The 117,470-nt window shown below is 46.0% G+C and overlaps 1 protein-coding gene across 4 annotated transcripts; it reads left to right on the forward strand.

Annotated features, from left to right (window-relative positions):
- Positions 1 to 10,732: 10,732 nt before the first annotated feature.
- On the forward strand, positions 10,733 to 77,576 carry LOC149340420 (uncharacterized). Of its 4 annotated transcripts, none has more exons than XM_089549189.1 (16): positions 10,733 to 10,877; positions 15,409 to 15,495; positions 15,665 to 15,751; positions 15,922 to 16,008; positions 37,316 to 37,405; positions 37,783 to 37,872; positions 38,250 to 38,339; positions 38,700 to 38,807; positions 40,310 to 40,396; positions 66,981 to 67,079; positions 68,219 to 68,314; positions 70,959 to 71,063; positions 71,973 to 72,071; positions 74,882 to 74,977; positions 76,273 to 76,355; positions 77,364 to 77,576. In XM_089549189.1, exons 1-15 carry the CDS (start codon positions 10,775 to 10,777, stop codon positions 76,314 to 76,316), a joined length of 1,368 nt encoding a protein of 455 aa, XP_089405315.1. In that variant the 5' UTR covers positions 10,733 to 10,774; the 3' UTR covers positions 76,317 to 76,355; positions 77,364 to 77,576. The 4 variants fall into 4 exon arrangements, with proteins under 4 accessions (XP_089405315.1, XP_089405316.1, XP_089405317.1 ...); XM_089549190.1 differs by having other exon boundaries at positions 38,718 to 38,807; XM_089549191.1 differs by lacking the exon at positions 38,700 to 38,807.
- The last annotated feature ends 39,894 nt before the right edge of the window (positions 77,577 to 117,470 follow it).

Here is a 117,470-nt window from a genome sequence, read left to right on the forward strand (position 1 = left end):
TTTTTCATTTTCAGTAAATAGAATAAGTACTCGCACAAGTATGAGCTTTGAACATGGTAATGATTCTTGTGGCTTGGTGCTGCAGAGTTGGAAAAAAAGTCTTTCGCAGTGAAAGTATAAACGTCAGGACATATACGTCTTCAAACATGTGTCGAAATTCATAGTTAGGTTAGGGAGCAGCAGTTTAAGACTGGCAGTAAGGTGCTGGAAGTGGTAAGGCAATACATCCGCTTAGGTCAGTTAGTGACCACGGATCCGGACCATGATAGTGAAGAACCTACAAGCGTAAGAATGAGCGGGGCGCATTTGGAAGGTTCTCACAGGTCAATAATGGCAGTTTACTAGTATCCCTCACGAGAAAAGTATATAACAGTTGTGTGTTACCGGTACTCACTTATGGGGCAGAAACTTGGAGGTTGATGAAAAGGGAGCAAATGAAACTGAGGATAACACATTGAGCTATGGAAAGGAAAATGATAGGTGTAACGTTAAGGAATAGGAAAAAGGCAGAGTGGGTCATCGGACAAAGGTGAGTTATTGATATCCTAGCAGAAAACAAGAAGAAATTGGTTTGGGTTGGCTATGATAATGAGCGAAGGCAAGATAACCGATGGTCGTTAAGGTCAAGGTGCTGGATATCAAGAGAAGGCAAGCGTAGCACGGAGCGGGAGAAAGATAGGTGAGAGGATAAAATTAAGAAGTTCGCGGGGATAAGGTGGCCGCAGCTTGGAAAGGGAAGGGTTAATTGGAAAGCTACGGAAGAGGCCTTTGTCCTGCAGTGGGCGTAGTCAGGCTGCTGCTGCTGCCGATGATGATGACGACCTTCTACTGAACTCACGCGTCGTGAGAAAAACAATAAAGGTGATAAGATTACTTCATGAGTATTGTAGTACGAAACTATGGCAAAATATGTGGGACATCTTATCGCCCCTTCTCAGCCACAGCTGTTATACAATCAGCAGGACGCGGCACCACCATCGGCCCCATGGCATGGCTGTATTCAGCGCTCAAAAAGCATATCTCTCATGCCTGCTTCTGACCCTGAGAGATTACATTGTTATCCCTTTCGGAGGTGACGTTCGGTGCAAAAGCTGCCATTTCATACAATACATTTCCTGTTCTAGTTTCGAGCGTGCAGGATTGAGATACAATGCCGTGCCCAAGAAAAGAGTACCACGTGTAGGAATGAGGAAGGACTAGCTGACCATGAGGAAAGCACTCGGAAGCGCAACCACAAAAAACAAGCACCTGATAGAATGCTTGACTGAACGCAACACATTAGAGAGCTTGAACTCGAGTTTCAAGCCTTCTCAGCATCAAAAAGCATCACTTAGACACTGCATATATTCATTCTGTAGACCTTTTATTCATACAGCACGTGCCCATTAGGAAGTTGGCCTGGATTTTGGGGTAGGTGCATAGAAAAAAGACCCAAGAACTATGCGATACCACTGCATATTATCTCATTTTTGTGGATCGTTTCTGCTTTCTTAATTCTCAGCCCGCTCAGGAACGGTGCCTTGCATATGGAATGGAAACACTGCCCTTTTCAGGCGTTTAGGAGAAGTTGTGGCTGCAACCTGTCCTAGAAGCTGAGAACAATCTTCAGGGCATGACAGTATGGAGAGCGTAGCGCCCTTGTCACAAACACTCATGCGCATCATCGAATGGACGGTAGATACAAAACAAAACTAATTTGTTCCTCCTTATGCGGTTATTTTGTATGCATGATTGCAAAATACTGCTCCAAAAAAGATGGACAGGCTTCAGATGCCTCTTGAACAGAAGGAATATGAAAGATGGCAGGGTCTTCTGCCATGGAAAAAAAAAAAGAAAACGTACTGGAAGAGATCTAGAGAAACGTGACTGTGAAAGAAGAGGGATGGAGGGTTGTGCAAGTTGGTAACAATTCATAATGGAAGGTACAGCATAAAAGAGACGCAAGACGTACAGAAAGAGCACAGAGACAAGCGCTGACTCCCAACTAACTTTCATTAAAAAAAATATACATTTTATACAACTCAGTCATATGATAACGAGTTGAGAGCACTTGCACAGACACATTGCAAGGGGAAAAAACCACTATCACCGCACTAAACGTTACAGAACAGAATTCCGCCCCATCTTTTGAACTTGAAGACAAGATTAGGAATTATCAGGGAATGAGATCTCTTGATCGACTAGTATAATAGAATGCTGGCTTACACACTGCGACTGTCTTTTTAGGATGAAGTAGGCCTGCATCAGCTGTCTTGTTTTGTCTTTGTGCCTAAATAAAATCTTTGTGTTATCAACCAAAGGGGGACAGGTCTTCATTCTCTTATTTTTCTTTTAATTTTCATCTTTTCCACATTCACAACATAGCTCTTTCAAATGGGAGTAGTTGGTATCGCAGAGGGATTTGAGATGTCTTCGCAGACAAATGTTTATGCATCTTCTGGTTTGTTGTATGTATACTTTTTGTGGTGAGAGAGGAATTTCGTACACTACGGCACAAGTGCATTCCACCATCCTTGAACTCTTCGATAGCTGGCATTTAAAGGGGCTAAATTTTGTCCTCCTCTACTCAAAAGTACTTAAAAGGCCGCGTATCTTCCTCCTGTGAAATCCTCATTCTACAGAGTGGGGTCAACCGGTTCAGAAGTGGGCTTGAGACGAATGTCATAAGCAAAATGGCTCAATGCTGCTAGCTTGTAAGCCGCTGGTAACATATTGCCACGCGCCTAACGCGCCGCGCGGCCTCCGCGCTGAGTCGAAGACGACGACGAAGCGGCGGTGGGCTCTCGTGGCTGTTCTCTGTCGTGGAAGCTGGCTCGATAATTAAAAAGAAGGCTCCCGGTCTTGGGTTCTCCCCGACGTCTACCTTCACGGCTGCACTGGTCGTGACACTGCTGGAGGTGCGGCCGATGCTCCCTACTCCTGAGGACGACTCGACGCGTCCGCCTCTTGTGACCACCCCTGTCCATCGTGCCAGCCGGAGGATCCGCGGCCTGTCCCCCGAGGCCCTTCCTATTGTCAGCGCGCCTTCAACTACCACTCCACTCATGGCGACGCCACTGCCCGCTCTGCCTACGACTGTCCCTGCAGCCAGCCCCACCTATCTCACCCTTCAGACTCCACGCACACCTAAGCCCTTTCACGGCGACCTGTTTGAAGATGCCGAAGACTGGTTGGCTCACTACGAACGGGTCGCGACCTTTAACTGCTGGGACGACGCTACAAAGCTGCGTAACGTTTACTTCAGCCTTGAAGACTCTGCACGAACGTGGTTCGAAAACCATGAGACTACTTTCTCTACGTGGCCGGACTTTCGACGTCAGCTCCTGAGTACGTACGCCAACAGCGACCGCCGGGAGAGCGCAGAGCGTGCACTGTCCTCTCGAATTCAGCTCCCCAATGAGGGTGTTGCCATGTACGTCGAGGATGTGAAGCGTCTTTGCCATCGCGCCGATCCGGCCATGCCTGAAGAAAAAAAGTTGCGGCACCTGATGCGCGGCGTAAAAGACCAGCTCTTTTCCGGCCTCGTGCGGAACCCGCCCAACACCGTCGCGGAGTTCCTGGCCGACGCCGTGCACATGGAGAAATTGCTGCAGCAAAGATCCCATCAATACGACCGGCAACTGCGCAACACGTCGACTCTATCCACGTTGGACCGGTTGGACCATGATCCCAGGACGAATCCGGACTCTCTTCGCGAACTCATCCGTTCCGTGGTCCGCGAGGAGCTGCAGCACCTTCAAGCCACCTTTGCCCCTCGCGTCGATTCCGTCACCAGCGTCATCCGCGAGGAAGTCCGACAGGCACTCAGGGCACAAGACGCTGCAGCTGTGCCGGCGCCGCAACCGACCCCATACGATCCCGCGTCGTACCCGACTCCTGTCCAGCCAGTCACGTACGCGGACGTCGTGCGCCGCGCGGCCCCATCTCCTGGGCCTTCGCCTTACACCGCACCATTGGTCGCGGTGCACTCTGCCCAGCCGACTCCTTACTGGGCGGATCGGCGCCAGGCACCGCGGAAGACTGACCTCTGGCGCACTCCGGATCAACGCCCGCTCTGCTACCACTGTGGTGAGGCCGACCATCTCTACCGGCGGTGCCCCTATCGCGAAATGGGACTACGCGGTTTTTCTGTCGACAGCCCCCGTCCACGCCCTGGAGAGCGCCCTCAAGACATCGCCGAGTATGTCACCCGCCAGCGTAGTTCACCATCTCCTCCGCGCCGCGAGTCGCGATCGCCCTCTCCACGCCGGTCTTCGCCCTCTGGGTCCCGTTTCGCCTCAGGACAACGTGGTTCCTCGAGCCCTCGTCGGGAAAACTAGCTCCGGCGGCCTTTGGAGGCGAGGCCGCCGAACGCCGTTCCGACTCAAAGCTTCCACCGCCGCAGCAACTGAATCGCCCCGACGTCGCACGCCGCATCGCTGCACAGTTTTCCCCGACGCGCCTTTCGTATCGCCGCGATGCCGCAACCCCAGTCGCCGACCCGCTTCCGCCGCCGCACCGACCCAATCGCCCCGACGCCGAACGCCGCATCGCCGAAGAGTTTCCCCCAACGCGCCGCTTGAATCGCTCCGACAGCGCAACCCCAGTCGCCGACCCGCTTCCGCCGCCGCACCGACCCAATCGCCCCGACGCCGAACGCCGCATCGCCGAAGAGTTTCCCCCAACGCGCCGCTTGAATCGCTCCGACAGCGCAACCCCAGTCGCCGACCAGGTTCCGCCGCCGCACCGACTGAACCCTCCACAACAGCCATCGACGGGCCGTACTGAAGGCAGGGTCTCCTTGGATATCCCTGTTCTCGTCGACACAAAGGAGGTCAGCGCGTTGGTTGATACGGGCGCAGATTACTCTATCCTTAGCGGACGGCTTGCGACGGCCCTGAAAAAAGTGACGACACCCTGGGACGGTCCCGACATACGCACGGCAGGCGGACATCTTGTCGCACCACTCGGCATGTGTGCGGCCCGGGTTACGGTTCGAGGCTGCACATTCGTTGCCACTTTTCTCGTTCTCCGCGAATGTTCTCGTGATGTCATCCTTGGCATCGACTTTCTTCGCGAGCACGGTGCGATCATAGACCTCCCGAACCGCTTGGTGACGTTTTCTACCGCAATGGCCACAGAAGAACCTGCGCACCAGGGTTCTCGGTCCGCCCTGCGAGTCGCCGACGATAACGTTACGGTGCCACCACGTGCCAGCATTCTCGCGAGAGTTACCTGCGACGAGCCACATAGGGGACTCCGGGTTGTCGAGCCTAATGTCTCCCTCGTACTCACTAAGGGGGTTGCGGTGGCACGCGTCCTTGGATCCTTTCATGACGGTTGTACAGAGGTCCTTGTCACCAACTTCTGCAATGAACATCGACATCTGTTCCGTGGCACAGCCATCGCTTACGTCGACCATGTTCAGGAAGTGGCCGAATGCTTTGCTTGTGCGGAGGACACACCTGGAGCTGACGCCGAAGCGGTCACCAGCGTAGACATAAATCCTGGCCTTCCACCCACTGAAAAGAGGCAACTCCAGGACCTCTTGCGGGAGTTTGGTGCGTGTTTCACGTCGTCGTCCAAAGTGCGCCAAACGTCGATAGTTAAACACCGCATTATCACGCATGAAGGAGCCCGACCCATCCATCAGCAGCCCTATCGTGTGTCCCCTCGTGAGCGAGGTGCTATTCAAACACAGGTCGAAGAGATGCTCACAGACGGCGTCATCCAACCGTCAAGCAGTCCGTGGTCGTCTCCTGTCGTCCTCGTGAAAAAGAAAGACGGGACACTACGGTTCTGCGTCGACTACAGGAAGCTGAACAGTGTGACCAAGAAAGACGTGTACCCGCTCCCGCGTATCGACGACTCACTCGACCGACTTCGTCAAGCCAAGTACTTCTCTTCGGTCGACCTCAGAAGTGGTTATTGGCAGATAGAAGTTGATGAGAGGGACCGTGAGAAAACCGCCTTCATTACACCGGACGGGCTGTATGAATTTCGCGTCCTCCCATTCGGGCTCTGCTGTGCTCCTGCCACGTTCCAAAGAATGATGGACACCGTTCTCACCGGTTTGAAGTGGCAGACCTGTCTTGTTTATCTTGACGATGTCATCATTTTTTCCGCAACGTTCACGGAACATCTGCACCGCCTCAGGACTGTCCTCAAAGCCGTTCGATCCGCCAACCTCTCCCTCAAACCAGAAAAATGCCACTTTGGGTTCACCGAATTGAAGTTCCTCGGGCACGTCATTAGTGCTGACGGAATCCGCGCTGACCCAGAGAAGCTTGCTGCCGTTGCTGCCTTTCCGGTCCCCTCCCACAAAAAAGCTGTCCGACGTTTTCTGGGCCTGTGCTCCTATTATCGCCGCTTCATTAGAAACTTCGCCCAGCTCGCCAGCCCTCTGACGCTCCTAACCCGTGACGACACGTCATTTTCCTGGGGCAACGAACAACAGACTCCCTTCGACGAGTTACGACGCCTACTCCAATCACCGCCCATCCTGGCACATTTCGACGAAGATGCCGACACGGAGGTGCACACGGATGCGAGCAACGTCGGTCTTGGCGCCGTTCTAGTTCAGCGGCAAAACGGTGTCGACAAAGTAATTGCCTACGCCAGCCGCGCACTGTCGCGTGCTGAGTTGAACTACTCTACCACGGAAAAAGAATGTTTAGCGGTAGTCTGGGCCGCCGCCAAGTTCCGCCCATACCTCTAAGGCAGACCGTTTCGTATCGTCACCGACCACCACTCGCTGTGCTGGCTGAAAAATTTAAAGGACCCTTGCGGCCGCCTAGCACGTTGGGCATTACGCCTGCAGGAATTCGATTTCACCGTCACCTACAAGTCAGGCCGGAAACACACCGACGCTGATACCTTGTCACGTGCTCCCGTCGAACCTCCTCCGCAAGACACCACCGACGATGATAGCTTCCTTGGAGCGGTCAGCACATCTGGGCTCGTTTCCAGACAGCGTGCCGACGCCGAGCTCCGTCTCCTCATCGAACATCTCGAAGGTGGGTGCCCTGAAATACCACGAAACCTAGCTCGTGGGCTATCGTCGTTGTGCCTGCGGAGAGGGGTGCTTTATAAAAAGAACTCTACTTCAAGTCCGACCACTTACCTGCTCGTCATACCGTCTGATCTGCGGGATGAAGTCCTCCTTGCCTGCCATGATGAACCGACTTCCGGCCACCTTGGAGTTACCCGCACCTTATCCCGAATCCGGCAGAACTATTACTGGCCCAACCTAACTTCAAGTGTCAAGCATTATGTCCGGACATGCCGGCAATGCCAGCGGCGAAAAAAACCCGCGCTCAAGCCTCCTGGGCTGCTTCAGTGCATCGAGCCGCCACAGATACCATTCGACAAAGTCGGCATGGACCTTCTGGGGCCATTTCCTCTCTCGTCTTCCGGCCACAAGTGGATCGTAGTCGCCACAGACTACTTGACCCGCTACGCTGAAACGAAGGCCCTTGCGCGAGGTACTGCCGCCGAAGTTGCCCACTTCTTTATGCACGACATCGTGCTTAGACACGGCGCCCCATCGGCCATCATTACTGACCGAGGCAAGGCGTTTACAGCCCGAGTCCTACGTGACATCTTAGCGCTTAGCCATACTGCTCATCGACCAACAACAGCGTATCATCCCCAAACAAATGGTCTAACGGAACGGCTCAACAAAACATTGGCGGACATGATCTCGATGTACGTCGACGTTGAACACAAAACCTGGGATGAGGTCTTGCCGTACGTCACCTTCGCATATAATACCGCGACGCAGGAAACCACCCAGTTCACCCCGTTCCGTCTCGTGTATGGCAGAGAGGTCCGCATGATGCTAGACGCCATGCTGCCGTACGGCGACGCAGAGCTTCCCCCTGAAGCTGGCCACTTCGTGGAGCAAGCAGAGCAGGCCCGTCAGCTGGCCCGCTTGCACATCAAGGACCAGCAATGCGCCGATGCCCGACACTATAACCTTCGGCACAGGGACGTGCACTACGAGCCGGGCGACCACGTGTGGGTGTGGACACCAGTGCGCCGCAAGGGATTGTGCGAAAAGCTTTTAAACAGGTATTTTGGCCCGTACAAGGTCCTGCGCCGCCTGAACAGCGTCAACTACGAAGTTGTCCCCCATGGAACTGTGGTCGTCGGCCCTCAGCGTCAACGGCCTGAAATCGTGCATGTAGTGCGCTTAAAGCCGTACTTTTCGCGTGACTGAGCGCTGTGTTCACGCTGTTTCGTACCTTTTCCCCTTACCCCACGTGTGAACTTGACTCCCCTGCATGTCATCTAGCGCGCACTGTATAGTTCACCTCACCCCCAGTCCTCCCCTCACTGTACATATCCCATTCCACATCGAGACGATGTTTGCTTTCGCGGGGGGGAATAATGCCACGCGCCTAACGCGCCGCGCGGCCTCCGCGCTGAGTCGAAGACGACGACGAAGCGGCGGTGGGCTCTCGTGGCTGTTCTGTGTCGTGGAAGCTGGCTCGATAATTAAAAAGAAGGCTCCCGGTCTTGGGTTCTCCCCGACGTCTACCTTCACGGCTCCACTGGTCGTGACAATATTTACGAGCAGCCGTAGACCATTAAGAAGAAAAGAGTTTAGGCTTCTCTACGTAAATTCTTGTTTTTTTTTATGTCGTGTGGCAGGAAAGAACCTCGTTGGCTGCAAAACTTGTACAGAAAACATTTTTCAGCAAAGTACTTTACAGTCCCCAGTTTTACTTGCGCATGGAGTAGTTGAGAAATGAAATTAAAAAAGAAGGTAGAAAGAATACAGCGGATTTCAGCACGTTTTATATGTTCCAAGTATCGCCGTACTGACTCGGTTACAAAGATGATGCAGCAGTGTGAATTGGAAACGCTGGAAATTAGAAGAACAAAAAAATAGACTCAAACTTTTTTCCAAACTTTTTTTCCAGATAATGCAAGGGACATTAAAAATAAATAAAGAACATTATGTGAAAGCGCCTCTAAAACGTGGTTCCCGAAAAAACCACAGCAGGGTACTACAGCCTATTAACACGCGTACGGATGTGTACCGGTATTCCTTCTTCCCTGATGTAATTGAAATGTGGAACAAATTGCCAAGTGATGCTGTGGAGAGTACGAACGTGCAACAATTTGAGCTAGGTGTTGATAGATTTTTGAGAAATGGTGTACAAATTTTGAACTCTGACTCATGATTGCTCATTCAAGTGCTTATGAAATGTATTTGTTTTTGTTCCCTCCCTGTAACGACCCTCATTTGATAGTTAACAGTATGACCAAATAAAAAAAATGCGCGGCTGTGGTATACATACATATATAAAGAGGATAAATGACAATGCGGTCTGAATTAATGGCCGTGAGCTTGCCGAGGGCCTCCAAATTTGACGATTTTTGAGCACTGGTCATGGGCGCATAGCATGAATTAACAGTTATTAGACTATCAAACCATCAAAAATAGGTGAATGCATTAAAATGTTGATTTATACTGAACGTTTCATTTACTTTAGATGGTTAATTGTGTTGGAGAGCTCTTCAGGGTGCTGAACGAAGCGTTAAGTTAGTCTAAGCATTCACGACGTGAATACCGCATGTGGTGCGAGAAGCCAAACAGTAGCGTAAATAAAAGGTGACATGGATGACATTGCCTGATAATATTGGCTTGCTAAGTCACTCAGGAGATGGCCTACAAAGCATGATAAATAAATTAGACAGAGAGAGCAGAACAGTAGGTCTTAAAATCAACATGGACAAAACCAAAGCAAAGTAATGCTCAACAGTTTCACAAGGAACATAAGTTGTCAAGTGGCGACGTGGTGCTGGTAGTGGTAATGAAATAGGTGTATTTAGGACAGGTAGTGCCCGCTGATCCGCACCATGAGATGGAAATAACTCCAAGAATAAGAATGAGGTGGAGCACATATCATGGAGGTGGAGCTTTCTCCATGTCATGAATGGTAGATTACCAATATCCCTCAAAAGAAAGTCTCTTTCTCTCTCTCTCCCTCAAGATAAAAGTATACAACAGCTGTACCTTAGTGGTACTCAGCTACGGGGCAGAAACTTGGAGGCTAACGGAAAGGGTTCACCTTAGGTTAAGGACAGCCCAGCTATCTGTGGACAGAAAAATGATAGGTGTAACATTATGAGACGGGAAGGGAGCAAAGTGTATGAGGAAAAAAAACACATGTTAATGACATCCTAGTCGAAATCAAGAGGAAGAAGTGCGCTTTGGCAGTAAACGTAATGCGAAGGGAAGACAACCGCTGGTCCTTATGGATAACGGAGTGGATTCCAAGAGAAGGGAAGCGAAGCAGGGGGCGGCAGAAAGTTAAGCGGGTGGATGAGATTAAGAAGTTTGCGGGGATACGGTGGCCGCAGCAGCCAAAAGAGAGGGTTAATTGGAGAGACACGGGAGAGGACTGGCAAAGGACAAGGTTCATTAGAGAGGCCTCTGCCCTGCAGTGGGGGCAGTCAGGACGATGGTGATAATGATGAAATAAAAGTTCGCTCTCAGAAAACCCGATGTTCGAAGTGGGGACTTCTCGTCTCCATTTACTCCATTATCTTCTCTACGACTTTGTTCTCAAACGACCTGTCTGATGCGACTAAAACAGGTATCGCAACGATGTGAGGAGATAATGTATTATATCCTACGATAAGTGCGCGCGCAGTGATAAGAAAACAATTGCTGCTGAGTTAATCACGTGGTAGATAGACGTCAGCAGAACAGCTTTTCTGATTCAGATATAAACCGGCATCGCAAAGAGCAGCCACTTACTTAATATATGAGCTTAATGCGATGGGGCGAATTTTACGCACCACGGGTTTCTGCGCGCTCATTGTGCTTGTGGTGACGGAAAACTGCTGGGGCAGAACTGCGCCTCCATGGGGTTCGACATGGGGTAAGTTGAATTATTCATTTTTATTTAGAATGATATTGCCACTGCAGTCTTGTCACTTCGTTCAATGCACTGCAAGAATAATTACCTAGCAGATCACAAAGGTGACGATGAACGCCTGTGGTACCACGAAAGGCTAAGGCGAATGTGCAAGAAAGAAAATCATTTGGAAAGGCGTTGAGACCAGTTGTTAATACGAGGTCCAAACGGATCATAAGTATGCTTGTATAGCAAATGTGTAGTTAGTAAAGCAAATAGGCTGTGTGTTGCCCGAAGAGCCTCGAATTAAACGGTGTGCCCCAGCGGACTGCACAATTATGCTTAAAATTGATATAATTATATAGATAATTCCATATGGCATAGCTAGCGTTAGAGGTTTTTCAAAAGATGTTGCGCGATGGGTATATGTTGGTGTTAATAATTCGATAAGCTAGGTAAAGTGGAATGTCGAGGTGCTGAATAATGACCTCAGTCAAGTCGTAATGAATGCTGCCTTCGAATCGGTACGAGTGAATAGTGGAGTGTTGAGTGCTAAATGAGATTTTATAAAAAAAAATGTTATGCCACATTACCTGCTTCTCTATGGCGCTAAATTGTGAGCTCCTATTTTCTAAATAGCATTGCAACAAACGAAAGGACGCATTACAACGTAACCGTAAGCCACTTGCATGAAATGACACGAGCATGCTTTGACAAACTCGATGAACAAACAGGAGCATGACAGGCTCATACGTCTTCCTCAGAAAATTTATTTGGAACAACAATCAATGTTATCATCTCATTCATCTTTGGTCAAATTTCCATAGCACTACTCCATTCACTCTTCGGTCCTGTGTTTACGTCTCACTTCTAAGCGACTCAGTGTAAAGCTTGCCCCAACAAACGAAAGACTGAGCAAACGATTTTTCAACAAAAGATGGGGCCAGCTCTACTCTGTTCTATTTAATTTGGGGGATGTTCTCGTAATTTACGTTTCCTGCAAAGCTAGAGACTTTCAACTTTATGGTCCTTTGCAAAGATGAGCCGCGGAAAATAAACAACTTTCTCTGGATCTACTGGCTGTCACGACTTCTTGCGGCCTCCCTCAAGGCGGACACACTGCCATCCCGCTGGGCTATCACGACGAAATGGCGGCGGGGATGCTGAAGTAGCTTAGAGGAATTTCAAATTCGAAAATTTATCTCAGTTTCCGCCCCCCGCTTTCTTTAGCGAACCAAGCGAATCGACGTTGCGCTGCCTGCAACGTCGCTCTGCGTGCAATTTGCAGATTATGCCCAGAAATCTCTCGTTTATCGCTCGCTTGCTCCGAAGGGCTAGATATCTGCAAAGGGCGCCCCTTGTTATAACTGTTCTCTCTGAAGTGGAGAATCGCACTCGGCCAGTTTTAATAAAATACGAAAAAACATATCGCATCCTCGTTCCACACGAAATATTAACAAAATCGCTCCGTTACTTCAGGAGTAAAAAGAAATTTACATTCTCTAATCGGCAAAGCACTGTTCTGGGATAGATTGCGGTGAAGCGCACTCACAGGGATATCTTGCTCACGCCGTGCGAGCACCTAGAAAAAATTAAGATGCGTTTTACGAAACAATGCCCTCCCGTGAGTGTACATGTTGCGAAAACGGAACTGCAGTAGCAACTTAGATCATACTTTAGGTGGAGGTCGTCGTATGGCTTATATCATCTGTGGTAAGTTAACCTGCGCTGACGTTCCTAGCACACGTGCGTTTTTCCATATCGCCTCCAATATGAAGCTGCTGTCATGGTCGAGTTTAAATCTCACCATTCTTCGATCAGTGGCATGAAGCCAAATCGACTGAGCCTCTGCGGCTGGTCGTCTATGTAAATAAAGGCCGACCGTTATGCAGTTATCCAACATACTCGGTGGGTGCAGAGAAAAGAAATAACGTTATAAGAAATTACATGCGGGCGCATACACCTGACAGTACACGTAAAAGACCATTATTTTATTCTGTTTTCCCCCCTCCTCTTAATAAAGCGAACAAAAGATATAGCGTCGAAGTGTTCTAACCGAACGCGGAAACGTTGTAGATGAGGACAGTGCTCGGTCAGCTCGATGACGTGTTTGCCGTGGATGCATCCTCTCGACACCAGTTTTGGTCCGGACGATGATTATTCTTGGTCCATCATAGAAAGCAGCGAGCGAGATCTGTAAGCCGTTACCCCGCCAACGCGTATCAGGAGGTGCCAGCGCCCCGTGACCACAGAAGCAATGGGCATGAAGTACACCGAGCTAGGGTTTTCAGCAATCGCGGACGGCGACACAGCAAATAGTATAGATGAGCGAGCGACGGCTCTGCTCTGCCTTTTGCATACTGAAATTTAGTTTTACAGCGCCAACTTCAAAGGCTACATTTCCCAGGCATAGGCGTGTTGGTCGGACTAGGAGGCATGCCAAAGACGTCAGGGCACCCCACATCACGCGCAGGCTGCCCTTGAGGTGTGTCCATCTGCATTTTGCACGTGCCATCGTCCCGTATATTACCAGGAATTCGCGAAAACTCTCAGCCAGTGCCGCTAACTGGTAGGCGAAAGATGTTTTACAACAACTAATACAAGAGACAACGAGGTGCATATTCTCAGATATTAGGCCTTTTGGTGATCTTCTCAAGCAGCTGAATGCGGTGAACCCTCAGAGCACGCTCAAGCTTTTGTTCCCACGCTCGCCAAAGTTTTAACAATAGAAGTTTTTGGAAACGACCCAAATTCGAAGCCGTTTTGAGAGACGAAGACACAGTTTGTCAAGACCCTACTCCTCGAATAGCTCTTTGCCAGCGGAAACTCATAGAAGTGGCATTCAGTTTTCTGTTCTTCAAGGTTTGCCTTTTTTGAACAACGAAGAACAGCACCCAAACACGACATTTTCAGCACACGGTCAAATACTCCAGCACTAGCCTGGTTACAAGGCAATGTGTCCGCTCCTACGTATTCGTTGATCTGTACACAGCCCGTTTGTGCACCTACATAACCATCTTTAGTGAATACCATCTTGAAAAAATGAATTTAACCTAAGGCCGAGTAGTGTAAGGCTGCTACTGTCGGATGACAGAAAGAGTGTGACCGAATAGGTGTTGTTGCTGAAGTTTTTTATGTAAACTATAAGTAGTTGCGCAGTGTCCGCCAGAAAGAAAAATTTTTTTTACCAAGGAAGTGTTCAGTTTCAGTTATGCTCGAGTGCCATTCCGCGAATCAGAACCTGTTATTTCCTCACTCAGTAATTAGGAATGACAGATTTGCTGTCCTTCTTAGGCTACCAATTATGGAATTATGTCCCAAAGCGAGCAGGCTGCTTCTCTCCTATATACCGGTTGCTTCTAATTTTTCCTGATAATTGTTGCACATGTCCAATAAGCAAACCGGAAGGAACTGTGTGACTGCTGTTAGAATCGCGGCCGTTCGACCGCGTGGCGGTGGCTTCTAAAAGAAAGCCTGTACTTGAGTTTGCAACCATTTGGTTCGAATCCAACCTCCCGACGGCGCTGTACGCTATCAATGGAATCGGGGATGCGATTGGAGTCTTCGGCCACGAACGCGTGCAGCCTTCTTCTGAAGGCCAAGTGTATGTTTAGGTACGCTCTAGTCGGCAAATGCATATCACAGTGCCGCGCGAACATGCGACTTGCATGTGAGCATTAACATCCAATCTTCCAAGGAGCTCCCGCAAGCCAGATTGTAAATAATATTCTCATTGATCGTTAATATAATGACAACTCGGATTCGAACTAACGAAAGTAAAGAAATCTGCGTCATTTTTCATATCTTCACGACACACGGTGTCGTTATGTATTTTACTGGGGCAGTAGAAATATGCATACCCTTGTGTTGCCCCCATACCAACGCTACACACAGCACGAACCTCCAACAAGTGGCTAAGGAAGGAACGCAGCGGACGCTTCTGAATCACATTGCACCAATAGAAAGCCACACTTGAGGTGGGTGTCGAATCAGCCCTACACGCAACCTAATATAACGACGGAGGTATGTAAGAGCCTTCACTGCTGTGTAATTTGCTTGAAGAACTTGCCTCGAACATTTTGGGCCAGCTACGTGGAAGACGCCAGGCGATGAGAACTGTCAGACGCCGCTATGGCCAGCCTGTTTTCTTTACTGCATACTTCTTGCATCGCACATGTATTGTTTGCTTGAAAACGAGAGTAGTGTCAAAAAAAAAAGGTCGGCAATTAACGCAACAGGGCATATTTCCTTAGTTTCCTCGAAGCTAATTACTATAGCCGCTCAATTTCCTTCTCGCTCTCTCACACACACACCACAGCCGCCGATCGTGGAATACTCGTTGGTACCAAAAATGCATATTTGAAAACGACAAACCAGCATGCAGAGGTAAGATTGGCAGCGCGAAACACTATACAGCAGCGAAATGTACCATCTGGCATATATTATCGTAGTGAAACGCAAAAATTCCAATGTGATTGGAACTAATTGCTCTTGCAAGGATTTGTATCTCATTATAAGTACACGCCAACTGATTTTTTTTCGTCCTTTTCAACAGATCAATGCTCGGCAGAGGATAAGCAGGCCGCAAACTGCAAGCCAGACCAAAAATGCATATTTGAAAATGACAGACCAACATGCAGAGGTAAGATTGGCAGCGCGAAACACTATGCAGCAGTGAAATGTACCATCTGGCATATATTATCGTAGTGAAACGCAAAAATTCCAATGTGATTGGAACTAATTGCTCTTGCAAGGATTTGTATCTCATTATAAATACAAGCCAATTGATTTTTTTTCGTCCTTTTCAACAGATCAATGCTCGGCAGAGGATAAGCAGGTCGCAAACTGCAAGCCAGACCAAAAATGCATATTTAAAAACGACAAACCAGCATGCAGAGGTAAGATTGGCAGCGCGAAACACTATGCAGCAGTGAAATGTACCATCTGGCATATATTATCGTAGTGAAACGCAAAAATTCCAATGTGATTGGAACTAATTGCTCTTCCAAGGATTTGTATCTCATTATAAATACAAGCCAACTGATTTTTTTTTCGTCCTTTTCAACAGATCAATGCTCGGCAAAGGAAAAGCAGGTCGCAAACTGCAAGCCAGACCAAAAATGCATATTTGAAAACGACAAACCAGCATGCAGAGGTAAGATTGGCAGCGCGAAACACTATGCAGCAGCGAAATGTAGCATCTGGCATATATTGTCGTAGTGACATGCAAAAATTCCAATGTGATCAGAACTAAATACTGTTGAAAGGATTTATGACGTGCACATGACGTAACGCCGACTCCGTGATTTCTGCCAGTCAGAAGAGCAGCCTAGCAGCAGCTGAAAAGAAAGCTACCGCCGGCCACACGTTGAACGCATCTATCAGCTATTGCGGCCGTCGCTACCGTCGCTTTGTTTACGCTTGCACCGGCATTTTGCCAGAATTACAATGGATCCCGTTCTCGAAGTCGTCAACGAAGTTCTCGCAAATAGACACCTATAGCAAAACGTTTACCTTGTAACCGCTAGCCGAATACCGGCAGCCCGCCTACCGCTGGTGAGCCGGCGCTGATTGGATCCGATGCTGCAGGCGCGCGCGTAGCTGCCGGGTACGTAGCGCCATCTGGTGACGTCAAGGAGATTCCAGGTGGCCGTGGCATTGGCTGCGCCTCAGTAAATCGGGGTCATCGTGTCCTAGTGTTGCTAGAACAGCATTTTTTTGTCCTATGACGTCATCACGCTTGTACTTGCGAGTTTGGCCTGTGGCGGCGATACCTGTATTTTGGTTCTTGCTCTTTTCTACGTTATAGGAGCTTTGTTGTCGGTATGAGTGGCGTTTTTGTAATCAGGAGCTGGTATTCTGTCCATACAAGCCAACTTCAATTTCTCCTCAGTGTCCCTTTAACCTTCTGTTATGCATCTAAACTCCCAACGTGTGAACATTGAAGGGATGTGAAGGTCATTGACCTAGGTTGCAAGCTTTATACAACATAAAAAAGTTGATATTTTCAGGAACGAATTTGAATACAAGAATAGCCGAGCATTCGATGCATATCACGCATTGCACGAGCATGTGCAATAAATTTCACCGCATAAAAGGATGCCAGGTTCTTTAGAAACCTCACATGACCACGGCAAGAGAGGAAAACGCCACACAATGTACGAGTCTCGTTGCTCATTCTTTTTTCCTGCCCAGTTTTTCTCGTATTCCACATGCTATTCAGCGTCGGTAGGGTTATTTCTTTTGGCGAACCTTACGTGCGCACCCTCTGAGGCAACCTATTTCACGAGCACCACTGGCGATGTCACAACGAAGAAGGCTGCTCCCCTTTGCTATTCCGAGAAATGCGTATTCGGCATGGCCAAAAACCCGATTCTCTGCGGTTGCGCAAGTAATGCATTCACTGTGCTGATCGGCTCCCCCTGGGGCCTGCACAAACCCCTCCTATCCGAGGCTATGTTTGCAGCCGTTATAGATGCTAGTTTAAGATTTGCTCGTACAGTTTTCATCATGTTCTGGCCAGTTCGACTCATGTTCGGTTACGTCAGCCATTTTCATGTTCGGTTAAGTCATTTTCTAGGTAGACGTTCTCATGCCGAAAAGGACTTTCTGAGTACGTTTTGAGTGCATTGTTATGTCCTTATGAAGATGTCCTTGGCTTGCAGTATGATGGACAACTCGAGAATAAAAATTCCTTAAATGTCCTAGAACTGTTCTATCACAGAATAATATCACCACTCCATTAACATCTCTAGTGGCGTCGCACCACGGCCGAACTATTACCTGCCACTTGGCAAGCCTTGGGCATGCTAGGGGCTAGAGGTTCGTCTGCTACTCAGGATGTCTTGAGGATCATGTTCGGACACGTTTTCAGGACTACTTCAGGATTTGTATCAAGAGCCTTTCCTAGGATTCCGTATTCAAAGCTAATGTAAGAGCAGCAAACCAGAATAAGCAAAACAAGGCACAGAACAGGTATACGACGTCCAAGGCCAGAGTGAGCTATAGCTCTCTCTGGCCCAATACAAACAGTCCAACCCCTTCAGAAGCATCCGCTACATAAGACCAGACGTGAAAGCAAGAATACATTAAGATATCTTCCCAAAGCATAAAACGTATTGGATCGCAATAGTTTCCTTCATTAACCGACTATTGGCATACACGCATACCATTTAATAAATCCGCAGTGTTCAATTAATGAAAGCAGAGTGTTAGAGATAAACCGGTTTGATCTCAGCTGAATGTAACAGCATTATTCTGCCACAGGGTGATTGTAGGACATTTGAAGAATTTTCATCCTCCAGTCGTCTAGCAAAGTACAAATTGAAGACATACCCCTGAGGACATTTAGCCATCTACGGGGTCAAAAGGTACTCAGAATGGCCTGATTGGGCTGAGGACGTTCTGACCATTTAAGGACGTTCTCAGGGCGTTGGCTGTGTTCTGGGATCGCCAGCAAATAAGAGGACACACAAATCGTCAGTAACATTTGTACATGCAGCTAGCAGAAGAATACTAAAATCACTTTCACCTGCGCTTCGTCTCTATGTAGCGCCATCTCTCGTCCCTAAAAAAACGCAAGCATAATGCTGTTTCAACCTTTGGCCAAAAGGTGACGCCTCATTGCCAGCAGAAGGTTAGTCGAGCCTAGACATAAACCAGACAGCTCAGTCACCGCTGTTTCCAGGCTAGCATTAGGTGTCATACAAATACAAACACAAATACAAATACAAATGCCTTTATTTCAACATCAGGGATGTTAGGGGTACACCCAAAAAGCCTATGACTGGCTTGACTGAGGGGCGCACCCCCGTGCTATAAGGACGAAACCACAAATGAGACAACAGAGGGGCAGATGGCTGAGCGTCATTTGAAGCGCGGGAAGGAAAAAAGTAAATTACTCTCCGAAAAACGCCTGACAAAACTAAAACAAAAGTGACGCGTAGTTAGAGTGATAAAGAGCTATAACAGAAAGAGCATTAATTCAAAGTGGCGGAAAAGAAGTAGAACACTAACCAGTAGTTATACAAAAAATCAGAACGGGGATATAAATTATTTAAATTAATTATTGGTCTTTGTGGAGAACAAATGAAGCCCTAACTGTCCCGCTTCTTGATGGACACCTCAATCTCGCAGTGAAGGGTGGAAGGTGAGAGTGAAAGAAGAAAGAAAGAAAAGGCAGGCGCAGTGGAGCGCTCCGGAATAATTTCGACTACCTGGGTATCTTTAACGTACACTGACATCGCATAGCGCACGAACGCTTACGCGTTTCCCCTCCACAGCTTTAAATGCAGGGTAAAGAAGCTAGAGGGAGAGGGTAGGATTAATCCAATTAAAAAAAAAAGCCTGCTCTGGAATTGTACAGAAAAATGAAAGAAGCCAAACCACCGAGGAATCGTTCTACAGTAGAAAGGAATTGAGCGCCCTGTTGCATGAAGCGAGATCAGAGTACCTTCGAACGCGGAGCTGCAAGAATAAAAATGCCCAAGAAGATGAGGCTTGTGCTGTACGCATTAAATCTGTAGAAACAATTGGTGGAAACAAACTGTCTATATTTTTCAGTTCATGAATGAATATTAGAAATAGCAGAGCCCTCGACTTCGATAACTTGAATATATTTTTGTACATACTACTTCAGTGATCATTCACAGACTGAATTTGGCCACTGCAACACATATATTTCACGATGCTATGAAAGTAGACAGATGCTCAGCAATTTTAAAAGCGGTGACAAAAAACTGATGATGGACATTCGGCCGATCTCAGTGCTAGCTGTATTTTCGAAAACACTTTAAAGACTCAGTTATTTCCGGATTACCAAAATCGTTAAAAAAAAATGATGTTTTCAGTGGCGCGCAGTTTGGATTTCGTAAAATGTTATCAACAGAATAAACATCGTTGACATTAAAAGAGGGAATAATTGAAAACATTGACAGCATTAAATTTACGCTCGCTGTTTTTATTCACTTTAGTAAGGCCTTCGAGTGCAAAAACCGTGAAATTCTCCTTGACAAGCAATGTTCATACGGCATTCGTAGAGAATCTCAAATGGTGCTTGAATCATACCTAAGTAACCAAAGACAGTACGCGTCCCTAGGTTGGAAGCAATATTCCTGGTTGCCCCTTGGCTGTAGCGCGCCACAGGGAAGTATATTGCGTCCTCTCCTTCTTAGCATGAATATTAACGATATAGTAGAAACTGACCAAACAGTTAAACTTTTCATTCACGCTGATGAAGGTGCCTTTCTGACTTCCAGCAGTGACCTAAACTTTATAATCCTAAAATGTAACGAAATACTTGCTAAACTGTGTGCGCGGTTGCCGTCATTCTCCTCAGACACAATACGTGCAAAAAGAAAGCGATATTATTTCGCTTCAGAAAAAAATAAATTCAGATAAACCAATAATTATGTTACTGGGGCCAACCTGTAGAACTTATCGAAGCACATTGAATTTCAGGTGTACAGTTTTGCAGCAATTTCAGATGGAACGCTAAGGTATTTTTACAAGCCTGATTACCTTTCACTAGGGCTGGACCATGCAAGTAAGCTTAGAAAAATGGCTTGTAAGGCTCAGTGATTTAAAATGTCCTTTTTTCCCAACACTCTATGCGAATGGAACAAGGTTCCCCCCAATGGCGAAACGATTCTCTCAAGTGAGGTATTTTCTAAGTAACTAGGCCTACCAAAGCAAAAAAAAAGTAAATTCTCTTGCGTGCGTACGTATGTATGTGCGTGCGTGCGTGCGTGCGCGTGCGTGCGTGCGTGTGTGTGTGTGTGTGTGGTGTGTGTGTGTGTGTGTGTGTGTGTGTGTGTGTGTGTGTGTGTGTGTGTGTGTGTGTGTGTGTGTGTGTGTGTGTGTGTGTGTGTGTGTGTGTGTGTGTGTGTGTGTGTGTGTGTGCGTGTGCGTGTGTGTGCGTGTGCGTGCGTGCGTGCGTGTGTCGAAAGCGGGCCGCCATTCATTAAGCAGGCCTCTACAGATTATCATAAGCACTTTGTTGATATGAAGAAGTCAAACGAAAATAATTGTTTCCAAAATTATCTGATGAAAAAGACCGGCTCTCAGGGGAAGTGCGTGCGTCTGAAATAGAGGCAGTAATAGAAAATCAAAATGGGCGATTCACCTGGCCCCGATGGGCTTATTGAAGAAGTTGACAGAACTTTTAAAGATAACATAGCAATCATTCTGGAGAGCCTATTCCCCGAATATTTCTCGACTGGTTTTCTGCCCCCTCCTTTGGCCGGGCGCACACAGTGCTCATCCCGAAGACTGTCAACCCCGCTAAACATAAAGCTTCATCCGGCTACAGGCCGATTACACTTACAAACACAGATTACAAGATTTTCATGAAAGTCATGGTGAGATGACTGCAGTGCGTGATTTCCGACATCGTGGTTCCGCATCAAACTTGCGGCATCACAGGCTGGAGTATTATTACTAATGTCCACGTTGCGCGTAAGATTCTCGAATGTTGTAATGCTGATTTTCGACAAGTGGCCGTGGTGCAGATAGACCTGGAGCAAGCAGTCGATAATGTTTCCTATGGTAACCTTTTCTTGATTCTTCAACACATAGGCGTTTGAGACGCAATTTAAAAGGTGTTCGCATGGCTTATAAGGAATGAACTGCGTGGTTAATTATTAACAAGAACTGACCTGGAAGTATCCCAGTCCGCTCGTCAGTGAGGCAGGGATGCCCCGTCTCCCCCCCTTTATTTGGGCTATGCATGTACCGCTCTGTGCGAAAATGATTTCCAGCTATAACGTACAAGGTTTTGCACTAGAATCATGCGAAATCAAAATTTTAGGCTACGCTGATAACTTGGATGTTTTTCTTGTGTCGATGCGGACAGCCTTAGCAATGCAGTGAGACTCGCACAAAGGTTTTGTGAAGTGGTTGCTAGTCGCATTAATCGAGATAAATTTGTTGGGCTCTGGCATCGCGACTGAAGCTACCCTCCTGAATTTTGCGAAGACGTCGTTGTCCTGCATTCCCTGCACTTACCTTGGAATTCTCTCAGCTCAGTATGAGAATAATTCCCCGTACTGAAACACGAGGACCAGGGAACTGCAAGCGCAGGCGAATGAGTGGGCAGGTGGAGATATGACGATATTTGCTCAGCTGCTAATATGCAATGTGTTCTTATTTTTAAAATTGTGGTACACCCTGCAAGATATGTTTTCCAATCGAGCGAAAGGAATACGTCTACTTAAGGCACGTAGTGGGCGCTGATCCGGATCATGAGAGAGAAATAACTACAAGAAGAATGGGGTTGAGCGTGTATGGCAGGTTCCCTCAGATCCTGAATGGCAGTTTACCACTATCCCTCAAGAAAAAAGTCTACAACATCTCTATCTTACCGGTATTCACCTATGGGGCAGAAACGTGGAGATTAGCAAAGAGGGTTCACCTTAAGCTAAGGACAATGCAGAGAGCTATGCAAAGAAAAATTATTGATGTAACTTTGAGAGACCGGAAGCGAGCAGAGTGGGGTGACGGAACAAACGTGGGTTAATGACATCCTAGTTGAAATCAAGAGGAAGAAATGGGCTTTGGCAGGGCATGTAATGCGAAGGCAAAATAACCGCTGGTCCTTAAGGGTAACAGAGTGGATTGCAAGAGAAGGCAAGAGCAGCATGGGGTGGCAGAAAGTTAAGTGGACGGATGAGGTTAACAAGTTTGAGGGTATGCAGTGGCCGCCGCTGGCAAAGGACAGGGTTAATTGTAGAAACATGGGAGAGGCCTTTGCCCTGCCGTGGGCGTAGTCAGGTTGATGATGAAGGCAAAGAAAATTTATCGAATGTTTGTGACGTTTGTTTGGCAATCAGCCTTTGAGAGAACAAGTCATGACAGTCTGGTCTTTAGCTGGTGGAGGCCTGGCGCTACCTCGCCTGATTGGGAAACAAATGCGTTTTGTTTTTTAGAGACCAACGTTACCCTCTTCTTCGAACATTCCTGCAGCTGCGCCTCATTTCTGCTCTTTCAGACATAACCGTTTCTTTTAAAGACTGTCTCAGATGCTGTGTTAGCTGGTATTTGAGGGAAGTCGTTAGTGCTTGTAGATTTCTGACAGCGCGATTTTCAATGGAGTGCCTCACAAATGTGAAACGCGAGCAGTTGAATTCAGACATAGGAGACATCATGTTTCTAGAAGCAATGAATAGGTCCCTGTACAGCGGAGACTAAGCTATCGCCGCAGCCGAACACGCCTTGTGTTAAACTGCAGCACACTCTCGCTCTGCGCATAGCACATTGTCTTCTTAATCATCTAACACTACTATCACACTCATGTTCACGCCTTGAGCTATGATCTAAATAGGAATACACCTATTTTGGAGTAAAAAGGAAGCAAGCTTTCCTGTAGCGCATTTTTTTTTTTTTGAAGGGTGTACGCTAGAGGACAACTTTACTCCTTTTTTTCCTTTCTCTTCAAAGTGTATGCGCCGGTAGTGACAGAGAGATGTGAGCTTCACGCTTTGGCGTGGACAACGCTGTGGCCTAAACGCAGCACTAGAGCAATACGCGTTGGCGTTGACATTGGTGCAGAAATGCTGCACTGGAGCATAGGTCGCCAACGGACACTTGGTAAATTGGCATTGATGATGTAAAAGTTCAAGACGTCCGTAACTGGCTTCCTGGGTCAGTGCACACCTCAGTCGCGCTCTCAGGTTCGTGGCGGTGATGTATACCGGCAAAAACTATGCTTTTGCACAATATTTTTTACTTCACAATGCTAAACCGCCAGCAATATTTTTTTGCTGGTGCGAGTGTCCTGTGAAGGTGCACGGTGTAGTAAAATGATGCACATGTGTACCGCTTACTGCCTAGACGCAGCGCAGATAGTATCGAACATTACCTCAGTTGGTGTACCGTGCCTTTTTACATTGGAACTTATTGTGATGTAAGAAAATATATAAATAACGATAATTGCTGAGTCATAATTATTAGCCAAAAATTCAAAACGAATACTGGGCTAATGCAGTGTTTTAAATGTCTTTCTAAATGTTCAAATGTCTAAAATACAACAATTAATGTGATATGCTGTGTGATGAGCACTGAATAACGTTTAAACTATGTATAATACCAATATTTTGTTGTAAATACTATTTTAATGTTCAGGCCTTAGACATAAAACACAACAAAAGATATTTCAAGTAATTTTCCCCAGAACTGTTCACACTATTATTACAGTCAAGATGTTCCTCAACAATCAGTGCTTTGCAATAAATCTCCTAGATTGTGCCTCCCATAAATTGCATGCACAGCCCCATTAATGGTTAGCAAGCTTTGCTTATTGACCACTCACAGCTAAGCAGTATGGGACACCTTTCAATGATGGCTAAAGGGGCCTGCCTGCACTGTGTCCGTTCAGAGCTGAGTGAGTTGGATATATGTTGATTTGGTGCATGGCAGAGCTTAAGTATAGACCGCACTGTAAGTCCTTGCAAAACCTTAATCAAATTGTGTACCTTCACAATCATCCGGCCTGCAGGCTCTTGCAAGGCACTTACCGTTGTGGACAAAGTAGTACTTATGTTGTTGAAGTGCTTAATTAAGTTGAGTGCATGGGTGTCCCACCTTTTGTTTCTAATGTTCTAGCAGAATACAGTAGAGGCCTCGGCATACTAGGAACAGACAAGAACGAAAACAATACAGCTAACACACGTATGGCACTTCAAACTAGCACCCTTTTCAGGCGCTAGTGTTGTAGGTGCAATCCCCTGAAAGATGAGAAGGAGGCGCTATTAATACAGTCAAGGTACTGGCGTTGACTGGGATCATTGGAACACAATATATCATGAGATTTGCGAAGCTACATTTCGCACACGCAAGCCATGCTTTTCTTCTGAATTGTTTTAAAAGATAAATAGTGAACAGATACATTTTGCATATTTGTGGTCTTCTGCTTGGAATATATCGGTTGTTTCAACGAAAGTGAACTAGAATGTTTAAAAATAGGTTTTTGCCGGTATAAAGGAAGCTTCTGCAACACAATAATAGCTGTGTTGGCGGCCATCATAAAAGATGAGAATAAATTTAACTAGTTAGCCGGTTAACTAATTTCTGGTAATTAACTTTTCAACTATTAAACATCCGGTTGCAATTACAGGCTTGTAGTCGGTTATGAGTAATACCAATATCCGTTTTTCAAATTTCGAAAATGCAGTTACCCTCGGCGCTGTGACTCAACAAAGTTTGGCTGCATCGTGCCAAAATACATCAACATTCGAAAACCATGCACGCAATGAAACCCCCCAGTGCACGTAACTAGTCGTAAGAGCCGAATTTCGCCAATGCCACAGCGCCGAGGGAAATCGCGTTTTCGAAATTCTATAAACTGTTATGGCGCTCTCTAACGTCCGGCTACAAATCTCTAAATATAACCAGGCGCCTAAATCCAACAGTGAAAAATTTAATTATTGGAAGTATTAAGTGCCTAACTAGTTAACTTTATTCGCCGGTTTTCTGATATTTGCCAGCACAGGAATATTGTGCTGCAGGAACCACCTTAATACCTCAAAAAGCCTTTCTTTTTAAATTCTCGTCCACATTTACAGAAACATCCGGTATATTTCTTGGAACGAAGAAGACAGATATCTTATAAGTCATAAAACACATTAACTGCGTATTTCCTGCATGTAGAGTTCGAGCGATGCGCAAAGTCTTAAGCCAAGCTTTTCGATTCGCAAATATTTTGAACTAAAATAAAAATAAAATTCAATGAATACATTTTCTTATTAAGCGTGTCCTTAAATGAGCGGAAAAGGGCATGTGCTTCCGCTAATGCTGCAACTTCGCGCCCGGAGAAAAGCAAACAAAAAATAACAGCTACGCGACATCTCGCTCTCCCCATGAGCGAAAAAACATTCATATCCAGCCGCAATGTCAGCATCTCCTCGCAAATGAGAAGCTTTGAAAGCAGTCTCTTTAATACGTTCCTTGCACCGCTATGTAAGAAGGACGAAGCCCGCGCCGTTATCAGCCCTGAGGACTCAAAAAAGACGTGACTTTTCCATCTCACAAGATTTGTTATATGATGGTCGCATGTGATAAAGCACACCTAGATAACATATCTCCTTTTAGGATACATGCAATGTAGCGTTGTCTGTTGCCATAGAGATACCATGCGGACATCCGATTGGTTCACAAGCTTATTCTCCAGAAAAATGTGCTTCAGAGCTTGCACGAGAGATAATGCAGGGAAGAGCAGTATTGTTCGGAGCTTGATGGCTATCTTGTGGGACCGTGACGAACAATAAAATTGTACTGTGGCAGCGTCAATAATGAAGGAATATTCATGGGAAATAAGCTAACAAATGAAGAGAGGAGTCATTTCGCTTCAATATATAGGCAACGAAAGATTACTGAGGCGAGCAAAACACTACGAACGGGAAGAAAAACTACAGCTATGATTGCAGAGATAAGATTGTAGTCTTATATCATCTGTTTGCGTCGCTCCTTTGAATGGCCGTCTGTTGCCAAGTAAAGCAGCACTGTGTGAAGAAAAGTCTAAATCGTAGTCAGCTTGATGAAACTTGGACATGAAAATACCAACACGTTTATCGAAATGCACGTCTTTTTATACTATGCCTTGCTGTCAAAAAGGCTGCATACGCGATGGAAGGTAAATGTTATCGCGATCTACGTCAACAACTAAAAACTCATGGGTTTACGTCTTAGCGAATGCGAACGCTGTTCAATTAGTCCTTCAGCATGAGAGTTGAAGAGGATGGCTCAAGGAAAAGTGTCATCTGTTTTCATTTCATGCAGGGTTGCTGTCGAATAGGGCCATTTACAAGTACAGTTCTCTATATAAGGCTAATGGATGGGGCGAGAAATCTAGCAGTTTTCATAGCATTATGAAGGTTTGATAACTATATCCCTCTGAGTGCCTTAAAGAGCATTCATGTTCAGCCTAAACTGCTGGCAGTCAAGAAATCTTGCAAACTGAGCATCCAAAATGGCTTGCGAAGCTAAAAATGCACACTCAGTCTGGCTGCCCCAAAGAATGTACTCAGTAGCAGGACTTTTTTCCGGAAAATTTCTACCTACATAATCGGAGCTGTGCTTCACGTGCTTCTAAAATATATGATGAAGCATTTTTTAGGTTGTTAGCTTCAACAATGGCCTAATATATTGATATCTAGAACTGCCTTGCGGATGGTTTTTATATAAAACCGCACTCCATGTTTTTCCAACTGGAACGCCGTTTCTGTGAGGCTGGTCGTCTGCGGAGTTCCAGCAACTATTGTCCCCAGAGTCCTGGTGATGATAAGAACTATAACCACGTAATAGCTTTTGCATTCTCAAAACGTGAAATGTTATAGGAATTTTAACCGCTGATGGCGTCTCATCCGCAATCAACCTTCGTAATTGATTAGGTAGCGAAGTGGTCGGCCGGAAGTAAATAATCTTTGTGCGGCGCATTTACAGTAGCGCGGCTCTACTTATATAGACAGGATGTAAAAGTTAGCAGCCCAGGGATCAACACTTTTTTTCTCCCTTATAACTTGTATGCGTAGATCTCATGTTAATCCCACTTTGAGCTAAAAGTTGAACTCTTTACGCGATTACAAGTAAACAAGCTGAGCGCACAAGAGATATGACTGCTTGAATTTGCCAAAGCCGTGTCCGAATAGCACCTCCGCGTGAAGATGTCAGGGGGCCGTGATCTCTTTGCTTTTGTAATGAGATTGGGCGAGACAGTTAAAATAAACCACTCTGCTAGCACGCTGCGCTCTCTCATCGTGAAGTAACCTCCATGTTTGCATCAAAACATGGAAAATAGAACATACAGAAATTTTAACTCAAAATTACACGTTTCAGTGACGTTACATGCACAATCATACCCCACTAGCGGTCAGGCACTACGTGTTTGCAGTACTATCTCTTTAAATGGAATTTACTGTACCTCTTTAACGTTGTGCCCGTTCCCGGCAATTCTCACAAAGCATGGAACATAAATGGAGATTTCACATTTTTTTTTTCTGAAAGATAGGCTAGGCGCGCTGACCGCTTCAGTCGTGCGCGATGAATGCATGAAAGGACGTGTTTGTCACTTCCACATGAAATTTCCTTTCTACCGCATGGCCTGAAGCGTGTCAGAAGTTGCCGTGACCATCGTGTGTGAAGCAAAATGCTCCCGCTATATTGGTACACGTGCTAAGCTTCTGAGGCTTATGAGTGATCGCAAAATTTAGAGGAAAAATTTTACTCAATTATTTGCAAACGTTTACTGTTTTTTTGTCTCCTAAATCTGGAAAGTAAGTCGCTTTCAGCAGAAAATTCGCAAAAAAAAAACATCTTTCAGCTCTGTACTCCATAGCTGCCCGGTTTTCTTTGCGCATTCAGTAGCTGAAGAGAAATTTAATGCGGGGTTAGGATATGAACATTTGAAGAAGCTAAGAGATAGTGGGGTCAGGATTATTGCCTGCAGCTCTATACTTCATAGCTGTCCGGTATTCTTTGCGCATCCAGTAGCTCAAGAGGAATTCAATGCGGGGTTAGGATATAAACATTTGAAGAAGATAAGAGATAGTGGGGTCAGGATTATTGCCTGCAGCTGTATACTTCATAGCTGTCCGGTTTTCTTTGTGCATCCAGTAGCTGAAGAGGAATTCAAGGCGGGGTTAGGATATGAACATTTAAAGAAGCTAAGAGATAGTGGGGTCAGGATTATTGCCTGCAGCTGTATACTTCATAGCTGTCCGGTTTTCTTTGCGCATCCAGTAGCTGAAGAGGAATTCAATGCGGGGTTAGGGTATAAAATGAAATGAAATGAAATGAAATGAAAGAAGATAAGAGATAGTGGGGTCAGGATTATTGCCTGCAGCTCTATACTTCTTAGCTGTCCGGTTTTCTTTGCGCATCCAGTAGCTGAAGAGGAATTCAATGCGGGGTTAGGATATAAACATTTGAAGAAGATAAGAGATAGTGGGGTCAGGATTATTGCCTGCAGCTGTATACTTCATAGCTGTCCGGTTTTCTTTGCGCATCCAATAGCTGAAGAGGAATTCAATGCGGGGTTAGGATATAAACATTTGAAGAAGATAAGAGATAGTGGGGTCAGGATTATTGCCTGCAGCTGTATACTTCATAGCTGTCCGGTTTTCTTTGTGCATCCAGTAGCTGAAGAGGAATTCAAGGCGGGGTTAGGATATGAACATTTGAAGAAGCTAAGAGATAGTGGGGTCAGGATTATTGCCTGCAGCTGTATACTTCATAGCTGTCCGGTTTTCTTTGCGCATCCAGTAGCTGAAGAGGAATTCAATGCGGGGTTAGGATATGAACATTTGAAGAAGATAAGAGATAGTGGGGTCAGGATTATTGCCTGCAGCTCTATACTTCTTAGCTGTCCGGTTTTCTTTGCGCATCCAGTAGCTGAAGAGGAATTCAATGCGGGGTTAGGATATAAACATTTGAAGAAGATAAGAGATAGTGGGGTCAGGATTATTGCCTGCAGCTGTATACTTCATAGCTGTCCGGTTTTCTTTGCGCATCCAATAGCTGAAGAGGAATTCAATGCGGGGTTAGGATATAAACATTTGAAGAAGATAAGAGATAGTGGGGTCAGGATTATTGCCTGCAGCTGTATACTTCATAGCTGTCCGGTTTTCTTTGCGCATCCAGTAGCTGAAGAGGAATTCAATGCGGGGTTAGGATATGAACATTTGAAGAAGATAAGAGATAGTGGGGTCAGGATTATTGCCTGCAGCTCTATACTTCTTAGCTGTCCGGTTTTCTTTGCGCATCCAGTAGCTGAAGAGGAATTCAATGCGGGGTTAGGATATAAACATTTGAAGAAGATAAGAGATAGTGGGGTCAGGATTATTGCCTGCAGCTGTATACTTCATAGCTGTCCGGTTTTCTTTGCGCATCCAATAGCTGAAGAGGAATTCAATGCGGGGTTAGGATATAAACATTTGAAGAAGATAAGAGATAGTGGGGTCAGGATTATTGCCTGCAGCTGTATACTTCATAGCTGTCCGGTTTTCTTTGCGCATCTAGTAGCTGAAGAGGAATTCAATGCGGGGTTAGGATATGAACATTTGAAGAAGCTAAGAGATAGTGGGGTCAGAATTATTGCCTGGAGTTCTATATTTCATAGCTGTCCGGTTTTCTTTGCGCATCCAGTAGCTGAAGAGGAATTCAATGCGGGGTTAGGATATAAACATTTGAAGAAGCTAAGAGATAGTGGGGTCAGGTTTATTGCCTGTGGCATCGCCGACTGCCCCGAAACCTGATCTCTAAGAATTGGACATACACGCAAAATATGAAGCATTTAATAGAAGGCCACGTGTCTCAAACTCATTTAGGTATGCGAGATGCATTGCGAAAAGTTCCGTCTCCCGAGAGCCAGCAGCCGTAAAATAACAAAAATAAAAACTTTCAATGACAATGGTGCCTTTTGGAGGGGAGAGTGTGTATATTCCAGTGCATTAAATGAAAGAAACAAAGGAAACAACTTGCATGGTCAAGATGTTTCGTTTTGGAACTGGGGGAATTAACTTTCAGTTCTATTCAAAACAGCGCTAAGGACGGGACAGAAGAAAGGAGACCGTCATTCGCGCTCTTTTAAACACGCAAGTTAGCCAAAAAGCCCAATTTACTACATTTCTTCAGTTCTAAGCCGGCTGCTGGCTTGAGATTTCACAAGGCTTGGCAGCCACTAGGAAAGCAATATCCTGTGTAAGGTCTACTCCACATGTGACTCGCACCATGGCACTGAGGTGGTTGTCTATCATCTTTGAACGAAGAGCAGATTTTTTTTTATTTTCAGTAAATTGAATAAGTACTCGCACAAGTATGAGCTTTGAACATGGTAATGATTCTTGTGGCCTGGTGCTGCAGAGTTGGAAAAAAAAGTCTTTTGCAGTAAAAGTGTAAACGTCAGGACATATACGTCTTCAAACATGCGTCGAAATTCATAGTTAGGTTAGGAAGCAGCAGTTTACGATTGGCAGTAAGGTGCTGGAAGTAGTACGGCAATACATCCGCTTAGGTCAGTCAGTGACCACGGATCCGGATCATGATAGCGAAGAACCTACAAGCGTAAGAATGAGCGGGGCACATTTGGAAGGTTCTCACAGGTCAATAATGGCAGTTTACTAGTTTCCCTCACGAGAAAAGTATAAAACAGTTGTGTGTTACCGGTACTCACTAATGGGGCAGAAACTTGGAGGTTAATGAAAAGGGGCCAAATGAAACTGAGGATAACACATTGAGCTATGGAAAGGAAAATGATAGGTGTAACATTAAGGGACAGGAAAAAGGCAGAGTGTGTCATCGGACAAATGTGAGTTATTGATATCCTAGCAGAAAACAAGAAGAAATTGGTTTGGGTTGGCTATGATGTGCGAAGGCAAGATAACCGATGGTCGTTAAGGTCAAGGTGCTGGGTATCAAGAGAAGGCAAGCGTAGCACGGAGCGGGAGAAAGATAGGTGAGGGACAAAATTAAGAATTTCGCGGGGATAAGGTGGCCGAAGCTTGACAAGGGAACGGTTAATTGGAAAGATATGGAAGAGGCCTTTGTCCTGCAGTGGGCGTAGTCAGGTAGTTGCTGCAGCTGCTGCTGATAATGGTGATGATGACCTTCTACTGAACTCAGACGTCGTGGGGAAAACAATAAAAGGGATAAGATTATTTGGCCAGTACCATAGTGCAAATCTATGGCGCAACATACGGGACATCTTATCACCCCTTCTCGAGCATCAGAGCCAAAATTTTCACACAATGAACAGGACATGGCATCACCGTCGGCCCTATGGCATGGCTGTAATCAGCGCTCCCAAAGCATCTCTTCTGCTTCTGACCATGAGAGATTGCATTGTTATCGCGTTCGGGCGTAACATTCGGTGCAAAAGCTGCCATTTTACACCGTACATTTCTTGTTCTAATGTCGAGCATGCAGGATTGAAATACAATGCCGTGCCCAGGAAGAGACTGCCGCGTATAGGTGAATTAAGTACGATTGGCTGACCATGAGTAAATCACTCGGAACTACAAAGAACAGCAAAAACACCTGATTGCATGCTTGACTAAAAGCAACACAATTATTAACTTGAACTGAAGTGTCCAGTCTCCTCAGCATCAAAAATGCGTCACTTAAACACTCGTATCTTCTTTTTGTAGACCTTTTATTCGTACAGGACGTGCCCATTAGGAAGTTGGTCTAGATTTTGGTGGAAATGCCTAGAAGAAAGGCCAAAAATCTGGGCGATACCACTGTATATTGTCCCATTTCTTGTGGATTATTTCGGCTTTCTTAAACTTCAGCCTGCCCAGGAACGGTGTCTTGCATATAGAATGAAAACACTGTCCTTTTCAGGCGTTTAGGACAAGGTTGTGGCTGCAATCTCTCTTAGAAGATGAGAACAATCTCCAGGGCATGACAATATGGACAGGTTAGCGCACTTGTCGTAAACACTCATGCGTATCAGCGAATGGACGGTAGACACAAAAAAAAAATACTGATTGGTTCCTTGTCATTCCGTTATGTTTTATACATATATGCAAAAGACTGCTCCAAAAAGGAAGGACAGGCTTCAGATGCCTCTTGAACAGAAGGAATATGGAACATGGCAAGGTCTCCTGCATGAAAAAAAAAAAGAAAATGTGCTGAAAAAGATCCAGAGACACGAGACTGTGAAAGAAGGATAGAGAGGTGGGCAAGTTGGTAGCAGCTCATATTGGAAAGTACAGCGTAAAAAAGACGCAAGACGTACAGAAAGAGCACACAGACAAGCGCTGACTCCCAACTAACTTTTATTAGAAAAAATACACGTTTTATACAGCTCAGTCATGTGATAATGAGTTGAGAGCACTTGCACAGACACATTGCAAAGGGAAAAAAAAAACACTATCACCGCACTAAACGTTACCGAACAGAATCCAGCCCCATCCGTTGAACTTGAAGACAAAATTAGGCATTATCAGGGAATGAGACCTCTTGATCGACTAGTATAATAGAAGGCTGGCTTACACACTGCGATTGTCTTTTTCGGATGAAATGGGCCTCCATCAGCTGTCTTGTTGTTTTATCCGTGTGCCTAAATAAAATCTTTGTGTTATCAACCAAAGGGGGACAGGTCTTTCTTTTCTTATTTTTATTTTAATTTTCACCTTTTCCACATTCGCAACAGAGCTCTTTCAAATGGGAGTAGTTGGTATCGGAGAGGGATTTGAGATGTCCTCGCAGACAAATGTTTATGCATCTCCCGGTTTGTCCTATGTATACTTTTTTGGGTGAGAGTGGAATTTTGTACACTACGCTACAAGTGTATTCCACCATCCTTGACCTCTTCGACAGCTGGCATTTAAAGGGGCTAAATTCTGTCCTCTTCTACACAAAAGTACTTAAACGGCCGCGTATCTTCCTCCTGTGAAGTCATCACTCTACAGCGTGGGGTCAACCGTTTCAGAAGTGGGCTTGAGCCGAATGTCATAAGCAGAATAGCTCAAAGGTGCTAGCTTGTAAGCCGCTGGTAACATATTTAGGAGCAACCGCAGACTATTAAGAAGAAAAGAGTTTAGGCTTCTTTACGTTTTTTTTTTTGCTGTCATGCGGAAGGAAAGAACCTCGTTGGCTGCAAAACGCGTACAGAAAACATTTTTTCAGCAAAGTACTATACAGTCCCCAGTTTTATTTGCGCATGCAGCAATTGAGAAATGAAATGCGCGGCTGGAGTATGCATACATATATAAATAGGATAAATGACAATGCGGTCTGAATTAATAGCCGTGAGCTTGCCGAGGGCCTCGAAATCTGACGCTTTTTGAGCACTGGTCATGGGCGCATAGCATGAATTAACAGTTATTAGACTATCAAACCAACGAAAGTAGGTGCATGCATTCAAATGTTGGTTTATACTGAACGTTTCATTTACTTTAGATGGTTAATTGTGTTGGAAAGCTCTTCACGGTGCTGAACGAAGCGTCAAGTTAATCTAGGTATTCACGACGTGAACACCGCAAGTGGTCCGAGAAGCCAAACAGTAGCGTAAATAAAAGGTGACATGTATGACATTGCCTGATAATATTGCCTTGCTAAGTCACTCAGGAGATGGGCTACAAAGCATGTTAAATTAATTATACAGGCAGAGCAGAACGGTAGGTTTAAATTTAACATGGAGAAAACCAAAGCAAGGAAATGCTCAACAGTTTCACAAGGAACATAAGTTGTCAATTGGCGACGTGGTGCCGGTAGCGGTAACGAAATAGGTCTACTTAGGGCAGGTAGTGCCCGCTGATCCGCATCATGAGATGGAAATAACTCGAAGAATAAGAACGAGGTGGAGCACATGTGGTACGTTTTCGGAAATCATGAATGGCAGATTACCAATATCCCTCAAAAGAAAGTCCCTCTCTCCTTCAAGAGAAACGTATACAACAGCGGTATCTTACTGGTACTCAGCTACGGGGCAGAAACGTGGAGGCTAACGGAAAGGGTTCACCATAGGTTAAGGACCGCGCAGCGATCTATGGACAGAAAAATGATAGGTGTAACATTTGGGACGGGAAGCGGACAAAGTGGGTGACAAAAAAAAAAACACATGTTAATGACATCCTAGTCGAAATCAAGAGGAAGAAGTGCTTTTTGGCAGTAAACGTAATGCGAAGGGAAGACAACCGCTGGTCCTTATGGATAACGGAGTGGATTCCAAGAGAAGGGAAGCGTAGCAGGGGGCGGCAGAAAGTAAAGCGGGCGCATGAGATAAAGAAGTGAGCGGGGATAAGGTGGCCGCAGCTAGCACAGGACAAGGTTCACGGAGAGGCCTTTGCCCTGCAGTGGGCGTTGTCAGGCCGATGATGATAATGATGAAATAAAAGCTCGCTCTCAGAGGACGATGTGGACTTCTCGCCTCCGTGCACTGCCCGTCCTTCTCTTCGACTTTGTTCTCAAACGACCTGTTTGCTGCGACTAAAACAGGTATCGTAACGATGTGAGGAAATAATGTATTGTATCCTACGATAAGTGCGTGCGCAGTGATAAGAAAACAAGTGCTGCTGAGTTAATCACGTGGTAGATAGACGTCAGCAGAACAGCTTTTCTGATTCAGATATAAACCGCCACCGCAAAGAGTAGCCACTTACTTTATATATGAGCTTAATGCGATGGGGCGAATTTTACGCACCACCGGTTTCTGCGCGCTCATTGTGCTTGTGGTGACAGAAAACTGCTGGGGCAGAACTGCGCCTCCATGGGGTTCAACATGGGGTAAGTTGAATTAATCATTTTTATTTAGAATGATATTGCCGCTGCAGTCTTGTCACTTCGTTCAATGCACTGCAAGAATAATTACCTAGCAGATCACAAAGGTGACGATGAACGCCTGTGGTACCATGAAAGGCTAAGGCGAATGTGCAAGAAAGAAAAACATTTGGAAAGGCGCTGAGACCAGTTGTTAATACGAGGTCCAAACGGATCATTAGTATGCTTATATAGCAAATATGAGAGAAGCCAACAGCCACAGAAACCAAGGGGCACAGGGGATTTTTTTTTAATTTATTTATTTTGTGCTGTTGTTCGGCTTAGAATATTACTGAATATGTCATCACTTAAAGCTAATTGATTAGAAAAGCAGAAGAAAAAACAACCACATGCCGCCAGTGGGATCCGAACCCACGACCTCCGAATTACGCGTCCGGTGCTCTACCGCTGAGCTACGGCGACGGCTGTCAAACCTTCTGCTTTCGGAGGTATTTATGTTTACAAATAACCTAACCTTGGGAGTGTTCACCAGCGCCACCCACGCTCTTAAGCGGCGGACGTAGCACGTCCTGAGTTACCGCTGATGTGACTAACCCGGAGGGGAGAATGCGCGCTGAGAATATAGCCGGAGGGGAAAACTGTGTAATGGACCAGCCACGGTGGCTCAGTGGTTAAGCCGCCCGTCTATCGCGCCGCAGGAACCGGGCTCGAACCCAACCGCGGCGGCCGCGCTTCGATGGAGGCGAAACGTAAAAAGGCGCCCGTGTGCTGTGCGATGTCAGTGCACAGCAACGATCCCCAGGTGGTCAAAATTATTCCGCAGATCCCCACTATGGCACCTCTCTCTCTTTTTCTTTCACTCAAACGTTTCCTCCCATCCCTTACGGCGAGGTTCAGGTGTTCGCCGAGATATGAGAGACGGATACTGCCCCATTTCCTTTCCTCAAAAAAGCAATTTACAAATTTTTGCTCTATAGGCTCCCTGCGCTGCAGTCTGCCGAGCGCGAGTGGCGCCGTCTCGTTAACAGGGGTGGGCAAAGGTGTACGCCGCTCTCTCCTTCAGTTTGCCGTCAGCGACGCGAGCGGCAAGGCGTTTTGCTCCAAATGTGAAAACAACCTTAGCTAATTATGGGTGCCTCGACCTACTGCTGTGTTCACCATTGTCATAAGAGCAACAAAAACGCTGCAAGCAAGACTGCGACAATTAACTTCTATCGCTTTAAATGGAGACCGCGCATGATCGAGCATGCACCGACGGTGTGCTGGAAAAGAATGCGTTGTGGAACAAAAGTCATGAGTGTTAACTAGGAACGGCTTTACATTCCCTGCTGAAAAAAAGTTCTATGATCCAATAACCTCATAGATCATTCATCATAGAATATCATACAATCTGTATGGCATATCATACAATCTGTATGATATATCATACAATTCGTATGATATATCATACAGATTGTATGATATGTCATACAGATTGTATGATATTCTATGATGAATGATCTAAGAGGCTATTGCATCATAGAACTTTTTTTTCAGCAGGGTTGTCTGGTGTGTTTTGAAGGCGGCGTTGCGATCGCCGCTATGTGACGTTATGACAAGCATTCCATCAGCAGGGTGGCCGGCGTGCCGGTTGTTTTCGTTCGTTTTCGCGCCCCATTTCGTAAGCCTGATAACTTGCTGCTCAGTGCCGCCGTGCAGATCATGGACGGACGCCGGCGCTGGCTTCCTCTTCCACCCAAAGTCGTCGAAAATGAAGAAATATATAGCAAGCACAATCATCTCAAAGAACCAACAAAATTTCAAATAATGCATGTAATATGTCCTCCATAACTATTCTACCTTTGACAGTTTCTTTCGCAAGATCTCCCGCGCACCGATATGCATAAAAATGGATGCATTCGAATAGTGTGCGTTCACTGCCGGATTAGTCTGTGCGAAGCGCCGAGTGTTCTGCTCATTTTCAGTATACCAACGTTATAATATTACAGCTTCAGAAACTCCTCGCGCCAGCCCCGAAGAAATAATGAATATTATTCGTTACACAAGAAAAGACTCATCGAAAATGGACATAGATCGGGTCGATATCTAAATAAGTATTATGATGGAAAGCACGTGCAAGGCTCTAACGATAATTTTTCTCAACAAAACCAACGGTTCCAAAAACGTGGTCAAGTTCAAAGCATGTGAAATATTTCGTAAAAGTTCCAGCTGAACCCTTCTTTCTTTTCTCGTACCTCAATTCCTTTCAGTGTACCAGGAAAGTAAGTGCAGCTACCAAAAGACAATAGCCTGCAGATTGGCAGGGCTTGTGTGTGACGACGCAACAGGACAATGCGAAGGTGAGCACTCTCGGTAGCTGCAAATAAGGATCAACATTCCTGTGATTTTTAGATTGATGAGCCTTTCTTAACTTGCGCAGTGCACTTACTGAAATTAAAACAACCTAATAACGAGAAATTGTACACGCTGACAAAAAAAATTCAGGAAATAATGAATATTATGTGTTGTACAAGAAAAGTCTCATCGAAAAATAACATGAATCTCGTCCATATCTAAATAAGTAATATGATGGAAAGCACGTGCAGGGCTCCAACGACAATTTTTCTCTACAAAACCAACGATTCCAGAAGCGTGGTCATGCTCAAAGCATGTGAAATATTTCGTAAAAGTTCCAGCTGAACCATTCTTTCTTTTCTCGTACCTCAATTCCTTTCAGTGTACAAGGAAAGTAAGTGCAGCTACCAAAAGAAAATAGCCTGCAGATTGGCAGGGCTTGTGTGTGACGACGCAACAGGACAATGCGAAGGTGAGCACTCTCGGTAGCTGCAAATAAGGATCAACATTCCTGTGATTTTTAGATTGATGAGCCTTTCTTAACTTGCGCAGTGCACTTACTGAAATTAAAACAACGTAATAACGAGAAATTGTACACGCTGACAAAAAAAATTCAGGAAATAATGAATATTATGTGTTGTACAAGAAAAGTCTCATCAAAAAATAACATGAATCTCGTCCATATCTAAATAAGTAATACGATGGGAAGCACGTGCAGGGCTCCAACGACAATTTTTCTCTACAAAACCAACGATTCCAGAAGCGTGGTCATGCTCAAAGCATGTGAAATATTTCGTAAAAGTTCCAGCTGAACCATTCTTTCTTTTCTCGTACCTCAATTCCTTTCAGTGTACAAGGAAAGTAAGTGCAGCTACCAAAAGAAAATAGCCTGCAGATTGGCAGGGCTTGTGTGTGACGACGCAACAGGACAATGCGAAGGTGAGCACTCTCGGTAGCTGCAAATAAGGATCAACATTCCTGTGATTTTTAGATTGATGAGCCTTTTTTAACTTGCGCAGTGCACTTACTGAAATTAAAATAACCTGATAACGAGGAATTGTAGACGCTGACAAAAAACAATTCAGGAAATAATGAATGTTATGTGTTGTACAAGAAAAGACTCATCGAAAAATAACATGAATCTCGTCCATGTCTGAATAAGTGATACGATGGAAAGCACGTGCAGGGCTCCAACGAAAATTTTTCTCTACAAAACCAACGATTCCAGAAGCGTGCTCATGCTCAAAGCATGTGAAATATTTCGTAAAAGTTTCAGCTGAACCCTTCTTTCTTTTCTAGTACCTCAATTCCTTTCAGTGTACAAGGAAAGTAAGTGCAGCTACCAAAAGAAAATAGCCTGCAGATTGGCAGGGCTTGTGTGTGACGAAGCAACAGGACAATGCGAAGGTGAGTACTCTTGGTAGCTGCAAAAAAGGATCAACATTCCTCTAATTTTTAGATTGATGAGCCTTTCTTAACTTGCGCAGTGCACTTACTGAAATTAAAATAACCTAATAACGAGAAATTGTAGACGCTGAAAAAAGCAATTCAGGAAATAATGAATATTATGTGTTGTACAAGAAAAGACTCATCGAAAAATAAAATGAATCGCGTCCAATTGTGCCTTAAAGTTCACAATTATTTTGCGCGCATTATTTGTGGGACCAATGTGTTGCGACCTCCATGTGGTTCGCAAAAAATGTTAAACTAAAATTTTGGTTTGGTTTGGTTTATGGGGTTTAACGTCCCAAAGCGACTAAGGCTATGAGAGACGCCGTAGTGGAGGGCTCCGGAAATTTCGACCACCTGGGGATCTTTAACGTGCACTGACATCGCACAGTACACGGGCCTCTAGAATTTCTCCTCCAAAGAAATTCTAGCCGCCGCGGCCGGGATCGAACCCGCGTCTTTCGGGTCAGCAGCCGAGCACCATAGCCACTGGGCCACCGCGGCGGCAAACTAAAATTTTAGTACAAGCTCTTATTGGTGTTTCACTCCCGGTAACGCTATCATACACACATCCTAAATCACACTTCAACGTTATCTTTTACAAATTGCGACAAAGACACCTAAAGTCGTGATCGGAACTCTCCAAGTGGCCAAAACTCCGAAAGGTTTCGAAATATTTGAACGGCTTTAAAGCCAATCCTACATATCTAAATAAAGCATGTGCATGGTGACAGCAATGTTAACATGTGCAGTAGCATCACAGCTCCTATGGGACCATGACTACCCCTTTACATGTCAAACTGAAAGCCCTGTTAGGCCGTTAGACTGTTAACGTTGAATACACAGGCCTTTACTGAAAACATTTCTCCTGAGGCGCCCAATTGAAAACGACTTTAAAGACGTGTGAAGCTTACGAAACTTATCTTTAGAAGTGAGCGATATGGTCATGATTGCTAAGAGCAAGAAGCAAGCAGCCCAGACGCGCAAATGCATGTCACCTCTCAGATATGCTCTCTAAAAAGCTGTACTGAGATTCTGCTGCTTGAAATAGAAGTTCATCACATTACACTTAGCACTTTGAACGAGCAAACATCTCAAGAGGTGCTTTCTACCGGAAGAATAATAAGTATGCGCATATCAGCTGCTCATCGGTAATGTTCGTCGAGGTTCCTTTTTCCAGCACTAGGAGGTTGTTTTCACTGCAGAAAAAGAATGAACGTCACCACTGACAGCACATGATAGCGTAATCGAATGCAGCGGATAAAAATATTTAAGTTGGTTGCTTACTGCGCGTGCATCCCCGGAATTTTTTTGCTGTAAAAAAGGACCTTGGGTTTCAAATGACAAAATTTTGAAATAAAAGCTGTAATACCTATCGCCAGATGTCATTCCTGAATTCATACGCGTGTTGCCTCACTAAGATCTTTTAGTACTCTTTCTTACTTCAAATTTACTTCCAGAGCCCACATGCACATTTGAAAGGAAAAAGGCGTGTGCAGGCAATGGGAAAGTTTGCGACGACTCCACTGGAATCGCCAGATGTAAAGGTATGAAAAAGTTTGATTGCTGCCTCCAGGAGAGAAGTTTTCTTCTCCAACGATGCTAAACGAAACATTTCCTTCGCCGATACTACTGACAGATTGATCTTTTCTTTCTATCAACAGAATCTGGCGGCAACTATTCGTAGTTTTTCAATGTTTTCAACGTTATGGATACTTTTCCTCCAGCAAATTACCTGCATAAACTTTACAGCACCTACGGCCAGTAAATTAAAGTTACACACAAGCGCGCATACACTAAAGCCAGGAATATATTTGAGATCTATCAGATAAAAAAATCAGTACTTAATTAAAAATTTATTACCTCTCGAGTAACCGAAAGTAGATGCCAGCATAAAATGGTTACGGACATAGCACATTGGTTGTAGATGGTACTAACCACATTCGTGAAAAGAGTCTGGTGCACCACAACACACCATACTCTGCACTGGCCCATATGGGCGCAATCGTTTCCTGTCATTGTCTGGGCCAATCGCATGGGCTCTGCCTCGGAACCGGTCTCCGGCTTCTATTTGGCTCCCATCTTTGTAATCGTTGCCTACATTTCTCCGAACGCACTTCAAACTGCTGCTGCCACGACCGCCAAGGTCGGGCTGTCTTCTATGTGCATGAGTGTGTGGGACCATGGCGCCATCCTTGTTTTGGCTCTCGGATCGCTGCCTCGATGACTGGAAATCGTTGCCCGGATGTTGACTGTCGGTTTTGGCTGGATGTAACCTCAAGGTCGCCGGCAACGAGAGCTAAAAGCATTTCACCCCTAAAAGCAGATCTACACTTCAATAGGTCGGCGAGGTAAAATTGGGTTACAATAAGCCCGTTTTTATTTTTATTGAAAAAAAGAATATTCCTAACACGTCTCTAGATTCGGAATTGTGGCGGATGACTCTTTTAGTGTGGAATAAGATTTCCATCTTCAGGTCGACGAAAAGGATATCGGATTCAAATGTGTAGGTAATAAGGTGTGCGAGTAGCGGTGCTAAGCAATGTGCTCCTTCTAAAACTTTACACAATTTTTGTAAACAGGCTTTTTGAGTTAGAAGAGCAGTTTTTTCGACATATCATTGCCAGCAATGAAGTACATCAGAATTCAGCTTAGGCATGCTAACTAGCAAGCTGACTAACTAATTTTGAATAGTTGCCTTTCTAGCTATTACAGTTAGGCTCTTTCACTACTTGGACGCGTGCAGTCCACCGTTAGTAATATCCATACCAGTTTTCAGAATTTCGAAAACGCAGTGATCCTCGGTGCTGTGACCCTACAAATTCCGGCTATATCGCGCCAAAATACATGCTCTTTCGAGAAGCTTGCAGGCAAAGCAACCTCTCTAGTGCACGTAACTCGTCGAAATAGCCAAAATATTTCTTGGGCCACAGCGCTGAGAGTAATCGCGTTTTTGAAATTCTAAAAGCTGATATGGATGTTCATTACGGTTGACCACACGCCTCTCACCAATTAAGAAGGCGAACAGTAATAGTTAAAAATATTCAGCATTTGTTAACCAGCCAGCTAGTTACGACGTCTTACATGTATCCTGATGTACTTCACCGCCCACAAAACTTTGCTGAAAAAAGCGGGTTTAACTAAAAAAGCCTAGTTTTAAAAATTTGTGTAAGACCATAGGTGAAACACTCTGTATAACACGTCACCCACTATATACTTCGGGAGCAATATTTGGTAAATTTGATCCATCTTTTATCTCATTCGAATTTAGTGTAATTATGAAATGAATGTAACGTCTCTGGAAACTTGTCAAAAGTATAATCGGGAAAAAATTAGTACTGGCTTGAGAGAAATATTGTCACAGGCCAGACGGAGCACAGTCGTAGACGTAGAGGGGGACCGCAGAACGGCCGAGGTTTTTAATCACCCAGAACAGAGCCAGCTCGAGCACGCCTCACGCGAACGCGACCCCTTCGTCCTGGTCACGGCTTAGTGCTCAGGTAGCTCGAGCCAGGTCCATGGCAATATTTTGTAAATACTGCCGACCCCTGGGTCCAAGCATAGGGTCATAAGGATACAAAAAAGGACGTCATCATCATCATCAACCTGACTACGCCCACTGCAGGGCAAAGGCCTCTCCGATGTCTCTCCAATTAACCCTGTCCTTAGGTAGCCACCTGGGTCGCGCACCTGGGTGCGCGACCCAGGTGGCTTCCCAAGCGACCAATCTTTAATTTAACTGCCACCTGCCACGGCTCTCAGTTTGCTCAGGATCCAATGGGCAGGTTGTGATGCCACTGCAAGGGCCCGTGATCTAGGTGCCCCACCTTCCTTTTAGGTTGCATCTCAGTGGATTTTTCGGTGATTTTCTTTCACGGATTTTCGGAGGTTTACTGAAACTGGGAGCTAAAAAACAATACTGCGTCGCTGAAAGATGCCGACGGTATTTTTTTCTACTCGTTAGGCTTGGTGCTAAAACACTTTGATAGAGAGAGTCCTTTTCGCATAAAAGCGATTTGAACGATGTAGAAGGAAATCATGCGTGGTTTAGTTTGGCGACCCTCCAGCTCTTCAGAACTGGCTCCTCCTGCGGCAGTGTGTCCTGAACTAAAATTCATGCACTTTTAACAGTATTCGTCAGCAGTGCAACGCCTTGCGCAAAGTTTAAGTGATCTCTGAATCCTGGTTTTAATATCTAAGCGCGTCAATAAACTTTCAAGTTCACGAAGAATTTTGCTTGAAAGGATGGGCATACAAGTTTCCTTGTTATATTGTATTTAATTATTGCTAGAAAAACAGGCGAAAAGACCTCTACCAAAGGTACAACACAGGAGCAGTCTCGCTGAAGAGACGGAGATAAATAAGAGGAAGCTAAGCGTACTCCTCTATTTTGGAGTTTATTAAATGAAGTGGTAGGAATCATCCTTTTAGCCGCTCTTCAAAGGACCCTGAAATGCTGACTCGTGCCTGCAAAACAATGCAATAATACGTGTAAAGTGCTTGCGCAGAGTTCAGAGCGAAGCTGGCCTGGCTTTCGCGTGTTTTCTTCTCGTCCTTGGCAGATACAGCATACTCTCGCAGATTCACGCTATAGCAACACGAACCAAAACGAAGAGCATAAGGGCAAGCGCTCAGGTAAGGCGTTCACAGCGAACTAAACTTATCAAGAATCTACCTGCTGTAATTTCTTTCTTTTCATTTCTTACAGACTATCCTAAGAAAGCGTACACCTGCACAACATTCAAAAAACTAACGAAGCCACAAAGAAATGTTCAGCAGGAAACGTCGCAATGTAGACAGACGAAATAGTACTCAATAAAGTGAAATAAAAAGCATGTTAACTTGGTACGTCAAAATAATAAACATCTTGAGGCTTTTCGGGGCAGTCTAGAAAACCGAGTATAATGAAAGTGTGCTTTTATTTGCGGAAGCAGACTCACTTTCTAATAATGGCGCTGTTGATGCACTGGAGGTACTCGCTGTTCTAGCCACCGTCAGAGCGACGCCAGAGGAGATCACTGCCAACCAGCAAGTGCTAATGTCAACGTCGGCGTGTTCGCAAAGTTTAGCAGTTGGCACTTTAGTACTAAAGATTGAGCAGAAAGAAATATGTTTTCCCGTTTTGAGGATTGGTTTCATCAAAACTTTTCGAGGGGTAATTCGAACTATGTATGCTGCTGCTACAGGTGTTACACTGTACTTACGGCTCTCAAGCACCGAAGTCAGGTTTGCATAGTAATTGCCCATTTGTAATGTTAAATATGAGCGCAGACTGGATGCGTCAGCTTATTTTGAAAAGCAGTAGAGCTTGCCAAAAGTTATGGCTACACTTAAAATACATTGCAGGCTACGATGTAGTCGTATATAAAACGTTCCTTTTTCGTTTCGCCTGCTCTACTTTGTCTTTGACTGAAACAAGATGAAAAATATGGCGAAGTTGTGTCAGAATGTTTTATATTTACGTCTAATTTATCACAGCATACAGGTGACAGCGTTTCTTGGAATGCTGGGTCAGGTTTGTGTGATTGTTTCTTTATATCTGCAGTCGTTAGAACATGCACTAGATGGAAACAGAACACGCAACGAAAAAAGTTTCTGTCGTTTCTTCTCTACTACCTTCTTCTTTCTTCCTGAAAATTTTGACTCGTTAATTAGTAGCCTGAAAGCTTCAAAGAAGAGACGTAGAGAAAACTAGGCAATTTTTCTAGCAGGTAATGAAATAAAATTACAACTACTGTTAAGGTACGGCACGGTATGGCATGTATGTGGGGTTTAACGACAACATGCTACGCATGGCCTACTAAGACTTGTAGTGAAGGCCTCCTGGGGAATATAACATGCGGAGGGCTCCAAATATTATACTCTTCTATCACACAAATCGTCGCGCGGTAGGTGTTCGAAGCGGGCTGCAGTATCTGCTAGCAGCTAAATCATCCTCTTCATCTTCCTTCATTCGCTCGTCTATTCTGCATTTGCAAATGTTCGGCGCCAGCACAGCAGCTGCCGTAGACTTTTCCTCGAAGCGGAACAGTGAAAAGACAGGGAGGCTTATTCATGTTGGTGGTGGTGGTGGTTAAAACATTTATTAAGAAGGGACAGGAGGTATGTTTTGAGCAGCCCGTAAGGGACCGATCCTTGCAAGCACTAGTTGGAGGTCCCTAGTATGGGACCCCAGTGGCGGTGGCCACCGCCCGGGCGCGCCCGACCATGGCTTGTTGGGCCTGTAAGTCGTGGCCGCCGAGCAGGATCGCCTCCCAATCCTCCCGGGTTGGGTTGGGGATGGAGGGAATAGCGGGTTTGGAGGGGCAGGCCCATACCATGTGATAGGTGTCAAAAAACACTGCACTACAGTGTGGGCAGCTGCCTTTAATGGAGAGGTTAAAATGTTCTAGAGCTGCCGGGCACAGCAATGCACTGGTGAGAAGGCGGAGAAGGAGCCGCTCATCCGCCTTCTTCAGGCCTTTAAGAAGAACTCTAGTTTGGGCTAGTTGGTTCATGATTCAGGAGGAAAAGAGAGAGAGAGAGAAACAACTTTATTTGCTGGAGCTAAATACGACGTCTGCTTAGACGCCGTCGATGGGAGTGGTTCCCTCTTCACGGCGCAAAAAAAACGTGGACAAAAGAGCGACATGGGCTAGGGTAAATGCGATGACTATTTTGATAGTAGGTTGTAGTATTTTTGAATGTGTAGACCGGATTAAAATCAGGTTCCTGATCGGGTGGGGAGGAGAAAACAGCCCGGTGAGAGAGCGCGCGGGCGGCTGCGTCTGCAGCCTCGTTTCCTGCCCATCCTTGATGAGCAGGGGCCCGTATAAGGTAACGGTGTGGGGGTCCGTATCCCGTATGCAATTTGGGTAGATTGAATAGGCTAGGAAGGGAGTGCAGCCTTGTCCGACGTTCCGACAGGTCCCTCGCGAGTCGGAGATTAAGTATTTTGAATCGGAATGTGAGGCCGCGAGAGTAATCGCGACCTCTTTTGCTTCTGTTGCACTGCTGGTTCTGAAGGTGAGCCCGTTAACTGTGTTGCTGTTGTGAACTGCCGCGACCGTGTATCATCCCCCGTGGTGAGGACCGGAGGCGTCCACGTAGTATACACCTGTTTTGTTGCCATAATGTCCGGCTAGCGCTTCCGCTCGTGCCAGGCGCTGATCATTGTGCATGAAGCTGAACATGCGGATTAGAATGCAGCTACGGAAGCAGAATGCGTTGCTAAAGCTGAAGAACAGCGAACGACAGTAAGATTGGTCAAGCAGCGCAAACACGGAAGAAAGGTAAGTGCGCTGCACAGCCTGAAAAAAAAAAAGGAGCAGATAGGTGAGGGCTGTTGCATGTACAGCACTCATATCGGCGAGGGAACACTAGCGCATGGTCTACTCGGGAAAAGGGAAAATCGAGGTCGAAAGTGATGGGGTGGTGATGCTAGGTGCTCATTTCTAAGAGATGTGGGCGAAGGTGGGCGCACGTCCACCAAGCAAAGGACTTGTCCCGTAGATCATTGCTGCTACTATTATACACGATTTGTCTAGAATTAGCTACGTTTTTTCTGCAATGCACTGTTTGTTTAATTACTCCTTGTCTCGAGAATAAGACAAGGAAAGGGAAGGTTTGCAGCAGGTTACGTGAATAAGCAAGGGGGGCGCGCATGGAGTGACGCAAGATTTTACTGCAAGATGCGAACGATGAAGAACACTGGTCGTGAACACGTAGATCATGGTTCAAAATATGATACAATTATTCGAAAAGGGGCTCGCTTTAATTAGTCAAGGTAATCAGGAAGAGTGGCATAAAATAAATGATTACCTAGAGCCCTACGTGACTGCCTTGGTGCAATGCGAAGCGAGGAGATGTAAGAAGCCAAGGCTCGTCCTGAAGACAAACCACTATATATGAAACGAGTTCGCAGAGAGCCGCCTGTAAATGAACACAGAGTTATAGGATGGTTGCCGACTGTAACGAGAAATACAGTTACAGTTTAGACGGCCCGCACTGCTCAATTTTCGCACCTACGCCATTTTTTCTAGATTGTAGCTGCTATGTGCCACTTTTACCAAAAACTAACCAGACTGCAGTGATAGCGACAAACACGGGCAGGCGCTAGTATAATGACGCTACGGTTGCAAACGTTTGTGGCCTTTTAGGATAGCCTTTGTTATGTGTAATAAGTCTCCTCACTACATGACAAATGCTAAGAGCAGCGCAGTTACTTTTCGAAAAGACTGCATATTTTGCCTCCAACTACTGCTGGGCCTTCCCCAGCACGGCCATTCTGTTGGCGATGTAGTGATCACCAAAAAGCTGGTCACCAGCAGTCTGTCGGCTGACTATAATGATCTGTGCGCTATATCTTTTGCAATTTTGCTGATTTTTTTTTCATGTGAGGCTTTAATCTGGCGTAGGCACTTCTCATGGAGGCTGGAAGATTTTTGAATAGTCTGATAGTTGGAACATCTGCTGTGTTTCTACATAATCAACTTGATTATATTCCCGTGCACGTTAAATACGAACGTAGTTATATGTGTTATGCTTATATAATACAGATTTCTGCACAAGGTACAAATCTAGGGCAACGTACACTGAAATAGCTTTTAAAACGCTCTAACACTCATCTCTCTGCCATATCGATAAGTTGAGCCTCTGAACCAGCGCACCCACTCACTCCACGCATCATGGCCGCTCTGATCGTATGCAAAGAGAAACATAGTGTAAAGATAATGAACTGCCAAGGTTTATTCGTGTCCTGAGTTCTTTAGTATCTCGAATGCAATGAGGCACTGAAAACAAAATATCGTCATTCAGTACTTCCGCTGAATGGTGGAAGGTCATGTTCCTGAGGACATGGATAAAGATGACAACGATAAGGTTTCTGCATGTAAGGAAAGCGCGTCATCAAGCATTATTGCGAATATGGCTCAGCGAGCATTATAAAAATAGGAAGTGGGACGTCAATGCTGGTTATTTAACTTCTCGCACTATACTCATGCCGAGAGCAGCATAGAAACGTCATTGTGCAGCGAGGGTGCTGCAGGGTTCTCGGAAAATTCCCTCAATTCCGGGCTCTTTTGACTGCTTTGCAGGATCATTGTTTCGTAAAAGTGAGTCATCACGGGCAGGTCCTCTGCACTGAATGTGCAGCCGAGGGCACGGGCATGCGATATCCTTCCATGTTAGTGCTATGAAACAATCATCCACACTGGTCTGTCATGCTTGCACAGTTATCCTAGCACAAGGGCTCTTATATTTGCACAAGACAAGTATGTCTAAGCTATCGTTCCTACCACTGCCAGCTGTATGGGAAAACATTGCTAGTCTAGCCTATTGCAAATGGTCTCGTCCTATATGTTCTGCCTCCGGTAAAGAGAGATATCAGGGGTTTGGACGAGCAAGGGCGACAACCTTGAGCCGTTTTAGCGGCTATTGAACACTCGAGCCCAGGAAGCATTCGTGGATGCGTAACAAGTGGTGAAACGTGATAGGGGTTTCCCAGTATTGCTGTAAGGGCTGTTCCGCGAGGCAGTCGTTCCGCATTACGACAGTATGGGTGAGCAATCGCCCGTACAGCTGCACGGAAACCTCATCAAACATTTTATTTTCGCACCATAAATTATCCAACACTAATCTGAACACCAGCAAGCATACATGTGCACAGAATAGCTTATTTTGTTTTTGTTTTGTATTTCGTTCCCAAAAACTACAGATGTTTTGTTTGGTGGTGCGGATGAAGCTTGCTTCTGTCAGCGTCACTACAAGACTGTCATCGCATCCTCATCACATGCAGTAGGATGAAGGTGGATATGCGATGGCGTTGTATCAACACGGCAAGAAGCGTCTGTGAGAAAAGCACAGCTGGCGTCACCTCGTGCACTGCTAAAAAGGATATGTCTGAAATCATTGTCGTCATCATTTTGAGTGCGAAAGCACTACTTAACGAGGTCAAACCCAACCAAAAATTTTGTGTGAAGCCTCTGCGTAACTCGGGTAAGCTCGGGTTAGTTCGGAAGAGCGTCGCGCAAGCTGCACGCAATGGGAACAAGTTTGGGTAATTTGGGTGAAGCGTCGCGCCAGCTGTAGCCAATGGGAGGAGGGCGTCGCGTCACCTGCAGCGGAGTGGAGATGGGGTGTGAAGATGAACAGCGAGAAACGCGGTTGCGTGCACATGCAGATGCAAGTAAGAAGAGCGAAGAATGTCTCAGGCTTTCGCACGTATATTCGGTGTAACTAGGTTAAAATCCTACAACTCATTAGTGTTAGAATGCTTCATGTCTGATACGATCAATCTTTTCGTCCTACATGTTTGCGGCGATAGCGGTACACTTGACATCGACTACTACAAAAGCACAGAAACGTTTTGAAGATTTGGAACGCTATATGCGTTTGTCGTTAGAGTAGCGAAGGGCTCCAACGATCGCCAACAGCAAGATTCTGCGGCTAGACATGAATAGAACACGCTGCACTGAGTGACCGAAATCATCATTATTGTGTAAGAATAAATACAATCTAATGTCTCCCTCGGCACATATATGTTCTGACCGAGACTGCTAGAATGAGACAAGCTAGCATCATTTATCGACCATCAATTTACGATGACTTACGCAGGTCTTGCAAAGGCTTTCACGCGAAGATTTACTCTCACTGACAGTTTTATCCTGATACGATAATGGACACACATGTATCAAACTAAAAACAAGAAATTCACATGGATATTTATATGCATTATGCGTTGGCAGTTTTTTTTTTTTTTATTCGAGAAGTCTGCCATGAGGCATAAGTTGAGAATGCGTTGGCAGTTGAGCAGCATTAGAAGCTGTTGATGCTTTTACAGTGACACCCCTTAACTGCCCGTTCCTGGATTTTCCTTCGAAGTACGATGTCGTTGTCTCTCGTTATCTGTCGTCTCTCGACGTATGTTGTAGTCGCCGCCACAACCAGTGGTTGCCTCGCCATGGTTACCACTCGCGGGGTGGCTACCGTGCACGGGGAAAGGTATCACGTGCGCGGAGAAATTTGTCTATTTTCATTCTATTGATTTTTTTTCCTAACTTCATTGAAATCGGGAACCCTTTGCCTAGTGATCTAGTTGATGAAACATAAGCAGAAATTCGAATTTTCGTTTAGTATTTTTATGTCGCGGTTGCCTAACTTGACGCTATGAAGTGTCAAATTTAATTCTTTTGTATTGCGTACAGATTGTACAGATTCAATCATTTTTCTTGCCTAGTATCCAGCAAGCATGGAAGCCAGTGATGACGAGCACTTATTCAAGGTTATTCGCTCATCGGCTTGCGTTCTTCCTTGTCCCTTTCGGAATGCAGCAGTGAATGGTTCTTTCCAAGCATTCTCGCTAGGAAGACGCAACAGCAATGTAAAGTATTGGTCAAAAGTTTCCACCCCCACGGTCTTTTTCGGGCCGCATAGTGGGACATTCGTGGCAGCATATGTAAGACCAAAGGGCATTCAAAGCCTACGAAAACATTTCTTGTTCACTTAAATTTACAGCTTCACGGTTCTCATAAATGCTATACTACAGATGTGAAAGCAAACCCTCTGTCCAGAGGACTCTCGACGGGGTTATACATAGGAAATTGGTAATTGTGACCGTACCTGCCCTCACACTTGAAAAACTTGGCTTCCCACTTTTTCAGAAAAACAGCGCTTGCAGACAAAGGACCAGAACAAGAAGGACACACAACTGCGCTGCAGCGCAGCTGTGTGCCCTTCTTGTTTTGGCCCTTTCAATTCAATTCAATTCAATTCAATTCTTTCAATTCAATTCTTTTTATTATCATTTCTTCAGCACAGTACATAACATCACTGTCTGGATCCTTAGCCAAAGGCTAGTTATGGATCCATGCAATAAAAGCAAAGATATTAGTGAGGACAAATGCTTTCTACATGCATGCCAAAATAATACACATAAGAATGGTGGAAAAAAGAAAAGCGTACAAGCAAGAGAGTTCAAATTACAGAAATACAAGAGGGCTCACTACAAAAAAATAGAAGAGTGTGCAAAAAAACACGAAGGCAGGAACAGCATTCTTTATACAAAATAAACGCAGTTGCCTTAGAAGTGATTATTCAATGACATATAAATGGCAAACCCAACATAGACACTACAGAGAATAATAAGAAACAATCACAAAGCGATTTGCATTGTAAATCAGGTAATTATTTGTGACAGAAAAAAGGTCTTAAGTGAAATATAAGGATTAGACGTTGCAAAGACTGCACAGGGGATTTTATTCCAAGTTTTTACCCCTTGATACTCGAAGCGGCGCTGGCCATAGTCATTGCGAGATGTAGGAACCAGAAATCTTCCCTGTGCTGCTGAACGGCTGTTAGTTGGGGCTCTATGGAATGTGTTCAAAGGAAAGGGGGAGGTGCCGGAGAGGACTCTTAGTACAAGTAGTGCAACGCGAAAATCTCGAAGCTGCAATGCCGGCATTATTTGGAGTCTAAAAAACAAAGGGCGAGAAGGCGTATACGGTGTTGTGCAAGTCATTATTCTCAGTGCCCGCTTCTGCAGGCGTAAAACAGGTTCAATGTAAGTGATGTAAGTGAACCCCCATGATTCTATACAGTAAGTTAATTGGGACTGGAAAAAGCTAAAGTATATTGTTTTTAGTGTGTGTATTTCGAAATGTCGCCGAGCTTTGGCCAGAACGAAACATGCATAAGATAGTTTGCTGCGCAATTTTTCGATATGCGGTTTCCAGTTTAATGCAGCGTCTAAGGTTACACCCAAGTACTGAATAGTTTTAACTTCTTCAATTTCTTTATCTCCTATCGATATTGCGGAGCAGGTATTCTGGTATTTTTTATAAGGGGATGCAAATATAACATATTTAGTCTTGCCTATGTTCAAAGTGAGTCTATTTGTTAGAAACCATTTACTGACTCTCTGAAGTTCTGAGTTTAGAATATGCTTGGCTGTTTCAACGGAGTTAGCGGTCACCAACAATGAGGTATCGTCGGCGTACATAATGGCACGGGTATTTATTAGGCAATCGGGTAAGTTGTTTATATAGAGTGTAAAAAGTATAGGCCCCAGTACTGAGCCCTGCGGAACACCTACGGAAATAGAACGCGAACTTGACGCGTGTTCGTCAATAATAACACACTGCCGTCGCCCAGTTAAATAGCTTCTAAAGAAATCGAGTGATACACCTCTGAACCCATATCGTTCTAGTTTCTTGCATAAAATATCGAGATCCACAGTGTCGAATGCCTTCTTAATATCCAGGAATACACCAACAGAAATATTGTTATTATTGAGTGCTTCCTTTGTCTTTGTCTGCAAGCGCTGTTTTTCTCAAGATCTACCCCAACCAACTCGCCCAGCAACACACCTTCCCACTTTTATTACGAGAGCAGTACCAGAGCCTAAATATGAGAGTGCTACCGTTCGTCTATCTGTAGCTCCGGAGAACGAAGCCTCCTCTTTCCAGAAACACACCCAGCAGCCTGCCCACCACGAAAAAGCCCATACCTAGTACTGCCAACCCACCGACTACCACTAGCACTAACGCCACAAATCTCCCTTAGTCTACAATACCTTAGCTATTTTCTGTTTTACTCAAGCCACATACGTGCCCCAACACTGTAAACGCTCTGCTTTCTTTGTCTTGTTCTACTCATTCCACATATCTGGCCTTACACTATAAAAGAATGGCTGTCTTTTTTAGGCGGCACTTAGCCGCTCGTTCACGGGCTGAGCGGCATAGCTCGGCGTAACCAAACACGGAGTGCAGCGGCGGATAGTGTGAAGGCAGGTTGTGCGGTGGCGACCTGCGGAACGGAGTAGCCCGCGCCGTCCTATGCTCGCCGATGACGCCATCAGTAAGGTATGCGTCGCTGGCAAGAGATGGCGCCAGCGAAGCGCGCGTTGTGAAGTGCGCGCTAGTCGCTCGCCCGAGGAGATCGGCGGCAGAAGGCTTAACGCGCTGCCCAAGTCGAAACACAGGGCGGCCTTCAATTGACACTGAGTGTTCCATGCGTGGTCGCAGGCAGCTGCGCTCAAAAATCGCATTACCTAGAACGGCATCGATATGGGCCCTTTCGTTTACAGCACTTGAAGAACAAGTGAATATCACCGTTGAGCCACGGCCACCGAATGATAAGACTAAAATTTCTCGCGGTTGCCAAAGGGCTCGAGCAAGCGCTCCTGGGAGAGAGTGCTCTCGGGAATGTGCCATCTGTTCCTACTTGATGCAGCGGGTTTATTGCATGGAGTACTTCTCAACTACCGTTCCTATTTTGGGACAATAGATACGCCTGAATTTTGCCAATTTACAATAAATTATCAAAGTTCAATAAAATATTTCTCTTGTGGTATGAATGCGCATTCATTCCGGTTCAGATCAAATTATTGGTGGTGAGACCATATTGATGGTGTCGGGACTATTAATGGTTCGCGAAGCTGGATACACAAGACGCGGCTAGCTTGATGCGTCCATGGCGAGCTGCGATTATGTAGATGTTGAGGCACATTAATAACTTCGTATTATTTTATACTGTAGACGACAGTCCAGGACTGCAAGTTAGGAACAGTCATTCGTCGAGTGCCTCCACCTATAATTTGTGACAGGTGCAATACTTCAGCCACCTAGCGATAATGTCCGACACAGGACATCTTACTGAACTGAGGCATCAGGAGGAGTAGAGTGAAGGCGATAATATTCTTTCTTTAACAAAGGGGAAAGGGGGTGTGTGCAGCAACATTAAACATGGGGTGTTTCCATGAGAGATCGAACACGCACGTCCAGTGAGCATTTTTACTGCTGAAGAAAAAATTATGATGTTGACGGGGTACCCGGAAAACCCGAATTGAACTTAATTTGTCGAGAAAAAAATGTCTAGTTCACAAAAAAAATTACTAAAATTTTCAGAATCTAAATTTTGTAATCTACAAGGTGGCCTCATTTACAGCCAGCAATCCAGATATATTCCGCTTGGAGCTCTTACAAATAAATGAGAACAGGCCTTTATTTTTTTTGAAGGGAATTAAGACATTTTGTTGTAAAAGATTTCAAGCATGGAACATTTTCAAATTGTTGAAAATAATGAGCCTCATTTCTCCACAACTAAATTTCCAATAAATGTGAAATTTGCAAGTCTAATTTAAATCTGGGTTGGTAATGTTCGCGTCTAAATTCTTTTATCTAAGCCAGGAGTCTCCAAACCCTTCATCAGAGCGTCGGATTATAAATTTGTCAAGGCGACGAAGGCCAGATAATAAATAAATGTCAGTTAAATATAAGTGCAATAATACTCAGCGCTGCTAGACGTCAAGTGTAAATTACTTTTCCTTTATTTTTCTCCCTGCTGTTGAACTCATCACTGGAGTATAGAACAGCATGACACGGAACGCCCAGCAGAATATATCGTATTTGCGTATTATACAAAAGAGCTCTTCCATCCTGCCGTTATGGCGATAATTCTGCAAGCTGACAACGTGTTCACGAGGAACATTTGACGCTTCTAAATGAATTTGCTAGAATCCCACGCCTCTTTTGCTCAGACCGCATTCTGTTTCGTCCTAACCAAGACCAGACATGCAGTCGTCGGACATCGGGAACTGACAGCGCTCGGAATACGGTTGCAGGTGCGATCCGTGAGAATAAGCGAACTAAAAGCTCGATGGGAATGGGCAAGTTCGCGACCCAACTTTTACACTTCCTCTGGGCCCCTCCCGCTACGTGCCATCACCGACCGACTACCCTGCTACTGACGAGAGCCAGACTCCTCCTCCTCAACCCCTCGACCATCGCCTTCTCCCCAGCGTCGTTTATTGCCACCGGGATACTAGCGGGTGTTGCAGATGGAGGAGCACTCGCCTTGTCATCAATATCGCCAATTCCTCTGCCGGTTGTTATAGTCAAAAACCGCCTTGAAGTACTAGTGGACGATATTTCCCTTTCGGAAAAAGTGAACACTGGCTCCAGAGTGTCCCGGGTGATTTTTAACTTCACAGAACCGCCTCGGTCGTAAAATAACGTGCGGTTGGGAGAGCGGTGTGGTATTGCCTGGCGTATGGGGAGAATAATATGTTCCGTTTCGTATTTGTTGCGTAAACATATTGATCGCTGGCCACGTGCTCAGAATTGAATTAACGGTGCTCCTTTGCTGTACGCACGAAATTATCCTGAGTATTGATTTTTACATTAGTGCGGGGCAACTGTCGACTTCCACAGTGGCGAAATACCACTAAGCCCTAACCTTCTATCGACTCTCATTGATGACTCGATGCTGGACCTCAAAGAGTTTTCTGTCTACAAAGGCAGCGCCGTTCCAGCAATGTGCGATATATTCGTCCAACTTGTGTTCTCGGGCATTTTTACAATGTCTTCAATGCTGTATTGGAACACGATTGCATTAACTGCGCGGAGAAGACTGCGCTGGTGCCCCGCAAAATCGATAGTGTAACCAAGGCCATGCCACTATTTGCGCTCATTCATTCCAGCGAGCCCGCTTGCCACCTGGTATGAAACTAACCGGCTTTCAAGAACACCTTTCTCTTCCACTCGCCGCACAAAGTGAAAATATTGCGTGTCGTGAATCTCAATTCGCCGCCATGGTCAACAAAAATCCTCCCCACCAACGATCGCTGATATTGGTGAACGTTCTTTTAAAGAATGCGAACATGTTCCACTTCGCTCGAGGTCAGCCACCGCAGATTCCAGCTTCCCGCAACCATCACGTGAAAAATGCCGGATATGCACACCCGAATCGACAGAAGCCACACTGTGTGTCGTCGTCGGAATGTCAGGTAATTAATGAACAATGCTGTCACATGTTGCAACGGGTTATTATTCAGGAACTTTCAAGTCATTGGGCAGCCCCAGCAGTCCATTATAGAGAAGGATTGCACATGGACGTATTGTGTCGACAATCACCGCCTTAACACTGTCACAACGAAGGACAGTTATCCGTTACCACGGGTTGATGATGCCATCGACTGCCAGCAGTCAGCTTCCTAATTTTTGCTCCGTTGATTTACGGTTTACATACTAGCAGGTCCCTGTGTACGCGACAAAGATAAGACGGGGATGGTGACACTGATGGGGTGTATTAATTTAATTCCATGACACTCGTCTTTTGCGAAGCACCTGTCACCTTTGAAAGATCTAGAGAGGTGCTTTTTGCGTGTACTGAAGTGCCAAGTCTAAATGTGTTTTCAGGATGCTATTGGCATTTATTTAATTTTTTTGCGGGGGAGAGGGGAGGGTGGAGGGAGACTTCGCCAAACAGAGCAACCACTTAGCCGTTGTCTTTGACTAGACAAAGAGAGCAGTCCTTCTGCTGAACTCTAAGAAGGAAGTGCGACTTCGCTGAACGAGAAATCATTGTCCTTGGCCATCGGTCTGACACGGATAACGTCAGGCTTTACCCGCAGCAGGCTGAAGCTGTCAACTGTGTCAAAGAGCCCTAACCTCTGAAGGCGCTCAGCAGCTTCTCGGAACTTTTCTCTTGCTTTGGAGCTTCGTCCTCAAGCTAGCTGACTTACCGTATCCGCTTACACGCCTTGTAGAAAGACAATCCTTTTGAAGCGGACTCCCGAATGCGACTTTTCGTTTCACCGCCTGAGGTCTCCTTACCCCGCTACCAATATTACGTCATTTCGGCCCGGCAGCTCCCACATATCCCCGCACTGACGCCAGCGCAATCGACGTGAGAAATACAGGTGTGGCGAAATAATAGAGCAACTACTTTGCGACTGCCCTCGGTTTGAGGGTGAGCGTGTCCTCCTGGGTGCAACTCTCCGCCGCATAGACCATCGTCCGCTTACAGAAGTCAACATTCTGGGTCCCTGGACTAAACCCCCAACGCAGAGGACAGCTATAAAGTTCTTTTCAAGTTCATGAAGTACATAGGATTGATTTCAAGGTTTTAAGCTTTCAGGGTGTGCCCTTTGTACTCTGTTAGCAATGGTCAACGGACACATGGAAGAGTTCATAATCAGAAGTGGCCTCCAACACGCCGACACTGACTGCCTCTTGCCGCCGCCGCCGCCGCTCTCGACTACTGATTGCGCTAACGAAAACTTCCACGACTATCTCGCCGCCGTTTCCCCAAGAGTTTCTTTATCTTAGCGCTTTCAAGACAGAACAACACAAAGATCAGCACATGGCACCTGTTTCCGAAAAAGCCCGTGACATGATATTCGCGAGCCATTTTTGCATTCGCGACCGTTTACTCTAAGAACGAATTACTGCTCTGTAGGTACCCGCTTTCTGTTCGACGTTCCGGCTGCTCTCTATTCTTCTGTTGTACACGCAATGTACGATCACGCCATAGTTGGGCAGTTTGGGGTTTGCCAAGACCCTTAACCGCATTAAAGAATGTTTTTACAGACCAAAAATGCATCGCACGACTCAGCGTTAGGTCATCACCTGCGTGGTTCAAACCTCCAACTTCTCCGCCAGAAGGCTTGCACCCCGTGACACCTCTAAACCCGCCATAAAAGCAAGTGAATCTTGACCTCGCAAGCCAATTTCCCCGGTCGTCCAATGGTAACCAACCCGTCATCGTGTGCGTGGATCCCTTCGCACGTTACTGGGAGACTGCGGTCGTACTCCTTCATTGCCCTCCGCGTGTCGTTATCAGTGACCGTAGCCGCCAGCCAGCATGCAGCAAATATTGTGGAAGAGCTTCTGCGTCTTTGCTCTTGCCGTCGCCATCACATGACGCCGTACCACCTCCAGACGACTCGCCTTTCTTGAACGTACAAACCAGACTAACCAACATGTTTGCCATGTATGTCGATTTCTCTCATAAGAACTGGGATGATATGCTTCCCTTCACTGCATGGGCCTATAACAGTCCGCCTTGAAGCTCGCTCGACACCGTCTTGTCTGTCTTTCTGAATCGACAAAGAGCCTTCTGTTGCGAGCAACCTCTGCTTAACAAACCCGTAGACTCACCCGGCTACGTACCCTGGCCTCGCACGATCGCTCTAGGCAGCGCTACCACCACCGGCGCAAGTATATCTGTCACCTGCCGACGACTTTGTATAGTTTCGGACGCCTGTCCACGATCGAGGTCTGTCTCAGAATCTGCTGCCCCAGTATAGATGCTCGGTCACTGTGCTACCTTGCATAAGTGACCTACTAACCTGAGACAGTCTACACAAGGTAGCCGCTCTAGGAAAGCTCAAGTCGTGTGCGTTGCACGACTGAGGTTCTTCCGCTCTGGGGACCGTGACTGAATGGCACTTCGTCTGAGAAGGAGGAAGCGTCACGCGCTACCTACGGATGCTAAAAGGATAGAAAAGAGGCTCGGCATATATGCGTTGACGCACCAAGCTCGGGTACGCTCGCCTCTTCACGTACAAGCTGCAACTATATGATTCGCAACAGAAAAGGGTTTTCGCTCGTTAACTCAGTCTAAAATGATGGAGCGCACTACTGCCAAACCTACCGTAATTCGTCTTCTCGATTTTAAGCGTAGCGCTCGGTTCTTTTGAGCGCGAAGCGCGTGCGCCGAATCCTGAGAACATGAGAGTTGTCGTTTGTCCGACTAAGTGCGAGGCGCAGACTTGGCGGCACAAAGCGGCACCACTACCCCATTCATCTACTCCCCTCAGTGTGAAGACAAAGCCAAGGCCTCAGCTAACGAGTTAGAGGAGCCCATCAAAACCCATCCGCCACCTTCTTCCTAGACTCAGCCGCACCAAACTGCCTCGACCATATGGCCGGGACTATGTGAAGCCGAAGGAAAGGTTTCAGGGAAGCAAAGGAGCCCGTCCATCCTCCATCCCCCTCCAACCATCAGAAGCCCACGCTGCAGCAGAACGAAGAAGTGGCACCGAATTGAAGCTCAAAGCTGTGATACGATGGCGACCAACGTAAAAGTGAAATATGTAGCCAATAATGCTAATGCAATTTGTCGCGTCACATCGTATGATCACTAACCAGTTTTGCTTAGTGCTTCATACGATTCGGATGGAATACTTTGCAATGTTTCAGAGATGATTATCTACATATTCGTACACGGGTATGCTGCATTTTGATTGAAGCCTGCATTTGCAAAAGGCAAATCTAAAATCGTTTCAGGCTTAGTATAATGCCGAACAAAAAGGTCGATGTCGTAACGGGCTCTGCACCTTCTTTTTCTCGTGACCGAACAATCCCCTTTCCTTGGGGCTGCCTTTCTGTACACTTCCCTGACGTGGAACGGAGCGACGAAAGAAGTTATCGCAGCGATACGATTGAAGTATGAAGTAGGTATTATATCATACTAATAGAGCGTGTGCAGTGATGGAATAAAAATTGCTGTCACGTGGATCACGTGATAGATAAGACTACTGAGCTCCGCTTCTTCTCAGTCGGATAAAAACCAGTAGCCCAAAGCGCAGGCTGTCACTAGGTAAATACAATGAGGCGACTTACACGCAGCACGGTGCTGTACGCAGCAGTTGTGCTTCTGGCTGCCGAATACTGCGGGTGCGCAACTCTGCAACCGGATCTGTTACGGGGTAAGCTGCGTCATTTACCTTTTTTTGAATATGATATATGCGTAGTTTTCTGAATTTTTTTTTTTTTTTTTTGCTAAGCGCAGTGAAAAGGATGAGAGCGGACACCTATCTTGCTATGGGTTGAAAAAGCGATTAGCCAAAGAAAAAGGCTTATGCTAAATATACTGAGTAGCGGTAAATGTGAGGTCTAAAATGAACACTTAGGAAAGCGAATAACATCAGCATTACAATTAACTTTTCCAGTGGATAGATCTGGCCTATGCTCATTTATAAACAACAGTTTTATGGGCATCTATAAAAGGCAGTAAACGAAAGGACACGAAAAAGCTAATATGAACATAATTACAACACTTTTGCATTATCTTCCACCTCCGTGTGAGATGCATAAAATAAAATCTCAGTTACGAAATAATAAGCGCTCTGACAAGACCCATAATATAAATATCATGAGATTCTTTTAAAACTAGTAGCTGAAGGCAAAATTTTTGCACAACAAGTACTGCCGCGTGTCCAAACTTACAGCACTGCCCCCATTCCAACTTCAGCAATGATTCCGCATGCGATACCCAGGCTGGCCCTTCCTGTATTTATATACCGTTTTTTTTAACAGCAGGTGCTATAAGAAAGTCGTCATAAAACACAGTTACGAAGATAAATATTTGCTAAGGTGGAATATAAACATAATTTTAAAGATATCGCGAAGGACTAGCATGGCCGGTTCTAGTCTTCATCAGGCCGATCAGTAGCGAAGATATACGAAAATGATGCCGCGTCATGCACACCCAGCGTCAGTGCGTTTCTTCGGAATTACTTGAATGTGAGCAACGATTCTTTGTATAAATAACACCAAGACTGCGGATAAGAGCTTAAGCATTTGAATGACTGAAGAATTGATATACTTATATGGAAATTGGAGACTGATATCTGTTTGAACCATTGCCCAACTACTCTTTGTAGTTTTATTTTCATTTGCGAAATAACAAGAAATCATATAAAGTACTACAGAGCCCACAGGTACATTCGTACAGTGGAGCTCACTTATAGCGGCTGCAGTCATAACAAATGTTTGGTTATTAAGTATGAGGGTGTTGCTGCCGTCAACATATGCATTGCGGCAATCGTACTGCGTCTCAGTTACAGCGAAAAACCGTGGAGGCGTAACTCGGTAAGGCAGAGCCAGGAGGCACCGTAAACTCGGCCCCGCAGAATAAAAGCTTGCACTACAAGCAAGCGCTGAGATGAAAGAGGTTCTCAAGCGCCTGTGTGTCACCCTGGACAGGAAAGAAGTTGGGAAACACAAAACTCAATAAAACGTTAGGACAGAACGGCCAAGTTTTACGAACTGCTGCCGTCGAAAAGACATGCTTTCAAAGGCGACACCTGCAGTTGTGAAAGACACGGCAAACTATTTCGTTGACGCTCCACTGAGCCCGAGGATGAACGGCAGCGACCGGTGGTGACTTTTTGTCATTGCCAACTCTCCCATACTTCAGTGAGAGCTACATTTTCGTACGCTACCGTCCGAACGCAAAGGCCTGCGAGCAGCTTACAACCAGACAAAAGTTCGGAGGACATGATGAGTATCGCGCATGATTTGTTACCCGAGTGACTTCCTGAGTGCATGCCAAAACGGGAAAAGTACGCGCTCCGACTCATGCTTAACTTCGCAACGCACACCATGTTGCCTTCCCGGACTGTGGTGACAGCATTCTTCTCGCCACTAATGCCCAAGCGCAAGATCCAGCAGCCAGACATGGGTGTTGTTCACGCGCTGAAGATTTGCTGCCATCCTCACATCATCCTGCTGATAGCAACTGACGCACCAGATGGAGAAATTCCGCTTCGGATATTTTTGTTAGCTGCTGTGTAAATGATTAAGGCCATGTGGACGGGACTGACTTTGGAGTGTGTCGGGAATTTCTACCGTAAAGCACTGTTTATGTGCCAGGGAACAACTTTTAACGCTGAGAACATCGGCGTGATTAGACGCATGCAGATTAGCACCAACGTGTTGTTGATGCGCAGATTGCCGGACATTATTTCGCATGATACGACTTCATTGGTACGGATTATGACGCGTCCATCACGAACTCATACAGTGACGATGCCATTGTAAGCGCAGTACGAATGCTGCCCGAGTGCCTCGAGTCTAATAATGGAGAGGAGAAGGCAGACCTGCCACCAATTGCCGTGAGCAATATAATCACGATTAGTTATATCCTGTTCTTAAATCAGCTTAATTGTTGGCACTTACGACCTCAGCGTGGAACAAAGTTTGACCGCTCCGAAAGGCTCAGAAAGCGCCGTTAGTTTGACCGCTCTGAAAGGCTCAGAAAGAGCCGTTACTGGTCTCCTTTGAAGAAGCCGACGCGCATAACCAACTTTTCTGACAAATAAACGCGCGTTTCGTTAGACTTCGTATTTCTGGCTGTAAACTGAGCAGTCCACTTACTGCGAACATTGGACACAACGAACGCCACCCGTGCGACCGTCAGGTTCGTTTTAAGTGGGCTCGACTTACTCGTATTTATGCAGCCATGTAACCAGTCAAGCGATATTTGAAAACTGAAGAGACATGCGGACAAGAAATTATAAAACATATAGTGTCAAGGCTAGGTGAAAGCATGAAATGCGGTGATAAAAAGGACCAGCATAATCTTGGATGGCTCACCTACGGTAGAAGCCCCGCTCGGGTATTGGCCAAGCACTTAGGTTACTGCATGCGCTCTCTCCTTCTGTCGCGTCTGTTCTTTGAGCGGTGCTGCGCGCTTTATCACTCTAACGGCTTCATTGCTGGTGGCGCTGCCGCCAGCCTCATCTGAACCCGCCGGACTGCGCACTCGTCGTCCTAGACCGTTTCTTTTTTATGTTTTAAGTGCCGCCACTATCAGCCGCGTCTGTTTTTCACCGTGAAACGCTAACAGCTTCAATTCCACCAAAACTCTGGAAAACATCATCAGTAAAAGGCGGGAGCCTGAAGCCGAAAGTAGATTCGAGCGTGAAGCCGATCCCGACGACGAATCTGAGGCCGAACATGAAGCCGCAATTAGGCCGCAGTTCTCGGAAACATTCAGAAAATTTCCTCCCAGACGGTATCCAGGAGCCAAAAATTGCAAGGCTAACAAAAATTACAGGGGCGGTAAATTATCATTATGCGATGGCAGAGCGTCGGCATTAGGTGTTCTTGCTTTTTACTGCTTGCTTCTTGCCCTCAGAAGCGAGGGGTAATTGATGTCTGCTTCACCGGTTCCGCGAAGGTTGCGCAGTCATTCTTGGTCGTTTTCGTTTTGCAGCGACACCTGTTAAACGCCCGTTCCTTGGTTTCGCGTAGTAGTAGTAGAAGTAATAGTAGTAGTGTGTCGCAGTACTAGGCGTTACCGGAGGCTCCGTTGTGATAAAAACCACTGGAAGGGTGGGCGCCACCAAATGAGGAGGGTATGATGTGAATGGAGGAATGGTTAACCAGTTGGTTGTTATCACCAGAACCATCCAGAGCATGGTTCTCTCGGACGAAGGAGGGTGCTGCTGCTTCTTCTATCGTGCCTCGAATAAGCGGAAGCGCTCCGCTTAAGTATTTAAACAACCGGCGCGAAAGGTGAATAGTTCAGGTAAAACGACAATCGGTTTAAAGAACAGCACATTCTCCGTTCATGTTAGTCCCGCACATATTCGCACTCTCATTAAAATGTCGAATCCCGTTGTTCTTACAGTAAACATCATTTTCATAGTTGCAAGAAGTTACAGTGGGGCCCCGAAAAGATTGGTTTTATAACAAAAAAAAAAGGTTTACGAATATTGTGTTGCATTGTATATCTCAATACCTCAATGCCGCCCACCCCTCTCCACAGTAACAAAGAAACGTGCTTCACAAGAAGAACATCGCCGTTACTACTCGCACTCTTCATTTCGCCTGGTTTATTACTCTTTTAAGGTCTTTCTCTCTCCCAACATTTATCTTTTATACAGCCATTATTAACAGCGTCTTGTCTTGTCATGCATAAAAATAGCACGAAAACCTCTGAAAAAATCAGTTTCGACAATTTAACCCTCGAAGTAAATGCAAAGGAATGAAAATTACGCGTATAAAACTCAATAAAGCAATTAATACTCTCTTCCAAGCTGCACCGAAAACCGTACGCTGTAGTAATGGATCCTCGTCACGATGCAGCAGACTTAGCACTCAACCCTATCCTGTTTCTGTTAGAAAATTTGTGGCTCGTTATCATGCCGTCCGCAGCAATATACCACAATATTTTTTGGAGCATAAATTTTACGGTCTCGTGAAAGCACTCTGAATGTTTCACACAAGTAAAAAACAAGGTATTAAAAAAGAATTTTAAAATTTTGTCTTTTTTTCTATGCTTGCTGTTTTATACGTTTTAATTCTTTGTTTTAGACCAAAATGTGTCATTTCTGCAATTTCTTTATACACCTCCTCATAGTTTGCGCCCGCCTGGCTGCATATCAGATGTACAGAAACAACTTTTTTGTAGTGCTCTTTACATTTGTCTTAAAAATTCTTAAAGTCCAACATTTTAAAAACGTGGTGCCTTACGTATGGGGAGGCGTTTCCGTCAAAACCGACCGATTTCATACAGGACCGCAGTTTATTGGAGTAACTGTGTGGTGCGAGCAATAACTCTTTCCGCTGTCTTTTCGTCTCTGCTGATGCTAACTGCACTCAGCCCGGAAGACTAAGATGGCGAATGTGATTCTTCCAGGCAGCAGCTCATGACCACTTTCACGAAGTAGAAATCAAAAGGGCAGCATTGGACTATAAGCGCCATTGGCTTAGCTCCCCGGCCCGTTGAAGGTGCTAACCATAACCTCCGAAATGGTCATTCTAAGATCTCCTAGCTGCATCGCGTACAATCACTCCCCTTCATGCGGTGCTGTTCTTTGCCCTGAGTAGCGTGTTTAGTTTCAATGTCTCCTTTCGCGGTTTGTCCTGCCGCTGCCTTTTTTCACTCCTCTTATTTCATGTGGTCAACCTGCCGTGGTTTCTCAGTGACGCGAGTTGAATCCTGGTCGCGGGAAGCGAACTGCAAAAGACGCCTGTGTGCTGTGCGATGTCAGTGCGCGTTGAGAACCCCAGGTGGTCGATATTTTTCCGGAGACCTGCGCTACTGCGCCACATTTTTCTTTCATTGCCTCCTTTCTCCCTTTCCTGACAGCGCGATTTATATGCTTCACGAAAAGTTAGAGAGTTACTGCGCCATTTGCTTTCCTCACAAATAACTTCAGGTGGGCGGTGTGCTCCGCACACCTCGCTGCTTGATGCACTGCTAAGTCCGGCCATTCTTCTTTGAACATAATTATGAGTTCTGCCGGTTTTGCTGCCTTCTCACGTTCCTGTGCTGCCGAAATAAGTCTCAGTTGCCGACGTAGCGATTACTTTTAAAACTTTACCTGAGTAAAGCAAGGTGAGCCTGATACGTGACGTTCTGCGACCTCACGGGGTCACGGGCCGCGTGGCGCATTGCGCGTGGCTCATGAGTGTGTTCTCACTGAATCGCTCGCTACTCCAATATAGATAAGTCACCCAACGCAGTATTCGAAAAAGAACTTCGCGAACATTCCCGCGAGCGCGGGAAGAAGCGACGACTCCGTGTATATCCGGAGTAGTGTACCCATGACGCGGAGCTGCAGCACCAACGGCGAGATCAGACTGATGTGAGAGCGTGCGCTGCGGAGACTACGAGACGGTGGTGGCACGGTAACCAATTGCGAACCCTCGAAGCCGGAGCCGCCTGATGCAAGGAGACACGCCAGCCACGACGGCAACACTCACTGGTTCGAAAGAGCCGTGCAATGCCTACCCGTCGGACTTGGCGTATTCGATTTGGGACCAGGCTAAAAAAAAAAAATCAGTTTTTCACTCACAGCTGCACGCTTACTGCCTCTTCATAAGCAGCATTACGGTGAGGACGAGTGAAGCAAAGAGCTGACACTAGAAGCTAGGGCATCTTTATGGTTGCCTCGAAATTTTCTATGCCGTTTTCCCTGAAGACATTTCCTAGCTGTTTACTCATACCAATTCCTTGTGCAGCTGTATCACTACTGCTCCCTATTAGGGGCTAGTTAAGCACTATATCTCACCCGACTTAAAACTTCAGGGTAAACGATGATAAGTTGCTCGCTTTGAGGCGCGTTGGTTGAGGCCCAGTTTGAAAGTTTTCTGGGTTTTATGCGCAAAAGACACGACACGAAAGAAACGAGGTAGACAGGACAAGCGCTTACTAACAACTCAGGTGTTTATTGACGGAACATTTGCTTAAATACAGCAGCTGCTCTTATCAAACAAGAAGAGAGAAAGAAGAGACTTCGCATACATATATATCAGATCAGCACAGATCCCATCATCGCACGAGTGAATGCATGTTTCGAGCTCTAATTCTGCGCAAGATAACTGATTTCTTTTTTTGAGAGCAAAATTGAAGGATTGCTGACACACAAGTTACCCGATTTTCCTATCTCATTAGCCTCAATTATCTCCCTTCCAAGTTGTGTCTTGCACCGGCGCAGTACTGACGTTTTGTCGAGCGCGGGAGTGCAGTTGCGGCAATTCCGAATATGGTCTATCATTTTGCTACCTGACTTGTTCTTGACATCTCTTGCATGCTCCCTCAGCCTTTCATTAAGGCACCTGCCAGTTTGGCCAATGTACTGCTTACCACAGGCAAGCGGTATCGAGTACACAACGCTCTTTTTACAGGCCACGAATCGCTGCTGGTGCCGCTTCGAACAAGCGACGGCCGCATCCTCTGCATTCACTCTCTTGCAAATCCTGGAGAGTTTTTCAGGAGCGTTAAAAACCACTCTAACACCAGCCCTAGCACCGATCTTCTTAATATTATGCGAGATTCCGTGAATGTACGGAATAACCGCCACTTTTTTTTTTTTTTTTGCGAAGTCTCTTCTTTCTCTCTTCTTGTTTGATAAGAGCAGCTGCTGTATTTAAGCAAATGTTCCGTCAATAAACACCTGAGTTGTTAGTAAGCGCTTGTCCTGTCTACCTCGTTTCTTTCGTGTCGTGTCTTTTGCGCAAAAAGAGAGAGAGAGAAAAGGACGGAAAGGCAGGGAGGTTAACCAGGCGATGCCCAGTTGGCTACCCTACACTTGGGGAGGGGAACAAAGGGGAAAAAAGGAAAAAGAGCGGCAAGGAAATGAGTTTTCTAAGTGTCCAGCGACCACCATGTCACAGGGACAGAGGGCGCGCACTGAAAACTTAAAGATTATAGGCGGGAATGCAACCCAGAGTCCCTTAAGAAAGTCAGGAGCGCTTTCACCGCTTTCCGTTGTCTGGAAAAAATCCAGAATGCTTAGGCACCAACTAGCCTGCAAAAACATACTCGCAAGTTATATTTGAAAGTTTGGCGCGGCGTTTCTTTCAAAGAAGGCAGCAAGGATGGAAACGGCGCTATCTTTCGACGTTCGTTACGCCGTAAACTTTGCCAAATTGCTATGCGCGTTTCTTTTCTTCGGGAGTTCTGTACTGGTCTAGTATCTATGGGACCTGTTGTTTGGCAGTGAATTTAGCTGGCGTGTCCTTACCATTGTAAAATTGCACTGCGTCATAAAATTGTGGTGGACACGGGCCCATGTCATCTGACATAATTCCTATGGCTTTACTAAGATGTCCGCTTTCTTTCTCTTTACAGCACGCCGAAAGCCTCAGCTCTGCAGCGAAATAAACCAGCGTGTGTGCGAAAAACTTGACAAAAAATGCGTCGGTTATGACGGCACAGACACATGTGTAGGTGAGCAGAAAAATGCATCTTCCCTCAGAGGCATCTTTTGCCTTCTGCCGTCGAATATTCCTTCGCTACACTGCCATAATTCGTAAAGTAAAGAAGCCTTCATGAGCATTGCTTTACAAGGGCTGTTAGTGCAATATCCGTCAAGTGGGAACTCTAAACTGTAATTTTATACCACTCATCCATAATAAGTCTAAAGCTTTTCCTTGCTCTCTATATGCTTCCTCAGGGTACTCTTATTAGGCTCATTAATTCTATAGTGAGAAATACCTATGCGCATAAAAGCAGTGCTGCACCCGCAGCAAGATTCTAAATGCGCGTGCATGTCTCAAGGGAAAAGGATAGGAGGCTGTACATGGTGCTTAACTGTCCAGCTTCAAGTGACACCGCAAGCCGAAGCCATACCCAGGAATCTTGGACAAGGGCATTCGTTTAACGGGCCCTTCAGCCGTGTCGCCGTCGGTGTAACCGAGCAAACGAGAGTACCGCCGCGAGCTCATAGATGGCGCCAGAGTGGTGCACGCCGTGCGCACCGTCGTCCATCCCAACTGCATGAGCGGAGGTAGGGTGTAGGGGAGGGGTCTGTCTGTCTCACAATTTAAAACGACTTCGAAGAAAGATGGACTTCAAAGGTGGGAGAGAAGAAGACGGGATGTGTGCACTGGAGAGGCAGGATAACAAAGATGCCGCTCTGCCTTTCTGAGGAGCCTTTTCTCCGCTGCGACACCAATATTTTTCCCAAAGACAGAGTTAGCTTTGTTCGGTGATCTTATAGGCCGGTGTAAAGTATCGTATAAAAACAGCACTTGAATTAAAAAGCAATTAAATGAGGACCTGTTTATGGCGTTCCTCTATATGGTTCAATGGATCGGTTTTCAATAAATACTTCACGCGAACTAGCACACAGGCCCTTCAGCAGAATAGTATGATCCACGCATCAGAGTTCCTAATCCTCTCGCTGTACGTTATAGAAGCAGAAAGGTTTCCAACCTCATTGCACAAGCGCACAAGTGCCATTTACTTACATAAGCATCAAACACCCATTAATTGCCGCTATAGGCAACACGTAATAAAACACTGCTTACCTCCGCGTGGTCCATATTATACTGTCCATGACTGTACCTCTTTCTTCGCCCAAACAGAGCACGTGCCAACATGGTGCACAGAAGAAAAGGAGGACGAGTGCAGAGCCTATTTAAAGGTGTGCGACGATTCCACCGGTATCGCCCAGTGCACAGGTAATGTTCTAATTGCCCGCGTTTTCGACCGAACAACTTCCTGTTGTCGTACCGCTTTACCCTGCAACACGGTCTTTCTTTTTAATCTGCTTAGTTTCGCAGTCGCGTATGATGACCGGCTTCTGGCCTCAATACTTTTAAATTCAGTTGGACCTGTACTTCAAAGATTGTTTCTTCTCTGCCAGTACTCATCAATGATTAGGAAGGGAAATTGCCCCCTTGCTTTTCTCCCGTTTATGTGTGGAGAAGAAGTTGCGCGAGAGGGATCGCTAATGCTATGGCACTGTACTCTTAAGGGCAAGTTAAAAGTCATGTGACGGTGAAAGAAAGAACAGTGTCCATATCTACGAAGTGATACGCAAAGAGGACTCGAGGCCGCTGAAGGAAGCCATTGACGCAGCCCCGTCATACCCTTAAGGCGCAGCTTAAGTGTTCCCTGAAAATTTTCTTCACTATGATCCTTTGTCTGCTAAGACCGAAACAAGCATTCTGACTCAATACTACTCACATAACCCGACATTGTGGAAGCACTTTACATGATGCCTGTAGTCCTCGAATACTTTGCTTGACAGAGCAGCGGAAGGTACAGAGCAGCAGAAACACCCGCCGCGGTGGCTCAGTGGTAAGGCGCTCGTCTACCGAGCCGGAGTACCCGGGTTCGAACCCGACCGCGGCGGCCGCGTTTCGATGGAGGCGAAACGCAAGAGGCGCCCGTGTGCTGTGCGATGTCAGTGCACGTTAAAGATCCCCAGGTGGTCGAAATTATTCCGGAGACCTCCACTACGGCCCCTCTTTCTCTCTTTCTTCTTTCACGCCCACCTTCCTCCCTTCCCTTACGGCGCGGTTCAGGGGTCCGCCGAGATATGTGAGACAGTTACTGCGCCATTTCCTTTCCTCAAAAACCAATTTACATTTACATTTACTGTTCTTCTTATGCAGCGAGATACAGCCCTTGATTTCAGCTGATAGTTTCCTCTTAAAACGTAGTATATTTGTAATATTCTGCATTTAAAAATGTAGTTCACTGAACCCCACATTTTTAACGTTAAGGAGTCATGGCTAAAAAATTTTTTATAACAATGAACTTTTAGGCACTCCGCTTACATGAAGAAGGTTACATAGCTAGAGTCACCTATGCAATAGACGGAGCGCCTTGACCAACGCGCCAGGTGACCTTTGTGTGGCCGAACTATGGGCGCAGTCATCTAGAGGCAGAAGCTCCCCCCCCCCTCCCCCCTCCTTGTAGCTTTCTCTTCATTGCCGAGAAAAGCCACCAAGTGGTGCCGGGCGGAGTTTCAAGCATACTGAGCACTTGTGCTCGGTTACCAGAATATTTACAGCTACGAGACTGCGAAATAATTCAGAAGAACCTCTGCAAGGTTACATGATATCGAAAATATGTGCAAAGAGATAGTATATTCTTCAAATAATTCAGTGTGTGCAGGTCAAGCCGACATCCATTCTTGTAATGTAATTCCTTCGTAAATTGATACCACGACACGCAGTAGTGTGAATGCTAAACCTATTTTGCTTGCATTGCGAAGTGTTTCAAACAGAACGCCAACCGACCACAAATTCTAACTACTCTATGTGTAATGTTTGTCTATCAAGGCTTTTACAGCTTCTTCTAGATGTTTCTAACAGGTTGCGTTTAAGAGAACGTCAATCAAAAAATATTTGAAGTTTGGCTTTCTCACGTTCATTGCAGACGCTTAAGTCTAGCGGTCGAGAACTGCATACCAGTAGACGCGGAAAGGTGCCACAAACAGCTCAAAGAATCCCAGAATAATCTCAGCTAGGCCAAGATATACGTAGTGAAAGCAGTTTCGTCGACGGACATTTCGGCAGCGACACGCCGTCGTCGTCGTTCAGCAGCTTGGCGGCGTCTCTTCGCGAGAGGTTTTGCTCGTTCTTCGAGCGTCTCGGCGGCCCGCGTAGCCTTTCTCGCCTCGCTTTCACACTGTCAGCCGGACTTGTACCATGCGATGACCTCTGGATCGGAAGACAATTTTACGCAGCCTGTGCTGCTGCCGTGACGAGCACGGCCACTCTCCTTCGCCCATGGTGCGCGTCTGAGGTGTCTGGCAGACTCTCCGCATGCGCAGTGCGGCGCAGCGTCTATGGTGTCATAATTGCTATGTCAATGGTTGCCAATATAACGACACATGTGCAGTAGTAGCCTTTGGCCGGCACCGTGAAATGCACTTCTGCTATCCTAGTGTAGCCTTCGCTACAAAAAAGGCCGCCAAGCGGAGTGCATAGTTAGCATTTATATTTCTACTTCAAGCCGCAGCGGTGGCTCAGCGGCCATAGTACTCGGCTGCTGACCCGAAAGACGCGGGTTCGATCTCGGCCGGGGCGATCGCGCGATGGAGGCGAAATGCTAGATGCCCTTGTACTGTGCGACGTCAGTGCACATTAAAGAACCCCAAGTGATTGAAATTACCGGAGGCCTTCCCTGCGGCATCCCTCATAGCCTGAACCATCGCTTTGGGACGGAAAACCCCATAAACCAATCCAAGCCTTTGTACATCACAAGCTTGCAGACAGTTGCAACTTGAGCAAAAATATCATACCTCTTACAGAATTAGAGAAGGTCGTCGCAGCAAAAGGCTTATAATTCGTTTTCTACATTTCTTTTTAGATCCAGCCTCAACAGGGGCCGCCGAATGCTATCCAGACGAAAAGGACAACTGCAAGAAAGAACAAAAAGAATGCCAGAAGAAAAATGGACAGGTGCATTGCATAGGTGAGCACATCTCTGTACATTATAGCTTTATATACAGCTCTGTAACGTCATAGATTGAAGAATTGTGGCTTTCTGGGCAAGTTGGTGCATGGTAAGTAGAAACCAGTGGAAAGAACGCGTTCACAAGGAGCAGAAGTACACAGGACAACGCTTGTCTTGTTGCATTGTCCTGTGTACTTCTGCTCCTTGTGAACGCGTCCTTTCCGCTGGTTTTCTACTTAACGTCATAGATTTGTCATATCCTCCTCTCTATGCTTAAGAACTGCTTGGTTGATCTTGGTAAGTGCTTGGTCAAGGGTAAGCTTTAGGCTTAGCTAACTGGGGCAGCTGAAAGAGGATCGCAGAGGTCAACTACGTTTCAAACTTCAGCTGGCTAGTCCAGAAAGCAATTGCGCTGTACACGCCCATGTGGAGGTTTTGTTATTGTCTAAAATGTATTAGCAACACCTTAGTCTGTTCATCTAAGAAGCGTGCGACGCATTCGCCGTGACCATTTCACAGAATAAAAATTAACGGAGTGTTCCTTCCACGATGGTTTGAATTTTCAATAGTCGATCAATTAATTCAGCAAGTTTTCCTGGAGGTACTATTATAGATTTGTAACGACAGCCGATGTAAGCTCCACATCTGTTCAACTTTATGTGCAAAGGTCTCTCTTTTGATGAAAGAGAGCGTTTGTCGGTAACGTATTTTCATGGCGCGAGGTAACTTTTTGTCCCTCTTTTAAAAACTCGCCCATATTGCATCTTTCAGTCTATGTGAATGACACGCGAATATCTAGTATTGTCCAGCGTCTGAGAATTGCATCACGTGGTCAAATTGGAGGTCCGGCGCTCTAATTCAATAATAAAAAAAATTCGGAAGCAATGAGAAGAATTTCCTTAAGTTGTTTTCTTTGCTTTTTTGCAGGGCGTTCGAGGTCTCATACCTGCAGCAAAAGAAGCCTAGACGTGTGCAAAAAATTAGGCAAAAATTGTGTTGGTTATGACGGCACAGATGTGTGCGTAGGTAGGTGGAAACTTGTTTATTAGTTAAGAGGTCTACTCTTAATGATCCCGCCGCGGTGGCTCACTGGTTATGGCGCTCGGCTGCTTACCCGAAAGACGCGGGTTCGATCTCGACAGCGGCGGTCGAATTTCGGTGGAGGCGAAATTCTGGAGGCCAGTGTGCTGTGCGATGTCAGTGCACGTTAATTAACCCCAGGTGGTCGCAATTTCCGGAGCCCTTCACTACGGCTTCCCTCATAGCCTGAGTTGCTTCGGGACGTTAAACCCACATAAACCAAACCAAACCTACTTTTAATGACTCTATGTCACCTTCTCCCTCCAAGTTTCCGTCGCTATGATCAGAAGCGATTCAGAAGACCGCACTGCAAAGATCCTAGAGCCTTAAATGTCCACAGTTACAAAGAGATTCCTGAAGCCTGACAGAATAGCATGCATGACACTACATGACGTTGGAAAAATACGTGCATTCTAGGACGGTTAAATGCGCTACATCACGCACAAGGTGACGAACGTAGGCAGGAGACACCCGGATACATTGGGCACATCCCTTGTTACACTTTTAACCAGATAGCATTAAGGAGACCGTGTCGCAGAGAAGCAGGCGTCGTCGTCGTAGCTGACTGCGAGCGAAAGGTGCTCCAAAATTCTCCACAGAACCAACCTAAGTGGCAGGTGGGCAACCTATGTCACGTGACAGGGCCACCTATGTCACGTGACCTTGTGGCCCAATCTCCCCAACGGATTGTGAGCGAACTGCCACCCAAGCAGGTGGAAGTGAAATTGGTGATTGGTACCCGCCATCGCAGGGCAGTGGCGCGTCGCTAAATCGCTGCACCACTGAGCCAGAAGTGGTATGAGGACTCCCAGGGATCTATGAATGTAATAGAGGACGACTATTTCCACATGTGTGCGCATGAACCCGTTGACGCTATCGCGCGATGCTCTTCATGCGCAGCTTATTGTACCCTTCAATTGTTTTCTTAATTTAGATTGCCGTCGGCTAAATAACGCTAGGAGGCATCGACACAATGCTTATACTTCTTAAATGATTTTACGGATGCCTAGGTCATACATATTGCCTTGCTCTGCCCACATGTCAGCCAAGGCGAATGAGATGCATTACATAAAGAATATTCAGAAATATCCTGTTGAAAACTATTTGATATTTCTGTAATCTGGAAATATCATATATACCCGCAGCTGTTAAAACGACGCGGTTAACGGGCTAGTTAAACTGCTAAAGGGTGCCTTTTTTCCAGAGCATTTTCATGCACCTGCGCCTACACAGAAAAGAAGACATTTATTTTATTTTATTTTATTTTATTTTAGACTACACATTCAAGTTGTAAAGCGGGAAGCAGCCCACTTTGTCAACTTTTGCATTATCGCGCCGGCATGAAGCTGGAATAAAATGGCGGAGGAGTACCGACATGGGGAATTCAAGAACTGAGTGGGATGCTATTCTTAATGCACGGATTGGCAATATTTGATAAGCGGCGGGAGCATTTCGATGCAGGCGAAACGCAAAACGTGCACACGTGTTGTGCGACATTAAGGAGCTTGATGTGATGGACGCTAATATCTAGCCATTCCCTATGACTGTTCTTTCTGCCTCTATTTCACTGCCTGTTTCAAGTCTCTCCTTATGGAGTGACTCAGGTGTCCACCTAAAGTCAAGCAGTTACTGCGCCTTCCCATTGTTTACAAATAATTGATATTTCTAAAATTGTCGGCAGCTATAATTCCGGCGTTGACAATTGGGCTTTATAACGTTACGAAAATTACGGCTCAAAATGCGACCGTCTGCTATGTGGGGATTGAGACATCCTCCAGGCAGAAATATTGTCACGTCTGGGTAGCCTCACGAAGGAGACAAAGCTAGCAGCGGCGCGGGATGGAACACTGCCGCTAGGCCGACCGCCATTAGAATCCTCTCACTCTGTGATTGCACTGCAAGATGTTGTGCACAGCGCTCTCCTCTTGAAGCAAATGAGGATGAAAAGAGCTGAAAATTCTACACCCAAGCTTTCATTCGGACTTTCCATACATGAAATGAGTGCTCTATATGCACCTGATACCATTACTTTTGTACAGCCTTTGTTCCTCACGTACGGAAAGTTAGTGGTAGATAGAACTGACAGTTCCTCGTGTTTTATAAGTGTGAAAGCGCTAATCCGAGCGTTCACAACCTAGCAAAATTTTCTCTTGCGTCTATGGTCAGAGTATGTGCCTAGCGTGAGCGCTCCGTCCCGGACCACTGGCTCTGATCGTTGTCTTCTACGCAGTAATAATGCAGAGGTTTTCACCAGCGTAAAATCGTGCTTTGTGTCTTCTCTAAAAAAAGAAACTGAAAATTCAGTCAGTCATCACATGTGTGCCTCAGGTCATTCACGCATGTAAAATCAGTAAAAACAGCCTTTACCAAAAAAAAAGCCCGTGTAACCGCACTGAATTGAATGTTGTAAACATTCTCTGTCATTTTTATCCACTCCTCATGTGGCCGTTCACATGTGTGCACGCTAGGTTCCCCCAACTCGCCAGCCGTTTAGAGAATAAACCAACCGTGCACAAGTCAAGATTTGTATTTCTACCAGGAAGATTGCAAAAATTGTGCATATTTCAAACCCTTTGCCAATCGTTAGTCTATTTCAAAATGTCATACGCTGAAGGAAAGTATTCAGTTAGACAAAAGTGTTTAAATACACATATTTTCGATGCACTGATGTCATTACTGAAATAATTCGCTCTGTCACATATTTGGCGAACTCTCAACAAGTGCTCCAACGCATGCTATTTGTTAAACGCTCACAGAGAGCACGCCGACGTGGTGCACCCGAGAGAAGCAGGACGAGTGCCGAGAGTTCCTCAAAGTGTGCGACGATTCCAGCGGTACCCCCCAGTGTGTTGGTAAGGTGCCATATGTACACGTATGTAGATCACGCGTTCATTCTCTGCTTTCGGTTATTTCCGAGTTTTACAGCGACAGCTTTTAACTGCCCGTTGTAGTAGTATATCGTAATTGTCGTCGTAACGGGCGCGTGTGTTGCCATGGTGACCAATCCCAGGGAAGTTACCGGGGAAGGAGGAGGTTATGACGAGTGTGGAGGAATTTATAGCCGATGGGTGGTTGCCACCTGAACCATACGCAGGGTGATTACCGCGGAAGGGCGAACGTATCGCGAGAGCGGAGGAATCGCCATCGAGAGGATGGTTAGTGTGCATGGATGACGGTATTGCGAGAGCGGAGGAAACCCTAACCGGAAGTATGTTGGAATGGAAGAAGGAAGGCATGGCTAGAGTGTAAGGCGCAAGCGCAAGATGGCTGCAACGAGAACCACCCGGAAGATAGTCATCCTGCAAGGAGGAGGACGGTTAAAGTTGAGAGAGGAGGGCATAGTGGAAATAGAAGGATGCGTAAGCGGAAGATACCGCGGATGTAGGAGGGGGAGTATGGCGATAGCGTAGAAATGTAGCATTGCCCATCTGCGGCAGCTGCTGTGAAAGGCACAGCCCGAGGAGAGGGTCACCGGTAGCGTCGCACGGTTACAGCGGCGGACGGGAAAGGACAGCTGGACGAAAAATGAGTACGTGCGGAAAACTAAAAACAGCATCCTAGAACTATCATTAAATATAATTAACTTAACAGCAGTTGCTGTATCTGGCGTTACGCAGTTGTAATCATCCTGCTATTTTTTTCTACACATATCGATTGATCTGTTTGCTTCTCTCCGCGTCAAATTCGACTTAACATCAGTGCAATTTCATTTATAAAGTTTCCCACTGCCATGTTAATGTTAGCTTTGAACGGGGCACCGATGTTGCCAGGTTGCGTCGACGTATTTAGCACTGGAAAAGTTTGACAATAAATTGTTGAAGCCTTTGCTGTAACAGAAATCGTAATAAAAAAAAGAGCCCTCGAATATACTAATCGCATATTGAGACGCTTCCCGACTAGCCACTTGTTTAGACACCGTGCTTGTACGCGTAGATGCGTTGAATTGCTGCTATCTTCTTGCAGCGCAGTACAGAGGGTAAACATTTAAAGGCACTTTTGCTTCCTTTATGGTAGCGAAACAAAGAACGAATACATCCAGTGCAATACTTACTAGCCCGTCAAATCGCTGTTGTGGCAGAGTGGTATATTTATGTGATCAAAGGAAAAGCAGCGTGAATTCAGTTAGTTTTCTGCTCATCCTTTCCAGACGAAGTGCCAAACGCTAAACGCGAAGGAAAAGAGCACGACTGAACAGAATGAAATGCGGAATGATGAAAGCGAAGCCCGAAGGTGAGACACCAACAACTAGCCTATGCTTAACAGCCGGTGTATAATTTTGCCTCCCTTTTTAAAAAAAATCATTCAATTAATTGTAGCCATTAAACGAACATTTGCTAAGCTCTTACCTTTATATGTGCATGATAAGAATAACGCCATTGTGTTTCCAAATTCTATACATGTATAGTTTGGAAATTGCACAACATTGAAAATCAAAGCGTATTTTATCAGAAAATATAGATTTAAAAGCGTAAACCTTAGTGTAAAAATCAATTATGAAACTAGAATGAACCACTAAGGCTTTGACCTCTTCCTTCCTGCGCAGTATTCTTCCGTGGCTAGTAACTAACAAAAAATTGATGCTTGAAGGTTTCAGTCGTCTGACATGTAGATTTTCTAAACTCGGCGTCATCATGTTTCAGCTCGTTTCTAGTAAAAACAAATAGGAGGTTAGCTGTTTTCCCTCACATGACCTGCAGCTTTATGCGTGCTCTAGGTTAACTTTTTATAGGTCTTACCCTTTCCCCACACGTAATAGGGGATTAATTACTGACTGACATCCACCGAAGCGCAGCCATACGGCTACAAAGGAAAGCTGAAACTTTGAAGTTAAAGAAATTCGTCCCCGGACCAGGACGATTTTTTCTTTAACTGCGATTATGATGAATGTAGATTATGATGAGTTGCCACAATTCACAATTTTTTGCAGCGGCTGAAAAAAAAACACTCGCCGTGGAAAACAGAAAGAGTAACACCGGATTTTCGGCGCATTTAGCAGTCCCGGGAATGCCCCGTTTGGTCCCTGAGGACTGAGGACAACCACACAAGAAATTTTGCTTTCCAACAAAAATCGAGCTATGCTGGCTAAGTCCTGGGTGTGAATTATGTACCGGAAATTAGGGAGAAACAATGAGTCCTGCTGACTCTTTATGCCTTGTAAAGAACAGCTGCTTCGATAGTTCTACAGCGAAGTTCCTCTGCTATCATATCGACGATATTTGTTTTTGTTCATTTTTACAGACAAATCTTTTGCTGAAAGCGTGCACGGGACATGAAGGAGTCAGGCAGGAAAAAGAAAATAATGCGTTCGATAGGTATTTGGGGGTAGTCTACCTGAAGGGAAGAGAAAATTGACTCTAAGTGAAAATGTACACTAATTTCCGAAAACTCCTGTGGAAGCTGAGCCGGGTAGCCCGGAAACTGAATTCAATAAAGACTTATTTTTCTTTGTTTGGTTCTGTGGAATTATTTTACCTAACACTCCTACTGAGCGGCCATGGCGATGTTCACGCACTCGTCATCCACATTGTCAAGCTCTCGCAGAATGGAGCCACTGGGGATCACGAACGGAGAGCAACATAAGAACTTCATTTTCGCCTTTTGCAGCGGGTTATGACAACCTGAAAGTTTCAATAAAGAGAACCACAATTTCTTTGGGTGAGACACGCAGAAGTTTGAAGAAAAGCTGTCTTCGTTTAAGACTTTTCGGTGTGCACCAAGAGGGGGAAGCGTGTCAGATAAATGCTAATTACGATTGTAGTAGAGAAAGATGATAATAAAGCGTTATATATTTAGCTCCAATATTTCGATTATTGACTCGATTCTACATTAGAGTGCCTAAGCTTAAAGCCATCAGTCAACAAACGTTCGCATGAGACATAAGTAACAGCTGATTTAGGCTTTTGAGGCTGTCTAGCCTTAATGCATTAGTTATTCTATTATTTTTGCTGGTCCCGTAGTTGCATTCACAAAGAAGTGAAGAAAAAAAATTGTACATGAACGGGCCATAAAAGAGTATTTTTCAAGTGTGGCGGTCGCTATTGAACAGACAGTAAAGCATGAAATACTTTTAGCTCCCGTTCTCGGTGGACAATGACGAACATAGTCCCAAAACAGCAGCAAGAAGCACGCGTAAGTAATTCAAACTTTTCAGAACTTTCGCCTCAGTGGTATGCTGCAGAAAAAAGATGCATATGCTGCCTCACCATCCACAGTAGGAGTGAAAATGTGATGCGTTGAAGGAATAGCGTAGCGGTTCCAACGGCGGCTAACAGATGGAGGTATCCGCACTAGGGTTTAGGTCCGGTTTCTTCGGCAGCTGATAATGCCCTCGCCTTCACCCACTTATGATCTTCGAGCACAGTAGCGCATGATCTCCTTGGTCCCCATCGCGACTAGAGCAGCTTTCAGCTTCAGCCACTTTTCCTAAGTAGACAGTGCACTTGGCTGCCTTCCTTCGTCGCTTTTGGTGTGTTATTTGGCGCACCGTTCTCCGCTTCTTTCTTTTGTGGTGGGTAGCGCGCTCAGCGTGACTTTCTACTTTCGCTGCTTGACGTGCCAACGCCCTCGCCCGCACTTTAGCTTCCTTAGAAAACACTCGTGGCGTACAGAGAACGAGTGAGCAATGAAAACTCCAATTTTCAACAGAATACGGAGGCTACCAGTTCGAGCCCGCCGCGCGAGAGAGTAGGGGCCGAAACAAAGTTGTTAAGCCCGGCTTTACGTTCGTCCTTAGCTTAGGCTTCAGTTTCGACGCGGTTTCCTGGCGATTTCAGCCTAGTTTGCCGAGGACAAGAAGTAAATGCACTGCAGCATGCTTAAAAAAATTTGTTGTTTACCTTTCTGTCAAGGGTAGGTTGCGCATATTAGAACGGCCTATAACAGGTGTTTCAGGGAAGACGAGATAATTCTCATAGTTTTTTTTAGGTGAAAATATGGATATTTCAACAGACTATTACCGGTGTTGGCGCACACCAGAAAACCAATGAATCGCTTTAAGTAGTAAGTTGTTAACAACTTTTCAACTATTATAGTTAGCCGCCTAGTTTCAATTCGACGTCTGCAGCCGGCCGTTAGTAATAGCCATATCAGTTTTAGAATTTTTAGAAAGCGATCACCCTTGGAGCTGTGCCTCGACAAAATTTGACTTTCTTGAATGGTTACGCCTGCATGTTTCACGAACGCGCATGTATTTTGGCATGGCGTAGCCACAGTTCATTGGCCCGCAGCGCCGAAGGTAACCGCGTTCTTACATTCTAAAAGCTGATACGGCTCTTACAACCGACCAGCTACAAATCTCTAATTCCAACCAGCTGCCTAACTGTGAGAGTAAAAAAGTTAATTTTCAGAAATGAGTTAATCAGCTTACTACTTGGGACGATTTACCGGTTTTCTGGTGTCCGCCAGCCCTGGTAATATTATGCCGCAAAAACCTATATTATTAGCTGAAAAAGAGCCCATTTGCGAAGATTACTTAAAGCCTCACCAGAAACACCTGGTATATGGTAAGGCCTCCGGCTGCTGAAGGTGTCCCTGTCTTCGCCCGCTGCTGTCCTTCGAGCTATACACAGAAAACAACCCCTCTTGCTGCTGTCGCAGCCTCAGCCGCCTCCATCGCCCAAAGCTTTTCTTAACTAGCCAGTTTGCACAATATTTTTCATCGCTTTTATCGCTTTATATGCCGCCCCATTCAGCCGCTTCTGCTTTTAGTGATGGACGGCGTGCTTAGCGTCCGTACATGCTTCCGCTTTTTCGAAGATCGTTTCGAGGATAGGTTTCATAAAATCTTTTTGAAGGGTATTTCCATCTATTCACGCTCGTGCTACAGGTGCTACATTTTAATTACGACTGTTAAACACCGAAGTCTGGTTTCCTTAGTACTGTGTAGTTTCTAATGTTTTGTTTGATGTGTTGGTTTGGTTTATGGGGTTTAACGTCCCAAAGCGACTAAGGCTATGAGAGACGCCGTAGTGGAGGGCTCCGGAAATTTCGACCACCTGGGGTTCTTTAACGTGCACTGACATCGCACATCACACGGGTCTCTAGAATTTCTCCTCCAAAGAAATTCAACCGCCGCGGCCGGGATCGAACCCGCGTCTTTCGGGTCAGCAGCCGAGCACCATAACCACTGAGCCACCGCGGCGGCCTGTTTGATGTGTGTGCAGCCTGGATGCGTCAGCTTATTTTGAAAAGCAGTCGAGCTTGCTGAAAATTTTGACCAGACTAAAAAAACATTCAGCTAGCTGTAATCTTACATAAAATGTTGCTTTTTCCGTCTGGCCTGCTCTACTTATTCTTTGACTGAAACAAGATGAAATATATCACGATGTTGTGTTACGACGTCTTATGTTCACGTCTAATTTATCACAGCATACAGGTGTCTGAATTTTTGGCATACTTAGTGAGGTTTGGGTGACTGTTTCTTCATATCTGTAGTCGCTAGAACATTCTCTAGATGTAAGCAGAACATGCAACGAAAAAAGTTGTCTGTCGTTTCCCCTCTATTAGCTGCTTCTTTCTTCCGGGGCGAAGGTGGGCGGACGTCCAGCAAGCAAAGGACTTCTCCCGTAGATCATTGCTGTTACTATTATACACGATCGGCCTAGAATAAGGTACGCATTTGCTGCCAATCATTGTTTGCTTACTCCTTGTCTCGTGAAGGAGACAGGGAAAGGGAAGGTTTGCAGCTGGTTACGTCACTAAGGAATCGGGGGCCCGCATGGAGTTACGCGAGAGGCTACTATAAGATGCGAACGGTGAGAAACACTGATCGTGAAGACGTAGATTATGGTTCAGAATAGAAGAGAATTATGTTGAAAGGGGAGCGCTTTAATTATTCAATGTAATCAGGAAGAGTGGTATAAAATAAATGATACTTTATCATAAGCTTTACACGACTGCCTCGGTGCAATGCGAAATGAGGAGATGTAAGACACCAAAGGACGTGCTTAAGACAAACCACTCTATGAAACTAATTCGCGGAGAGCCGCATGTAAATGATCACAGACTTATAGAATGGTTGCCAACTGTAACGTGAAATTCAGTTACAGCTCAGAGGGCACGCACTGCTCAATTTTCGAACCTACGGCATTTTTTCCCAGATTTTAGGGGCTATGTGCCACTTTTACCAAAAGTAACCAGGCTGCAGTTATAGCGTGAAACACAGGCAGGTGGTAGTATAATGACGCTGCGCTTACAAGCGTTTCTGGCGTTTTAGGATAGCATTTGTGAGGTGTACTCTGACATCGCTTCCTACCTTTCGATAGTAAGTCTCTTTATTACATGACAAACTCAAAGAGCAGCCCAGTTACTTTTGTAAAAGACTGCATAATTTGGCTGCAACTACAGCTGAGCCTTCCTGAGCTTATCCATTCCGTTTGCGATGTCGTGACCACCAAAAAGGATGTGTGGCAGCAGGGTACAGTATCTCCGTGGCCTCTAACGGCAAGTGCACTCTTCACTGGTTTAGCCCCACTAAGGTAGTTTTGTTTTGTTTTTTTCAAACGCGACACGCAATCACAGCGAACAATGCACCGGCGACCAACTAGAATGTCCTAAAGGAATGAAGAAGCCGATGTGACAGGCGGAGACCTAAGTGCAGCGCCTTCCCTTAACGTACTGTCCCACTTGCAGGCGCGGGCACCAACTAATGAACAGGTCCTTTATTCCAGCAGACCGGAGACAAAGAACTGTTCAAAACGAACAGGCTTATGCTCCAAAATGCCTACCCCTGGCCATCGCATATAGCTTTCTACAACACCTTCGCTTCCTACTCTTTCTCACCACTGCGTGCCATCCTTTCAATCCTTGTCTCTGCTGAGGATAGACACCATGTTCTCAGGAAACGAAAGAATGACAGGTATAGCTGCAAAACCTTTTTAACTAATTTCACCCTGTCGTTGGGTAAGTGTCGCATCGCTCCCTCTCTTAAGGCCTCGACGCGCAAAGCCCCAATTTAGGAGCCCGGAAAGGAGCGGAGCCAGTGGCTTCCTTCGCGGCAGACATGGCCCGATAATCACTCAGTGAACGCCTCAAACTCAGTGAACGCCTCAAATCTACCACTTCTACCGGGCGCGACGGCATACCACGCTCTTTAGTGCGTAACTTCGAAGGGTCTCCTTTGCAAACCCTACTTCATACTTTCAATCAAGTGTGACATTCTGACGTCATGCGTGGAGAGTGGAGGCATTCTATTGTGGTCCCAGTACCCAAGTCAGGTCAGCATCCAGTATCTCTCTCGGCCCTTCGTGCAGTTTCTCTCACGCCTGCCGTCTGCAAGCTTTACGAAAACATTCTCGCCCCACGCTTGTCGTGGTGGCTGGAATCCCGCGATTGTTACCCAGATTCCCAAACCGATTTCCGTCCAAACATTGGAACGGAGGATGGTCTTGCTACTTTGGCTGCTGACGTGCTTCACCACTCTCCGCAGAGTCACCTTGTTCGAACCATGATCGCTACAGAGATAACAAAGGCATAGAAGTACATTCTGCACTCTGTCAATCTTGCCTCTATTCAAACTCTTGCTCTCCCTCACCGCTTTCTCCTCTTTATTCACGCCTTTTTAACAAATCGAACCTTCAGTGTACGTGTCCATCGAAAGACCTTTGGTAACTTTACTTCCAATAGAGGAGTCCCCAGGGCTCCGTTCTCGCCCCCACATTATTCAGTGTGGCTTTTATTCCTCTTGTCCGAGCCCTAGACACACTCCATAGATACATAATCTTGTGGTGCTATCACCCAGACGCTTTTATCCATCAGTCGGTCCTGCAGCACGCACTGAATGCCCTAACATCTCGACTCCCACCTCTGGGTCTAACCCTCTCGCCTACTAAATCGTTTCATTCGCATTGAAAACAAAGCCGGCTTACGGAAAGCTCCCCCTTTAAATTTTACAGTCGATAGTTCTCCGATTCCTCAGGTAGAAAGTGTTCGTATTCTTGGCCTTCTCCTTCACACCTCTGGGACTGGCACCCCATGGCTGACAGCCACCCGTGAACCGGCTCACACTATTATAGGTCTGATTCGTCGCATAGCGATGCGATCTGGTGGCGCGCGTACTCATACCGCCCGCCAGCTTGTGCGCTCCATCCTTCAGCCAAGGATAATATATCCGGCACAATTTCAACACCTCACCCGCAGACAGTGAGACTCCCTTGAAGCCATCAATCTTGAGGCTATGCGCGCCGTAACATAATTGCCCCGTTTAGCACCCATGTGTGATAAAGATGAAGTGTGGCAAGTGCGCTGCACGCACTCGCGCGCACGGGAGTGGAGAAGACGACGAAGTAGGAGAATACAGATCGGCTCGACCGTATGCTACGTGTACTGTTTCATTCTAATTATCATTACTTACGATACAACATATTTTGGCGACGAGGATGCTGTTTTGATTCAGGACCTTGACGTGGACTGCTCACCATCCGTCATGAGCTTTTCTGGGCTTCAGCCACCACCGCCCTTCCTGCCGACTCCTGGTCGTCCTGCCCTTCCATGGGAGCAATGGGAGCTGGCGTTCCGGAATTATATGCTGGCCTCTGGTGCCTCTACTCTGGGCGCGGACAGGCGGAAGGCCATCCTACTGAATTGCATCGGACTGGAAGGTCAGCGCATTTTTTATACATTGGCGCCGCCGTCGTCCACTCCAGCGCCTACAGCTGCTGCATCGCACTTTGTTCTACGCACCGACCACAGTGCACTTGTCACTTTGCTGTCGACGAAAGGAACGGGTCATCGGCCGTTGCGAATTTCACGTTGGTCGGCTCGCCTGTTGTGCTACAACTACACTGTAGAGTACCGCAAAGGCAATGACAACTCTGTTGCGGACGCTCTGTCTCGCCTTCCCTTACCGACCTCATCATGCAGTGAGCCCAGTGAGTTCGACTCCAGTGACGACGATTTCGTCTGCCTGCTATCGCCAGCCGTGACTCTACAAGAGCTGCAAGAGGCAACCATCAGCGACGCGGCAGTTGCTCAAGCCATTCAGTTTACATCTGCGACATGGCCGGACAAGAAATCCCTACCGGAGAACCTTAGGCCATACTATCTCCTGCGATCGGAGCTGTCTGTCGTGCAGGGCGTCTTGTACCGAGGTGACAGGCTCGTCGTTCCCGAAAGTTTGCGACGACGCCTCATGGACATCGCGCACGAGTCACACCCCGGAATAAGCCGCACGAAAAGTCGACTGCGAGAGCTCTACTGGTGGCCGCGAATGGACGAGCACGTCGAAGAAATGGTACGGACATGCGTTGTCTGCCAGTCCTGTGACAAATCGGCTCGTCCGGTGGCAGCTCCTCTGCAACCTGTCGCCTTCCCAGAAAAACCTTGGGATAAGGTTGCCATTGATATCGTGGGGCTTTTCGACCAAGCTCCCAGTGGCTGCCGCTTCGCGATTACGCTAATGGATTATTATAGCAAGTGGCCAGAGGTTTTCTTCGCTGATGCCATCACAACTCAAACCGTCCAAGAATTCCTGCTTGGCCTCTTTGCTCGTGAGGGTTACCCTCAAGAGATTGTTTCTGACCACGGACCTCAATTCTCATCGATAGCCATGCAAACTTTCCTCCGCGAACGGGGGATACGCCATTGCTACTCTTCAATGTACCATTCCCAAGCTAATGGACTCGTGGAACGATTCAATCGAGTGCTTAAGTCCTATATTCAGCTGGCTCTGTGCGAGCGACGCGACCTACGTACAGCTATTGTGGACTATCTCGGTGTCTACCGCTGTACGCCCCATGCCACGACAGGAATTGCACCAGCCATCCTACTTCATGGCCGGTTGCCCCGCACAAGACTGAACGTCGTAGGACTGCCGGATCAGTGCTTCTCAACGGATCCGACAAAAGCGCTTAAGCTTTTGCGGCAGAGGCTTCAGGAGAAGCAAGCGCAGTACAAGCTTTATGCGGACCAGCGGAGTGGCGCCAAGTGTCGTGATTTTCAGATTGGTCAGTACGTGCGTGCTCGCAAACCAACTGTGCGAGGCAAACTGTCAGCTCGATTTTCGGAGCCTCGGAAGGTTGTGGAGCAGCGTGGACCTGCATCTTATCTGCTGGATGATGGGCGAGTGTGGCACTCGTCCAAGTTTTCTGCGGTTCGCCCAGAAGTAGTAGTTCAGCAGCAACTGTCCTCCCCAGTTCCAGCGGCCCTTTTCGCTGATATTTCGCCGCCTATCGACGGCAACAGAATGCTGCCGCCCAGTTCACAGTTCGGAACCGTGGTCCAGGGTTCTTCTTCGGACGCGCCTTCAATCCATCTGTTGCCAGCCGCTCAAGTTAGCTGCTCGGGCCCTTCATCGCACCTGGTTTCGCCCGCTCCGGAATCGGCAGCCGCTCCTCAACCCTCGTGTAGTACATCCACAGCGGCAACTGCGGCTTCACTTCCTGCGCCGCCTCGCCGAAGTACTCGCAAAAAGAAGCGGCCCGCATGGTTTAAAGACTATCACATCCGCTAGACATTATTTTTTTTTTAAGTGCGGCGGAAATGTGATAAAGATGAAGTGTGGCAAGTGCGCTGCACGCACTCGCGCGCACGGGAGTGGAGAAGACGACGAAGTAGGAGAATACAGATCGGCTCGACCGTATGCTACGTGTACTGTTTCATTCTAATTATCATTACTTACGATACAACACCATGCCCGTGCTTCAGGAGTTCGCCCAACTTAATACTCTCAGTGACCTCATCGACCAGTGGCTGGCAAAGAGAGCTCGCAAACAATCTCTACAACTTCATCATTTAAAGATGCTCCCTCTGTGGTCGTACTGTCAGCTCACAGACCATCACCCCACTGTTTCGTCGTCGGTATCAGCCGCGTATCTGCCTGAATGGTGCATATTGCATCACATGCATCACATACTGCATCACATGCTGCAAAGCGGGGAGTTGCTGCTGTATATAGTCCCTCCCATCCGCATTCCAACCCTCGCGCGACATACACCAGGGATACATGCACCTCCCTTGCATTGGAACTTCAAGCCACTTACAATGCCATTGCTTCCCTCGCTCGTTCCCACATTCAATGCAGATCAACTTTACACCGACTCCCTCACCGCCCTTAAACAGGTTAAGGCTGTTCGACGCACATTCCAGATTACACAGTCAATTCACCTACTCTGCGCAAAGTACCCATGTCCTGTGCGCATACAGTGGATTGGCGGCCATTCTCCGATCTACATAACATTCAAGCAGATGCTATGACTCACATTGATATATCAGACGACCCGCCATCTTCCCCTCTTCCCCCAGATCAGTTCCCGTCCCATGTCTCCGATTCACAAGCTATGCGCCAGCGAACTCGCGCTCTAATTCCTCCCTGCTCGCATTCTCTCCCCTGTAGTCTTACTCGGCAGGAGGAGGTATCAGTGCGCCGGATTCGGGCAGGGGCGGCTCTGACTCCATCTGTCCGTCATCGGTGGCGTGATAAAGACCTGCCAGCAACTGACAGGTGCTATGATTACGGCGCTGCACCGGACATTTGTGATGTGCGGCACCTGTTGTGGACTGTCCAGCGATGGCCCCTATTAGAACACGGCTCCTCAGGGAGGTGGGCCTGAGGTGCAACAGCAAAGGAGACTATGTGCACTGGACTACGAACAATCCGTTCACCAGCATCCTATGCGACTACCTCGCCGAAACTGGTCTCCACCTCTTCTTTTAACTTTGTATATCCTACATTTCACTCCTCCTTTCTCATCTTACGCCTCATGGCAGACTTCTAAAAAAAAATTCAGTTAAGGCTGGTTTGATTGGTTTGGTTTATGAGGTTTAACGTCCCAAGGCTACTCAGGCTATGAGGGACGCCGTAGTGGAGGGCTCCGGAAATTTCGACCACCTGGGGTTCTTTAACGTGCACTGACATCGCACAGTACTCGGGCCTCTACAATTTCTACTCCAAAGAAATTCAACTGCCGCGGCCGGGATCGAACCCGCGTCTTTCGGGTCAGCAGCCGAGCACCATAACCACTGCTGAGCCACCAAAAACTAGGCCCTTTCCACCACTTTCACGGCAGCGTGCTGAAAGAAGGAAGTTGAAAGAAATACGAAAAGAAAGATCGAAAGAAAAAACATGCATCACAGCAACTATGTACGCGGAAGCTACGACGTCGGCTGCTTCAGCAACAGATACCCCCGCCATTTCTAATGTCCCTTTCTATCGGCCATTTCAAGATAAAATTACATTTAGCTCCTCTCTCACGTTCTAAGCGGGAGTCCTGCTACACCTGTCGACGGGTTTTGATAATCCTAAAGCTGAAAAGCGCCTCCTAAACCTGATATTCAGTGCGGGTTTGAAGCGAAAACACAGAAGATATTCCCGCATCCTCAACGCCTGCTTCAATCAGATGCACGGACACTGCAGACAGCAGAGGAACCCATCGCTAACTACACAGAAGATAAGTGGACGAACGCAGTTCGAAGCACGCCCCCTACCTGGACAGGACCGATAAAAAGATTAGGTCCAAAATCATCTGTGATCGCTAGATTATTTCAAACTACTCATGCGAAACTATACCCCGGGCGCCGGGGATCCCATGGACGAGCCCATCGACGGAGCAGGCGGTCAGGGCTTACAAACGCACTATCGACGAATGCTACACGCAGCAGAAATTGGACTTAGCTGATTTACCACCACCACACCCATCCTTATCGATCCGTGAAGGTCGCATTCTTCGCCGAATACATTTTAATCTCCTACGTACACCAGCCAACCTTTATCTGTACCGGTACACTTCCACACCTAAGTGCCCAAACTGTCCTCACACATATGCAGACATAGAACAGTGCCTTACACAGTGCCGCGCAGCCTTCCAATCCCCTGCCTATCCTTTTCCCCACCCCCACCGTGGCTCATCTGGCTCGCCTCCCTGGATCTAAAACTGCAACGTACCCTCGTCGCCTTGGCCCAGAACGTATTGAACGCCTAACAGAAAGGCTGTACTAATAAAAGTGTCGCACCACCACCACCACGACCATGTGAACATTCGGCAACGAGATGTACCATGCATTATTCCCACTTCTTCTATGTTACGTATGCCAATGATCTAACTGTGCCCTTAGTGCGCCGCATTTTGATGTGAAATTTTTCTTATGGTACTCCACAACCGTCAAAGTGCTGACTATAATTATCTCTGCGCTATATCTGCTGTAATATTGCTGTTTTTTTTTCACGTGAAGCTTTTATCTTGCATAGGCAGTCCTCATAGAGGCTGGAAGATTTTTTAATAGTCTGATAGTTCGAGAATCTGCTGTGTTTCTAAATAATCACCATGATCACATTCCTGTGTACGTAAAAATGCCATCGTAGTTATATGTGTTCAGCTTCTATAATACAGATTGCTGAACAAGGTACATTTCTAGGGCAACGTAGACTGAAATAACTGAAAATGCTCTAACACCGATCTCCCTGCTATTTCAATAACTTGAGACTCCAAACCAGTACACTCACTATACAAAATACTCCACGCATCATGGCCGCTCTGATCGTATAAAAAGAAACACATAATACAAAGAAAATGAGCTGTCAAGCTTTGTTCGTGTCCTGAGTTCTTTGAGTATCTCGCATGCAATCAGACATCCAAAAAGAAATATCGTGATTCAGTACTTCCGCTGAATGGTGGACCTGAGGCCATAGATAAAAATGACAACGACGAGGTTCCTACTTATAATGAAAGCGCGTCATCAAGCATTATTGCGAATATGGCTGAGCGAGCATTACAGAAATAGAAAGTGCGTCGTCAAGCCTGGTATTTAACTACGGGCACTGTACTCATGCCGAGAGAGGCATAGAAACGCCATTGTACAGCGAGGGTGCTGTAGGGCTCTGAGAAAATTCCCTCAACGACGGGCTCCCTTGATTGCTTTGTCAGATCATTGTTTCGTAGATTGAGTCATCATAGACAGATCCCCAGCGCTGAATGTGCAGCCGAGTGCACAGGAATGCGATTGCCTTCCATTTTAGTGTCATGAAACAATCATCCACACTGGGCTGTGACGCTTGCACAGTTATCCTAGCACAAGGGTTCGTATATTTGCACACGACAAGCATATCTAAGCGATCATTCCTACCACTGCCAGCTTCCAGCGGAAACATTGTTAGTCTAGCCTATTGCAAATGACCTCGTCTTACATGTTTCGCCTCCGGGGAAGATAGATATCGGGGGCTGGGACGAGCATAGAAAGCATTTGCGGGTGCATGTTATGCAGGACGGACAGTGATAGAGAGTTCCCAGTATTGTTGTGAAGGCAGTTCCGCGTCGCAGTCGTTCCGCGTCGCAGTCGTCTGCGTTACGTCAGTATGAGCAAGCTATGCCCGCTCAGCTGCACGGAAACCTCGTCAAACCTTTTCTTTTTCTTTTCATGCCATAAATAAAAGAACACTAATCTGAACACTTTTAGCAAGGAAATGAGTGAAGAGAATAGCTTATTTTATTTTTGTTCTGTACTTTGTGCCCGAAAAAATTCAGGGGGCACTTTGTTCACCTAAAGTGCTGTGAGGCGAAAGCCTTAAGCGCGGCGTTACTGCTTGTGTAACTGATGTGTGAATAAGATTATAATTAAGTACGCAATTGTTTGTGAATCTTAAACGCTGGAGACAATGGAGGGCGTTTGGGAGGCATCCGTCTGATTCGACGCCTTTCTGTAAACACTCGCCAGCGTCCTAGACAAGGAGACTTGCATATGCGTTGGCAGGAAGTAGCACGCTCGGCTGCGGAACCATTAGCACGCTGCACCATTAGCACGTTCGGCTGCGGAACGGAAGGATGGTGGTTCGAATCCCATCGTGCACAAAGATTTTTTTCTGGTCTGACTAGAAGAAGCGTGACACCTCAGCTGACAACCTTCTGCCCACAATCTTCTGTCGACAACCATGAGGCATTAAGGCTTTTGCCTTAAAAACTAAAACAGGTTTTTCTGATGGTGTGGGTGAGCCTGACTTCTGACAGCCTTAATCTACAAGCCTGTCATCGCATCCTCGTCCCTCACTGTAGGATCAAGGTGGGCGTACTGATTTACGATGGCGCTATATCAACGCTGCAACAAGTGTCTGTGAGAAAAGCACAGCTGTCGTCACCTTGCGCGCTGCTGAAAAAGATAAGGCAGAAATCATAATCCTCATCACCTTTAGTGCCTGATGCTTCATGTCTGATACGGTAGTCCTCTTCGTAGAAGAGGTTTGCGGCGATAGTGGTGCACTCGACATCGACGATTGAAAAAGCACAAAACGTTTCAAGACTGGAACAGTATGTGCGTTTGTCGATAGAGTACAGAGGCGCTCCAATACTCCACAACATCAAGATTCTGCTTCTATTCGTGAATAAGAGACGCAGTCCAGGGTGGCCAAAATGATCGTTACTGTGCAACAGAAACTGGAGGAGACACTTAACTCCGTCTTAAGGGTATGACGCTAAAGCTTATAGGGTTAATTCGCGTATATGCAGAAGGGTCATTCTCTACTTCAGGTTCTTAGATCACGGGGAGTCTTCATGCCCCTCTTAGCGCAGTGGTGCACCGGTTTTTCGATGCGCCACTGGCTTATGATTGCAGGCGCTCTCAGCGGTGTACTTGGTGCGGCCCGGGTTGCTCTTCCCGAGCGACCAGTCATTCACTGCTACCTACCACGGTGGGCAGTTTGCTCGCTATCCGGTGGCCAGGTTGTGGCGACGCTGCAAGGTCACGTGACCAATGTGGCCCACCTGCTTCTTAGGTTGTTGTCTCGGCACCACCTACCAGAGTCATGCTCATGGCTTTTTGCTCACAACGCCGAAGCCAACAACGCCGGCACCGAATATTCTGGGCAACGGGGCCTTTAACGCGAGCGCGTTAATCCTAAACTCTCCCTCGACACGTATAAGTACAGACCGAGACTGTCAGTATGAAGCCAGCTTCATTTCTCGGTCAGTAATGAGCAACGCGGGTCTTGGGAAGACTCACGCGAACACTTGCTCTCAACGACAGTTTTTTCCTGATACGGCAATGGTACACACATGTGGCAAACTAAGAACAGTAAATTCATAGGGGCACCTAATAACCGTATGTGTTGGCAAGGCGATAGCAACAGAAACTGAACTGTTGATGCCTTCATATCGAGTTTTAAGTAACAGATGTTAAGAGCCTATTCCTGCCTTCGTAGTAGTAATATCGTTGTTTGCAGTAGTCGTCGGCGTTGCCGGTGGGTGCGTTGCCTTGAGAACCACTTAGAGGGTTGTTACGGTGCGAGGAGGAAGGTATCACGAGAGCGGAGAAATGCGTAACCGGTGGGAGATTGCCACAGGAACCATCTGGAGGGTGGCTACCGTGGAAGGAAGAGGGAAGGAAGGAGAGCAGAAGAATCCCCAACCGAATGATGGTTACCTTGAAAGGAAAAGAGTATGGAGACAGCTTAGGAAGGCACAACCGGTCGGCGGTTGCCGCGGAAACCACCCGGAGATTAGTTACCTTGCAAGGACGAGGATGGTTACCATGGAAGTAGATTTTATGGAAGCAGCATAGGAAGGCCTAGCCAGACGAACCGAAGCCACATGATTATTATCGTTGAAGAAAGCGGTATGGCAAGAGCGGGAAAAGGCGCACCTGTTATGCATGCTTACCGCGGGAACCAGCCGCAGGGCAGTTACCCTAGAAGGAGAAGGATGGTTGCAGTGGAAGGAGGCTATGCCGAGAGGAGGAGCTTATGGCGAGAGTGTAGGAAGACGTACCACGGTAACCATCCGGAACGTGTTTACCTTGGAAGCAGGAGGAAGAGTATGGCGAGAGTGGAGGAATGTAGCACCAATCATCTGCGACAGCAGCTGCAAAATGGGCCGCCCGAGTAAAGCATCATAAGCAGTACCGGGCTTCTACAATGGCGGACTAGAGAGGAGACCTAGACGAAAGCGTACCAAGTGTCATAAACTAAAAATACTGCCCTAGAACTATACAGAAGTGAGCTAGATCTCATCGTTAATTAAAAGACTAGCGCAATAAAACTAAGACAAAGACATAGAAGGAGACAGGACTTTTTAGACTTGTTAGACATAAAAGGAGACAGGTCTTTTAATTAACGATGTGACAACAACTAGCCCAGCTTTCCGCCTTCATTGCTAGATCTCATATTTTCTGCCACATATCGCAAAGTACAAAAACCTCAGCAGCTGCCGCTGAAACTCGCGTCCACCCGTGCTAACCATCTAGTCAATTGTTAGACTGTTATAATATTTCCGTGTAAATTTTCCTTTACACAGAAAACCCTTTCACGACTATCTGCACACATTCAGACGTTTCTTCAATTCTTCGAGTAATCTAGCTAGTGGTTAGACGTTTCTTTGAAAGATTCTAGAGGTGATGACACGGACACAATGAAGAGATACTGCGAGCACGTATCATGGCTTCATCTTTTTGACTTATCTGTACGCCACTTGCTCTTTCCCACCTGTGTATACTCATTGTCATCGTTTGGGCTGTTCGCTAGGCGCCACATCTCAAGCTGCAGGCCAAAATAAACCTGTTCGGTGAAGTCCTGCCTTAGACGTGTTGGAGGTGCGCCTTGGTCTCTCCGTTAACTTTTTCCCTGCTTCTTCCTGGAGCTGCGTTCCGGTCGCCGCTTGTGTCATCCCACTGTCATATTGCAAGACGAGAACGCCGATGGCCCCGGTTCCTCCCACTCGGTATAACTTTCCCCCGCCACTTGGATCGTGAGCAGCCGTCAATGCAACCCTCAGATATTTTTTGCCTCCGCGGCGACGAAATCGACGACTGGCTTGACCATTACGATCGCGTGAGTTTTTTCAACTGATAAGACGACTTCCTCAAACTCCTGAATGTGCCCTTCTATCTGACTGACGTCGCACGTGCACACGTCCTTAAAGAGGATCTGAAAGGGGCCGTATGCGGTATGCCTTTGATGTTAAAGCACGCCGCTTTACGAATATTGACCAGCAATTTTTTTGTAATGCACTTTGTAGAAGCTAAGTTATCTGTAGTCAAATCTGAATTCCAGTGTATTTGCTCGTTTCCCTCTTCTCTCGTCACTTTTTGCTCGCTGACAGGTCGGCGCTCTTCCGCCGGCCCCACCGCCGGGAATGGAGCTTCCTGACCCGCCGAAGTTACCCCACATATTCACCTCGGGCATGGTAGCTGACTGACGCCTGAAAGAATCTAATCAATAGCCACCTCTCTACTTGTATACGGAGGTGCGAGTGACGGAAGAAAGTGCGAGCATGAAAAAGTCGCCGGGAAGGGCTCGAAACTTTCGCACGTTATTGGGGGTGCTCTGCTTCGTGTAGAAGTGTATTATTTGGCTCACGTTTTCATTACAACACAACGTAGTGCTCCGAGGCTGATGCAAGATGCAAATTTTGGCCATTCGGCAGAAGCAGTTAACCAGTGAGAGAAAGCAGATTGGTACGTGTAGAAGAGTGCAATCTCAAAACCACTCTTGCATACGTTTCCTCCTATAAACAGTTGTTACCTGATTTTACTGTATCGTGCATGACAGCGACTTTTCCAAAAAAAAAAACTATTTGTGAACCGCTTGTTCTGCGGAATACCGTGCGATTTAATGCCGACGCGGCTTGGTACATAAAATTCATCAAAGCGTGGTTTTGGAATGTGTGTCGGCAAGTGTAGCTTTAAGCAAAGCGCAGCCAGTTCAATGTTTCTAAGGGCAGCATTTCTTGCTGCTCTAATGAGATAACCATAGCCGGCTGCACAGAAACGCAGCGTTTCCCCAGTTAAATGTTGCACAAAATTATAAAGTGAATATTGCTCCATCAGGAGTCAGTTTGGTGAAAACTGCAAAGCAACTTGTCTGTAGCATCGAATAAGGGCTGCACACAGGCGTTCGCCGCTTTCATAAAGGCCGGTAGGGGATGTGCATTGGCTTCCCACTTGGTCGGGCCCTCTGAAGAGGCAGTTTAACCTCAGGGAAATGTGGTGCGGCTCAGGCTGAAATACGGACGTCCCTATGCACAGGGCGACGATTGCGGCGTGGTCATCGGTGTGGTTCTTCAGTACAATTTGTATAAAGTGGTCGGCCACCTTCGACAGTGCGCCATGATTCTACACCACAACCTAGAAATCAAAACAGGGCACGGAGCAAGTACCACCGGGGACTCAGATAGGACTAGGATCTTTGCATGGTGCAGTGTTGCCAGATAAGTAACTATTTCGGCAGTTGCGAATACAGAGGAGTCGATATAGATGCGTAGACCGGTGTGTCGGTCTCGTATAGCGAGTACAGGTGCTTCAAAAGTAGATCGGAGCATGTGAATGGTGGACACATTGCCTCCCAGAGTGCTCTAACAGCGGAAGATAATGCAGTAGCGAGGGCCCAGTGGACCCACCCTTTATTTTTGACGTTCATTGTATCACCCATGCGGGTCATCCCCCGTGCTCTCATCGGTGCTTTCCTTAGCGCTCGTTGAATGCTTTATTATACAGGGAGGTATTGCTGGCACGCATCGCGCCGGAACAGTTGATCTTTGGCGCTTCGCCAAGCATGCGACCATTTTCAGAATACATGCTTGCGTACCCGCCGTGGTTCCGCTTTGCTTCGCGATGATTCAACTACCTAATCACGGCGTGCAAATGATAAATCCATCTATGACAAATACTGATGACAAATACGCTGACAAATACTGATGAAAATAGCGTGGCTTGGCGGCCCGTGCCGGCGATAAAGAGCCACAAAAACAGCATGCTGGGCCCCACTGTCCATGTATACTATCAGGGACGTAAGTGCTAGAACGCGCTGCCGCTGGCTTAAATATATCGCTGCGTCATCAAGCGTCCCCCTGTGGTCCGAGAATTGCTCGTCCATTTCGGGTGCCAAAAGTACTCGCATGGAAGCATCTGCTCTGCCTCTTTTGGGCTTGGTGTGACAGGCAGCCCACATGATGAGTAGACACGCCAGTGCACTTCCCGGCGTATGCCAGCACTCTGAAAAAGCGCCGAAAACGTGAATCTCTCTTTGGGTTTTATTAGCAGCTGGCTGCTGCTGGCTGCCGGAGTGATGCTTCGCTTATCAAGTCGAAGGGTACAAACACCGTTGTGGAGACACCTCCTGACGTCAGCCCCTTCTAATGGGAATTGTCACGGCCATAGAAAAAAATAGCGCCGCCAGTGATACGCTTTTTATAAGCGCTGACATGTCCTCGATACTTCTGTCCTCGATAGTGCAAGGTCGTGTAAGAAGGAACCAAACGTGTGCCAAAACCTATTACTATCAACGTAAATTTGACAGTGTGAAGTGTGTGCCAACACTTGAAAAGATATTTTATCACAAAAATGCTAAAGCAAAATATTAGGATCATAGGCATACATGACTGTAATTTTGTTGTTGTTTTTTTGTTTAAAAAATGGCTCCTAATATTGGTTTGTAGACTTAATATTTTAACTTCTTTCTAGTCGCCTCTTTCGTACTTGAACCTGCAGCCTGCGTAGGCTGTCTGCTCTAGTCTTTTCTCCCCTACGTAGCGCAGCCCAGTTGCGGTGACGCCTACAGCAGCAAGGAGGCAGTTACCGAGTTGCGCATTCCCCATATTTCCATACCCCACCCATGTAGCATAACCTCCAAATTAATTAAGAATCTAATCCCAGGGCCCATGTAAAATAATTACTTTTTTGTCTACGCGAAGACAGCGCGTTGAACGCAGTCATCCCTTTCGCTTTTACAAGCCACAGCGTGCGTTTACGTGACGCGACGAAAAACGCGCGCCAGCGAGGATGGAGGCAAAGCGCAGTTAAACACTCTCTCTTATGAGTTACTGAACTTGACAGTCAAAATTTCTGTTGCATCGGATGAAGTGTTACAGTGTTAATTATTTGCTCACTAGGCCGAGCACCGTAATGTCTTAGTTGTCATTGTCCTTGTTTTTTGTCGTCTTGAAAAAAAGAATAATGTAAACTGTACCCCAAATATATGGCATTATGACGTCACAAATTCTACCTTTTTTTTTAATTGTGGTGCCATTGAACCAATTCACCCAGGCGGCAGCACAAAACTTGTTCCTCGCTCATTGGGCGCGCTGGTGCCCTGCGGGACTTTCGCTACCGTTTGATCTACCTTGTGTGTTAGCCGGGCACTCGCTGTCTTCCTGCTAGAGCGCGCATGGAAGCGTTTTTAAGGCGAAAGCCTTTTAATGTCTCATCGTTGTAAGCAGCAGTTGTCGACAGAAATTTCACGCCTTTCAGTTGTTCGAAACGGTCGTGACGTCACAGTGCGCGAATTTCAAACGGGGCCAATTGTACTTTGGCTAGTACCCAGGCAACCAATTGAAGGGATCGTATAGTGATGCTCCAAGTGGGACTGAGCTTAGTTAATTGCTTAATTAGTCAATTAGCCTAACTAACTTTTCTAGTCAGGCCATATAGATAAATAAAACCGAGTAAGAAATTGGTTGAGCTTGGGAATCGGACCCCGGTCTTCGGAGTGTGATACGAGCATGCTATCCACTTCGCCATGCCAGCTCGATGGTTTGGAATGAACAAAGGCGCGTCTAGTGAATACGGTGTATTCGCTCACTCCCATCCTCCTCCCTTCCCTTCCGGCGAGGTTTAGGTGTCCACCGAGATATGAGAGACAGATACATTTCCTTTCCTCAAAAACCAATTTATCGACGAGCGAGGCATAGAACCGAATGGGCAATGACGTTCTATGGACTCGTGGAAGCGTTGCAAGACGCTGTCGCGTTCCACTCTTAGAGGCGAAGCTTACATCTTAACCACACATCAGTGACCGCACTTTAGGTAAAACAAGTGCCCCCTTGAATTTTGACGGGTGGACTCCACCGAGATGTGTGAGACAGTTACTGCGTAATTTCCTTTCCTCAAATACAATTTTCATTTTCTTCATTATGGGCCATCTTTGTCTTTCTTCTTCCCCTCCCACTTCCTCCCTTCCTCTATGGTGCGGTTCAGGTGTCCACCGAGATGACCGAGAATCACTGCGCCATTTCCTTTCCTCAAAAAGCGTTCAAAGGGCAAGGCATCGCGCCGAACGGGTGGTGGCGTTCCGTGGACTCCCTGGCAGCGCTACAACACGCTGTCGCGTTCCACTCCTAAAGGCGAAGCTTAAGCGTCATTAATTACCAGTTAATTAGTATTCAGCCACAAATCAGTAATTAACCATTAATTAGTGACTTTCTTTCTTTCTTTCTTTTTATTTGTTGCTTAGACACCTGCCTAAGAAGGGGCTGAGGCTAAAGGCACAATGTTGCCTGACGGGGCCTCAGCCCCCTACTACATGCCAAACAAACATAAAAATTACAAAAGTCCGGCGGGCCGGTACAAAATAGTATTGTTGATATGGAGAAAAAAAAAACTAAGAAAAGTAGGCACAAAAGTAAGCGTTATGCAGAGGAAAATACATACGGAAGAACATACACATGAAAATACATACACACTCAGCAAAAAAAGACAAAAGCGCTTGACAAAAATTTGCATCATAAATGTACGATGAGTATATAAATAAGAAACAAAGTCCAAGACATACATGAAACACTACATCAAATAACAAAGTTCTACTTAAGGCTTATTCTAGCCTACTGAAAAACAAGGCATTTTGGACATATAAGCACAAACAAGAGTACATAGATACGAACACAGAATCAGTAACTGTGAAAAAAAAATTGGACTACACCATGTTTGCATGAGAAATTTTAACGATTGCTATAGGTGACATCGCTTGCTATAGGTGACGTCACTTAGTAATTAGTACTCAATGACATGTGACGCCACCAGTGCCACAGAAGCAGCGACAGTGGTGCGGAAAACGCTTTCGCCTCTACGCACTTTAGACAGTCAAAGTACCCCCTGAATTTTTTATTTATTTATTTACAATACCCCTAAGGGCCCTCGTGCGAGGGTATTACACAGGGGGGGGGGGGGCGATACAAGCATAAAAATATGGCACAGGCATTTGAAACAAAATGCACGTAATAATGAATTAAAACTAGTAATGTACACAAATAACACAACAAACAACGCAAAATAAAATACTCAGTAAATGCACATAATACAACAAAAATACCAAATGTCCATGGTTTCCTTTAACGAATGCTGAAACGATTGTAGGTTAACCTCAGTAGCTATGTGTGATGACAAGTTATTCCAATCTATTATAGTGCGAGGAATAAATGATTTCGCGTAGAGCAATGAACGGCATGTGATGCGTTTTATTTTGTTATCGTGGTCGCGGCAAGGAAAGACTGCAGGGTGTGGCGAAAAGAAGTCGTCGTGGAGGGTGGGATGGTGATACAGTTTGTGAAGTAAGGTTAGGCGAGCGAAATGACGTCGACTTGATAGCGGTTCCAACTCGGCACGTTGTTTTAAAGCTGTGGCACTGGTGAAGCGTGAATAATCTGAAAAGATGAAGCGAACAGCACGGTTTTGCAGGGATTCAAGGTTGTTTATGATGTAAGCTTGTTGAGGGTCCCATATGGCAGAATCGTACTCAACTTTCGGGCGGATTAGCGTGATGTAAGCTAGTTTTTTTAAGTGTGAAGGCGCGTGTTTGAGATTACGCCTAAGAAGGCCGAGTGCGCGATTTTCTGATGCTAAGATTGTGTTAATATGGTAATGCCAAGTTAGGTCAGACTGAAAGTGAAGTCCTAGGTACTTGTAAGTTGTTGTAAGTTCAACTCTATCGTTATTAAGGAAGTAGGCTGTTGCAATTCGAGTGTAACGGTTAGTAAACGACATTGACTTTGTTTTAGATGCATTTAGAGACATTAGCCAGGAAGAACACCAAGCCGTTACAGCGTCAAGATCAGTTTGAAGTGAATGGCTGTCGGTTTCATTAGTAATATTACGATATATTACACAATCATCCGCGAATAACCTAATTTGAAACGATACAAACTGGGGTAGGTCGTTAATAAAAATTAAAAAAAAAATCTGAGGGCCAAGTACACTTCCCTGGGGGACTCCAGATGTTACGGGGACCGAAGACGAGTTAAAGCCGTTGACAGAGGTGAATTGTTTTCTGTTATCGAGGAATTGTTTCATCCATGAAATAACGTTAGGATGGAGATTTAAGTTTGTCAATTTGGTTAGGAGCCTGTGATGGGGAACGCGATCAAAAGCTTTAGAATAGTCTAAAAATACTGCGTCAACCTGTAAGCCAGCGTCTACTGCGGAAAATATGTCGTTAGTAAATTCAGCGAGTTGTGTGTCGCATGAATAACCCCTGCGAAAACCATGCTGGTATTTGAAAATGATATCGTGCTCCTCTAGATAATTAATTACTGGAGTATGAATTATGTGTTCAAGGAGTTTACAGATGTTGCTGGTTAATGAGATAGGGCGATAGTTAAGTGGAATGGTGCGGTCTCCGGATTTGAAAATGGGTATTACTTTCGCTGTACGCCAGTCGTCAGGAATTGTACCAGATGATAATGATTGTGAAAAAAATGATGTCAATACTTGATAGAGGTTTAGAGAGGCATTCTTTAGTATTTTGCTATTAAATCCAAGGTGATCAGAGCTAGTAGTAACTTTGAGGTTATTCAAAAGGGCAAGGATGCCTGATTCACTAATGATAATTTCTGGCATGGAAGTAATGGAATATGGCTGTAACATGGGCGAGGAAGTGGTGTTTTCATGGGTGAACACTGAGACGAATGCGTCGTTAAGAAGCTGTGCACACTCAGTTTCAGTTACTGAATCACCGTCAGGATTAGTAAGTACGATTTCGGGGTGAGAACTCGGATTGATGACGCGCCAGAATCTAAGAGAGTTATTGGTTAACATGGTGGACAGGTCGTGACTGAAGAAATGGTGACGAGTTGTTTTAAGCAGTGACTGATATTCGTGATCGCAATGCCTGTACTTTGTCCATGATGATAGAAGACCTGTTTTGACTGCTTGGCGGAACAAGCGTTTTTTTTTATTATTATTAAGAAGACGAAGCCGGTTTGTGAACCATGGTGCATTTTTATGATATCTGATGGTGATGACTGGCACAAACATGTCAACAAGATTAGTCAATGTGTCTTTAAGTGACTTCCAATTTGTTTCGACTGAGCGAGGTGAAGAGTGAGCTAGGAAGTCCTCCGAAAAGGATTGCAGTGCAGTGTTAATCCCATCGAAATTAGCGCGGTTGTAGCAATGAATTCGCTTAGTGGATGTTTTCTTTCTACCGAATGGACGAGTGATGCACCCGGTGATGATGTCATGATCGGATAGGCCTTGTAAATTCAAGATATCGGAACAAACCTCAGGGTTATTTGTAGTACCCATGTCGGGTTATTTGCAGTACCCATGTAGTACCCATGTCAGAAAAAATTGGCCGGTGTCGGCAATAGCGACCGTTTGAAGCCTCGCACCTGGTGGGCCATCTAGGTCACGTGACCTTGTGGCGTCATCAGAACCCACTGGATTGTGAGCAAACTGACCACAGAGGCAGGTGCCAGTCAAAACAATGGCTGGTCGCCAAAGATTGCTCGGGAAGAGCAACCTGGGTCGTACAAGCCCCAACGGTGGCAGCACCTACCATCGAAGGGCGGTGGCGCATCGCTTGAGCGCTGCACCACTGTGCCAGGAGTGGTACGAGGACTCCCAGGGATATATGAATGTAAAGTCGAGAATGACCAATTTCGCATACATGGGCATTAATCCATTAACGATGTCGCGTCATAACCTTAAGGCGGACCCTAAGTGTTGTCCAGTTTTTCTGTTACACTAACACTGCCATTGACAGGAATTACTGGAGAATCCTTCATGTGATATGGTCACCGGTGTAGTTTGTTTCACAGGCGTGGTTTGTTTCACCATGTAGTTGAAAATATATGTGGAAAGCCGCTGATTTGAAAAACGCGGAAACCGCCGTGGCTGCGACTTCAAGAAATGACGCAGTGCCCCCGGCTCTCAGCAAGCCGATGAATCTTGAGCAAAAAAAAAAAAAAAAACGGAAGCTGACAAGGTAGCTTCAGTTAAAAACGTACTGTCTTCAAATTCCGGTCGTTGATGTAGAATTTCCCTATGTCAATGTAATTGAGATGTGTAGTTTATTTACTCTCAGCAGTTGCCATTTGGACACATTGCGCCTTTGCTTCGTTTCAGGTTTCATTCACAAGTAAAAAGAAACTTGTTTCTAGAATGCGACTTCAGTGATGCGTTGTGTATGGATCAGATATGCAACTTCGGCATCTGTGTGATATACGTAGGTGCAGGTAAATGAGCGCAAATTTGTACACTGTTTTTTTGTCGAACAAGGTTCTAATATGACCTCCCAAGCATTAGTGAAGATGAAGATTTCCGTCACGGCACCAAACCAACTATCTAAACAACAGATTTTAATGCTTTCACCAATGCAGCTACAATAAATGCTCACTAAATCGCGTTTCAGATGTCGGATTTCACCACTACCTGGAAATTTAGTATTCACGACATATTTCTAAAGGTATGATCCTATGCGTTTTATTTAAATAAGCTTCAAAATATGCAGAGAAAAGGCAACGGATTTTGCCTGGTATAAATGTGAAAGAAGGCGCCCGTGTCAACACGACTCAACAATGAGAGTCTCATAACACCTGAGAAAAATATATTTAATTGCTTAATTTATTTACTTGCGTGACTACTTCACGCCCAAAGACGCAGAACAGTCAAGTCCCTCAGGTGAGAACTACAAAGTATAAGGTTAACTCTTGTTTATAAAACTTTCGCCTTGAATTTCTCGTTCTCCAGGATCTAAATTCCTTATGCCATTGCTTTCGCTTGATGCAAATGTACATGCCTATGCGCTACTCGTCGAACGTGGCTGGTATTACGGGAATGAATCGTTGCGCACATGTCCGCTTATTTTCTTTTTGCATGGTCCCTTTCCATGCCCTCGTCGTTCAGCTGTGCACCTGTGTGCATAGGTACCTGATACAATGCGAACGACATGGAGGTTCAGAGAACAGACGGGATGAATTTCGGAACTATGTTGGCGCGAAAAGCAGCACACCATGCGGCCCTGTTATCGCTTGGAGCAAACGAGACCGAGGAACAAAGGGCTGCAAAGATAAGGGGCGCATTCACAATACCTTCTCTCTATCAGTGAGACGCAGGGCCACGTGCAAAGAAAACGTCGCCAGGCATCAGCAGAAGGCACACTTGCGAACGCGTACGTTGCGAAATCGCCTGCCATGGCGCGCGGGCCTCACCCACATCCAGCAAGTCCTACATTCTTGTGTGCTTGCGTAGTAGATAAAAGCCAAGAAGCACGTATTCCCGATACAGAGCGTTATCACCAAGTGTCCAGCGTGAGACTCTGTGCGACCTTTTATGCTGGATTGTGCGTCCCAAGAGCGCTCTACTTACAGAGGTCCGCGCAGAGCAAAGCCGCAGCGATCGTGCCTCCATCGATAAAGGCGTTCAAGCTATGGTTTTACGCGCTGGTCTCAAGCAGTTCCCTGTGCTGCCCTATAAATGTAGCGAGAAACGTTAACATAAAATTGCTCAGCAAAGAGCGCGAGCGACCTCAGCTATCGCTCGAAAAGGACGTTTACGCCTGCAAGTCGCGGAGCTCCAGTAACTGAACTTGGTCGAATCGTTCCGACCGCATGCTGCCTGGCTTGGCTCTGGCCCCTACTGCCTCGACAGAAATTGGTCGCGCAACGTCCGTGACTGTTCACTGAAAATATACTTGAGAGACACGAAGTCGGTCCGTCAAAAGCGATTGCCTTTGTACACCGCTAGACCATTTGGGTCAAAGGAACTCTTATTGTTCGATAACAACACCGACTAAAGGGTCATTACCTTAAGCAATAGCGCCTCGCTGGAGATTGCAATCAGCTCGTCAATCTCAAGCAGTAACCCCTTGCTGGACACTGCAATCAGCTCGCGGACTCTCACTGGGCTTTTCTATGTTAAGAGTAAGAAAAAGCTGCTTTAGCAACTGCCACACCAAACCCCCTTCGACGAAGAGAGAACAAAAGAAATACTTCAACCTAAGGAGAGTCCGAGCCGGTGGTTTGATCGTGCGATAGTTGACAGTGAGCTTATTGTTGCTGCTGTTTTTTGCTGAAGCCTCAACTAGCACTCATTTTTGTTCTGTAGGAGAACAACATTGAGTAGAGCGTAGAAGCTATTGCGTCCTGCTTACCCTCTAGTTACCACTGGCGTTAAATCTTTGCCACTTATGATGTCTTATTTTTTTCATTAAAAAGAAGGTGCTTCTATGCCTGCATGATGTTCAGCGCCGAAATTTTGTTCAGAAAGTGTTAGCTACCACCCCCAATCCTGAAAATATTCTGACACCCTTGACCTGCCAGTGTCCGAGAATGCCAAGACGACAGCACTGATAACATTGTTTGATAGAATTGTCTAATGAGTTATCTACTGCTCTCTTTCAACACAATGCCTCGCGTCCGCTATTTCCAGATGCCTGCATCGCGCGCCTGCGAGAGTGACGGGTCTGAGCATTGTCTGCAAGTTCCAACCTTCGATTATAGCATGCCTGTTTAACTTTCGGCGCCATGAACAGGCTTCCACTCAAGCGGCCACAACGCAAGGTACTAACCACTATACAATTACGGCTTTCCTGGAAGAACTTCTTCACTGGTCCTTAATGCTGGCCCAAATAAAGTTTTTACCTTCTCCTCCACTCAAGCAGTCATCGTCTGTGCTCCATATTTGATACTAGTAAACCACTTCGTCATTCACTTCCTTTTTTTTCATGACATTTACGGAAACATCGATGGATGGAGCATACACTACGCTCAAAATGAGCCGGACCACTGAGAAAGGCATAAAATGATTCACTATGAAGTGCATTTTTTGGTTATCCGAGGGTTGAATCAAGAGCCATGTCTAGACTATCACGTGTTAATGTGTGGCAATGACAGTAAGTTACTGATCATCACAAAAAGCCTATTTTAAACGAAAACAAATAGGTGCTTTTGTGTATAACGAGACAGCTACAGTGCTTAAAGTAGCAAAACTCATTTTTCAGTGTCGGTGCACAGCCATTAATTTTCTGGCTGGACGGAGCCCATATTTTATCCGTTTGTATCTCTTGTCATCGTCATTTGTTTGTTAGGTGGCTTGGCGTAAAAGTCTTTCTCGTGTCAAAATCTCATGATATGCTTCGAGTGTGCCATCATAGTCTTCGAGACTCTCATTTTTTACAATACTGCTGCAACGAGCGCCCTCAAGACATTTCTCAAGCGACAACCACGTTTTGCAAAGCAAAATAAAGGATCAGCAATATTCATCCAAAATTTACGTTTGCGCAGCAGGTAACGTCAGCCTCAGAAAAATTTAAACCAGCCTTACCATACTACCGTCCGAGCCACCACGAAATTAAAAAGAGCTGAGCGGAAGTTCCGTAATGCTAAAAAAATATTAAAGCATAGAACATCTAAAAGCATGACGTTCGCTACGTGCGAGAGCTCCGACAACGTGCACTACCTCTATTTGTCTTGCCGCTTTTTTGCTGTTTTGTTCCTGCGAACCAATGTGTTACTTATCTAGTGGGAAACAGGTGGACCCCTTCCATCTGCAATATCTTTATTTTTTTCCGAGAGCGGAGTGGTGCAAAGCGAAGTGACGCAGTCAGACTTATCGGACCTCAAATGGCTCGCATGACCGCTATCACACAGCACACACACAGACAGCTGACGCGTAGAAGCCGATACGGCGATGCTGTGTTCTCTAGTCTTGCAGTAGTACAAGGTTTTCCCTCTATAGTGCTGATAGCGCGACGACAATGCGCTGCAGATAGTTAAAAAAAAAGGCGCTTGACAGCTACACGAAATTGAATTAGGGTCTTGAGCCGGGGTTCTGGTTTTCATTCTGGTTTTAATTCTTCTGGTTTTAATTCTGTTCATCCATCCGTGTTCTTGTACTGGGTATCAAACATGACTTGAGAAAAGTAAGTGGAAAAGGTGCATGTATGTGGTGAAAATGAGACTAAATCTGCATTGTTTATGCTCGCATAGTGTAATTTTACGATCATGTAAGAGCCCTAAATGCACTTACTGCTTTTACTGCTAGATGTATATTTTCTTTCACTTCATCCCTCATAGCTGAGTCACTTTGGGACGTTAAACCCTAATAAACCAATAAACAAATTATTTCAGATTACATTGTTTAATCCATTGAAGATAGAGGAGCAGCCTATTATAAAATTCTAGAACTTCTAACGAAAGATGCAACACGCGAAAAGTATTCTAGCCCTCGTCCGATTGTTTTGCGCATACGTAAGAGCCAAACCTCCTAGCCATGCAACTCCGTAGCGTATGAATCTGAGCCTAGTTTGTAATCAAGCTTAACGCTTTTTGCCGCATACGCGAGGACAGAGCAAGACGTCTGCAACTGAAGTTTTTCTTTGCCCTCTCCCCTGAGCGCATCATGCTAATAATGAGTTCAGTGCTTGCATAGACAAAAAGTCAATTTCTTCCACGCTTGCAACAATGCGCGGGAAATCCTGTAGACGCATGCGATAATGGCATTCGCGTGCGCAGATAGCAATCCAGGCCTCGCAAATAACGTGTTTACGCAAGGATTGTGATTGCCAACTGCTGTGTCATCTTGTCCACAATAATAACGTCAGAATGCCATTTTTTTTCATAACGTAGGAAGTTCTAACAACGGGGCTGTTGTGTAAGAATAATGTTGACTAATGCCATGACCTTCAGGGAACGAAAAAAATAATTTTGGATGAAGGCAAGCGTGATAACTGTCTTACCTCGCGGTGGCGCCCCGTGAGAAAGGGGTGATTGAAGGAATTAAAGGAAGAGGCGCCGTAGTGGGGAGATCGGGGATAATTTCGCCCACCTTTTGTTTTTTTTTTTTAAATGCCCTGCGGCCTCTAGTACGAACTGTACCACGACAAACGTTGCCGCTATTTCTAACTTCGCTAATCCACTAACATCTAACGTTACTAAAACCCAATAACCTTCACCTGTCACTGAAGTGTTCTCACCAGTTGCTATCGCCGATGTGCCATTCTAAGCGGAGTCTAAGACTGTAGTCCTGAGGAAGGCCTGCGAAGCTTTGCAGCAGTAAATGCTGCTTCAAGACGCATCCTTATAATTTCTCGTCATGTTACTTGCAGTCCACTGGTTTTTCTATCGCTATATATGTATATATATGTTCATAGCGATGGAAAACTTAGTGGACTGCTAGTAACATGACCAGAAATCATAAGGACGCTTCTTGAAGCAACATTTATCGCTGCGGCAAAGCTGCGCAGGCCTTCCTCAAGACCAGTCTGAAATTCCGCTTAGAATGACACATCGGCGATATATATATATATATATATATATAGCAGTGTTTCAGCGAAGGTCAACCAGACCAATCATGTCTGCGTTAGAGAACGTCGAAAAACATGTAAATTATGTTAACTAATTATCCACTTAACAAATTTCGCCGCCGCGGTGGCACAGTGGTTATGGCACTCGGATGCTGACTCGAAAGACGTGGGTCCGATCTCGGCCGCGGCGGTCGAATTTTTGTGTAGGCGAAATTCTAGAGGCCCGTGTACTGTGCGATGTCAGTGCCCATTAAAGGAACCCCAGGTGGTCGAAATTTCAGCATCCCTTCACTACGGCGTCCCTCATTCCCTGAGTCAATTTGGGACGTTAAACCTCATAAAAGAAAAATGACTAATTTCTGATAATTAGCTTTTTAACTCTAACAGCTAAGCTACTGGTTGCCATTAGAGACTTCGATAAAGCACCAGACGCAAAATCCATAGGTCGTGTGTTCACATCCCACCGGTCGCATGTGGTTGCTTTTAGAACTCAGCCCTTAGGCGTCCGTTCCTACGCTCCGCGTCGTCGGCGGCGGCGGCGGCCTAACCGATTCTCAAAGTAGCAGAGCGAAACGCCACCTAGAAGGTGGCTGTCACACATGCCACTGATGTAAGACGACGTAACACGACGTAAACGTAACACGCCACCTGCCACTACGCGTCGACGTTGTCGGTGTAACACGCCACCTGACAGGTAACCCTGAAAGGTGACCGGTGTCACCTGACAGGTGACAAATGGCAGGTAGTAGGAGAGCAAAACGCCACCTGCCGCTGCGAAAGCGACGGAATGGACAGCTGGAAGGTGGCTGCCACGGGAAGATCCCGAAGGGTGGCTAGCAGCTTAACACGCCACCTGCCTTCGGTGGCAGGTGCCGTGTGAAAAGCTGTGCTCAAACTTCCCATTACCTACTATCGTAACCATCTGTCAGTTTTTTTTCTGCTTTCAAATCAGTTATCTTTCATTAGTAATAGAGTTACACTACTAAATTAATTCTGATCAATGCAACTTAAAAAAGATCGAAATATTACCTAGAGCTCCTTATTTTCGGTGACTGGTGGCTTTCTTCTTATGTATGCATATACTCTATGGTTATAAACTAGACTGACACACGCTTAAAAACATATGGTCTTACGGATGTTTCGAGGGGGGCCAGTATTCATAGGCTGGAAAGCTACAATGCGCCTGAGTGGGAACCCGTAGAGCAAAAGAAAAGGTGGTAGAAAAATAGCACACACGCTTGCTCGGTGCGTGATTAGTCACATTCCGTCAAGGTGTGCAGTGGACACACTCCGGGTAGAGCACGAAACGCCGGAACGAACACACACGCGCTTGAGAATCCACACGAAGTGGACTTCACGGTAAATTTACTCACCTTGGTATGTGGTGCCTCAGTCTAAACAGGTTTTCTTGATTTGAAGGATGCTTGATTTGATTGAAAAAAGGACACGTGTCAGAAGGTTATCGCTTATTCGTTTCCAAGAATGCGGGCATGGCTGGCCTGACTAAGGGACTTTTTTTTTGGCAATGCAGCAGAAGTTATGCAAGAAAGAAAGAGAGAGGGATACTTGTCTCTGTGACGTAGGGGATGATTTTTTCCTTGTTCTGGCCAGGGGTTTGGAAGGGTGGAAGGGACGAAGTTGGAAAGACGGTGCGGGTAACTAGGGCTGAGCCACTGCCCCACGGACGAGGACAAAGGCCAGTATCCTTATCTTTCTCTACCAAGACACTGCTGCATTATATAAAAAAAAACTTCTCCCGGAGTATAGTTCATTCCTCAAAACTGGGAGGCGGATACCAGTCAACCCAAAAGTCACCAGAAAAGTCACCAGAAGTCACCCAAAAGTCACCAGAAAATTTGTGCGCGTCAGTGTGTGTGCGTGTGTGCGTGTGCGTGTGCGTGTGTGTGTGTGTGTGTGTGTGTGCGTGCGCGCGCGTGCGTGCGTGTGTGTGTGTGTGTGTGTGTGTGTGTGTGTGTGCGTGTGCGTGTGCGTGTGCGTGTGCGTGTGTGTGTGTGTGTGTGTGTGTGTGTGTGTGTGTGTGTGTGTGTGTGTGTGTGTGTGTGTGTGTGTGTGTGTGTGTGTGTGTGTGTGTGTGTGTGTGTGTGTGTGTGTGTGTGTGTGTGAGATTCTGAACTACAGGCATCTGCATATTTGGCCGCATGAGGAGAGGTGGAGGTAAAAACGAGGAAGTGCGGCTAGCTGCACATAGCGCCTTTGTTAGCTCAGCTCATGGTGCACATAATAGACCTGGCTCGCGTACGTGAGGCGCGTCTACATTGGAGGGCCAGTGGGTTCATGATCAAAGTTAACCGACGTGAAAACACATTGGTAGAGAAAGAACGAAGAGGTCAAAATGAGTAACGCAGCATCCTTTAACATACGTACATAACAGCGTTATCAAGCCTGAGAATGCAATGGTGTAGGTATAAAGGATCGCGGGTAGAAATAATAAATCATTCGTTGGTTAGCGCCTGTCTTCTCTTTTAAGTTCCTTCTTGCGTGTCTTTTCGCGCCACATTAACTTTGACACTAATGTCGGGAGTGCTAAAACTTAATTAAGAAGAATAGCGAATACAAGTGCGCCAGAATTTTAGAAGTGTTCTATTTCTCTTTGTTAAGTTGCGCTCAGCCTTTTGAACGTGAAAGTATAAAACTGAACACTTCGCACTAGTGTAGAGAAGTATAAGAATCGAAGCGACGAAAGAAGCCTGAAAAAATATTGTAATCTTTGGGCGAAAAATCTACATTTTGTCTTTGTTGTGAGAAATGTGTTTCTCAACTGAAGAGGCTGTAAGTTTTATCAATTCGACATCTTTTACAGCTACAAAGTATCAAAGGTGCTATGCTAGTAGCAGCTGTATGCGAAACCCAAAAGGAAAGTATTTTGGTTGCTCGCTTTTTATATTATACTGAAGAAGCGATATTTGACGCGCCCTAAATAGACTTATGCATATAGCGCGATAGTCACAAGGAAAACGAGTTCCAGACTCATTGTAGACGTGCTCTTTGGGACCTCTAGACGCTGCAATGTGATATGTGTCGGCAAAAAACACGTTGTGCTGCATCAAAATGTCACCCTAAAATTAGGGCCACGGACTCGAGAGCTACAACCAATTGACCAAATTTTGGGTTCTCTCTCAAACCAAACGTGCACGGTAGGTAAGATCACTGTAATTCTGAAGAATGAGGATGTTCTCCAAAATTCGAAACTGCTTGGTGACTCATGAAAGGACTATTGGTCCCGATAGATTTTTGCAAATTGTTGAAGCTGCGGAATAAATGTTTATTCATTGACAGAAAATTGATGATTTCTCGCGAAGGAGCAAATAGTACTAATATGAAATTAATATCTCTCATTTTTATCGTTTAAAAATCTGAGCACCCCTCATGAAGAATGGCGTGGGAACCCGTCGGTAGCAGTGCGGCACAAGATTCGGCGTTGGAGTCGCACACGAGTCTTTGGCTCTTCGACGCCACTTATTTCGCTCGAGAAATTCAGGCCCATGACGCAAACTTTTCACGCCGGTAGAGAGAAGCATAGCACGGCTCGTGCCCCTCAAGAACTTGAGATGCAGGACACGATGTGCGTGGCACTATCGACGTCATTAAGGCTCTGTCCGAATACCTTCTTATCTTTCGTCTTCCGGTGAAAACAGAGTGCAAAGCTGGTTAGAAGGAGAGGTCGATGTGCATTTCCCATCTGCGTGACGCACGATTTGCTGCGTAGATCTTGACTCCCTCACATCCTCAGTCGAAAGCCCCAAAATACCAACACATTTCTTCTAAAGAAGTTTTTTCCGCATTCATTTATCGTCACTCTCTTTTAATGCATTGCAGTATGCTATCTGAAACTTTGACCCGGGGCTTGGTGTATAGAAACCTTTGCTACCATAAAGTATTTGAATGATGAAAAGCAAGATCTAGAACAAATAGGGCGCCAAGTGTTAGCCGCTGTACTACTGGCGTAGAGGAAGCCCCGGCCAAAGAAAACTACCATAACCATTCGTCGCCATGCAGCTATTCATCTGTTGAGCCGTATAGGCATTTCTTTAGCTTAGTGAGATAAATAATTAATGTGCGCCTATCTTTCCTCGACCTTTTGCGAACAGCGCCAAATTCGGAGTCACAGTTCAACACCTGATAGCCTGATTATGCGTCAGGAAGAAAAGAACACACGGGGTCGGCTGAGCATAGGTCGACGGTGTGCTAATCCCTTCAGCGCGTCGATCTGATAGCTGTGGATCGACCTTTCCGACAAAATAACAAAGAAACAAACAGTATGTGTAGTTTCACAAAGTCAGTCAAGTACAGCTACGTCTCTGAAGTGAACTGTGCTCTTTTGATTCTTCAAGCAGATCAAGGAATGAATGAAGTGATGGACAGCAGAGAGCTTTTGTTCACCACAAGGACTGTGCAAAAAGGGATTGCCAAAAGCAGCCAACCGCAGCCAAGATATATAAGCAGAAGTATTGCGATTGCAACTAAGAAACGCAACTACTGCATTGAAATTACTTTTCTACTGCATGGCGTATTGCTAGACTGCGTATAGGCCGAACATAAACAGCCGCAGAAATAATGTTCGCAATGCACTTCAACCTTTCCAGTAAAATTCTGCATATTAAAGCGATTCCCCGTCTTTCCCAGCTCTGTTAATTTCCTATGCCAGCTGAAGAGATTGTTCTTGTTTCAATGTGCTAGTCTGTAGAGCTACAATGTCTATAATCAATGTCTATAACAGTCTCCATACGCACGCCCGTTACAAAGTAGCAGGGAAGACAAGCGGGATATTGTCGTATCTCAGGTAGGTCAAGGTGCAAGATATGCTTCTCGGTAAACGCTGAGAGAGGCAACCAGGTAAGCGCCCCCCTTAGTTCGTTTCAGACCTGGAGAGCGCATTCCGTCCTCTGCTGAGTGTAAATGAATGCAGATGGGGAAGGACCAATAATAATTCGTGTGGAGTCGTTCATAACCAAGTGCTCTAATTGATAAATGATCGTTGCCTTCTATAATGGCTAACTCGAGCGGTTCAAGAAATTCGCGAGGCTTCTTTCCGTCTCCCAGAAACTTGAAAGAGTGCCACTCGTATGCTGTGGTTCTATTGCATGGACGGTCAAGACAAAGAAATGTATAATAATTTTAGAAATTAATAGAATGATCTCACATGGCATATCAAATGTAGTGGGCGTATAAAAATTTTGGACACTTAATCCGTTCACTCTAACCTGATATTGACTGCATAAAAAGGTAGTTTCTGTTGGGATTCTCAAATCCAAAGCAACGTCAACTGGGTAATGAGTTATAAGCTCTGCTGCGTCAAATAAGTATTTGACTGGAGACGTTGAACATAACAACAAAAAAAAAACAAAATTATATATGATAAATGTATTCATCTATACAAAATTTTTGTTAAACGTGCGCAGAAACAGCCATACAGGATTGGCACTGCCGGGCAAATGAAAAAATAAAATATGCGCACATCTACTTCCCCCTCAAAAAAAAGATAACGGACAATAGAAAAACAAAATCCCACCAACAGAGGATACGAGGGAGGGAATATACATGAAGGAAGCCAACAGTCACTGAAACCATAGAGTGGAGGCGATGTTTTAGTGCACCAGCACTTAAAGCAGCCATTCCCCGAATTTGGGCGTTGTGTGTTTATGGGTCTGTTTGTCCGAAGCCGGCCTTGTGACAGGCAGCTCGCCTGCCCACTGGGTGGTGGACAACCTGCCCACCGTGTCAGGCGGCAGCCCATTTAATCGTGAGGGGCTGCTCGAGAAGAGCAGCATGGGTCACAACCCCACCCAAGCAACCCAAGTCCCACCTATGGCAACACGTGCCATAGCACGTGCCTTGTGCTACGGTGCCACTGCTAAACTGCCCACCGGCTTACTTTGTAGCGTTCAATGGTGGTCAGGCAGCGGAATACGAGGACACGCCTCAGCAGACCTGCCAAGCGCGAGCAGATTCGATTTTCGAAGCTGCACAACGGAATGGCGGCCGGCGCGCTGTCCCGCTCCCGTCTGACTGAGCGGATCCTGGCAAGTATATCTGTCGAGACACGACAACGACTTCTGTCGGTTTTTATCCACATGGCGAATGTCATGGGCGTTGACACAACGGCCGAGAGAATCCAACTCTGCGACACCGAACTCTCTCTGGCCGTGCGGATCGTTATACATACCATACATAAAAAGCGGCAAATAAAGACGAGCGCGCTGTCGCTCGCGGAGGAAAGCTTAAAAAAGGTGGCTGGTGTGGGACGCTCCTCATGACTCAGAGTGCGGTTATCAGCATCTGTGCGCCGTCCTTGAATACGTTAAGTCTTTGTCACAGTGCATTTCATGTTTACGTGTACACTGGGCGAGGAGATAGTCTTCGAATTTTTTTTCTCGATCTCCACTCGGAGATAACTAAAAATACAGCAGCACGTCCTTAATTCCTGCGACATTGCTATTTCGCCTGTGGCTCGGAGCTGCGTACACAAACCAATAGTTCTTAATTATCGCTATGACACGTAGCCTTGTTTGCACTAGCTGCAGACGGGACGAGAAGATAGAACACGTTCTCTCTGCGTGATGTTTCATTTAGAGCCGAAAGAGAATCGCTAAGAAGCCCACTCGACCGCTTCGATCCTCGCCCGCTGACGGAGATCATTCTCGGTTAGCGACCGCAGCGATAATAAACACGCAAGACCTGGAAGGAACTGTTTCGTTTCATAATGGCGTTGTGCTAGCGCGAGCGGCTGTAACTGCCACGCTCATAGTCGCGACTTCCTCTCTATACGCCAATTTTAACTCCCCTTCCTTTTCTTCTTCCCCTTTATACACCCCACCTTTTCCTCCTGGCGGGGAAGCCTCAATAATATCAAAATAACTTTCCTTCTCTCTCACTGAATGCAGTATCCGTAAAGAGCAAGCAACGTCGCCACCACTGCTAAGAATATCACTGAGACATGCAGGAGTCCTCAGCTGGTTTTTCAAGGATGGCATCGCGACGAAGTACCACATAGCACGTTCACCGTGATACTGCGCCAGCCTCAGTATTGAAAGGAATGGAGTGCTCTATTTCCCGGCCTATTAACGTCGATTAATCCACGTGTCCTGTGGAGTGGGCACATTCCTGCGGGAAAGGGCAGAGGTGCGGCATAGCCAGCATGACCTCATTCCTCCGCTGGAGATTGAGAAGCCTGAGAGCTTGTTGATTAGGATGCAAAGCTTTTACTTGATTGCGTTTGAACCCTTCGCACACAATCCGCAGTGTCGCAGCTTTGTTTGCAGAGCGTTATTATTAATGAAATATAACGCTTTTAAGAACTGAAACCTATTCTGCGAAACCTACCGCGAGGCATAGTACGTGAGTCCATTTTCAGGGCGCAGGGCTCCCTGCGCAGTTGCTAATGTAACAGTTTTGTTCTCAAAGAGAAAGGAATACCTTTGGCCACAAAGAGCACCTTGGTTATCGGCGTTATCGCTGCTCAAAACGCCTGGCTGTCCACGATCGAGCGGTTGAATGCCAGCAAGAGGCGTCACCTAGGAGCTCTTATCGCGGCGCGCCGTTCGAGAGCTCTTTATGTAAGCTGGCCTTTGGACGAGTAGTGTACTGCCATCCCTGCCACTTATGTGGCCAGAAGTAAGAACATCGGCTACAGGCCTTGCCAAAACTGCCTCCGCACTGTGCTGTAAAGAAAAACAGACCGTCATGTTCCGGCACACCCTTTCGCAGCTGCCCAATCTCGCTATTTCTTTGTCACAAGAAAATAGGTTTAGGTTTATGGAGGTTTTAACATCCCACAGCGACTAAGCCAACGAGGGACGCCGCAGTTCATGAAGGGCTCCAGGAATTTTGACCACCTGGCGTTCGTTAACGTGCACTGACATCGCACAGTACGCGGGCCTCTAGCATTTCGCCTCCATCAAAATGCGACCTCCACGGCCGGGATCGAACCCGCGTGCGTCGGATCAGCAGCCGAGCGCCATAACCGCTGATCCCTGAGCCCCCGTGGCGGGCTCACAAGAAAATTCAGTAGGCTTACAGGTAGCTGAACATTGCTCATAAGGTTGAGAGACAGTCAAAAATATTTTTGTCGACAGCGATGCTCCTTTTGAATGCTTAGTATCCGTCACCATCGTTATAGATGATAACTCAGTGCACACGCGTGACTGGAGATTAAAAAAAAAGGGAACGAAACCTGGAGAGCACAAATTATTCCGTAAGATTCCCTGGTATTCAGGACAAGACGAACATAGTGTAGCAGCGTCGCAAACCCCGACATCAACTTGCTTCGTCTGCCACGAGAACAAGACTGCCGCAGCACAAATGCAGGTGGCAAACGCGGTCACTCCTCAGTCCACTCAGTTTCAGCTCCCAGATTAAAAAATACGTGTTTTTCTTGCTTCTGGCTTTCCTGTTGCTACGAAACATTGCTATTTTGTGGCACTCATGCTTACTGTAACACCCGACCTCCGAAGCAGGGCGAAAAGTTGGGCGCGTTGGTACTGGTACATTTTGATGGAAGGACAGCGCATAAAATGGACGAGACACTTGAAGGCACACACGACGAGCGCTTCGTCGTGTGTGCCTTCAAGTGTCTCGTCCGTTTTCTGAGCTGTGCTCCCACCAGAATTTATCAGACCTCTGTTTCATGGTCCTGGCTGTCTTCGGGCTAACTGAGTACTTTCTTTGCAGTCTTAGAAATGCATACCTACCTTTAACTTAAAAGGCGCCAGTGTTTGAGTACAAAATAACTTGGATAGTCTTCTTTCTAATAAGGCAAGCACCTGTGGCAGTGAACAAAGTTAGCAATTTAAACAGTTTATATCTTATTTCGCGTGCGTTTCTATTTGGCATCTTGCGCATTCTGAAGTGACCTTCATTCTAAAGTGACTTAAAACTTTAGCGTCCAGTTGCGCGATTTGCGGACATACTTGCTCCACTTTGTCAGCGCATTTCTCTATGAAGCTTGCATACACACTTTGATGTAAGTCAATCGCCGGCAGTAAACGCCTTCTTACGAATTTATTTCACGCCACTGTAAGGAAACTATGTTAAAGAAAGGGGTACGCGGACGTCTGACTGCCAGCCAACCCTCAACAACTCAGCACCCGTCTGTGTTGTCTTCTTGCTTTTTTCCGTCGTCTAGTTCGCGCTGTACCACCCACAATGAATTATTACCAACTCGCCCAGCTGTCCATTACTCTTTAAGAAATGCCTTTACAAATTTGCCTGCTCTTTAATGCGTTTGCTCAACGCACGTATTTATGCTTCTTTTGCTACTTGAGTTTAAGTGAAAAGACCACCAGTACTAGTGCGGAGCGTGACGTGATGCCGGGGTCACATGATTTTTTAGGCCGAGGCTCGTCCCCAAAGCTCCCAGGAAGTGAGGGACTAACAGATTCTCTGCAAAATGTCTACAGTAGAACAATCACTTATCCTTTGAAAATCGCCATATTCGAAAGAAGAAAAGTGAAATACTTTCTCTGCTGCCCTGGTGTAGCTTTATGAGTTTTGTTGATTTCCGTTGAAAAAAGTGTTTACTTTTTTCATTTAGGTTATGCGCTGAAATTGGCATCTGCGTCACTTTCTCTCTGTTCAAGAAAATAAACGTAAAGTCCTTCTACTGAAAGACTGTCGTGTTTTTCCCCTCACGTAGCGCTTTGCACAAGCTGTAATGAGTGCAGCATGGAAAAGGGCTCGCGTTTCATCACAAGCGTGATGACAGCGACTTGCCGGAGCACGGACCCGAACAAGGGTATGGAGTGTGAAAGCCTCAAAGAATTGTCCAATCAAGCCCATCTCAAAATAGCGTACACACTTTCCAACCCTCTTCTTTTTTTACTCTCTCCCCATTCTTTCATCCCTCTGCGGACGTTCCTGCTCGTACTGAGATACCTACAGTACCAGTGTCAAGGATGGACACCGGTGCCCAAACGAATGCAAGTTCTTTCGCCGACACCTTGGCCAGCAGGCATAGCTGTCACATTGTCTTTTCGAAGTCTGTGCTTCAGAAAAGCATCTATGTTGTACTGTTACACCTTGAGCTGCAGCACGAGTGACCCTGACTACGAAGAACTAGACTGCATGAGCTTTTTAAAAGCGAACAGTCATTGAATATGGGTCGCAGTTCGGATGACGGGGAGGACAGTCACAAGCGCGAATAATCCTCGGACCTTTCTTTGTAATTTTTCAATAAGCCGTGTGAAATGGGCGAGGACAGACAGTTATTAAGGCTCACATTTTCAAGCAAAGGGGTGAAGCGTCTGCACAACAATAGCCAAACATATTTCTGTTGATAAAAAAGTAATCTGCATCGTTGTTCAAGGGACAACAATGCAGATTACTATATATCAACAGAAATATATCTGGCTATTGTTGTCCAGACGCTTCCCCCTTTTACTTGAAAATGTGAACAACGGACAACCACTCTATATGCCACATTGTTTCTGAATACAGGCTTTCAAGTTGGCGTTACACACAACTAGGACTATTCGCGGAAAACAGGCCAACAGCCAATTTTCGCGTATTCACGACATGCCAACTTCCCAGATTTGGGCACCGCTAAAAAATTATTGTACATGGTTTCATTAGTGGGAACATTTTCTCGCATAATGTAGCAATAAGAGTTTTTATGCTTTGAGCTTACACAATTTTGTGGTTAAGGAATAAAGAAACTCCTTCACTCTCACGTTCAGCTCGGTTGAGTACCCTTCTTTACTCCACGAAGGGAAAGCGAACATACAAGATTGTCTGTCAACAATAAACAGATATTGCAGCAGAGCAGCCTCATTGTACGGAACATATTTATGCGAAGCTACTTTTTTTGAAGTAGACTCGAGCCCTCCTCAAGTTAGCGATACAAAAACCTATAAATGAGTCAGCTGGTAGGTCCAACGACGTGTACTTACCATAAGCTGAAGTAATTACTGCGCATCCTAAAGCGCGGCTCAAAACTCTTCAATTCTATTCTCTAGCTCGTTCGCCACTGCGGCTAGTGATCAGCTCTTTAATAGATGTCATCTTCACAGGCAAGAACGGGTCAACACACGTCAAGCTATAAAGTTTTGCATCATTATATGTTTTCTGCATATTTCTAACACTTGCGGGGACAGGGTCAATAGGAGAGATGTAAAGGAGGCCTT

The sequence above is a fragment of the Amblyomma mixtum genome, chromosome 6 (genome assembly GCF_055824585.1).
Source record: "Amblyomma mixtum isolate Tamu chromosome 6, ASM5582458v1, whole genome shotgun sequence".
Classification (NCBI taxonomy): Eukaryota; Metazoa; Arthropoda; class Arachnida; order Ixodida; family Ixodidae; genus Amblyomma; species Amblyomma mixtum.

Excerpts from the sequence above, each read along its gene's own strand:
- LOC149340420 (XM_089549189.1), top strand. The coding sequence starts at position 10,775 with ATGGGGCGAATTTTACGCACCACGGGTTTCTGCGCGCTCATTGTGCTT. Across the intron at positions 10,878-15,408 it reads TCCATGGGGTTCGACATGGG|ATCAATGCTCGGCAGAGGAT; the intron begins GTAAGTTGAATT and ends CCTTTTCAACAG. Across the intron at positions 37,406-37,782 it reads CGCAACAGGACAATGCGAAG|TGTACAAGGAAAGTAAGTGC; the intron begins GTGAGCACTCTC and ends AATTCCTTTCAG.